This window comes from Oncorhynchus masou, chromosome 25 (assembly GCF_036934945.1).
Source record: "Oncorhynchus masou masou isolate Uvic2021 chromosome 25, UVic_Omas_1.1, whole genome shotgun sequence".
Taxonomy (NCBI): Eukaryota; Metazoa; Chordata; class Actinopteri; order Salmoniformes; family Salmonidae; genus Oncorhynchus; species Oncorhynchus masou.
In genome coordinates this window covers 31542836-31687014 of record NC_088236.1, presented here as the reverse complement: position 1 = coordinate 31687014, position 144179 = coordinate 31542836, and the positions used below count along the sequence as shown (strand labels likewise).

General features: G+C 42.1%; 3 protein-coding genes across 7 annotated transcripts; 2 read left to right on the top strand and 1 right to left on the bottom strand.

Moving 5' to 3' along the window:
* Positions 1 to 65504: 65504 nt before the first annotated feature.
* Positions 65505 to 75310, top strand: egr3 (early growth response 3). The gene is made up of 2 exons (XM_064937352.1): positions 65505 to 65976; positions 69231 to 75310. The coding sequence occupies exons 1-2, from the start codon at positions 65823 to 65825 to the stop codon at positions 70337 to 70339; spliced, it is 1263 nt and encodes a 420-aa protein (XP_064793424.1). The 5' UTR covers positions 65505 to 65822; the 3' UTR covers positions 70340 to 75310.
* Positions 75311 to 75873: 563 nt separating this feature from the next.
* bin3 (bridging integrator 3) lies at positions 75874 to 115439 on the top strand. Its single transcript, XM_064937351.1, has 9 exons — positions 75874 to 75989; positions 81481 to 81529; positions 83795 to 83835; positions 88431 to 88492; positions 91052 to 91188; positions 94967 to 95007; positions 107353 to 107494; positions 111230 to 111364; positions 114497 to 115439. The coding sequence occupies exons 1-9, from the start codon at positions 75982 to 75984 to the stop codon at positions 114641 to 114643; spliced, it is 762 nt and encodes a 253-aa protein (XP_064793423.1). The 5' UTR covers positions 75874 to 75981; the 3' UTR covers positions 114644 to 115439.
* A 306-nt stretch (positions 115440 to 115745) lies between these two features.
* Positions 115746 to 143928, bottom strand: acsl2 (acyl-CoA synthetase long chain family member 2). 5 transcript variants are annotated; one of them, XM_064937348.1, is made up of 22 exons: positions 143814 to 143928; positions 139526 to 139742; positions 124666 to 124760; positions 123871 to 123985; positions 123702 to 123766; positions 123482 to 123583; positions 123186 to 123285; positions 122897 to 123075; positions 122713 to 122745; positions 122566 to 122617; positions 122268 to 122341; positions 121931 to 122008; positions 121697 to 121831; positions 121472 to 121606; positions 121278 to 121373; positions 121097 to 121169; positions 120903 to 120991; positions 117584 to 117700; positions 117335 to 117478; positions 117140 to 117241; positions 116955 to 117026; positions 115746 to 116541 (listed from the first exon to the last, which is right to left on the bottom strand). In XM_064937348.1, exons 2-22 carry the CDS (start codon positions 139563 to 139565, stop codon positions 116401 to 116403), a joined length of 2037 nt encoding a protein of 678 aa, XP_064793420.1. In that variant the 5' UTR covers positions 139566 to 139742; positions 143814 to 143928; the 3' UTR covers positions 115746 to 116400. The 5 variants fall into 5 exon arrangements, with proteins under 5 accessions (XP_064793420.1, XP_064793418.1, XP_064793421.1 ...); XM_064937346.1 differs by lacking the exon at positions 139526 to 139742 and having other exon boundaries at positions 124666 to 124919; XM_064937349.1 differs by lacking the exon at positions 139526 to 139742.
* Between the last annotated feature and the right edge of the window lie 251 nt (positions 143929 to 144179).

Genomic DNA, 144179 nt, shown 5'->3' with positions numbered 1-144179 from the left:
CTAATTAAAGCCGCCCTATGTCCAAGACACAGTCCCAGAAGGCCGTTTTGCTGTGATCACAGCAGGTAGTGGGAGGTTAATCCCAAGAGACTGCAGGCTCAATCTCCCCGCCTTCAGCCTGCACCCCAGGCTAGCACACTCCCATTTCTGTCTAATGGCCCATCGGAACAGCATTGCCTTGGGCTCACACCTACCCTGATTTTCCCTAGCTCCATCGCTCTCGGCCCAGCTTGTTAGGACACTGTGAGGTTCCATGGACAATGTCAGAGTGGACAGTCAACCCCTGTCACCTCCCACAGCCATCTGAATAGGCCAGCCATCACTTACTGGGGCTATGGATCACAGAACATAATCTGCATCAACACAGAACACACTGGAGAGAATCCACTCAATGCTAATGAAAGAAATGTGAGGGATAATAGATGAAATGACCATCAACAATAACCTTTGTTTGGCACAATATTCATCTGAAAAGTGGAGCTACAGACAACTTTTAATGGTTCAACCCTGAGATATCTATTGAGATCAGTTCACACACATTGCCCTCCTATACCGTGGGTAGTGAATGGTTTAAATAGGACAATGGGTTGAGAATTAAAGTGGAATAATTGTTTGAGGGACAATAGTCTCTATGTGTGTGTAATCTGTGTGTGTATGTGCACTTAAACACTTAATTGGTATTAAAACATGAAATTGTATATGTTTTATGTGCTGTATTTTCTTTTTTGCACCCATAGTTTTTATTTTATTTCAGAAGGCAGGAAATATGCATCTGCTTTTCCCTGGAGTCTTTTATGCATATCTGTGTGTAATTAATGTGGATTTTGACAGATGGAAGAAAAAAACTGTCCCTGTAAGAGAGAAGGAAGGGTACATGCCACAATGTGTGAAGTGCAGACATGGAGGGAGTCTCTTTTTCTCCAGAGTGCCAGCTGGACTACCCAGCTCCTTACAGGTAGCCACACACACACACACACACACACACACACACACACACACACACACACACACACACACACACACACACACACACACACACACACACACACACACACACACACACACACACACACACTTGAGTTTTGCTGACCATTATAGCTGGGCTTTTGTCTTGCATGAGAGTTGAGATTAGTACTGTGTATATTATTGTTGTATTCGTTTTCCCCTTTCTATCCCAGATAACATGAGGTGCTGTAGTTAATTTTGTTGTCGTATGAGGTGCTGCTAGAGCTTTAAAGATCACATTTGACCAAGATACTCCTAATCCACTACTTAAATTGCATTAAATTGTGTATATACAGTGCTGTTTGAAGGAGTGCTATTTTTTAAACTCATCTTTGTATAATTTAAGTATTAATGTTGCTACATTATCGCGCTGTCTTTGCCTGGTAGCAAAAACAAATGAGGATTACAACGGTTGAGAAGGCAACAGGTCATGTTTGGTAAGCTGCCCAGGGGGGTCAACGATGGAGTCTGTCTCTGACAGGCTGTGGAGGAGGCTCCATTGTTGTTGGTATGTTTGGGTATTACCTGGAGGCACTATCGCTGAGACTACAGCATTATCCTATTATTAGGCTTAGTTGTTTACGCTTATTGCTGCTTGTCAGGTAGGTAAAAGTATCCCACTGAAGATTTGTATTTCCAAAAATGTTTATTTCCACGACTACAGTCTTGTCTCATGCAAGTACACCGGCTTACTATAATAATAATAATTTTCTGAGGTCTTAAGAATCTCTAGATAGGACACAACAAGCAGATTGTGAAAGCAAGTGTGAACATCATGTTATCTTGTATAAAGTGACAGTGGTGGTCTTCACTGCACCTCCAAAACAGGGTCTGAAATGTGATTGGCTGTTACTGTCAGAGCAACCTATTTCTGCTGTACCTGCTCATGCCCCAGCAGCACATATAGCACCGTGCTCATGTCTCCTGTCTTAATTACTGCATGGAGACCTTGTGAGTTGGGACTAGCCTTGATTGATGCATCTGTTTGCAGGAAAAGTGAACATAATAAATAAAAAAATCCCATCATATGGTCTGACAGATATTGGGCACAGAACCAGGGATGACAAATGTGCTCTAGCAATAATTCAATCTGCTCACATAATTCTCTAACTTTGAGGGACAGACAGAGTGGAATATTTTGTGCAATTAAAACGCCAAGTTATCGTCCAGTGACTGTGATCAAGTGTTTACTTGAGATGGTTTTTCACAAGAATTACCCACTGACAGATTGAAGGGAGTAAAGATACACCAGAAGGGACAGAATGAAAGCATGAATATGTTCACAACTACTTAGTTAATGTAACCTCCAACACTACATTGTTGATAACTGACAGGCTAGCCACAGCAGTATCAGATCCAAAACCTCATTAAATGAATGTTGGAAGCCACTTTTTTTGAAAGTTCTATATCTTGAAAACTTGATTACTGACACGCCAAACATTTTAGAGCTGTATCAACAGTGGACGAATGAAACAAATACTAAATATAGTTTTGAGTGGTAGGTATTTTTTTTCCTTTAAGCTTTTATACAATAGTGTCTATCTTTTTTGTTTTCAGGGGAAAAGTAATGTTTCAATGATGTTGACCCTGACACTCCCAGCTGTAGTAAACCAACTTGCTCTCATTGGAGGCGCTACCTGGTGGCGGACATAAAGGTAAGCAGACAAATAAAGTGGGTATGCTTTTTTCAACACTTACTGGACAGGACATCCAAACCGGATACAACATTTAAATTCAAGGTCTGTCAATAATATTCAGCCTGTATCAAATACAGAATGTCACTGTTGTAGTTAAATATGCCATTCTGTGATACCTGTAAGATTTTGTTTCCTGAATTGGAGACTCGGTTGCAAGGCTTAAATCGTATGAATGGTAGAGTTTTAAGCCCACCATGTTAAAAAGGGGAAGTACTTTTTCATACCATGCATCTTGTGCAATAAATGCCTGTGACAAAAGTGTGGGAGTAAGTCACACTAAATGACGGGGAAAGTTTGTGAGGCCCTGTCAGCAGCAATTTCCCTCTGCTGCTGATCGAGAGTCTGGGACGTGTCAATGCAAGCGTGTGAGACTGTGATTGAGGAGAGCAGCATGCGTGGCGAGTAGAGGAGCAGGCTCTATAGAGCTGTGGGCCTTCAGCTCCCCCTCCAGTGGAGAGATCTTGGCAGAACATCCTCCCTTCATCTGTTCCCCGAGGCAGAGCAGCTCCTCCAATGATCCACACTTCTCCATATTTTACACCCCCGAAATGGGCACTGTTCCGATCCCCCTATTTCTCTTCATGTTTTGCTCATCTTCCTCCATCCATTTGTTTTCACGTTCCTGCGTTCTCACGCCAAATGTGTGTTAAGTTGTTGATTGCCTCAAATATTGTGAGGTTTTGCAGACATTTTTGAATTCCACTGCAACCCAGTGATTAACCTAGTTGATTATCACTAGTGACTTGAAGAGCAGCCATACAAGCAACAGAGAAGGTTTGACACATTTTGCTTCTCTTTGTTATCATAGAGGCTTAATGAAATCTATACAAATGTGATATGACTAGGAATTTTTGCCAGGATTATAATCCATAATGTTCACAAAATGAAATTGAAAACCCAATATTGTGATTCATTACGCTGTTCAATTGCGTCGCATCGTACTGTGTTTTGAAAGTTCTATATCTTGAAAACTTGATTGCTGACACGCCAAACATTTTAGAGCTGTATCAACAGTGGACGAATGAAACAAATACTAAATATAGTTTTCAGTGGTAGGTAATTTTTTTTCCTTTAAGCTTTGGAGACACAAACATGTTCTTGCTTGATTTTCAAAAAATGTCCTAGTATTGGTAATGAATCATTAGTATAATTATGACAAGTTCACTAACTGTTACAGTCAACTTTGTTACAGAGCAGTTACCTAATTTAGATGAGTTCTCATACAGTGCCTTCAGAAAGTATTCACACCCCTTGACTTTAATTAAAAATGAAAAGCTGAAATGTCTTGAGTCAATAATTATTCAACCCTTTTGTTTTGCCTAAATAAGTTCAGGAATGAAAATGTGCTTAATAAGTCACATAATAAGTTCCATGGACTCACTCTGTGTGCAGTAATAGTGTTTAACATGATCTGTAAGATCCCTCAGTCGAACAGTGAATTTCAAGTACAATTTCAACCACAAAGATCAGGGAGGTTTTTCAATGCTGAATACAAAGTGTTGTTTGGGGCAAATCCAGCACAACACATCACTGAGTTCCGCTTTTCATATTTTCAAGCATGGTGGTGGCTGCATCCTGTTATGAGTATGCTTGTCATCGGCAAGGACTAGAGAAGCAACATCCTAGAGGAAAACCTGCTTCAGTCTGCTTTCCAACAGACACTGGGAGACAAATTCACCTTTCAGTGGGACAATTCCCTAAAACACAAGGTCAAATATAAACTGGAGTTGCTTACCAAAACGACATTGAATGTTCCTGAGTGGCCTAGTTACAATTTTGACTTAAATCGGAAATTTGCTGTCTAGCAATGATCAACAACCAATTTGACATATCTTTAAAAATAAATAAAGAATTATATTGTACGACCAGAAGTGCAAAGCTCTAAGAGACTTACCCAGAAAGACTCACAGTTGTAATCACTGCCAAAGGTGATTCTAATATGCATTGCCTCAGGGAGTTGAATACTTATCTTATCTTATAGCAACGATTAAAACATTCCCTAACCAGAAACCGTGGATTGATGGCAGCATTTGTGTGAAACTGAAAGCGCGAACCACTGCTTTTAATCAGGGCAAGGTGTCTGGTAATATGACCGAATACAAACAGTGCAGCTATTCCCTCCGCAAGGCTATCAAACAAGCTAAGCGTCAGTACAGAGACAACGTAGAATCTCAATTCAACGGCTCAGACACAAGAGGCATGTGGCAGGGTCTACAGTCAATCACGGACTACAGGAAGAAATCCAGCCCAGTCACGGACCAGGATGTCTTGCTCCCAGGCAGACTAAATAACTTTTTTGCCCGCTTTGAGGACAATACAGTGCCACTGACACGGCCTGCAACGGAAACATGCGGTCTCTCCTTCACTGCAGCCGAGGTGAGTAAAACATTTAAACGTGTTAACCCTCGCAAGGCTGCAGGCCCAGACGGCATCCCCAGCCGCGCCCTCAGAGCATGCGTGGACCAGCTGGCTGGTGTGTTTACGGACATATTCAATCAATCCCTATACCAGTCTGCTGTTCCCACATGCTTCAAGAGGGCCACCATTGTTCCTGTTCCCAAGAAAGCTAAGGTAACTGAGCTAAACGACTACCGCCCCGTAGCACTCACTTCAGTCATCATGAAGTGCTTTGAGAGACTAGTCAAGGACCATATCACCTCCACACTACCTGACACCCTAGACCCACTCCAATTTGCTTACCGCCCAAATAGGTCCACAGACGATGCAATCTCAACCACACTGCACACTGCCCTAACCCATCTGGACAAGAGGAATACCTATGTGAGAATGCTGTTCATCGACTACAGCTCGGCATTCAACACCATAGTACCCTCCAAGCTCGTCATCAAGCTCGAGACTCTGGGTCTCGACCCCGCCCTGTGCAACTGGGTACTGGACTTCCTGACGGGCCGCCCCCAGGTGGTGAGGGTAGGCAACAACATCTCCTCCCCGCTGATCCTCAACAATGGGGCCCCACAAGGGTGCGTTCTGAGCCCTCTCCTGTACTCCCTGTTCACCCACAACTGCATGGCCACGCACGCCTCCAACTCAATCATCAAGTTTGCGGATGACACAACAGTGGTAGGCTTGATTACCAACAACGACGAGACGGCCTACAGGGAGGAGGTGAGGGCCCTCGGAGTGTGGTGTCAGGAAAATAACCTCACACTCAACGTCAACAAAACTAAGGAGATGATTGTGGACTTCAGGAAACAGCAGAGGGAACACCCCCCTATCCACATCGATGGAACAGTAGTGGAGAGTGTAGCAAGTTTTAAGTTCCTCGGCATACACATCACAGACAAACTGAATTGGTCCACTCACACAGACAACATCGTGAAGAAGGCGCAGCAGCGCCTCTTCAACCTCAGGAGGCTGAAGAAATTCGGCTTGTCACCAAAAGCACTCACAAACTTCTACAGATGCACAATCGAGAGCATCCTGGCGGGCTGTATCACCGCCTGGTACGGCAACTGCTCCGCCCTCAACCGTAAGGCTCTCCAGAGGGTAGTGAGGTCTGCACAATGCATCACCGGGGTCAAACTACCTGCCCTCCAGGACACCTACACCACCCGATGTTACAGGAAGGCCATAAAGATCATCAAGGACATCAACCACCCGAGCCACTGCCTGTTCACCCCAGAAGGCGAGGTCAGTACAGGTGCATCAAAGCTGGGACCGAGAGACTGAAAAACAGCTTCTATCTCAAGGCCATCAGACTGTTAAACAGCCACCACTAACATTGAGCGGCTGCTGCCAACACACTGACACTGACTCAACTCCAGCCACTTTAATAATGGGAATTGATGGGAAATGATGTAAATATATCACTAGCCACTTTAAACAATGCTACCTTATATAATGTTACTTACCCTACATTATTCATCTCATATGCATACGTATATACTGTACTCTATATCATCGACTGCATCCTTATGTAATACATGTATCACTAGTCACTTTAACTATGCCACTTTGTTTACATACTCATCTCATATGTATATACTGTACTCGATACCATCTACTGTATCTTGCCTATGCTGCTCTGTACCATCACTCATTCATATATCCTTTTGTACATATTCTTTATCCCCTTACACTGTGTATAAGACAGTAGTTTAGGAATTGTTAGTTAGATTACTTGTTGGTTATTACTGCATTGTCGGAACTAGAAGCACAAGCATTTCACTACACTCGCATTAACATCTGCTAACCATGTGTATGTGACAAATAAAATTTGATTTGATTTGATTTGATTTATCTATTCAAGATATATCTGTTTTATTTTCATCAATACATTTTTTATACATTTTTCTTCTACTTTGACATTGCTGAGTATTTTCTGTAGATAAAAAAATGACAATTAAATCTATTTTAATTCCACTTTGTAACACAACAAAATATGGAAAAAGTCAAGGCGTGTGAATACTTCCTGAAGGCACTGAAGCTGACAATATCATACTCCACCATTAACTTACAGTACACCTCCCTTTGCTCTTTTTTTAAAGGTCCTTACTGTCTGGCCACTTGACCAGTTGAGAATAAACAAATGTATTTTAGGTGCGCTGACAGACAACTTCTCTGCCAGCAATTCAATTTCCTGTCACTTGTGTGGGCGTTGACATGGATTACCTGCGTGGTGATTGGCCAGTGTGGCAGGATGTTTGGGTGATGGTGGCTGGTGGTTGGTCAGAGGGGTTAAGGAGGATTCTGAGTGATGCCTACCCTCAGTGGGAGGTGTTTAATTGCTGGGAATGACTAGGTGACATCATATAACCTCCATTTAGTTATAACAATTGTGGTTGTAAATGTGTTGAATTATTTCTAAATACCTTTGGGGGTTTACACTAATATAGTGCCTTCAGAAAGTACACCTAGAATTTTCCACATTTTTTTGTGTTACAAAGTGGGATTCAAATGTATTTTTATTGTCATTTTTGGTCAAAGACCTACACAAAATACTCTGTAATGTCAAAATTATAGCATTTATAACATTTATGGAAAATAAAACACTAATATAGTATCTTGATTAGATAAGTATTCACTCCCTGAAATAATACATGTTAGAAACACCATTGGCAGCGATTACAGGTGTGGGTCAGTTTGGGTTCGTCTTTAAGAGCTTTGCACACCTGGATTGTACAATATTTACCCATTATTCTTTTTTAAATTTTTCAAGCTCTGTCAAGTTGGTTGTTGGTCATTGGTAGAAAGCCATTTTCCAGTCTTGCCATAGATTTTAAAGCTGATTTAAGTCAAAATTGTAACTAGGCCACTCGGGAATATTCAATGTCTTCTTGGTAAGCAAATCCAATGTAGATTTGGCCTTGTGTTTTAGGTTATTGTCCTGCTGAAAGGTGAATGCATCTCCCAGTATTTGTTGGAAAGGAGACTGAACCAGGTTTTATACCTGTACATAGCTGTATTACATTTCCTTTTATCCTGAAAAAACTCAAGACATTTTAACTTTCATTTTTTATTAATTTCAACAACGTTCTACAAATAAGGTATTGTGTGTAGGCCAGTGACACAAAACCTCAATTAGCTCCTTTTTAAATTCAGGCTGTAACACAACAAAATGTGGAATAATTTAAGGGGTGTGAATATTTTCTGACAATGTATGTACAGGTAATGTTCAAATGAATAACCCTTGTATTTTTACTTTCTTTAGGATATTTTTTTTCAGAAGAATCTGATCATTCTCTGACCCTTTATTGAATATAATATTTGTTTGTAAACTTTAGCAAGTAAAGTTAAAACCAAGATAGCGGTAGCAATATGTTCTTGAAAATGTAAATGAAGTCATTATTTGTCTGCTGCTTTTTTCAGGTATTTTTTAAAAGGAAGACCATGGGTTACCACTGGTCACGCAATGCTGTTAGCTGTCATCAACATTACAACACATTAAAGTTATTCACTCAGTGAAATTGGCACTTAGTTGTTTTTTTTACCCCTTTTGATTTGTGTCAGTTATTCAATATGCATGGGGGTAGAGGTGAATGTGGAATCGGGGGTAAGGTCATAGGTAAAACTGTTTGAAAATGAATATGCTCATTCCCAGTAGTTAGTTAGTAGCCATACTCCATATACAGTCAATTCCAAAATGATTGGGACCCTTGATCAAAAGGAGCAAAAATAATCTACATGAAAAAATACAAATACAGAGCCATATTAAATGGGACAATTGGATTATGTTATACTAATATGATTGCTCAGAGAAATAGATTTTGTTTAACAAGTAAAACAAATCATCTAAAAAGATATGTGTCAAAAAGATTGGCACCCCAAAAGATTCTTGTAAATAAAATCAAGCAAAATTGAATCTGCATCAACATTCTACTTTTGTAAATTAATCTCAGTTTAAGAAATGATATTGTGGCCTTTTATGGCTTCCTGTTTAACTTGGGTATAAAAATTAGGTAACAAGCATGTAAAGTCCCATTGTCACCATGGGGAAAGGCAAAGAACTCACAAATGGAATGAGACAAATGGTTGTTGACTTTCAGATAATCGGTACAAACAAACTACTGAAAAAACAAATATACCACTTACCACTATTAGGGCAACAACTAATAAAACTCTGGAACAATGGTAAACTTGTCTGTATCTTGTCCCCACACACATTGTAATCTTAATATTTGGTACAGAAACCTTTGTTTGCAATTACAGAGATCTTACGTTTCCTGTAGTTCTTGACCAGGTTTGCACACACTGTAGCAGGGATTTTGGCCCACTCCTCCATACAGGCCTTCTCCTTCAGGTTTTGGGGCTGTCGCTGGGCAATATGGACTTTCAGTTCCCTCCAAAGATTTTCTATTGGGTTCAGGTCTGGAGACTGGCTAGGCCACTCCAGGACCTTGAGATGCTTCTTACGGAGCCACTCCTTAGTTAATAATAATAATAATAATATATCCCATTTAGCAGACGCTTTTGTCCAAAGCGACTTACAAGTCGGCTGGGGCCACTACTTTTACATATGGGTGGCCCCAGCGGGGAATCGAACCCACGACGCTTGGCGTTGCAAGCGCCATGCTCTACCGACTGAGCCCTGGCTGTGTGTTTCGGGTCGTTGTCATGCTGGAAGACCCAGCAACGACCCATCTTCAATGCTCTTACTGAGGGAAGGAGGTTGTTGGTCAAGATCTCGCGATACATGGCCCCATCCATCCTCCCCTCAATATGGTGCAGTCGTCCTGTCCCCTTTGCAGAAAAGCATCCCCAAAGAATGATGTTTCCACCTCCATGCTTCACGGTTGGGATGGTGTCCTTGGAGTTGTACTCATCCTTCTTCTTCCTCCAAATACGGCAAGTGGACTTTGGCAAACTTCAGACGGGCCTGGACATGCGCTGGCTTGAGCAGGGGGACCTTGCATGCGCTGAAGGATTTTAATCCATGACGGTGTAGTGTGTTACTAATGGTTTTCTTTGAGACTGTAGTCCCAGCTCTCTTCAGGTCATTGACCAGGTCCTGCCGTGTAGTTCTGGGCTGATCCCTCACCTTCCTTATGATCATTGATGCCCCACGAGGTGAGATCTTGCATGGAGCCCCAGACTGAGGGTGATTGACCGTCATCTTGAACTTCTTCCATTTTCTAATAATTGCGTCAACAGTTGTTGCCTTCTCACCAAGCTGCTTGCCTATTGTCCTGTAGCCCATCCCAGCCTTGTGCAGGTCTACAGTTTTATCCCTGATGTCCTTACACAGCTCTCTGGTCTTGGCCATTGTGGAGAGGTTGGAGTCTGTTTGATTGAGTGTGTGGACAGGTGTCTTTTATACAGGTAACGAGTTCAAACAGGTGCAGTTAATACAGGTAAGTGGAGAACAGGAGGGCTTCTTAAAGAAAAACTAGCAGGTCTGTGAGAGCCGGAATTCTTACTGGTTGGTAGGTGATCAAATACTTATGTCATGCAATAAAATGCAAATGAATTACTTAAAAGTCATACAATGTGATTTTCTGGATTTCTGTTTTAGATTCCGTCTCTCACAGTTGAAGTGTACCTATGGTAAAAAGTACAGACCTCTCCATGCTTAGTAAGTAGGGAAAACCTGCAAAATTGGCAGTGTATCAAATACTTGTTCTCCCCACTGTACGTGCTTTTTGGCAAACTTCACGCGGGCTGTCATGTGCCTTTTACTTAGGAGTGGCTTCCGTCTGCCACTCTACCATAAAAAGCTACAGAGATGGTTGTCCTTTTGGAAAGATCTCCCATCGCCACAGAGGAATTCTGGAGCTCTGTCAGAGTGACCATTGGGTTCTTGGTCACCTTTCTGACCAAGGCCCTTCTCCAAAGATTGTTCAGTTTGGCCAGGCGGCCAGCTCTAGAAAGAGTCTTGGTGGTCCAAATTTCTTCCATTTACGAATGGTGGGTCCACTGTGTTCTTGAGGAACTTCAATGCTGCAGAAATGTTTTGGTACCCTTCTCCAGATCTGTGCCTAGACACAATCCTGTCTCGGAGCTCTGCGGACAATTCCTTCGACCTCATGGCTTGGTTTTTCCATGCACTGTCAACTATGGGACCTTATATAGACAGGTGTGGGCCTTTCCAAAGCATGTGTGGGGCGGCAGGTTAGCCTAGTGGTTAGAGCGTTGGACTAGTAACTGGAAGTTTGCAAGTTCAAACCCCCGAGCTGACAAGGTACAAATCTGTTATTCTGCCCCTGAACAGGCAGTTAACCCACTGTTCCTAGGCCATCATTGAAAATAAGAATTTATTCTTAACTGACTTGCCTAGTTAAATAAAGGTAAAAAAAATAATAATTTGAATTTACCACAAGTGGACTCCAATCAAGTTGTAAAAACAAGGATGGTCAATGGAAACAGGATGTACCTGAGCTCAATTTTGAGTCTCATAGCAAAGGGTCTGAATATTGTGTTTTTAATTTTTAATACGTTTGCAAAAAATCTGCTTTGGCATTATGGGGTGTTATGTGTAAATTGATGAGGAAGATGTTTATTTAATCCATTTTATAATAAGGATTTAAAGTAACAAAATATGGAAAAAGTCAAGGGGTCTGAATACTTTCCGAAGGCACTGTATGGTCAGATGAGACGAAAATATAGCTCTTTGGCCACGCACACTAGTGGAGGGTTTGGCCTCGAAAGAAGGATGCATTTGCAGAAAATATCCTCATACCCATTGTAAAATATGGTGGTGTATCTTAGATGTTGTGGGGCCCTTTTATTTCCACTGGGCCTGAGGCCCTTGTTAACGTCTACGGCGTAAACTCTACCAAGTACCAGGAGATTTTAGCCAAAAACCTGGTTGCCTCTGCCAGGAAGCTTAAACTTGGCCGCAAGTGGATCTTCCTGCAAGACAATGACCCCAAGAAAACATCAAAATCCAAAAAGAAATTGTTAATTGACAACAAAATCAAGATTTTGCAATGGCCATCTGTCTCCAGACTTGAACCCCATTAAAGTCCTGGGGTTTGAATTGAAGAGGGCAGTCCATAAGCGCAGACTAATGGATATTAAGTATCTGGAAGGAGGTATGGAGGAATGGTCTTCTTAACTGAGGCCTTATTAGAGAAAGCATGCTAACAGAGCAAGGACATGCTGGCTCACTCAAAGGGCTGAGTCTTTACTGTATCTAAAGAACCAGTTTTTCTCTCTCACTAGCACATGTGCTGATAGAAGGTCTCTTCATCCTGTGCCAGCTCCCATGCCAAAATCCACTTGTATTTCAGAGGGCTACTTTAAATGTCGACATACTTTATTCATTTGAAACAACACAGTTGAGTTAACATTTCTGTAGCTCTCTGTTTTCATTGTCTTTCCTTGTCCATTGAGACAATGAAGAAAACACATGTAAAGCTTCTTGATGATGTTTGATATTTATCAACTATTGTTACCCTACAACCGTTATTAGCTGGTGCTGCCTGTTACCATACAACCGTTAATAACTCATGTGATGGAGCTGTGTAATTGCTGCTTAAACCTCTTATCTTTGAAGTGGAATCATGAAATGTACATCTCAGGTTTCTGTGATTCTCTTGGCTCAGGTCTCTGTGCTCTTTCACTCAGCCCTCTGTGTCTGTGGAGGCTCCTTCTCTCAGCTCCAATTGTCTCAGCATTGTGTATCGCTGTGTCTCTCATCTTTAATTGCTCCCTACAGCTCCCTTCCTCTCTGTCCTCTTAGCTGTTGTTTCTCTATGCAAGCTGATCTGAATTGCATCAATTCATATTTCTGATTCGTTTTTCAGGAGTGAAAAACTATTAGACTTCAATATATATAGTCAATTGCTCTTCTGCTCTGACAATGCAGGGTATGCTGAGTAGATCATTTCAAATTAGTATTTTATTTTTCAGTGATGTTTTATGAGTACATAGAGCTGAATTACATTTTGAAAATAGGGTTCTCACCGTATTGTGTATCAACTTGCAGTAAAGATGTGAATTGGTTAGAGCAGATGGTGAATGGGTTTATAGCTGTATATTTGATAAGCTGAAATATCCCCCAGTTTATTGCTCACTCCAATTGACCTCTTAAGCTAAATGAAATTTAGGATACCCTAAACAGTTTGTGGTGTTTTGCATCAATCATGGACAATCCTCAACAGCTTGTTCTCTCTGTGACTAACTTGGCTTCCAGATTGTGTGCCTCTCACTCCCTCTCTCTTCTCTCCCAAAGTCTTAATCAATGCTGATGTTCTTGTATTGTCTTGCAGCGATAATTAACAAGCAAGTCATTAGTATCTAAAAAGAGCCTGCTTATGTAAATACACTGTTGTTGGATGTAACAGTTTTTTTGGTTTTTAACCCTCATCCTCCAGCTACAGTTTGCACTTTACACAGCAGTATACAGAAACTTAGAAAAATTGGTAGTTTATTATTGTTTATGTGGTATGAGTCTAAGCCTTTGGGGGGGGGGGCTAACATATGGAATTGTTTTAAGATTATTATATCTTAGATCATTTAGCAATTTGATAGTTTTTTTAATGATTTGATGAAATAGCCTTACTGCTATTAGCCCATAGAAACACATTGAATAACACGTTCATACATGGCAAACCAGATAATCGAAAAATAAAATGGAAGCATGTTTTGATGTGTCTGTCCTATATCTTCGAGATATAAGAAAGCTCTTTTTGTGGGGGGGACCCAAATTTAACCCCTTTGTTTTTGGCACATTCTACCCCTTATTAACTTTTGTTCATTTTGGCCCCGCTTATGGGGGTCGTAGAGCAAAACAGCTAACGTTCGTGAGAGTCTCATCTTTCGATGGTGGGGTCATATTCATTTTTGTAGCTCAAACTGTTCAGCTTTACCAAACTATTTTGTTTGAAGACCTGTTTAGAGTGGGGAAGTCGGTGTTACTGACTTGAGACAACTCCCGTGGAGCTTCTGGGCATCGTAGAGCAAAACAGTTTGGACTTCACAGACGTTTTTGTGAAAAGTAACTTTTCGGCATCCTCTCTTGTCTGGCAAACACAGATTTCTGAACCGCCTGTCTACCGTATAGTCGAATGGCTGACACAGATTCAATGGATTTCTACACAGCCTAGTCTCTAGCGTGAACACTCAGGGTTTTTAAAAATAAAATGTGATGATATCACCAATTTCCACGCGGGTGATAGACCTCAGAGGGTTTTAATGGATTGCAGATTTTGTGATAGTATGCAACCTGAAGATAATAATGCACTATTTATATGCAGCACCAAGCCAATCTCTGTACACATAGTGACTGTTACCTTCCATGGGAGAATCCAAGGGTCCAGACCCAGATCTCTGGCATGACTTACATAATCAGGGGTAAAGGACATGGCTGACAGACAGACTAACTGACCCATGTGAATCTGTTTAGGCTCCTCTAAGACATACAAATACAAACAGTGAAGTATTGTGATGGTGTTAGACCAGGTGCTGTTGTGTTTGTGTACTCTGTTGTAGCCTGTAGGGATGCTGCACTCCGCCCCTAAAGATGTCCTTTGACTAACCATAGGATTATATTTTCCCCCTAAAGGACAGTGCTTTTCAAGAAGTCAGCGTGTCAAGTACACTCATGTACTCGTCTTAGTTGGACTGTGCTGTGGCTGTCAAGGAGGAATTTCTGCCTCTTAATCGTTTGACCCAAGGAAGAGACTGTAGGAGTTTGTTTTGTTAGGTCTCTATGAAAGTAAACTGAGGTCTTTTCAATTCAATTGTATACATTTGTTGAGACATCCTTTATAACCTCTGCTATAGTTAGCTAAATATTTTTCTGGGAAATATTTTTGTGGTTTATTTCATGTAATTATCCAGATTTCACTTTAATTAAAAAAATATATTTGATAGACAACTCCCTCCCAGACAGACGCCAAAAACATATTTAGCCAAAGGCCAAGCAAACCTTGCTTAGCACCAGCCTGAGAACAAAGAACCATTGCTATTATTCCTAATTCAACTGTTATTGTGCTCTCTGCTGAATTTTCGATTCTTCCGCCTCTCTGCTGCGCTCTCGCTCCTTCTCCCTCTCCGTGCTTTGCACCTCATGTCGGGAACATCTGTCTGGCATCAGTGTGGAGCCTAGCTGTGCAGATTGGAGCAGGTAGAGGAGCACATTGAAGCCCAGCTAATGATGAGAGTGTCTGCCCTCTCTCTTGGAGGAGACGCAAGCTGCTGCTTCACGCTCACTCACTCCACTCATACGCCCAGGGAAACAGATTTCCAAACATATGCAGTATGTTTTTAATCCAGTAGAGCACTTCAGTTCCCAACAAACACAAATAACCTTACGGGACATCCATATCTTATGACAAAGGAATTTAAAAATTATATTTTTTCTGTATGTGATTTCTTCTTTCAAAAAGTTGCTAAATACATAAGTTAGCCGTTTGTGTGTGTAAGGTTTTCAAAACATTTGAGAGAATTGCTCGTCAATGCCAAGTCAAAAATAAAACTTAATGTCTACTTGTCCAGTTTAAACATGTTTATACACATGTTGTAATTCCTATGTTACCTCTGTTATTCCTTGAGAACATTCTTTGGATTTTAGACGTGGTAAAATTGTTAGAATAGCATTGCTCAATTGAGTAAGCATCTGGTTTTATATCTTCGATACAGAGATTGATGTGTCTTTCAGAACACTCACAGTAACATAGGAGGTTGATGGCACCATAATTGGAGAGGACGGGCTCATAGTAATGGCTTGTATGGTATTTATCAAACCCATGATTTCCATGTTTGATACCATTCCATTTACTCCATTCCAGTCATTATTATGAGCCATCTTCCCCTCAGCAGCTTCCTGTGCATTGTAATGCCTCTAAGGCTAATGTGCTAAAATGAAATGCACTCTCATATGAAGCCAATGCTTAGTATTGTATTGGTGGTTAGTATGAATCAAACCCAGACAGAAATTGTTCTTGTGTTGAGCACTTACTTTTTGATTTGGAAGTATTTAACACTTCCCTTGGTGTCAGTCAACAATCGCCCCTATTGTTGATGGGGTTTCCATCCTGCAGTTCTCTCTGGCCAGACAAATGTCAGAGGTGCTGTTAACTGGAGGTCATCATGAGGAAGTCATCACCTCACCAAACTCACACAGCCACTCCCTCCTTCCACACACCCACCCATTCAGAGGCCATTATTAAGTGTAGTGGATGATCGTTTTTGTGAGTGTGCATGCGTGTGAGTGATTTGGTGAATGAGGTGTGCGTGCAGGGCTGTGTGGGTGGGAGGGCGGGCACACGCCCCCACCTACCAGCCTAAAGTGGGTTCATAATCATGCATGGTAAAATCACGCAGGTAAAAATGTCAATCTTGGTATGAGATCTACAATTAAAAAGTGCACAGGTTAAATGCAATAATCATACTATGGCTCCTACAAGCAGCTTGTCCTTGTTGTAAGCATATTAACAAACAGGTTATGCTGCAGTGTGGGCTGCCGTTCGCTGCTGCAGTTCGCACTGTGCTACCTAAAGGGGGCATTACATAAGAATCCTCCGCTCCCTTGTCAGATTCATCCCCCGTCCACACACACAGTACTTGTGTTGGTAACCTTTGCAGCCTCTCCATCACTATAACAACTGGCCTCCCAGCAGCGCCTGCTCTGGTTTGCTGTTGCGAGGTGACTGAGAAGGTTTCGCTGCAGAAGGAATGAGAGCAGCTTTGCCTTTGAGTTCCTGTGAGAGACTTGTTATGATCATGAAGGATGAGAAAGGAGCTGGGAATAGGCATCTGTGAATCTGAAGGTTTTAGGTGTTTTTTGTCTAGTTGAGTCTCTGAGTAGTTTTGTTGTGACGTGATATTTTTGGTCTCTGCATTTTGTAATTGGTCTCTATCACTGTGCATCGTTTTAGAAGATTTGAAATAGTAGTTATTTCATCCCTGATACTGTAGTATATCAGTGTGTTATCTCAATTTCGCCAAGCACATTGTCCTGGATGTATTAAAGTAACACTCTAAGAACAAAAAGGACAGCCCTAAAAGCCCTCTCTAATCCAGTCTGTCATAATGTAGACAGTTGAAAAACAGATTGGACCATCTCCATGCAAACGACTGTTTAAAACCACTAGCTTCATACATAAAGACGCTTCTTTTAATATGTGCCCCCTTTCTTCACACCCACAATCATTGTGTATAAAATCCTGTTTTTCCTGAAAAGATTTCGACTCACAGCCACAGACAATGTTCCCCCACACAAGCTGTTGTGTTTGTCATCCCCCTCCCCCCTTAGCCAGTAAAGCAGGATCTTTGGCAGTCGTCAGTGTGTGAGCGCTGTATCCAGGGAACAGGTGGAGGCTCAATGAAGCCTGCCTACCTGTTCTTGTGTAAGCTGGTCAATCTCCACAGATATGGAGAGCAGGAGAAAGGGAAACGAAGGAGGGATAGAGTGAATGAATGGCGGAGTTAAAGGGAGGCAGAGGCCACAGAGGAAAGCCCATTCTGTGAGGGGGAGCACTGTGACTCCTCTTAGGGTGAGGTGAAGAGGAGGGAGGAAGGCATGCTGATACAAAAACCTCACCAACAACCATCACCTAAAATAGCACTCACTGAAGTGGATGCTTGCTGGTCAATTATATACTTAAAAACCTAAGCCTTCCCAAAATATCCACAAACCTCTTAGAATATGTGTGGCCTAATAATCAAGGGTGATTACAGTGCATTTGAAAAGTATTCAGACGCCTTGACTTTTTCCACATTTTGTTACGTTGCAGCCTTATTCTAAAATTGATAAAATGAATCTACAAACAATCCCCCATAATGCCAGTTGTTTTTATTTTTTTTGCAAATTTATACAAAAATAAAAATACTTTTTTATAGAAGTATTCAGACCCTTTGCTATGAGACTTGAAATCAAGCTCAGGTGCATCCTGTTTCCTTTGATCATCCTTGAGATGATCTGGGGAAGTGTACCAAAACATTTCTGCAGCATTGAAGGTCCCAAAGAACACAGTGGCCTCCATCATTCTTAAATGGAAGAAGTTTGTAACCACCAAGACACTTCCTAGATCTGGCTGCCCGGCCAAACTGAACAATCGGGGTAGAAGGGCCTTGATCAGGGAGGTGACCAAGGACCCGATTGCCACTCTGACAGAGCTCCAGAGTTCCTCTGTCGAGATGGGAGAACCTTCCAGAAGGACAACCATCTTGACAGCACTCCACCAATCAGGCCTTTATCGTAGAGTGGCCAGACGGAAACCACTTCTCAGCAAAAGGCACATGACAGCCCGCTTGGAGTTTGCTAAAAGGCACTAACAAGATTCTCTGATCTGATGAAACCAAGATTTAACTATTTGGCCTGAATGCCAAGCGTCACGTCTGGAGGAAACCTGGCACCATCCCTACGGTGAAGCATGGTGGTGGCAGCATCATGCTGTGGGGATGTTTTTCAGTGGCAGGTACTAGGAGACTAGTCAGGATCGAGGGAAAGCTGTATGGAGCAAAGTACAGAGAGATCATTGATGAAATCCTGCTGCAGAGAACTCAGGACCTCAGACTGGGGTGAAGGTTCCCCTTCCAACAGCACCACCAACCCAAGCACACAGCCAAGACAACGGAGTGGAGTGGCTTCGGGACAAGTCTCTGAATGTCCTTGAGTGGCCCAGCCCGAGCCTGAACTTGAACCCAATCTAACATCTCCGGAGAGACCTGAAAATAGCTGTGCAGCGACGCTCCCCATCCAATCCGAGCTTGAGAGGATCTGCAGAGAAGAATGCGATAAACTCTAGCGTCATACCCAAGAAGACTCGAAGCTATAATCACTGCCAAATGTGCTTCAACAAAGTACTGAGTAAAGGGTCTGAATACTTATGGAAAAGTAATATTTAATTCATTTTAGAATAATGGTGTAATGTAACAAAATGTGGACAAGTAAAGGGGTCTGCATACTTTAGGAATGCACTGTATATGAAAATACTCAAACGAAAAGTGGTCAAGTTTTCATAGCCTACATGCAAAGATGCACAAAGGGGGATTTAGTATATTTTGTTGATGATAGTTAATTTGCAGTTAACACAACATTTCATAATGTTGACATGTTTGTTAGAGAACAGGGCTTGTATTAGAATGTTAGCCAATTAGAATGAAAATGTACATATTTTTTACTTAAATATGTCTCTAAAATTTAAAGATGTAGAACAAGTCAATCTCGTCAGTAAAATGTTTACTGTGAGTTACAGGCAGCATCTTGAATATACAAAAAATTGCTTCAAAATGTTATTTACTTTTTCTAGGTTTGAGGTTATACAGTGGGGCAAAAAAGTATTTAGTCAGCCACCAATTATGCAAGTTCTCCCACTTAAAAAGATGAGAGAGGCCTGTAATTTTAATCATAGGTACACTTCAACTATGACAGACAAAATGATAAAGAAAATCCAGAAAATCACATTGTAGGATTTTTTATTAATTTATTTGCAAATTATGGTGGAAAATAAGTATTTGGTCAATAACAAAATTTTATAAATACTAAACACTTTTTTTGCCACACTGTATAGTCTGAAAGATAAAAAAAAATAGAATCCAAAAGATTATGTTAGTGGCTCTCGCACATTTTTTATTTCGGTAATTTGACCTTTGTTGTTTTCAGAGTGTTAGTGCTAGCACTTACTGCAGCATAGTATACGCCTTTATTAGTAAATGAAAAGCTTGGCCTCAGATAGTGAGCAGTGAGTCAACAGATCAGCAGATCATGGATCTGTTCACAGCAGATTGCCTTGCCTTGGCGGCTGTGAAACCCCAGCCTGTCCGTTCTGTCCTGTCCCTACCAGCCAACTGTCCCCTGACTCCCTCCATGGGATTTAGTCACAACACTGTTTTAGCTGTCTCAGGAAGGAAGTGCAGTTCTGGTAGGTCCGTGAGGACACATAAAGCAGGTGTAGAGGCCTCTATAATGCCATGTAAAGTATATTGATAACAGCTCCCTTGGTGTTATGCATAAAAGGCACATAATGTGTGCAGTTAAATAGAAGACATCCATCAGGTTATGAAATACTGTTTATTGTTTAGTAGTCTGGTATATAATACATGCAGTCATATAGATTTGACATAATGATGTACAAACCTTTTTTTAATCAATACATTATAGTTCTACCAACTGTAAAATCTGAAAAGACCTCTGATCTGTACTATTGACCATTATCATAGCCAAGAGGTTTCTTTGTTACGATGGTGTATTTTTATGCTACAGTTGGTGGAGGAACCTGTTTACATTCCAGGGTAATGTAGTTCACTTCTCTCTGCAGCTCTGTGAGGTTCCAAAGGACTGTATAGATTTCTCTCAGCTGATGAAATTAAAAAGACAGCACAGTGTGTGTGGTGTGCCTTGCAGCAACACGATTTGCCTGCGAGTTCATGATATGGGTTGAGAGGGGAGTTCCTTTGGGGGGGATTAAATAGCTCCCTCTCTTCCTTCCCTCCTCCCCTGCCCGCCATCCTTGCAGAACACAAACTGCTCGCAGGGCTGTGCAGTAAGAGAGTACAACATGTTCACCACTGTGCTGCTCACAGGTAACAATAAGCACGGGTCAAAGGTTAAGAGGGATTGTGGAGCACTGAATCTTGTGTGTTCCTCTAGTAAAGCTATGCAGTGGACTATGCACATACAAGGCATTATGTGCAGGCTATATGGAAACAATGCATACAGCGTTGCTTGGAGAGAATTTCGGTGGAGAGAGAGGCTATTGTTATCCCGATCAGTGCACTTTGAATGGTAGGAAGATAATCCATTTAAGCTCTTAATCGTGCATACTGTTTACGTACATATCGTGTTAGCTGGACCCAGGCCTAACACCTTTGAATCCATCGCAGGTATGTATCATATCTAGTAATTCCACTCGTCTTCATCATTCAGTCTAGCCTAGCTGCCCCACTATAATGACCTAGCCCTGCACAGTAAATGGATTGAGGAAATATGCATACTTTTTAACAATGTTGTGAAAAATGACCCATTTTACCTGAAATGTATTCAAAGCAGACATAGTGGTTGCATCACCTACTGTACAATGTGCATTGTATGTTTTCAGATTATTTTTTTGAATTAATGAAGACATATTTCAGCATGTAATTGCCATTCAAACAATTATGTACTTAATTTCTTCCAATAAATGCATTCCACCTCATTGTTATGCTTCAGATAGCAAAGCACCCAAAAGACTAAAACCTTTAATTCCAGCAAAGGCCGTTTTTGGTCACCGTCAATAAAAGCATAAAAGCATTTATTTCCCACGTTTGTCAAATGAACAGCATACTCCATCTCCCATAGGAACTGTGTGGTTCATTAACCTCTTTGTGAAGTGGGACAGATTTCCAGCAGTTACCATAACCCCTGTTCTGTTCCTAGCTCAATTATAATAGAAGAATTAAACATCCAGTGATTCAAAACAGTAATGCTGCCTCTTAAATCCCTTTGTAGCAGCTCTTAACTGGTAATGACTAAAGAACCGTGAATGAGGTATGCAGCAGAGATAAACAGAAATAACCACGGGAACCCAACACAACCAAATGTTATCTTTTGACTTTTGTGATTGTACAGTGCTAGATTGTTGTATTTTTTGTATTTTCAGAGATATACTGTGTAGCATGTGGCAGCACCATTTGCGTCACTGTTATAACTATAAAATTAGTAAAAAATATAGTAATAAGCATCTAACAGAGAACACAATCTCTATTTGTGTTGATATGTAATACCATAGTGGATGATATCATAGTGTAGAATCCTCCTAACCTTGTACAAATACCGTACATAGAGGTACCTGTAGTAAAAACACTATCTCCGCCATTATCTGCCTTGTCCACCTCTTCCTCCTTCCCCTCCACATTCAGGCCCAAAATGTTTCTTTAATCGTTTTTTCCCCCATGTAATGTGCAGTATATCATGAATTTAATTGTACACTCTTTGTTCTCTAATGAGAATGAGCTTTGTCCTACACCTCCTCCTCCTCCTCCACCCCATCCCACCCCCCTACCCTCTCTCCATTCCTCCTCCTCTTCTTCTATTTTACCCACACAGTTTTATATGATCTAAACATCGCAAGTAGGAAGTACCTGTAACTGGGTCATGTTACAGCTAGGCCTGCAGTTAGATACAGACTTATACCCTAGGTTGTAGGGTGCAGGCAGTAACCATGTAGTGGTTGCCCAGCCCTGTGTGTGCTGTGATGTGGTTGCTCCTGGTACTGAAAGCAGAGAGAGCCGGGGATTTTCCACAGCCACCTCCAGCAGTAGGAAGCCCTGTGTGGGGACATGTCAGCTCCCTGTTTGCTTGTTGTGCTGATGAAGCTGGGGGTGGGGCGAGTGTGCAGCTGAGTGCGTTCCAGGATTCCCTCCAAATGAGTCAGCCAGCCCCCAGTCTAACTGATTGTTATCTTGGGAACTCAGGCTGGGGGCTTCCCTAATCAGCACTGCACTACAGACTCATCGCTAGCTAGCAGAGACTAAAGAGTTCAAGAGGAAGACATGGAGGTGAATTATCATCACTGAATTAACATTAAATTACACCCCTGGGCCCATCTCCTCTCTAGTAATAAGGTATGCGCGAAATGATGGGAGTTTTACTTACTCAAACATATCCTCAGGGCAGAAATGATTATGACTGGTAGTATCAGGCAACCAATGTGTCATGCTGGTGTAAAGGATTTGGAGACAGGCGCAGGAATACGTGTGTTTTTAATACACGCAAAACAAACACGTATACAAAACACTGGGAGGTACCCAAACAAAAGAGAGAGGGTACACCTTGTAGAACGACACGGGACGAGACCCGTAATACACAATGCACAAAACACGCAGCACAGGATGAGACAACGCATAGGTACTCACACGACCAACAGACAATAATCATCAGCCCAATGGGGAAACAAAGGGAACATATATACAAACACAATCAGTGAAGAATTGGAACCAGGTGTGTGTAATGACACAGTTCAGTGCAGCCTAGAAGGCCGATGACGTCGACCTCCGGAACTGGTGAACAGAATGAGCAGCAGTACCAGGAGGGATCCGTGACACAATGAAAATGGAGAGGAGGTGGGAGGAGTCAGGAATACCAAACAGAGCAGGCAGGGGAGTAGACGTTTCACATCACAGGATTCGAAAATATTTTAGGGAAAAAAAGTGAGGGAAGAAGAGGAGGACAAGGTTCTGCAGGAACGAGCAGCAAGAAGTTAAGTTATATATAGCTACCAAGTTCTTAATTTAGCAAATTCATGTCCTGTTTTCCAGCTAGTCTAAATAATTGATTAAATGTGATGCAAGATAAAGTTAGTTACTAAAATGTTTTTTTTTTACCTAATGTTAGCTAGTTTAGCCTTAGTTACCAAGCTAGCTAGCATGCTAGGTCAACTGGTTTAACCTTATGTTACCAAGCTAGCTTGCTAGTAAACCATTTAAGCCTGCAGGCTAACTAGCTAGCCAGCTAAATAATTTATGTTGCTGTTCTACTAGCAGCATGAATGAACAAGGAGAGCTGCTGCTCTTGGAAAAGAACTGTGTCAAACACAGTAACTAGTGCTGCTCGAAGACCAGTTTGAGTCAACTGGGACTTCTGCTGCTCTAAGAGCAGAACTGTACTGTGTTATCTTGATGTTGCTGCTCAGGTAAATTATCAGCACTGCTGCTCAAGTAGATCTAGACTGTATTGCCCTAAGAGCAGCCCTGCATTAAAGACCAAAATTGGTTAAAGAAAATTGTGATAACGACCAAAATAATTTGCAGGTGTGCCATATAGATTGCAAAATAGTTAGGAAGAGATTTGCGATGTACCAATTCCATGGCAGATGGTTTATGAACTATACGCAAAATGACACCTGATTCAAAACCGAGAATTGTTTTATTTGAATTATTATACAAAATTCTTGCAACCAATAGAAAATTATATACACAGTGCATTCGGAAAGCATTCAGACTCCTTGACTTTTTTCACATTTTGTTATGTTACAGCCTTATTCTAAAATAGATTCAATCATTTTTTCCCCTCATCAATTTACACACAATACTCCATAATGACAAAGCACATTTTTAAAATTTAAAAATAAATAACTTAACTGAAATAATAAAATGTTATTTGTCACATGCGCCGAATACAACACCTTACAGTGAAATGCTTACTTACAAGCCCTTAACTAACAACAAAATATCACATTTATATAAGTAGGTACGTAGCTAAAGCTAACCAACTAGGTCCAATGTTAGCTAGCTAGCAGTACGCTTTAACTTGCAATGAAAAAGACTGACAAAATTAGAAAGGTGTAATATCAGAAAATATAGCTAGACTTTTACCCGCATACATATGGATGGACGCTTCATGGCAGGCTGGACCCCTTTTAACAACGTTTTTTTGCTTATACAGCTTGTTTGGCCCGCATTGTGTCAAGTCACTCTGGTTCACACTGACTTTGTACAAAACGTAGTCCGTCACAACTTTCTCCCACTGATCTTTGTCGATATTGCCTGCTAAATTCAGGGCAGCAATGTTGTTGAGAGCAGTATCAACATTTTGCAGTTCTCCATGGCTAACGTTATATTTTTACAAAAAGCCGTGGTAGCAAGGATTATCTACACATACTGAGCAGCTCATTGTATAGGCAGAAGAATGCTACATGGCAGACCAATACAAACTTATCTCGCCATGGCCAGCCCATCCATTATCTCAGCCAAACATGGCTAAACCAACTAGGCTTGTAATTTGCCAATTTTATTCATATATGGCGTACAAGTTTGATAAGCATTTTGCTACACCAGCAATAACATCTGCTAAATATGTGTGACCAATCAAATTTGATTTGATTTGTTATGGCACATGAAAGTTATTCCAGAATGCAAAAAACACATTTTGATGGGAAAAAAAACAGGAAAACAATGTTCAAATCAAATTTTATAGGTCACATACACATTTTTTTCAGATGTTATTGCGAGTGTCTATAAGTAACATCTAAAAGTAAAAGAATGCAATTAATTAATAAATAAATATTAGAACAAGCAATCTTGGCGTGGCATTGACTAAAATACAGTAGAATATAATAAGGTATATAAACTCAGCAAAATAAAGAAATGCCCCTTTTTCAGGACCCTTTCTTTCAAATATAATTCTTAAAAATCCAAATAACTTCACAGATCTTCATTGTAAAGGGTTTAAACACTGTTTCCTATGCTTGTTCAATGAACCATAAACAATTAATGAACATGCACCTATGGAACAGTCGTTATTTAAGGTCACAGTTATGAAAACCTAGAACACTGAAGAGGCCTTTCTACTGACTCTGAAAAACACCAAAAGAAAGATGCCCAGGGTCCCTGCTCATCTGTGTGAACATGTTTTAGGCATGTTGCAAGGAGGCATGAGGACTGCAGATGTGGCCAAATATTTTACTAGCAAGCCAGCTAGCTAACATTAGGCTAAAACTGATGAGCTAGCTAACTGCCTAGCTATTCCAAATGTTGGCTAGCTAACATTCGCAAACAATGTAAAGAAATAAGTTTTAGCTAACTAACTTTAGCTTGCATCAGATTTAGTATTTAATAAATTATTTAGACTACCTGGAAACAGGACATTAATGTGAAATATGAAGAACTTGCTAGTTAGTTTCAACTTAGCTTGTTTTGCTTTTTGCTGCTTGCTCCTGAACTTTGTTCTTCTTCCCTCACGTTTTCCCCTCAAATATTTTTGAATCCTGTCATGTGACTCTCGCCTGCTCTGTTTGGTATTCCCGCCCCCTCTGCATTTTCATTGGTTGCCTGACACATACATTTATTTAGATTAAACAAAAAAATTAGGGATATAAAGTATATTGAAAGCAGGTGCTTCCACACAGGTGTGGTTCCTGAGGCAATTGGTTGCCTGACGCATAAGATGTGATCTCTGGCAATATAAAGTAGCCTCATTGACAAAGTCCACTAATCTAAGTCATATTTGGGCTGCTAATGTATGTAGTTTAGATTTAATAGATTAGTGTAATATTGAGTTTGGTCGGTAGTTTTTTTAAGTCAGTGGTTTGAGTACCATGGTGGTAGTGCTAATGAGAATCTCCAGACTGATGTTATCTGGGGTTTGGTACATTAACCAGTGTGTCAGCTAGTGTCAGTAGTGATGGAGTTGAGTTCACTTAATAACTGAATTGTTTGTGTTCCTAACCCAGCTCATTGACATGGCCAAATGAGTTTCTTTAACAAAACCCATTAGTCCAACTAAGGACATGTTAAGGGGGGTTCATTTCTATAATTGATGATGCATTGCAGCAGATTTGGAGCGACTCCCCCACTGTCTCCCTTTCACCTCTGTCCTGTCGAAGCCATTCCTCTGCAGTGCCAAAGGATTGCCTCTTGATCAATTTTATTAGCTGTGTGATTTCACAAAATAAATGATCTCTTGGAAATGTTTTATTCTCCAATTCCAAATGTATCTTTTTCTTTTTTGCAGAAACCTATACTTGTGATTCTCCATGTTCTTATTGGTTATCAGAAGAAATGAAGGCTCACGACCTTGTTCAAATCTTTGAGTAAATTATGCCAGAGTAACCTTACCCCCCCCCCCCATTTGATACCCAAATGGAGAAATTGGTTCTTACCGTATTAGCAAAGAGACAAATATTGAATGAAGATTATACTTGCTGATTGATGTGGTGATTCTTTAAATGATTTACCATTCTCAAAACAAATATTGAATGAAGACTATACTTCCTGATTGATGTGGTACCATTCTCAAAATAATAATGTATCAGAAATTCTGTTTAATCTCTATTATTGAGGTAATCAAATACATGTCATTTTCTGTGATTCATTCAGATTATGTAATCGGTTTTTCTACATTTCACTTGTAAATAAGCTAGTTTGGAACAATAATTGAATTTGCAAACTGTGATCCTCCGAGTGAGACACTGAATACTAATTCACAATAACCCTGCGATGAATGGGGTTGTAGAGAGAGAGAGAGAGAGAGAGAGAGAGAGAGAGAGAGGGAGAGGGAGAGAGAGAGTGAAGATAAGGAGTCAGTAATGGGCTTGGGTTGAGTGGGATAGGGGGAAGGCGGAGGGGTGGTGGTGGTGGCGGTACAAGTCCAGCCTTAGAAATAGAACTGTGAACACCATCTGTCATGCTCTCTCTCCCCGTCTGTTAGCCTGACTGCAAGTAAAAGGAAGAATGTTGCCCTCATAAGTGCATTAGAAGGACGTGGGTGCTCATTGTCGTAGGTGTGGGTTTGCAGGGCGCGCGAGCGAGCGAGGGGGAGGAAGAGGTGGTGGATTTTGCAGGGAGGGGGGCAGGCAGAGCATGAGTAACTCTTGCTGACAAAGGGAAGCACTCACCCACACAGACAAGGAGAGGGGAGGTTTGGCAAGTGGGTATTCCTGATCACCCCCTCCGTCGTAAACCCACCCAGCCTCCTACCTGATGTGTCCTGTCAGAGGATTCCTCTCCATACCTTTTCTTCACATTATGAGCACAGAGCCAGGTCATACTCAGAGGACATCTACCTGAGGTATAAACTGACTTTACACTGTTTTAACGAGCCATGACTACAGTGGGGTCGAAATGATTGACACCCTTGATGAAGATGAGTAATTAATGGCTGTATAAAATGTAATAATTCAAATACTGAGCTATATTGTATGCTCAATTATTTTACAATAGTATTTTATATGAATACAATTGCCCAAAGAAAGATATTTTGTTTAACAAATAATATATATTTTTTGTCAAAAATGTAGTTGTCAAAATTATTGACACCCCTAAAGATTATTTTAGAAATAAAGTACCCAAAAGTTTAGTATTTGGTCCCATATTCCTAGCACGCTATGACTACATCAAGCTTGGATGGATTTGCAGTTAGTTTTGGTTGTGTTTCAGATTATTTTGTGCCCAACTGAAATGAATGGTGAATAATGTATTGTGTCATTTTGGAGTCACTTTTATTGTAATTAAGAATATAATATGTTTCTAAACACTTCTACATTATTGTGGATGCTACCATGATTGCGGATACTCCTAAATGATTTGTGAATAATGATGAGTGAGAATGTTACAGAGGGTCAAATATCATACCCCCAAGACATGCTTACCTCCTGTGTTATTAGTAATAGAGTTTAAAGAGTTTCAAGTACAGTGTAATGCCTTTCTTTCAACAATGCAGTAATCCATATCAATGTAATACAAAAAAATTGAATAAGGCAGAACAAAAACACACAGTAAATAAAAATAAGAAATAAGATGAACACGAGAAAGTAAGAAGCTAAATACAGGATCAGTTCCAATAGCATATGGGTCTTCCTTTGTTATCCGTAATGGATCTGCCACGTGACGGGCATCGGATTCTGTGTAATGTGATTAAACTTTATTCCTATATTGTCCTTTGGCTCGTTTGACGACTGTGGACGTCATAGCGGGACTTTTTGCTTCTGTCCTCAGCCATATCTTCAGGGCTGTCTGCGATGGCCATGTGTGCGGTAGCCCTGTCCTTTAGCTTAGCTCCAACCTCAGTGTTAATCCAGGGCTTTTGATTGGGGAAGCAGTGAACCTTCACTTTGGGGACAATGTCGCCGATGCATTTCCTTATGAAGCCGGTGACGGGGGTGGTTTGCTCGTTGATGTTATCGGCTGAGTTTCAGAATATATTCCAATCAGCTCTAGCAAAGCAGTCCTGTAGCATAATGAATCTGATTACCCTTTCTCAACAGAGTGATTCATGGGTACTTCCTGTTTTGAGCTTCTGGTTGTAAACAGAATGCAGGAGTACGGAGTCATGATCTGATTTGCCAAATGGCGGATGAGAGAGGAGAGAGGGCCTTGCATGCTTGCTTGTGGACAGAGTAAAAGTGGTATAAGACTCTATTATCCCTAGTGGTGAAGGATTGAAGTTGGCAATCACATGTCATAATGACAATTGCCGACATAAGGAAGGCAGCCTCCGGATATATGTTTTCCTGCTTGTTTATAGCCTCGTGCAATTCGTTAAGTGCCAGGTGGAATGTATACAGCAGTAATGATAACAGCTGTAAACTCCCTCGGAAGGTAGAAGGGTTGGCATTTGACCATCAGCTATTCCAAGACGCGTGAACAATGGGTTGAGACTACCACTGTGCTCGAGTCACACCATTTGTTGTTTTTATAGGCAGCAGCTACTCTTCCTGGGGTCCAAACACATTCAGGCACCTACATTACACATAAAACAAAAGACAAAACAATACATCATATAGCATTATTACACTACTACATACAGTATCTACAATACAAAATGTATAATACCAGCATACAACAATATTGCAATGTCTGTGTGTGTAGAGTGTGTGAGCTTGTGTTTGTGTGTGTATACATGTTTCTCTACCTGTGTGTGTGTTTCTTGCATCAGTTACCTGATGTGGAATTGAGTTCCATGTAGTCATGGTTCTATGTAGTACTGTGTGTCTCCCATAGTCTTTATTTTTTTAAATTTTATTTCACCTTTATTTAACCAGGTAGGCTAGTTGAGAACAAGTTCTCATTTGCAACTGCGACCTGGCCAAGATAAAGCATAGCAGTGTGAACAGACAACACAGAGTTACACATGGAGTAAACAATTAACAAGTCAATAACGCAGTAGAAAAAAAGAGAGTCTATATACATTGTATGCAAAAGGCATGAGGAGGTAGGCGAATAATTACAATTTTGCAGATTAACACTGGAGTGATAAATGATCAGCTGGTCATGTACAGGTAGAGATACTGGTGTGCAAAAGAGCAGAAAAGTTAATAAATAAAAACGGTATGTGGATGAGGTAGGTAAAATTGGGTGGTGTCACGTTCTGACCTTTATTTCCTTTGTTTTGTCATTATTTAGTATGGTCAGGGCGTGAGTTGGGGTGGGCAGTCTATGTTTGTTTTTCTATGATTTGGGTATTTCTATGTTTCGGCCTTATATGGTTCTCAATGAGAGGCAGGTGTCATTAGTTGTCTCTAATTGAGAATCATACTTAGGTAGCCTGGGTTTCACTGTGTGTTTGTGGGTGATTGTTCCTGTCTCTGTGTTTGCACCAGATAGGGCTGTTTTTTTTCTCACATTTCTTGTTTTGTTAGTTTATTCATGTATAGTGTCTTTATAAATTAAACATGAATAACCACCATGCTGCGTTTTGGTCCGCCTCTCCTTCAAGTAAAGAAAACCGTTACAGAATCACCCACCACAACAAGACCAAGCGGCGTGGTGACAGGCAGCGGCAGCAGGAGCTACGAAGTATGGAGTATACGACTTGGGAGGAAATAGACAGGTGGGCGGTTGACCCAGGGAGAGTGCCGGAGCCCGCCTGGGATTCGCTGGAGCATTGCGAAGAGGGTTACAGGAGAATGGAGTTGGAGAAACAAGCACGGCGGCGCGGTAGGAAGCCAGAGAGTCAGCCACTAAAATTTCTTCGGGGGGGCACACAGGAAGTATGGCGAAGCCAGGTAGGAGACCTGCGCCAACTTCCTGTGCTTACCGCGGTCAGGCACCGTGTTATGCTGTGGAGCGCACGGTGTCCCCAGTGCGGGTGCATAGCCCGGTGCAGTACATACCAGCTCCGCGTATCGGCCGGGCTAGAGTGAGCATTGAGCCATGTGCCATGAAGCCGGCTCTACGCATCTGGTCTCCAGTGCGTCTCCTTGGGCCGGCTTACATGGCACCAGCCTTGCGCACGGTGTCCCCGGTTCGCCTGCATAGCCCAGTGCGGGCTATTCCACCTCGCTGCACTGGCAGGGCGACCGGGAGCATTCAACCGGGGAAGGTTGGGCAGGCTCGGTGCTCAAGAGCACCAGTGCGCCTGCACGGTCCGGTCTATCCAGTACCACCTCCACGCACCAGCCCTCCGGTGGCAGCTCCCCGCACCAGGCTTCCTGTGCGTGTCCTCGGCCCAGTACCACCAGTGCCAGCACCACGCAACAGGCCTACAGTGCGCCTCGCCTGTCCAGCGCTGCCGGAGCCTTCCTCTTCTCCAGCGCTGCCGGAGTCTCCTGCCTGTTCAGCGCTGTCGGAGCCTTCCTCCTCTACAGCGCTGCCGGAGTCTCCCACCTGTCCAGCGCCATCAGTGCCGCCAGTCTGCCCAGCGCCGTCAGTGCCGCCAGTCTGCCCAGCGCCGCCAGTGCCGCCAGTCTGCAAGGAGCCGCCAGTCTGCAAGGGGCCGCCAGTCAGCCAGGGGCCGCCAGTGCCGCCAGGGGCCGCCAGTGCCGCCAGTCAGCCAGGGGCCGCCAGTGCCGCCAGTCAGCCAGGGGCCGCCAGTGCCGCCAGTCAGCCAGGTGCCGCCGCCAGGTGCCGCCAGGTGCCGCCAGTGCCGCCAGTCAGCCAGGGGCCGCCAATCCCGCCAGTCAGCCCAGAGACCCTCTGTCCAGAGCCCCTGCCCCTTTGTCCAGAGCTTCCGCCCATCTGTCCAGAGCTTCCGCCCCTCTCTCCAGAGCTTCCGCCCCTCTGTCCCGAGCTGCCCCTCTGTCCCGAGCTGCCCCTCAGTCCAGTGGGGTCATTTAGTAGGGTCACCGTGGTTAGGAGGCCACGGAAGCGGATAAGAAGGCGGACTAAGACGTTGGTGAAGTAGGGTCCGCGTCCTGCGCCAGAGCCGCCACCGTGGACAGACGCCCACCCAGACCCTCCCCTATAGGTTAAGGTTTTGCGGCCGGAGTCCGCACCTTTGGGGGGGGGGGGGGGGGGTACTGTCACGTTCTGACCTTTATTTCCTTTGTTTTGTCATTATTTAGTATGGTCAGGGAGTGAGTTGGGGTGGGCAGTCTATGTTTGTTTTTCTATGATTTGGGTATTTCTATGTTTCGGCCTAGTATGGTTCTCAATCAGAGGCAGGTGTCATTAGATGTCTCTGATTGAGAATCATACTTACAGTGCCTTGCGAAAGTACTCGGCCCCCTTAAACTTTGCGACCTTTTGTCACATTTCAGGCTTCAAACATAAAGATATAAAACTGTATTTTTTTGTGAAGAATCAACAACAAGTGGGACACAATCATGAAGTGGAATGACATTTATTGGATATTTCAAACTTTTTTAACAAATCAAAAACTGAAAAATTGGGCGTGCAAAATTATTCAGCCCCTTTACTTTCAGTGCAGCAAACTCTCTCCAGAAGTTCAGTGAGGATCTCTGAATGATCCAATGTTGACCTAAATGACTAATGATGATAAATACAATCCACCTGTGTGTAATCAAGTCTCTGTATAAATGCACCTGCACTGTGATAGTCTCAGAGTTCTGTTAAAAGCGCAGAGAGCATCATGAAGAACAAGGAACACACCAGGCAGGTCCGAGATACTGTTGTGAAGAAGTTTAAAGCCGGATTTGGATACACTGTGCAAGCGATAATATTGAAATGGAAGGAGTATCAGACCACTGCAAATCTACCAAGACCTGGCCATCCCTCTAAACTTTCAGCTCATACAAGGAGAAGACTGATCAGAGATGCAGCCAAGAGGCCCATGATCACTCTGGATGAACTGCAGAGATCTACAGCTGAGGTGGGAGACTCTGTCCATAGGACAACAATCAGTCGTATATTGCACAAATCTGGCCTTTATGGAAGAGTGGCAAGAAGAAAGCCATTTCTTAAAGATATCCATAAAAAGTGTAGTTTAAAGTTTGCCACAAGCCACCTGGGAGACTCACCAAACATGTGGAAGAAGGTGCTCTGGTCAGATGAAACCAAAATTGAACCTTTTGGCAACAATGCAAACGTTATGTTTGGCATAAAAGCAACACAGCTCATCACCCTGAACACACCATACCCACTGTCAAACATGGTGGTGGCAGCATCATGGTTTGGGCCTGCTTTTCTTCAGCAGGGACAGGGAAGATGGTTAAAATTGATGGGAAGATGATTGTGTCCCACTTGTTGTTGATTCTTCCCAAAAAAATACAGTTTTATATCTCTATGTTTGAAGCCTGAAATGTGGCAAAAGGTCGCAAAGTTCAAGGGGGCCGAATACTTTCGCAAGGCACTGTAGGTAGCCTGGGTTTCACTGTGTGTTTGTGGGTGATTGTTCCTGTCTCTGTGTTTGCACCAGATAGGGCTGTTTTGGTTTTTTCACATTTCTTGTTTTGTTAGTTTATTCATGTATAGTGTCTTTATAAATTAACATGAATAACCACCACGCTGCGTTTTGGTCCGCCTCTCCTTCAAGTAAAGAAAACCGTTACAGGTGGGCTATTTACAGATAGACTATGTACAGCTGCAGCGATCGGTTAGCTGCTCAGATAGCAGATGTTTGAAATTGGTGAGGGAGATAAAAGTCTCCAACTTCAGCGATTTTTGCAATTCGTTCCAGTCACAGGCAGCAGAGAACTGGAATGAAAGGCGGCCAAATGAGGTGTTGGCTTTAGGGATGATCAGTGAGATACACCTGCTGGAGCGCGTGCTACGGGTGGGTGTTGCCATCGTGAACTGAGATAAGACGGAGCTTTACCTTGCATGGACTTGTAGATGACCTGGAGCCAGTGGGTCCAGTCTGTTCTGGACTTTGGGACTGTGAAGAAACCTCTGGTGGCATGTTTTGTGGGCTATGCATGGGTGTCCAAGCTGTGTGTTCGTAGTTTAAACAGATCAGTGTATTCAGCTTGTCAACACTTTTTACAAAAACAAGTTGTGATGAAGTCAATCTCTCCTCCACTTTAAGCCATGAGAGATTGACATGCATATCATTCATGTTTAATGCTCCCTGTGTACATTTAAGGGCCAGCTGTGTTGCCCTGTTCTGAGCCAAATGTCATTTTCTATGTCCCTCTGTGGCACCTGAACACATGACTGAACAGTTGTCCAAGTGCGACAAACTAGGGCCTGTAGGACCTGCCTGGTTTACAGTGTTGTCAAGAAGGCAGAGCATCGATTTATTATGAACAGACCTCTCCCCATCTTAGCTACCGTTGTATCAATATATTTTGACCATGACAACTTGCTCAATTTCCACATTATTCATTACAAGACTTAGTTGAGGTTTAGGGTTTAGCGAATGATTTGTCCCAAGTACAATGCTTTTAGTTTTTGAAATATTTATGACCAACTTATTCCTTGCCACCCATTCTGAAACTAACTGCGGCTCTTTGTTAAGTGTTGCGATCATTTCAGTCGCTGTAGTAGGTGATGTGTATAGTGTTGAGTCATCTGCATACATAGACAAACTGGCTTTACTCCTCCACAATATAGCAGGGGGTGTCAAGCCATAACACACAAGTTTTCCAGCAGCAGACTAGGATCGATAATGTCAAAGCTGCTACAATATTTTAATCATCAATTTCTTTCAGCCAATCATCCATCATTGATGAAGAGGCACACCCCTTCCCCTCTCAATTTCCCTGGCTCTAATGTCCTGTCCGCTCAGTGAATGGAGAATCCATCGAGTTGGATAGCCATATGTGGTATCTAAAAGCCATGTTTCAGAAAAACTGAGAATATTGCAGTTAAGAGAGTCCCGTTGGTAGCAAATCCTTGACCGAAGGTCATCCATCCATCTTATTATTATTGGGCCAATAGAATAGAGGGAAGAGGTGGCTGGTTTTCCTTTTGCCTTAATCTCGCCAGGATTCCCCCTCTCTAGCCTCTGTAACACCGGCGTTTCCTGTTGGGGCCCCCAAAAAATGGGTCAGAATTATAAAAATAGCTCAGGGCTGATGAGTTGAAGTTGATGCCGGAATTGGGGTAAGTAACTGCTGATCTGATGTTCAAAAGTTCTTGTCGGTTATAAGAAATGATAGTGGATACATTTTGTGAAAATAAAGTAAAAATAAACGCCAAAATAATCACAAAATAGCAACGTTGGGTTGGAGCGCGCAAAACGTTGGCCATGCAGTACGGCGACATATTAGGTCATAATAGTGAGAGGTTAGCATTATCTTTGACCCTCTGTAACTTTCCCACTCATCATTATTTCCGATTCATTCAAGATTACCCATAATCATGGTAGCATCCACATTAATGTTGGGACCAAATACTAAACTTTTGACTACTTTATTTATGAGAATCTTTCGGGGTGGCAATCATTTTGAACCCTACCCTTTTCTTTTTTTAACAAGTTAAACAAAATCTCTTTCTCTGAGCAATTGTATTAGTATAAAATAAAATTATTTCCCAATTCTTTTAGCATATAATGTAGCTCAGTATTTTAATTATTTATTTTATACAGTCATTATTGCTCGTCTTTATCAAAGGTGTCAATAATTTCGGACCCAGCTGTACTTACACATGCAAAATCTGCACGGCAGGGCAAATCACTTCAGATCAGTATAATCATATGCACATCCACATAATTTATAGGCCTACTGGGCGAGAAAATTGGGAAAGAAGATGCAAAAGAGGTCATATGACTATCATACATTGGCAAAACAATGTCATGACCCTTGAGCTGTATGCAATCTGCTTCTTTGAAAGTATCAAGCAGTTTTTGTGTCTCTAGAAGGAAGTACTTGGACTCCCCGGATAAAAAGCCAAGAGTTCTGAATAATACTTTGTTCAAGTATGTTTTCTGTCTAATATGCATATATTTGTCAGGGTGTTGATAGTTTTGCACTGATCCAACTTGATATATCTCTATCTTGTACTCTCTTTTTATTTTATTTTACAGGTGCTCTGTATAAACTGTATGAGGTGCAGAATGCTTTTCTCTTTGTTATAAAGCTGTTTTAGTCCCATCACTTATCCTGTCACTTCATACTATACACACACTATACACAGTGCAATACATTGTTCCTTATGAAGGGCGTTATGCCTCTTGGTTATGCCTCTTGGTTATGCCTCTTGGTTATGCCTCTTGGTAAGACTGCATCTGCTTCTTCATCAATGTCAGATGTGTAGCTCTTTAGCCATGTGTTGCCAGCCACTTGTGACATCAACTCTCAGTTTTGATATTTGTGTTATTATTATTTGTGTTTACATTAATTACTGTTTTGTATGTTTGAGCCTTTTTATGGCATATTGTTATTATCGTTTTATCGCCAACCCCAGAGCTTTTAAAGTGTTTTGAACTAAGAAATGATTTATTTGTTAAAATGTTCTTACCTGCAGCTTGAATACTTGTCATTTGATGTCCTTGATGGAAGATAAACTCCATAAACGCCGTATGTGACATTTCAATCCCCTTTACAACACTGTCATTTATGTACTATATGAGAACCTTTTTCTGTACAGTACACCACATACATGCCTCTATGATACTAATGACAATGACACTGAAGAAATTGATCAAATGTGGGTGGTGGGTGAGGGGATTTAAGGTGAGAATAAGGCACTTTGAGACTTTGTTGAAAAGTACTTCATAAATGCCATACATTATTATTTCTATAATAAGATAAATCAAGTATCACTTTTCATCTCTCAGTGGTGCTCCTCTTCTTGACATGAAAATAATTAACATAGCAAGTTGTCAGTCAATCAGTGACCAAGCCTTTTCACATGTTCTGCCACGCCCAGGTCCCCATAGGGAGGCTGGCCCAGCATGTAAGAATGTCACGCATATAGGTGTTAGTCCCCAAAAGGTCTAGGTTGACCTCACCACTCTGCTGTGCCACTCCCAACCATCTATGCTTTGACATCAAAAAAGTTATGGAGAGTCAATTAAACCATTGAATATCTGAGTATTATACATATCAGCATCAGTTGGTGAAATAGCCTATGCATGCCCGTATGCGTAGTGTGTACTTTGACCACAGTCACATACTGTATTTTACCATGAAAAAGATGATGGTATTTGACTTTGTATTATGGCACCTTGCTTGTGTATCATAGTTCAAACTGTTTTATGTTAATTTCATGCTCCTTGTGCAGATAAAGGTCAGTGAGTTGTTCTGTCGAGGGTGAGTAAGAACATAGCATGAAGAACAAGTGGGAAACTGTGAGTTGCGCTCTCAAATGTTGACTACCTGTTGCTATGGCAATGAGTTTGGATCCAGCAGGCTTTGGAACTCAGTCTTTGGCTATTCTAAATAAAGCTTTTCTCGCTGATCAGTGGATGAAGCTACAAGTACTCATGTTTGAAACGAAACAAAAGAAACCGTTTCTTATCAGCCTGTGAGCACCAGCCATGTATAGTGATTCCTTTCTAGAAAAGAAAAACAGTACAACACTGGTCATGATTTCATGTCAAAATATGCTATAACTATTTGATTAGTTTACATGTGTCATTTTTAAATACGGCTTAGGCTAATTAGTTTGGCTTTCAATAACGAGTCAACGGAAGTCTTGAATAGATCATTTCAGTTTAACTCTGTCATGGTCATGTTAGCATAGCCTTCTGTATGTGTCGGAACAAAATCTCAATACACAATTGTTTTCTTATTGTTTTTTCTAAAAAAGTATATTTCATTTCAGTCAATTGATGTATTTTACTGTGTATATTCACACAATTGTCTCAGCTCTAAAAAATGCACATTCAGTTGATATGCATTGATTTACTGTTGATGTGATCATATTGCACAAAAAATAAAGACATTAAAATGTTATCTTGATTCTAGTTGGTGACGCAACTGAGCATATGCTTTGATGAAATGATCGAAGTAGGCACATACTGCACAGCGAAGTACTGTACAGCGGTACTGTTAATTGAAGTAAGCATTAGTAAGCATTACACCTGTTGTTTATGAAGCATGTGACAAGTAACATTTAATTTGATTAGGAAATTAGAACGTGATATATCGTACTGCACATTAAGCAGCTGATGATCTGCATCCACATAAATCTACTGCACTTATTTCTGACCAACCAAGCTAAACTATTAGCATCTAATCTAACTCTCCCTCTTTCCACCGTCTCTGTGCCATAATCATATGTATACACTGCCACTATTAAGATACCAGTGCCACGGAGCTCAGGTCAGAGCCATTGGTCGTCCCATCCAGTATTTCTCGTAGGTTGACGTTGATTGTCATGAGTCTTGTCCTGGAGGCAGAACTGAGCGATTTCCCCTTAGGTAGGCCAACTGCAAAGTTAAAATTGGCTACATTGTAAAAATTCCTGAAAACAAAAATGTGCTTTTTGGTTTTATTTTAGTTTAGGGTTAGGCATTAGGGTTAGCAGTGTGGTAAAGGTTAGCGTTAGGGTTGTGGTTAGGTTTAAAATCAGATTGTATGACTTTGTGGCTGTTCCAGCTAGTGACCACTCTGCCTCCAGAACAAGATTCATGATGAAAAATGCAAACCTGCATATTTCATAGGCTGCTGATCTGCAATCAGAGGGGTGCCCTGGCCCTTTCAGAGCATGGTGGTGGAGCCCTCCCCTGATTGTCCTGGGTCCTCTGGTTAATGAAGCATGCAATCAGTGTGTGGGGAAGCAGGGTGGCTACGTGCTGTCTTCTGGCAGCTACGTTACTGCGTCAAATGCTAAATAGATCTACCCCCATGATGAAAAGAATAGATGGTTAAATAAATATATGGATATAGAAATTCAAATCAGATCAGGTCATGAGTAAAACATGTCGCCTCAGACTTTCCTGGTGTAGATATAGATATTATAGATATAGTATCATTCTTTGATATCTGAGAGAATAAATGCATTTGGCTAAAACATACACTTAAGATTCATAGTAACTTTAAGCCTTTTGTTTCCCAGTATGATTTTTTTCTTTCACCAAGATTATTGAATACATTCATTCATTACATTTTTTCTCTTTTCTGTTGGCTGGAATAATGAAAATCAAAATGAGGAGGGATCCATGCTGTACACCAAAAAAGATGGTTATTTCTGAATATACATGCATGAATTATATGTCCACTGACATTGGGTGAGAACAGTGTGCTGTCTTTTAGTGTTGTACCCTTAATAGCCTGTGGGGGGAGCCTGTGTGTATTGAACAGTAGACAAGACAGAACAGGAGAGAATTGAAGCAAAACTTGAAGAGTATGATGGGGACTTCCATCCTCACCTCAAGTGGGTTTCAGCCACTTTCAGAAACAACATATTTACAACTATACCTCCCACACAAGCATGCAGCATTACAACAGTAAGAAACCTGGTTTATTAAGCAAAGTATTCATTTCGTGCAATTTGCGGTAAATTGTCTGAACACGTGGTTCTTGAGGATATGGGAGGATAACCAGAAAAATATAGAACATACATGCTTATGTCAATAAATGCTCAGTTCATTTCAGTCTGAATGCACTCCGGTTTCTAGGCAACAAGAAGCTAATATACAATTAATAATATGGGAATTTGCTTTCCTGAAATCCAATCACAGACTTAATTTGCCTGGGAATTGTCTTAGTATCCAGATATTAAATATTGCAGATCCCAAATGTAGTTTGCATTGACACATTTAAGCCCAGATCTAGTAAAGATAGGAGCCTGGTGAACAATTGAGTCTTAAATCCAGTTTCCTACAAGCTGGGATCTTCAGCCCTCTGGTGAAAAATTATGGGCTTCTCACAATCACTCCCTTGGCACTGCTGTTATAATGTAACCTTACATTCACCAAACCCCTTGTATCACATAGTCTAATGTGTAGTATTACCACCCCCAAGAAACTGACCATATCTTTTCCTAAACTCACATGGAAATGGACTGAAGAGAGGGGTTTTAAAGACAGAAAATTGCCTGGTATGATTTTTGCTATTACATTTTGATTGACTTCAAGTAGTCCTAATGTCTACTTATTGTAGAGCCATCATACAGTATGGCTAGCCACTATTGATGACCATATACATTACTTGTTGTAATGCATTGCTTGTATTTCAAATCAATCCCCACTTACAGTATTGTGATGTATAATGCATAGGCAGTACAGTGGGGGTTCAGCCATGTGATGTTCTCCTAATCAGTAGTCTCTGCGCACCATGGCCTCAGTGTCCAATAAGATCACTTAATGATGGGGCACGTAGCGAGCTGATGTGGTTGGTCAACATGCTCAAGGCTGTCACTTGTCTTATCGTCCCCCCTCTCAACCCCCCATCTTCCCCTCGCTGGTCACATAGATGTTCACCCAGTCATTCCCTGTAATGCAAAGAAAGGGGGATACCTAGTCAGTTGTACAACTGAATGCCTGAATTAGAGAGGTGCGGGGGGCTGCCTTAATCAACATCTGTGTCTTCAGCACCCGGAGAACAGTGGGTTAACTGCCTTGCTCAGGGGGCAGAATGACAGATTTTTACATTGTCACCTCTGGGATTCAATCCAGCAACCTTTTAGTTACTGGTCCAACAGTCTAACCACTAGGCTACCTAACAGAGCTCAACAGGCAATGCTTCAGACAGTTTCATTGTGAGCTTCAAAGACATGATATTATAGCCCATGGAAAAGAAAGAAAGTGAAAGAAGGCAAATAATTTGTTGAGTTACTTCGAGCAAATACTTTTTATGCATACTAACAATTATTAAGAAGCATATTAAATGGGTGATCATATGGCATGGTGTCTTCTACGTCATATTTTATCTGTCCCTGTCTATTAATTTTTTATCAAAAGTTATTCTTTCTTTTCTTTTCCTTCCCTCCCAACCCCCCAGAAAACTATGGTCTACATCGCTGCTGTTGGAGTTGCCGTCAGACATAACCCTCCCACTCACCAAAGAGGAGAAGTCCTCCCTAGGTAAACACTCCATTCACACTTGTTTTATCCTTCAATACTTCCCCACTTTAGTAGTGTAATTCTGTATAATAACAACACTACTGGACAGACTATCAGTGCAATATGCATAACGCTGCCATTGCAGACCCTGTCTCTGTGTTCTCCATTCACTTTTACTTTATAACTTCACGTCCCTAAATATGTTAGTTCAAGTGACTGTACACCTCTGAGCTCCAAATTCCACCTTAAACATTTTGATCAAAACAACAATAACATTTTCCCTAGCCATTAAATGTTTTATCATGATTCTCTGCTGTTTCCTCCTCTGGGCTGTCTGGTGTCAAGGGTATAATAACTAGCTTCACAAATAAAAGTGAGCGCTCAATCAAAGCATTTTGAGCCAGTTTCCGAAGACTATTTTCTCAAAGTGCTTGAACTTAATAAGGAAAATGCTAATGAGGTTAGTGAGTCATTGTGTTGTAGCTAGTGCTGTTGCGGGGGTCAGGCTGAGTGCTTTGGGATCCCACGCACACCTGCATGCATTGGCTTCTGTCTTCTGCCCAGTCCTCCTCCTGACCAGCTCTCTAACTATTGCCTCTCTCATCTCTGAGAGAGGCCATGCTGAAATGTTGGTAATACTGGTCATTTTTGATAGTAATGAATCTATAGTTTAGCCTACTCAATAATATGAATAGCTACAGTATTTTTGCAAGTGTAGCCTGTCTCCTTAGTACCATTGCTGTCTCTCAGTAGGCTTGTTGGGGGTAAACACTGCAGTTAATACTAATTATTTATTCAAGTATCTTTAAAAAAAGGCCATGAGTTGCTGCTGCCAGAAGAGCTTTGTTATTTGTATAAGTTTTCATTATTTTCTTATCAAAAAATGATTGCGCTTGGATACATCTCACAGGGGGTGTGTCCAGCTGTCTGCTCTGCTCAGGGGCGCGCTGAGTGATTTGAGGAGAGATCAGGGTGGTTTGAGACTTCAAGGATGGCGGCCTGAATGAGCGGAGCATCCAGTCTCTGCTCTGTTTGAAGTCTTGACAGCTTTGTCAGCAAGCAATCACGACACTTCAGAGTGAAGCTTGTTTGATGTACAGTAGAACCACAGGAAGAATTCTAAAAGTAGATGCACTTTTGAGCACTTTATTTATTTATCTTGCATTTGGGGAGGTTGAGTTGAAAATCTTTCATATTATCAAGGTATTCACTGTGTCAATGAATTGTGATGAGTGGTTTGAATAATACTCTACTATTTAGAATATTTCAAGAAAATAACTGCATTTTGTGTGGGATTGACTTCATTATTGTAACAATATAGTCAATACTAATGGCTAACAAAGGGTCATGTTAGGATAAGTGTTCATACAGTGAGAACTGCATAAGTAAAATAATTCCTTATTGTGATAACTAAAGAGTGATGAAGCTGGAGCTCTCTATTGAATTTGTATTTCTTTCAATGGAATATGGAGCTCTGATTGATTTCTGTGAGTTGGCTCAATGTGATCGGGATAAGGTTTTCGTTACTAGCCAGTTGTAGTAGCTACCATTTCCCATGAACATACAACATTCAGTGATCCAATTCAGCGGTGAGACTGGATCCACCCATCATTAATCCCCATATGATTCTGATTCCCTCCAAGACATTTCCTCTCTGCAACTCTGCTCTCCTTCCAAAGGAAATTAAATTAGCGAATTAATGCTCCACTGTGATATGATCAAATATGTCATCTGAATGCACAGGGAAAACATGGCAGAAATATGAGCACATAATACACAGGTTGAGTATAAAAGTCTCATCTTCTAACAGTTGGCTAGAGTTGGCTGAATACTAGACATGGTATCACTATCTGCCTGTCTTTTCTCTAGGAAAGCCTACCTGACCTGTGGTGAGTATTATAGGCCTACAGTATAAACATGGATCATGAGGATGGTACTCCACACAGACAGACATGAGAAGCAGGGGGAATCCCATCTATCCCCTCCACCCCCGAGAAGTATGTTCTCCGATGATCGTCTGTCCTCACTCCATGTGGTATGACACAGAGAGCATTTCTCATAGCCCATGACATTAATTGATGTGATTTGCGGAGGGAAAACATTCAGCCGTGGGTGGGAGACTCCTAATGATCATTTTCCATTTCCAGTGTCTCAATCCTTGACTCAATTTCATTGCAAATCAGTTGTCATTTTGTTTTAATCTATGACTGCCACTTAAAGTAATAGGGGGCCTGAGTGGTAAAAGGTGAAGCAGATCTGGCCGTGAGGAACCACGGGAGTCTGCTGTGCCGCCTGTGTGTAGGTTAGGAAATGTGGGTCAGTCGATGGATTGAGACAGCTGGTTGTTACACAAGTAGCTGAGGGGGAATCGGCTCCTTGCACTAGACACAGGGGGCGTGATGCTGGGGAATCCCCATCTCTTTGGCTGTTCCTGTCTGAATCCCTCATGCCAGGGGTTTCACAAGCCAGGGGCGAGGGCAGGCGTGGGCAGACAGGGCCTGGTGTCACTTTGCAGCCAGTTGGCAAAGCCTCAACATGTTACTGTTCAAGACCAGTCTGTCAGTTTGGGGTGATACTATAACAATGCTGTAGAGGAAACTGGAGTGGACCTTTGAGGGGGGAATCTTTGTCCACAGCTCTTTTCACTTCCACAGAGACTTTCAACAGGAAAAGTGCTTTATCTTCCTGATTTTGTTTTGTACACTGTACAATTGTAATTTTACCAACACTTTTTCACATTTTATTGGTATTTTGACTTCAAATTCCTTTCAAATTTGATTATTACCTTTTTTAATATTTTCTGCTTACACTGTCTTCCCTCCTCCATCAGCGTTGTTTAGTGAAGGAGTTTGGGGCGGAGCATCACATTGTGTGAACGAGGGGTTCTCTGGTCTTCACAGAGCTGATGGATGGTGCATGATGGTTCTCATTCTCACTCCTAGTACTCCTCTTACTGCCAGCGCAGCACACTCCACAGTAATTGAAGCCATTTGCAACGTTGTAGTGTAGTAATGGGCAGATCTGTGTCTCCCACCCACCCACAGCCTCTGTCATTAATCAGAGCCCTGCAGTCAGGAGAGCCAGGGAGCTGAAGTTGAACCAGGCCTGAGCTGCTGGAGTCACGAATCTTCCCGTTTTCAGCTGCCTTGAGCTTGAGCATTGCGGTATCCACAGCAAGGTCCTTAACAAAACATAGCATTTAGAGACCATGCAGATGGCTAAGTGGGTGAATAGTTTTGAAACGAGGCCGGTCAGAGGCGCATGTGGATCGGCAATGTTTTGATGAGTAATGGCATTAACCACACAAGAAATCCCCTTTGAAGCTTCCTCTGTTAAATGCTGCGCTGCCTGTTCTCTGATGCAGTGTGCATGCTAGGTCATAGGGTTCAACACTTACTTTAAGAAGGGCGCACCGACCACACTGCTACCTCTCTCAGTCTCCCTCTGGGCTGTAATTTCTATTTTTGTACTTGTTTCAACTAATTATTATTATTAAGTAACTGGTTCCACAACCTTTTTTTAGTTTACTCAACTTTTCGATCAAAGTGTTACCTGAACTTAACAGGTTTAGTTGGCCAAACTTACTTCCAACTCTAGAAAACTTAAAATGATGTTCATTCAACTAGAAGTAATTTTTTGGACTTCACAAAAAAAGAGCTATGGAACACACAGTGCTTTTGACATAAAATGTATTCAACTCAGAAAATTGACACACGATTCTATTGTACAGTAATTATTATTCAAAGTTTTCTTACCTTGGATTTGAACTCAAAATTTCTTGGTTGTCCGCATACCGGTCTTCCTGCTACGCCAACAAGTGACAGATCAACATTTACTTGGAGGGAGAGATGATCAAAAATAGGGGAGGGTTGTCAAACCCCGACAGTTGAACTTGATGTGAGGAAATCTGTTTCAGGCCTACCAGAGTTACTCTTGCAATCTAACAATATAATTCTTATCTTTATACACTGAACAAAAATATGAACTCAACATGTAAAGTGTTGGCCCCATGTTTCTTGAGCTGAAATAAAAGATCCCAGCGTATTTCTCTCAAATGTTGTGCACAAATTTGTTTACATCCCTGTTCGTGAGCATTTCTCTTTTTCTAAAATAATCCATCCACCTGACAGGTGTGGCATATCAAGAAGCTGATTAAACAGAATGATCATTACACAGGTGTACCTTGTGCTGGGAACAATAAAAGGCCACTCTCAAATGTGCAGTTTTGTCACAGAACACAATGCCACAGATGTCTCAAGTTTTTAGGGAGTGTGGATTTGGCCTGCTGACTGCAGGAATGTCCACCAGAACTGACTGCAGGAATGTTAATTTGTCTACCATCATTGTTTTAGATCATTTGGCAGTACGTCCAACTGCAGACCACATGTATGGTGTCATGTAGGCGGGTGGTTTGCTGATGTCAACGTTGTGAACAGAGTGCCCCAAGGTGGAGGTGGGGTTATGGTATGGGCAGGCCTAAGCTACGGACAACGAACACAATTGCATTTTTTCAATGGCAGTATGAATGCATAGAGATACCTTAATGAGATCCTGAGCTCTATTGTCGTGACATTCATTCGCAGCCATCCCCTCATGTTTCAGCATGAAAATGCATGGCCCCATGTACACAATTCCTGGAAGTTAAAAATGTCCCAGTTTGTCCATGGCCTGCATACTCACCAGACATGTAACCCACTGAGCCAATATCAAGCAACTTCGCACAGCCATTGAAGAGGAGCCTGATTAACTCTATGCGAAGAAGCTGTGTTGCGCTGCATGAGGCAAATGGTGGTCACACCAGATACTGACTGGTTTTCTGATCCACACCCCTACCTTTTTTTTAAAGTATCTGTGACCAATCATTTGGTCATGTGAAATCCATAGATTAGGGCCTAATAAATGTATTTCAATTGACTAATGTCCTTAAATGAACGGAATCATTGAAATTGTTTCATGTTGCGTTCCAATTTTTGTTCATTATACAAAATATTCGGATTGAGAATTAGCAAATTATCTGTATAGCAGACGCAGTAGCCATCTGACATAAAGAAATGCATGTCGGTGTCGTGCATGCCACAGCATATCTCTATCTCTCTCGATCTCTCTGGAGATAGGCTTAAACTACAAGCTACATATACAGTTGAAGTCGAAGTTTACATACACCTTAGCCAAGTACATTTAAACTCAGTTTTTCAGTTTTTCAGTTTAAACTCAGTTTTTCACTTTTTCAGTTCTGCCCACACATTTTTCATAGGATTGCGGTCAGGGCTTTGTGATGGCCACTCCAGTACCTTGACTTTGTTGTCCTTAAGCCATTTTGCCACAACTTTGGAAGTATGCTTGGGTTCATTGTCCATATGGAAGACCGATTTGCGACCAAGCTTTAACTTGAGATGTTGATTCAATATATCCACATCATTGTCCTTCCAAATGATGCTATCTATTTTGTGAAGTGCACCAGTCCCTCCTGCAGCAAAGCACCCCCACAACTTGATGCTGCCACCACCGTGCTTCACGGTTGGGATGGTGTTCTTCGGCTTGCAAGCCTCCCCCTTTATCCTCCAAACATAACGATGGTCATTATGGCCAAACAGTCCTATTTTTGTTTCATCAGACCAGAGGACATTTCTCCAAACAGTATGATCTTTGTCTCCATGTGCAGTTGCAAACCATAGTTTGGCTTTTTTATGGAGGGTTTGGAGCAGTGGCTTCTTCCTTGCTGAGCAACCTTTCAGGTTATGTCAATATAGGACTCGTTTTACTGTGGATATGGATACTTTTGTACCCGTTTCCTCCAGCATCTTCACAATGTCCTTTGCTGTTGTTCTGGGATTGATTTGCACTTTTTGCACCAAAGTATGTTCATCTCTAGGAGACAGAACGCATCTCCTTCCTGAGCAGTATGATGGCTGCATGGTCCCCGGGTGTTTATACCTGCATACTATTGTTTGTACAGATTAACGTGGTACCTTCAAGCGTTTGGAAATTGCTCCCAAGGATGAACCAGACTTGTGGAGGTCTTAAATGTTTTCCTGAGGTCTTGGCTGATTTCTTTTGATTTTCCCATGATGCGAAAAGAGGCACTGGGTTTGAAGGTAGGCCTTGAAATACATCCACAGGTATACCTCCAATTTACTCAAATTATGTCAATTAACCTATCAGAAGCTTCTAAAACCACATCCACAGGTACACCTCCAATTGACTCAAATTATGTCAATTAGTCTATCAGAAGCTTCTAAAACCATGACATAATTTTCTGGAATTGTCCAAGCTGTTTAAAGGCACAGTCAACTAAGTGTATGTAAACTTCTCACCCACTGGAATTGTGATACAGTGAATTATAAGTGAAATAATCTGTCTGTAAACAATTGCTGGGAAAATAACTTGTGTCATGCACAAAGTAGATGTCCTAACCCACTTGCCAAAACTAAACTTTGTTAACAAGGGTATATCTACAAAGGCGTACAGCATCCTGGAGTCGCTCCAAAGCCGGAATGACTCTGGCAGCTCCTGACTGACGGGCGGCTCTGGCAGCTCCTGACTGACTGGCGGCTCTGGCAGCTCCTGACTGACTGGTGGCTCTGGCAGCTCAGGACAGACGGGCGGCTCTGGCAGCTCAGGACAGATGGGCGGCTCTGGCAGCTCAGGACAGACGGGCTGCTCTGGCAGCTCAGGACAGACGGGCGGCTCTGGCAGCTCAGGACAGACGGGCGTCTCTGGCCTGGAGAGAGAACCTGGAGGGAGGAGATGGAGAGACAGCCTGGTGTGTGGGGTTGCCACAGGACCCACTAGGCTGGGGAGACCTACAGGAGGCTTGGTGCGTGGAGGAGGCACCGGATGGACTGGGCTGTGGGGGAGCACTGGAGCTCTGGTGCGCAGCCTTGGCACCACTCCTCCAGGCTGGATGACCACTTTAGCCTGGTCCATCCAGAGTGCAGGCACAGGTTGAACCGAGCTGTGGGGGAGCACTGGAGATCTGGTGCATGCTACTCGCACCTCGCCCTTAGGCTCAATGCCCACATTCACCCGGCACGAGCGGAGCACAGGCATAGGACACACTGCACCCTCCAAGCACCCCGGATACCCTGGGCCAAAACGGCGTACCGGAGACCAGACACGCTGAGCCGGCACAACACGCCCTGGCTGGATGCCCACTCTCGCATGGTACTTGCGGGGGCTGGCCTATAGCGCTCTGGGCTATGAGCACGTACCGGCGACCCACATAACACGGTGCCTGACCAGTACAACGCTGCATTCGGTAAGCACGGGGAGTGGGCTCAGGTCTCCAACCCGACTCTGCCACACTCCCCGTGTGCCCCCTCCAAAACAATTTGGGGGCTGCCTCTCGTGCCTGTCGCGCTGCCGTGCTACCTCATATCGCCGCCGCTCAGCTTTCACTGCCTCCAGTTCTTCCTTGGGGCGGTGATATTCCCCAGCCTGTGCCCAGGGTCCCTTTCCATCCAGAATCTCCTCCCAAGTCCAGAAGTCCAGAACCCTGTGCTCCTGGTTACCACGCTACTTGAACCTTCTTTGGTGGGTGATTCTGTAACTCTTCTCGTTGGTGGAAGGAGAGGAGGACCAAGCGTGGTAAGTGTTCGTCATGTTTTAATTGAACAAACTGAATACTACACAAAATAATAACGAAGAGAAAACTAAACAGTTCTGCCAGGTGAACAGACACTAAACAGAAATGAATCACCCACAACCAAAATGGGGAAAACAGGCTACCTAAGTATGATTCTCAATCAGAGACAATGATCGACAGCTACCTCTGATTGAGAACCATACCAGGCCAAACACAGAAATACAACATAGATAAAAGAACATAGACTACCCACCCCAACTCACGCCCCTGACCAAACTAACACAAAGACATAAAAAGGGAACTAAGGTCAGAACGTGACAGCTTAAGTTTTCTCATGTTGGAGCTAAGTTTGGCCAACTAAAAGTTTGAAGTTCAGGTAACACTGACTGAAAATTTGAGTGAACTAAAAAAGGCTGTACTTAATAATGATTAGTTGAAACAACTAGAATGTGGCTAGCTCTCTGAAACCTTCTACCACCCGACACAGCCCTGCACTTCCTGCATCACACAAACAAGATGGCCAGAAAAAGATTGGAGGGGGAGGGGGAAAACAGAGTAGCATCGCCCACAGGTCCTATCTGTCCTTTCCATGAGCAGGCAGATTGGGGAGGTGGAAAGATGTCGCTGCCCTGAAATGAGCAGAAACAGACACCAAACTATTTAAAGGTCATGTGTAAATTTGGGTGGTTAGCAGGAAGCCAACCCTGCCTGCATGACAACACAAGCTATTGTCATTTGTGTTTTATATCTGTGCCCAATGAATGAATGAGGCACAGCTGTAGACAGTTCTGGCCTTGTAAAAAGGTAGACTTCACAAGCCCTACTTCATATTGATTCTCAAAATGTGATGTTCATACTGACATACAGTGTTTCTCAAGTCTCACTTCAATATACTCTTAAAACAAGAAAACACTGCCTCACCACATGGGAACATCCTCTGTTTGACTTAGCAGAAGCGAGTATGCTTTGTGCACAAAGAAAGGCTATACCATACTACTAGACTTTGCTGTTAAAGTTACTTTATTCACCCATCACTTCCATCATAGTATATAAAACCAACAGTTTATTTCTATTGCATATTCACTTTAAGTGTGTGGTTCCGTGGGGTGTGGGTCTGTGGGACTGGGTACAGGTCAGCTAGGCCAGGGTCGGGATCTGCAGAGGCGGCACATTATCTCCAGTGGTGCTTAGGCCATAGGGGCTGCTGGGCCCATGTCACATCATAACTGCAGGTCACTTAACTCCTATTTCCCTCACTCAATTACAGAGGCCCTGTTCCCATGCTCAGAGTGGACCTGGAAAGACTCAGGGACTAAACTGCCTCCAGTTATTATTCACCGTCTCCACCAGCTGAGCTCAGAAACTGTCATCATCCGACAGGGCCTCAGACACATTGTCAGGCTTCCCTCCCTCAATGCCCGGAGACAGAAGGAACCACATCACAATACAGTAGATTTATTCACACCATTCTATACTTTTACTTGTAGACTTGATAATTGATAATAACAGTTACACTCTATACTGGAGGTGTGTGGTGGCCTGACACAGGAACCAGTCGACAGAGAGAAAGTACAGCTCCAGTGTGAGAGGTCAGCAGGACTGATGTTTGTATCTGAGTCCGGTTGTGTTGATCCATCCAGGTACAGTAAGACACCTCAATCGGTAAAACTCTAAAAGCTTTCTCTCAACCGATTGGGAGAATTTGAATATTTGGCTCTCATTTCAAAAAATTGTTATTTCCCTATTTCTGTTATAGCAGCTGCTTAAGTCGCTATACTGTACAGTGAAATACCAGAGCATGGGAGGAAATGATTCAGCTTAACGATGAGCTGAACTACCTTTCATAGAATGAAGAGGTTGTGGTTGTTCTCAAGCTCTGTCTTTCAAACACACAAAGAAACGTGAGTACACATACAAATACGCACATACAATACACACAACGATGCAAGCATGCATACACACACATGCACATCACTGCACATGCACGCACACACACTCTCACACACATACACACACAGCGGCTTTTTCCAGGATGTGGTGAGCTTTGCAACTTTGAAGCTGACAGGGTTTCCCTCCAATTGAAAATGCAGAGCTAGCTATCTCTATCTATTTACTTAGGCCTTATTTCTTCAAGATTATTTTCCTTCGTATCAAATATGTCAGGCCTACACAGATGATAGAAATAGAAATGATACAATTATAGAGTGTGTACTTTACCAGTGAAAGTAAAGGCTTCAATTACAATGCACTGTCCATTAAAGCTTTCTTATTCAGTTATTATTATAAATTTAGTACCCAGAGCTCTTATTAAAATACAGTTGAAGACGGAAGCTTGCACACACTTAGGTTGGAGTCATTAAAACTTGTTTTTTCAACCACTCCACAAATTTCTTGTTAACAAACTATAGTTTTGGCAAGTCGGTTAGGACATCTACTTTGTGCATGACACAAGTCATTTTTCCAACAATTGTTTACAGACAGATTATTTCACTTATAATTCACTTTATCACAATTCCAGTGGGTGAGAAGTTTACATACACTAAGTTGACTGTGCCTTTAAACAGCTTGGAAATTTCCAGAAAATTCTGTCATGGTTTTAGAAGCTTCTGATAGACTAATTGACATAATTTGAGTCAATTGGAGGTGTACCTGTGGATGTATTTCAAGGCCTACCTTCAAACTCAGTGCCTCTACTTGAAATCGGAAAATCAAAGAAATCAGCCAAGACCTCAGAAAAATATTTGTAGACCTCCACAAGTCTGGTTCATCCTTGGGAGCAATTTCCAAATGTATGAAGGCACCATGTTAATCTGTACAAACAATAGTATGCAAGTATAAACCCCAGGGGACCATGCAGCCATCATAATGCTCAGGAAGGAGACACGTTCTGTCCCCTAGATATGAACGTACTTTGGTGCAAAAAGTGCAAATCAATCCCAGAACAACAGCAAAGGACATTGTGAAGATGCTGGAGGATCTATACCACAGTAAAAAGAGTCCTATATCGACATAACCTGAAAGGCAGCTCAGCCAGGAAGAAGCCACTGCTCCAAAACTGTCATAAAAAATGCCAGACTACAGTTTGCAACTGCACATGGGGACAAAGATCATACTGTTTGGAGAAATGTCCTCTGGTCTGATGAAACAAAAATAGAACTGTTTGGCCATAATGACCATCGTTATGTTTGGAGGAGAAAGGGGGAGGCTTGCAAGCCGACGAACACCATCCCAACCGTGAAGCAGCATCATGTTGTGGGGGTGCTTTGCTGCAGGAGGGACTGGTGCACTTCACAAAATAAATAGCATCATTTGGAAGGAAAATGATGTGGATATATTGAAGCAACATCTCAAGTTAAAGCTTGGTCGCAAATGGGTCTTCCATATGGACAATGAAACCTAGCATACTTCCAAAGTTGTGGCAAAATGGCTTAAGGACAACAGAGTCAAGGTATTGGAGTGGTCATCACACAGCCCTGACCTCAATCCTATGGAAAATGTGTGGGCAGAACTGAAAAAGCGTGTGCGAGCAAGGAGGCCTACAAACCTGACTCAGTTACAACAGCTGTGTCAGGAGGAATGGGCCAAAATTCACCCAACTTATTGTGGGAAGCTTGTGGAAGGCTACCCAAAACATTTGACCCAAGTTAAACCATTTAAAGACAATACTACCAAATACTAATTGAGTGTATGTAAACTTCCCACTTGGAATGGGATGACAGAAATAAAAGCTGAAATAAATCATTCTCTCTACTATTATTCTGACATTTCACATTCTTAAATAAAGTGGTGATCCTAACTGACCGAAGACAGGTAATTTTTACTATTATTAAATGTCGGGAATTGTGAAAAATTGTGTTTAAATGTACTTGGCTAAGGTGTATGTAAACTTCGACTTCAACTGTATATGTAGCTTGTAGTTTAAGCCTATCTCCAGAGAGATCGAGAGAGATAGAGATATGCTGTAGCATGCACGACACCGACATGCATTTCTTTATGTCAGATGGCTACTGCGTCTGCTATACAGATAATTCTTGCTAGGATTAAATGTCAGGAATTGTGAAAAACTGAGTTTAAATGTATTTGGATAAGGTGTATGTAAACTTCTGACTTCAACTGTAGCTGTCAATACAATGCAATCACTTCATCATACCCCAAAGCTTTGTTTGTTTAGAAAAAGTTCAACCAAGACTAAGGTTTAGATTCAGTCAGATCAAGCGTTAACCTGACATAGCCGACACCTACATAGTTGGTGTTTTGGCGGTGTCTGAGATGCAACTGCATTAGAGATGTCAAATCGGTGAGCAGCTGCTCGTGGTCCTTGTCACGAAACTACAGCCATCCCTGAGTTCTGAAAGGATTTCTATCAGCCTAATCGAGGTGTAGATTAGGCTAGCCTACATCTCACATTCCAGTGTTCGAACTTGTAAACAAGGCTGCATGGGATTTCTCTTAACTTAACGGAAATGTTCGCTTTAGGTATAATACTGGGTACGGCTTGTTGATTTGACAGCTTTATCGCAGTTCCGCCCAAGTAAATGTGTATTATTAATATCATGATTTTGGCATCCTATTTATAGGGCTAATGGTAAATACAGTACTTCTAAACTTCCAAACATCCAATCAAACATGGAGGAATGATAGAATACCTTGCTACACTTTGAAATGATGGTGTCTTTTGTTGGGCAAATCAGATGTCAATGTAGCCTACATAAACCCAACCTCACTCTGAATTTACATTCACATACAGCTTGTGTAAGAAAAGTTAGAGAAGTTACTTTCAACTATTCAATGTTATTTAGGTAGTCTACACAAACGAGTATGGAAGCTAATCAATCTCCAAATGTGTTGGCATGATAGCTCTGCTGAAATGAACACAGGGCACATAGAGATAGGTATCTGGATTGTAGACTTGAGCTCACTGAAGTGCATTACCCCTCATATACCAGTAGGAGTCACTGTTCAGGCAGAAATCATTGGAATGTGTTTTCACATTTGATTTAAATATACTCTTTATTTATTTATTTAGGTTAATAGCATGACATTGATAGCATGACGTTGAAACACTGATGCTGTTCAAACAAACCATTTTACTATCAACACTGAAACAAGGTCATATACACTACAGGGCCAAAAGTATGTCGAAACCTGCTCGTCGAACATCTCATTCCAAAATCATGGGCATTAATATGGAGTTGGTCCCCCTTTTGCTGCTATAACAGCCATCACTTTTCTGGGAAGGCTTTCCACTAGATGTTGGAACATTGCTGGGGGGACTTACTTGAATTCAGCAACAAGAGCAGTTGGCGTTCCAATTAATTTGAAAGGTGTTCGATGGGGTTAAGGTCAAGTCTCTGTGCAGGCCAGTCAAGTTCTCCACACCGATCTCGAGAAACAATTTCTGTATAGACCTCACTTTCCACATGGGGGTAATGTCATGCTGAAACAGGAAAGGGCCTTCCCCAAACTGTTGCCACAACGTTGGAATCACAGAATTGTCTAGAATGTCATTGTATGCTGTAGCGTTTAGATTTCCCTTCACTGGAACTAAGGGGCATAGCCCTAACCATGAAAAACGGCACCAGACCATTATTCCTTCTCCACCAAACCTTACAATTGGCGCTATGCATTCGGGCAGGTAGCGTTCTCCTGGCATCCGCCAAACCCAGATTCGTCAGTCAGACAGATAGTGAAGCGTGATTCATCACTCCAGAGACGCGTTTCCACTGCTCCAGACTCCAATGGCGGCGAGCTTTACACCAACTCAGCTGATGCTTGGCATTGCGCATGGTGATCTAAGGCTTGTGTGCAGCTGCTCGGCCATGGAAACCCATTTCATGAAGCTCCCAACGAACAGTTATTGTGCTGACGTTGCTTCCAGAAGCAGTTTGGAACTCAGTAGTGAGTGTTGCAACCGAGGACAGACGATTTTAACTCGTTACGCACTTCAGCACTCACTCTGTGAGCTTGTGTGGCCTACCACTTCACGGCTGAGCCATTGTTGCTCCTAGGAGTTTCCACTTCACAATAACAGCGCTTACAGTTGCCCAGGGCAGCTCTTGCAGGGCAGAAATTTGACAAACTGACATGTTGGAAAAGTTGCATCCTATGACGGTGCCACATTGAAAGTCAATGAGCTCTTCAGTACAGGACATTCTAAAGCCAATGTTTGTTTATGGAGATTGCGTGACTGTGCGCTCGATTTTAAACAACTGTCAGCAACGGGTGTGACTGAAATAGTAGAATCCACTAATTTGAAGGGTTGTCCACATACTTTTGGCCATGTAGTGTAAATCATGTCTAATCAAATCTACAATTCAGCATAATTTCAACCACCCAACTGAATATAGGATGAAAAATATTTCTTACATTTCTATGTTGAATTTTCAAATTTAACTTTTTCATAGTTCAGATGATTATGTTAAAATTAGATTGATGTAACTTGTTAGTCAGGTTAAGTCAATGTATTTAAGTTGACGTTTTCCCCTAATTTCAATGTTTACAACGCTGATTGAAATGAGATGAGAATAGGTACTGGTTGATGACTTTTTTCAAATCAGGCGTGTTTTACGACGACAAATTACGTTGAAACAACGTTGATTTAACCAGTGTGTGCCCAGTGGGTTGCCCTTAAAGTAAAAACTGAGAGCAGTTCGTTGTCTTGGAATCCTGCTTTGTGTAGGGAGGCGGAGCTGGTGGGAATGAGGTGGTTGTCAAAATCCATGAAGTGATATTGTCATACCAGCCGGACTGCCGTCTGGTGTTTGTTTTAAAGGGGAGGGGATAAACATATCAATCATATCTTCTTGCCAAAAAGTCCTTGCGTTCCCACCTCCAGCATTACAGCAACATGTTTTATTTTCAGCTGTGTTGTTCTCAGTGACTCACATCCCAGAGACAAGTGCTGCACTGTTAGAAAGTGGCCATTAAGGATGCACATTCTTGGAAACTACTCAAGTCAAGCTTTCGCTCTCTCACTCAGTGTACTAAATAAAGCTGTATTTGGTTGAAAGTACAGTATGTGATAGGTAGGCCATCTAATCAGTAATTAACATGTAATTACTATACTTTGACAACGTTTACAGTTAATGCCATGAAGATTGTTTTCTATGATTTGATCTTTTGTTGTGGAACATATCTGATATGAAAGGGTTTTTTCTCCTATCGTCTCTTGACACAGGCAAATGGAACCATCCGGCTTTCATCAAACCATCTGGTCTAAGAAAGGGGATACCTAGTCAGTTGTACAACTGAATGGCTTCACCTGAAATGTGTCTTCCGCATTTAACCCAACCCCTCTGAATCAGAGAGGTGCAGGGGGCTGCCTTAGGTCGACATCCACGGCGCCCGGGAAACAGTGGGTTAACTGCCTTGCTCAGGGTAAGAATGACAGATTTTTACCTTGTCAGCTCTGGGATTTGATCCAACACTCTAGGCTACACGCTCTAACCACCACTAGGCTACTTGCCGCCCCAAGGCCTATGGCTACATTTCCTCACCCAAAACCACATGAACTAGAGTTAGACACAACCTGACTTTCCTCACCTTGCATCTTCTTGATCCATAAGGTGCATGTCACATGAAGAGTGGACTGTTTTACTAGAATGATTGATCATGAATTGTCTGCTTATGAATTAAGTACATTCAAATTGCAATTTGAACGTACTTTATCCACTGACAAAATGCCATTTTATAATGTCAAAATGGCATACTGAATAACCATAGGTATAATTGAACAGTTAATATTGTTTTAAATAGAAATGTAATGTTAAAATTATTAGAATGTAATAGGTTGCATCATTGATTTCTAGGTACAGTAAATCTAATATCAAATTCCCCTTTGTGTATGTTGCACTATATAAGCAGATGTTGATGCAGTCAGAGTTTTCTGTCACCCGATTTGGGGTTGAAGGAAGTTGGAAATTGAAGGAAATTGACTATCTGATGGGGGGTTTCATATTAGTTTCCAAACCCTGTTGAAAAGAGAGGGAAGACAACCTGATATCAGGACTGAGTGTGAAAACAGTGGAAAGAAAGATTCTAATTCAGGGGAGGAAATACGTCAGGGCCAAAAAAGGAAGTGGGAGGTGAAACCGAGACCGCAACACAGCCGGAAGCCACAGTGGAACTTGAACCAAAATACTCTTCAGCACTATTTAGCCATGTAGCAGACATTGACAGAGTGACAGGACAGGGGAGGGGCTTCTGTTTTGTTTCTGTTGTTTTGTGGTGAATGGAACATTCTGTTTGTGAATGTGTTTATCATATTTCCATTGACCACGTATCACTCGTGTGAAAGATGCTGAGACAATATGCAGCAATTACCATCAGCTGGAAGACTATATAAAGGCCATGGTGCATTTTTATGTGTTCTTGAATTGAACTTTAAAATTGTGAACCCATTTTGAACTTTGGACAGGCCCACCTGGCATGTCTTTAGAGGACAGTGTGGATAAACTTTTCAACCCTTTGACTACTGAGCTATACTTTTCAGACTTCCACAGGTCTTTGTAGAGGGTGGGCCAGAGTACCCCCCGTAAGGAATATTGGCATCTGACCAGCACCTCTCCTCCAGGGATAGGGTTGTATTAATACCCCAGATGTCTGAAAAGGGGTGGATTTACATGAGGGACTTTGATGTTCTGATGATCAATGTTTTGTTGGTGGTTTCATTGACCCTATTTTGGTGTCTCATCAGTGGGCTAGGCTGAAGTAGGTAATAGAGGTTTTTGTTCCTTTGGTGGTTAAGCCAGCCTTGGTAAACCTCTATGTGCCCTCTCAATGAACTCTGGGAGATCATTGATCAATTGTCCTATATTTGCTTTGTTTATCTCTCAGACTTAGTATTCAGAGCAGTCCAGTCCACAAACAACACAGCCAAAACAATGCAAAATGCACAAAGCACAGCACAATTCATTCTATATGATCTCAGTATACCTTGATCAATTGCAACCTTTTTTGTGTGTTATTCATGTTCATAGATAAATTCACTGAGTGTACCAAACATTAGGGACACCTTCTTAATATTGAGTTGCACTCCCCCTCCCCCTTTTGCCCTCAGAACAGTCTCAATTTGTCGGGGCATGGACTCTACAAGGTGTCGAAAGCAGTGGCGGTCAGTGCCATTTAAGATGGGGGAGGACACATGTTTTTTATGAGCATGGCTTTATTTCTATTATAGCATATTGGATGACTCTCATTCATATTCCATTCACCCAGTTCAATGTAACAGCAAAAGGTTTAGACTACTACATGATACTTACATTTCCCCTATACACATCATAAGGTTGCAACAACCTAGCCTATGAAGGAAAGTTTACAATATAGGTGTACACAGGTCGAGAGACAAATTTGTAATCAAGGTGACCGCCTTGCACACTCTTGCCTGCATCTAGCTGATATAGGGTGTAATCATTAGTCCAACAGTTGCAAACGAGAGTTTCTATTGGACAAATTCATGTACTGTACGTTTATCCCCGTTTGCTTCTGTTTAAGAAACATTTTTCAGCAGAATTGGCGGAATGAATACACTCCTGATCACGCGTAAACAGAGTTCTCTTTAATAGCAGCAACGTTGTATTCCTTGTCTTCCTTTCGCTTGTGGACTTCAATGCATAACACATCAGCTGTACGTTACCAGGCGGAAAACCATTCCAAGCAAAACCATATCATAACCGCTACACACAGCCTGCATCGTTGTCACCATATTAGATAAAGTAACATCATAGTCAGCATAGCTAATTGAACTAACGCGTTAGGAAACCCGCTGCAATCATGCAGTAACGTTAGTGTACAGTCAGTAAGCAGTTACACCGGCGGTCCCCGGTGGCAATAAATTAGTAATACCAAAAGCTTCCCTTGACTTGGAAGAGTTCCAGTGCTGTGTTGGAAAGTCATAGCCAACTAGCTAACATAACATCCTTCTGTTTGAGCATAGTGTTTTAGTAGGCTAAACTAGCTAGCTGCATTTTCTAGCTAAGTAAGTGAAACTGAAAGTGAAAAAAAATGACCATCTTCTTGTCAATTTCTCTCTTGCATTTCCTTCATTTTGGAAGAAAATAATTTGTTCAACTATTGTCTTTCGCTCTCTTTGAGTCAACTACTCACCACATGTTATACACTGCAGTGCTAGCTAGCTGTAGCTTATGCTTTCAGTACTAGATAAATTCTCTGATCCTTTGATTGGGTGGAAAACATGTCAATTCATGCTGCAAGAGCTCTGATAGGCTGGAGGATGTCCTCTGGAAGTTGTCATAATTACTGTGTAAGGCTATGGAAGGGGGTGAGAATCATGAGCCTAGTAGGCTTTACATTGAAGTCAATGTACCCAAAAGAGGATGGAAGCTAGCTGTCCTCTGGCTATGCCATGGTGCTACCCTACAGAGGGCTGTTGAGGCCACTATAGACCTTATTTGCAAAATAGTGAGTTTTAATCAGTTACGTTGGTAACTGATTAAAACATGCTTGGCATTGTTGGTGACGTGATTATATTTAGTATAGTTTAAATGTTTTACTATTTACATTTTTATGAAATTCATTGAGTAGGATGGTTCTCCCCTTCCTCCTCTGGGGAGCCTCGACTGGTTGAAAGCGTTCCACCGGGATGCTTGCCCATGTTGTCTCAAATGCTTCCCCCAGTTGTGTCAAGTTGGCTGGATGTCCTTTGGGTGGTGGACCATTCTTGATACACACGGGAAACTGTTGAGCGTGAAAAACCCAGCAGCATCGCAGTTCTTGACACAAACCTGGTGCGCCTGGCACCTATTACCATACCCGGTTCAAAGGCACTTAAATCTTTTGTCTTGCCCATTCACCCTCTGAATGGCACACATACAGAATCCAAGTCTCAATTGTCTCAAGGCTTAAAAATCCTTCTTTAACCTGTCGCTCCCCTTCATCTACACTGATTGAAGTGGATTTAACAAGTGACATCAATAATGGATCATAGCTTTCATCTGGTGTTCTTAATGTACTCAGTGTATGTGATTAAGCAATACAATATAATTAGCACAGCTCATAGGTTAAATATTCCACATACAGAGTTCTAACTTCTAATCATTATATGTCTAGTCTAGTCCAGTGTAAGGTGCAGTCTGATTACATGGAACAGCCAATTCTTCCACATTGAGCTTACAACTAAAAGCTGGATTCTGACACTCAGCTTCACTGTATGCCAACAAATATGTTTATTCAGCTCCAATTATCAGGAGGGTTAACATATTATGATTAAGAAAAAGTGACAGCTGTAGTTCAGTATCAGGATGTGCAATATATTGCATTTTCAGAAAAAAAAGCTCTCACATCCCTTGATAATATGGGAAAATAATTTAATAACTGCTTAATATATTCAAACTTACATTAATTAAAAGGAATTTGCATAATCAATTCAATTGCCTAACCGTAGCAAGTGATCTAATATGCATAATGATTTGAATGAGTCTCCATTTCTCTCTTCTTTTGGTATACTGTGAGACCTGCAAAAGATTTCTCACTTGGGATTCTACTCCAGCTCATTACTTTATTGCTGGGGAGGAGTGGTAAGAATGTGAGATGCTGTACCATCTGTTTCACGTATGTCAAGAGTTAAGTCACCTCAACTCTACACATTGACATCTCACCTTAGCAGGCTGGCCCAGTCCTCCAGCCCCATTGGACTATGAGAGGAGGCTTCTGTCTGTCTGTCTGTCTGTCCCCAGACAGATGGTTTGTGCTATTAACCTGGACATCTTCCAACTCATGTTAATTTAGAAGAGGGATTTACAGTGACACGTACTGTATCCTACATGCTGTCACTGGCCATCTTTGGGATAAGTCAATAATATTATTATTCTGTAGTAAAAAAAAACACATTTAACATGTGACAATCACACATACTTTCTTGCTATGTGGGAAGAATATTATTTTTGACTCATCACAGAAACCCTGGGGCTGCAGGTGTGTGTATTTCAAGGCATGGCATTTCAGACTGCTTGCTGTAGTTACTGGTCATAACTATAAGTGACGAAAGTTTACAATAGATGTCAAACCTCTATCCTCTGATATCATATATGTAACGCGGTTCTTCTGTCAAAGGAGAGGCGGACCAATATGCAGCGTGGTTGAAGGTCATGGTTTTTTAATAAGAAAAAACTATACATGAACAAACTACAAAACAATAAACGTGAAAACCCGAAACCAGTCCCGTGTGGTACAAACACTGACACAGGAGACAATCACCCACAAAACCCAACACCAAACAGGCTACCTAAATATGGTTCCCAATCAGAGACAATGACTAACACCTGCCTCTGATTGAGAACCATATCAGGCCAAACACAGAAACAGACAAATTAGACACACAACATAGAATGCCCACTCAGATCACACCCTGACCAAACAAAACATAGAAACATACAAAGCAAACTATGGTCAGGGTGTGACAGTATAAGGTTTCTTGTATCAAATCTAGCCATCCATCCTCACCATGGACTGTGAAATTAGATTAGGCCCAAAGTGGACATTGTTATACAACTTTTGAGGAACCTTGCTGTTTTGTTTTTACAGAGCTGTAAGCCTTTTCCATATGATTTATTTTTTATTTATTTTTATTTAACCTTTAATTAACCAGGTAGGCAAGTTGAGAACAAGTTCTCATTTACAATTGCTCCCTGGCCAAGATAAAGCAAAGCAGTTCGACACATACAACAACACAGAGTTACACACAAACATACAGCCAATAATACAGTAGGAAAAAAAGTCTATATACGATGTGAGCAAATGAGGTGAGATAAGGGAGGTAAAGGCAAAAAAAAGCCATGGTGGCGAAGTAAAAACAATATAGCAAGTAAAACACTGGAATGGTAGATTTGCAATGGAAGAATGTGCAAAGTAGAAATAAAAATAATGGGGTGCAAAGGAGTAAAATAAATAAATAAATACAGTAGGGGAAGAGGTAGTTGTTTGGGCTAAATTATAGATGGGCTATGTACAGGTGCAGTAATCTGTGAGCTGCTCTGACAGCTGGTGCTTAAAGCTATTGAGGGCGATGTGTTTCCAGTTTCAGAGATTTTTGTAGTTCGTTCCAGTCATTGGCAGCAGAGAACTGGAAGGAGAGGCGGCCAAAGGAAGAATTGGTTTTGTGGGTGACCAGAGAGATATACCTGCTGGAGCGCGTGCTACAAGTGGGTGCTGCTATAGTGATCAGCGAGCTGAGATAAGGGGGGACTTTACCTAGCAGGGTCTTGTAAATGACCTGGAGCCAGTGGGTTTGGCGACGAGTATGAAGCGAGGGCCAGCCAACGAGAGCGTACAGGTCGCAGTGGTGGGTAGTATATGGGGCTTTGTGATAGTATATGTGGCACTGTGATAGACTACATCCAATTTATTGAGTAAGGTATTGGAGGCTATTTTGTAAATGACATCGCCAAAGTCGAGGATCGGTAGGTTGGTCAATTTTACGAGGGTATGTTTGGCAGCATGAGCTTTGTTGTGAAATAGGAAGCCAATTCTAGATTTAACTTTGGATTGGAGATGTTTGATGTGAGTCTGGAAGGAGAGTTTACAGTCTAACCAGACACCTAGGTATTTGTGGGTTGTCCACATATTCTAAGTCAAAAGTGTCCAGAGTAGTGATGCTGGATGGGCGGGCAGGTGCAGGCAGCGATCAGTTGAATAGCATGCATTTAGTTTTACTTGGATTTACGAGCAGTTGGAGGCTACGGAAGGAGAGTTGTAATGGCATTGAAGCTTGTCTTATGATTCCAATGTATGACAATCATATTATTTAAGCAATATGAGCTATCATACCCAGCAACACAATGTATACATGTCAGTATTAGAACCCATATGATAAGATAAAGATATGGTATTTGGCAACTTTCATTGTTGTTTCATAACTTGTATAAATCATCTTCTTCTTGTAAGGGATAAATAAGTAAGCTATACTGTTCATTGGATACAGCGAGGAACAGACATTTGAATTGGCCCCCATGAAGATGGAAAAAAGTGAACTAATTTGATTATATATCCATAGTGGCACTGTATTCAAATGAGCTAGATAACCATCTTGGACAAGCCGGTGCTTCCACGGAATCCCCATATGCAAACCAGACAGGGAGCTTTGATCCAGGTGATGTAACGAATCACTTCCACCATGCATACTGCTTCCCTTACTGTGACACCTCATGTACCTGGACGTCTAGGAAATACAACAGGCAGCTATTTCCGGCCCAGCTTCCTCTCTCCAATCCATACAAAGGGTTCCCCAGAGGAAAGGCATTGGAGGCGCAAGGAGTCAGGACCTCTTGGTGTTCTAGTTCAAAGGGAATATCCTCACTGGTTTTTATCCATAAAATAACCGTCAAGGGTTAGTAATTAACTAGAGGGAGGTGCAATGACACTGCTTTCCACCTGCGTTATTACTGGACACTCCCACCTTGACTACTAGACGCATACATCTTTGTGGGCCTCTGCTAAAGGCCTATGAACTATCAGCTGGGTGTGTGCCTTTGGTAAATACAGTATTCAATCATATATTCCCATTCACATCTGGATTATAAAACACCTTTTTGCCCGATTCATCTCCTTTCACATGAATTTTCAGACTCAGACTTTTTTCTCCAAGTTGAAGGAAAAGGAAATCCAAACACAGATAATAACCATTATATCCCTGATCTTACTGTATTTCCAGTACAGACACTCTAAATAATGCACACAGAGCTGGTTCCAGGCATAAGCGACATAAGCGGAACAAAATAAGAAATCAGTCAGGGTCTCAACTTACTGTTGCGATTTAGAATAGTAGAATATAGAAGGTGCCATTTCGGAATTTGGTTGTGCATCAGCAGTTTTTCCGCTTATGTCAGTCATTGTCAGTCCCTCAATTAACCCATGGCAGCAAAAATAATTATGTATATTGGTGAGTTATCACAGCTACCTGAACTTAGTAGTAATCATGGTCGAATTAGCGACTGGGCACACAGGGCACGTGCCCAGGCGCCCTGACATTCAGGGGACCCACATTGACTCTGTTAGTCACTCTCACTCAGATGTCATATTACCATGGCATAAGTCGTGGCAAAATTAGTAGAATTGCATGAAATGAGTCATAAAACCACAACATTTTCTCTACAACACATGGCAAAATGTGTAGAATTGCATGAAATGAACTCTAAAACGTCAAATGTATCTCTCTGCCAACTAGAAGGTGGGCACTAAAATGTTTTGCCCTTAGGGTGGGGGGTCCCCCAACAAAATTTTACTTAGGACCCCCAAAAGGCTAGAGTCAGCCCTGAATCCACAGATGGCAATTTGAACTTATCACCCTCATGGCTCACCTATACACTGACTGTTCCACATAGCCCTTAGAGGGATCAGACATAGGACTTCCTTGTGCGTTCTGTTAGTAAAAGCCCCCCAAACACTGAGTATGATTCAGACTTTCTCCCACACATCCTATTATCCATTTATTAAGGGAGTCTGTGAGCTAATACTAGACTGTTTAATATCTCATTCTTAAATATTCAAGGCCAGAAATTGCATACTACATTTAAAAAATTCAAACGAATGTGATTATTTCTACCACTCAGAATTGTTTGAAAGTTTAGAATTATTTTAATATGAGCCCCATATTGCCACATATGGCCAGTTATGTTTGTGTGACCATATTGTTATCATCATTAGTGAATAGTGAGTGGTAGTATAGCAGTAATAGCTTGTAGTAGCTTAGTAATAACCTAACAGTCAGTGTTTTATAGTGGTGAGTTCACAAGCCTGCTAAGCCCACACTGCCATTTTTATTTTTTTTAATTTTACCTTTATTTAACCAGGCAAGTCAGTTAAGAACAAATTCTTATTTTCAATGACGCCTGGGAACAGTGGGTTAACTGCCTGTTCAGGGGCAGAACGACAGATTTATGGACACTTCCTAAGAATCCTGACAGTTCTTTACAGTAGGCCATACACAACACCGTCGTCAAACACTTAACATTTTGTCTCTCAGGTTCCTCAAAATGTTGAATTATGACCCATGACGTTGTGTCATCTGTGGTTCAGATCTCTTTTCCACTTACCAGTGGCTTCACCGGAACATTACTAACCAAATACAGACTTCGAGGGGCGGTGCCGGATCAATGCCTTATTTGGAGTTTCCACTTCAGTCAAAGAAAGCCTGTGGATTCACAGAGCGCTTGCAATATTTACAAGCGATTAACTCTGACAATTACTGTCTTTGTAAACCAATGTTGGTGCATGAAACGGGTTTTAGAGTGTAGAAGGACAATTAAACCCCATGCGTTATGTTGTGCAAGTTAGTTGTTTCATGATGCACTGTGTGGGGATGATTATTTATTTTTTGCACATAAAGTGAGAACGAGTTCAAACAGGACTACTCTACTGTATAGGCTACAGCTCAACGTCAAGAAGCCAGTGTGGTGCAACATTATGACAAGAGACACACAAGTTGGGTTCATTGAGCCCACTGTAATCAAAAGTCTGAATTGGAGGGCGCAACCATAAAACTGCATTTGCCTCGTATGGATTTTGTAGGCTATAAAGCCATTATTTAACTACAATGTGTAATGATGCAATACATGCTTATAATACTGTACATGTACATACATTTAAGATGTGAATATAGTTTTCATGACTTAAATCACGCTAAAACATTTTCAAGAGAAGAGTTGACATGCCTTCTTCAAAATTTTACGCACAGTTGTCTCCGGCGGGTATATTGTGTATGGATTCAACTGGTTCAGTAGGTAGGCTATAGCATAGCTTACCTCTACAATGTTCACTAGCCTATATGTTGAAAGCTGAAAACTGTCACCCATGCAAATGTGCAATAACCCGTTGTCTAGCCACATTTTTATATTTTCATTTGTATATCACAGCGAATAATTGCGATGATTTGGCAAAAGCAGCTTTATGATGATGATTCTAATGTCATTTTGACCAGAAGGATTACGATTTGTGGTTCAGTTGTCAGTGTTCCAATATGACAAAGGATACAAGTGTAATGTGTTCTCAAGGACAACACGAATAGCTCGTATCAAACAACATGCTTCATTACAAAGCTATGCCAATTGGTTGAAAACTTTATAAAATGTGAGTTCGTCTACAGGTAGCACAGTAGACCAAAACAGGCTTCGCTCCACGGAACTCGTCCGTCGCTTGAGACTGTCTTACTGCAACAGACTCTAATGTTTCCACTATGAGGTGCTTCCATTGGTGACGTGTTATGTACGGTCTGGCTTTGTGTATCCATAAATGGTCATCTACGTCACATAAATGTTCCGTCCCCCTATTTAATACCAGCAAGCGCTGGAGTTCCCTATACGAGCAATACAGATCAGCGCTACGCTTGTGCAACCACCACCGTTTCATTGATTCACAGACTTTAAACTCCCAACAAGCAAAAAAACAGGAATCATTGTAGATTAGATTAATAACAATTGCCTGTGACTATTCAGTTCGACTGTATCTCAACGGAGAGATATCAACACTCTCTCTGAAAGGAACTTGGATAGCCTACAACATCTAGGATTTTTTTCCCTCCTCTCTCTAATCCTTATAGATCATCATCTACTGTGTTTTCTATTTGAAAACACTGTTCGAGATCTATTCGGACACCTGCACCTTGCCATTTATGTCAGGCTAAATAACTGCTATGACAGGGAAACTAGCGGACAAGCTCCCTCTTACCATGAGCAGTTTAATAAACACGATTCCTGACAGTCTTTACCCAGAAGAGGACATTCCGACGTCTATGAACATTTTCACCAATACGGATTCTATAAACCACTACTCGCAAATGAATACAGGTAAGAATAGTTTACTTTGTTTGTGATGTGATTGGGTTCTGTTCTATCAAGGCTCTGTTTTAACTACAGCGCGTCTCAGCTGTGGAGAGCGCGCAGGCACCGCAACAGTTGTCTTGGAGCTCGCGCGCCGCGAACATCTTTTAGGCACCTGTTTGCGCTTCGGGCTGTTACGCACTGACTGGATCTCATTTGAATCGAGTCTGATCTTGTTTTTGATAGCATATTTCACAGAGGTTAGATACTACTATTTTGATGACATGTAAAACAAGTGCTGTTAGTGTTAACCATATGAGAGGCAATAATTTATGCCAGAAATATGATGCGTAGTTTAACGATGTCCAACCTATGAGTTAACCGTCACGATTTCACAACCTGCAATTTACATGTAAGGTCAAACAGTAATTAATAGTATCATGAACTTATCTGCTCTGGTGAAAACTTACACAAAACGATTGGCATATCTTTAAAGTGAAAGTAAGTATACAAACGTCCGAATTGGCGTAAGATTCATAGACAGATAAAGATTCATAGATTTAAAAAAATCATACATCTAAGTCTATTCACCAAAACAAAAACATTAATTGACCTGGTATGAAAGGCCTAGATATCTTTTGTTAAATTAAACTGAAGCCATCGTTTTGTTGATTGATCGTCCATAAATAAATGTGCCACTGTAACCAAAACGACAGTTGCATACATTCATTATGTCTAGTCAACATTAAATTAGTAAATTCATTAATAATTGTTTGTATATTTGTCGACAATTTAGATATTGTTTTTGGATTGGGCTAAGGTGGCATGGCCATCCCCTATATAGTGGGCGTTCGACCGGCACAGCATTTCAAGCTTTCCCATGCCTAGCCTCCCGAGTATGCTAGGCTATAAGCCTTATAGCATTCTATACGACCATAATGATTAGGCTACATATACAAATGTATTACTAGGTTCTCACTGGAATGCAAGTCTCCAGAGGACAGCAGCTTTCATTTTCAGAGATGTGTGACATAACGTGATAATGTCTTCTGTTAAAATTGAATGCAAGTGTTTGTCAATTCTAAAGTGAAGCATAGAAGAACATGTTGGCCTACTTTAATATGATAATTGAAACGAACCTTGATAGCAGCACATACATGTTTTCAGATCAAATATGCTTCAGACACAACAACATATTTTATTCAAATTTAGAGCCAGAAGTACCATATAGCACATTTCAATTGGACCTCGGAACTGTATATCAACACACCCTATTGAAAGTGTGTCACTCAAAAATGAATGCATTTGACAATAAATAGGCCGAATTGTTGTTAGAGTTGTGGTTAGCCGCAAGCTAAAGATAAAGGCCTATACAGTATTTAATAACTTAATTAAATATAATGCGTAGTCTAACTATTTCACTACAGAATTATATAGCCATCTGTAGTGTCAGTATTGTTTATAAGTGCATCAATGAATACTTACAATTGTCAAATATAATCGATATTGATTATCAAATATCTATGGATATGTGTTATTTGTCAATATGTTAGACCTATTACTTTGCAAAGTAAATGTAGGCAAAATTGTAGATAACCTTTACAAATATATGACTGAAGACACAGCACCGACCACGTCTAATTCTAATATTGATATATGTTCTATCATTACCGGTCCCGGTGCCCTAGTACAGTAGCAAAACGACATTTGCTCTGATATAAGTAGACCTATCACCTCTCGATACTCAGAGATACAGCATTGTTCTTATAACTAATCGGAAATAAATACGATTTTTGAAAAACGTAATGGAGATGAAAACCCTTTGACATGACTCACACCTTAGGTTAGCCAAGTGTTTGCCAGGTAGCCATCAATGTATGATAATCTAACATGTTCATGTCAGATCATATCCGACTGGATATTTTCATTCAAATCACACACATTGTGATAGCTATTCCCTATGATGAGAAACCTTTTGATATACCTAGATCCAGGTGTTAGGTCCCTTGTGCAAGTGGTGTTCTCTCACAATATTTACCCCAAAGTTATAACATCAGCTCAATTTAGAGCAACATCTGTGACACTGCTTACATTTTATTTTAACTCAAACAAATCAAACTATTGAGGAAGATTACAGCAAGATAGTGTCTGCCTTGTATTCCAATAGCCTACATGATGAAACACACTCCTAAGCATTGGCTATTTTTTTAGGCTTGTTTTCTTCTACTTCATCTCCACAACAATTCAAATATAACCTCATGTGTTGAATAGTTGTGCGAAATGTATGTAATTTTGGTTTTGTTTGCTTCATCATGCTTTGCCCTTAGCCAAATTCTGGTAAACAGACAGTAATTACTGGGACTGAATATATAAGCACCCCTGTGTATCATTTATTGTGACGTGAATGATTGGCTGATTTATCTCTGTTGACTGTATGTATGACTTCTGTTACATTTTCACAAAACTGTGCAAAAACTGCTTCATTTGGATGTTTTCATTGCAAGTGTCTGATTTTATATTATATAATACCTAAGACAGACTACTACAGTACTAGTGAAAAACACACTGACAAAAGAGCAAGAAAGTTAGTGTGGACATAACATTTAGCTAGATGGCCAAATGTGCATTGCTATGACCAGATGTGCATAGCTGACCCAATGATCTGAGTAGGATGTATACTTTACAGTTGAATTTCCTCATTTTGAGTAGATATATAAACCCACGCAGCTACATTGAACATGCATGCATCTGTGAAAATGCTAGCAGTTGTGTCTGGCTTGCACCCTATTGTGTGGAAATCAGATCTTGCCATTCAGTGTGGCTGTCCTCCTGTGAGACATATAATGACTGGATCAAAGGGGGTGTTTAGGTCTTGATTTATGAAAGCTTGTGGGATCTGAGAGAGAGAACACTGTCTCAGATGCACAAGTCAGTGGATAAACTTGCAGGTCTGACAGCACCGCTCACTTTTTCCTATGAACTGTATTGGGCTGCTTTGTTTCATGATATTTTCTTGGCAGACTTTATGCAGAGATATGCAGAGAAGTTGAATTTCGGACTAATCGAGGACTCTGACTGAAATCAAGCAAGTTCATATTTAGAGTAGACTAGCATAGTAGCTTCTAGACTTTATAAAAAGTTTTCTGCACTAGTTGTACTGCACACTTTCATGTATGTTTTTTTCTAACAGGTTCTGCTTTTAGTTGTATTTTATTTTCATGTTATAACAGCTGGGTGAACTATTCATTAAAATGTATTTCATTTGTTTCCCTGTCATCCAGATAATATCATGGATCTGGGGATGGGAAGTGATAAGGGAACCGCAGAGATCCAGTATGGCTCCAGCTTCCAGTCAAACCGCAGTGGGCAGACCGTCACCTATCTGGGGAAGTTTGCCTTCGACACTCCTCCGTCGGGGGGAATCGGGGGCTCCGGCTGGTGTTCAGACAACAATATCATTAGTTTAGTAAGTGCTGGCATCCTGGGTGTCTCCCCGTCGCCTGGCAACATCACCACACAGACGTCGTCCTCTGGGGCCAGCATGGGCGGCCAGTCCTCAGACATGGAGCAAGTGTACGGTCCACCACTGCCCGCCTATTCCACCTGCAGCGAGCTATACCAGGACCAGGTCTCCTTCCACCACAGCCCTGCCACCAGCACTGCCCTCGGCTACCCCGGCAATGACTATCACACCACCTCCAAGCCCTCCATGGACGGGAGCCTTTTCTCCATGATCCCAGATTACAACCTCTTCCATCATCAGGGTGAGGTTGGTGTGATGGAGCACAAGCCCTTCCAGTCCATGGACCCAATTAGAGTCAACCCCCCACCTATCACACCACTTGAGACCATTCGAGCATTCAAAGACAAGCAGCAGATTCATCCAGGTTTCATTGGCGGGCAGCAGCTTGCTCCTCAACACCACCAGCCACCACAGACGCTAACACTCAAACCAATCCGACCACGGAAGTACCCAAACCGACCCAGCAAAACCCCTGTGCATGAGCGGCCACATGCCTGCCCAGCAGAAAACTGTGACAGACGCTTCTCCCGTTCAGATGAACTGACACGCCACCTCCGCATCCACACGGGTCACAAACCCTTCCAGTGCCGCATATGCATGCGCTCCTTCAGCCGAAGTGACCACCTGACCACCCACATCCGCACGCACACGGGCGAGAAGCCCTTCTCCTGTGAATTCTGTGGACGCAAGTTTGCCCGGAGTGACGAGCGCAAGAGACATGCCAAAGTTCACCTCAAGCAGAAAGACAAGAAGCCGGCTGACAAGGGGAGTGGGGCAGCTGGCAGCCACAGCTCACCCCCCAGTTCCTGTGGTGGCAGTGGTGGGCCCAGCGGTGGCAACATCATGACTGTCACTACCTGTGCTTAGGATGGATCATCACCCTGCTCTAACATAAGACTGAGGAAAGGTCCTATCCACAATGAGACAAATAGATGACTCTTTCTCTCACTTTTTCTCTTACATTCTCCTAATTTTTAATTCCAGGTAATATTACCCTCCTCTATTTGGAGATGGGCTTGTTTTGTTATAAGAGTAGGGTAAGGAGAGGACATAGACGGGGTGGCCAACAACTGTGTGTATGCCAGCAAGCAGATGGGCATCATGGCACCGGCTGTCCAAGAGGACATGGCATATCATTGAGAATTCAATTCAAGTTTCTGAAGTCATATCATGTCTTGTGTTTTCTGAGAAATTCACCAAGAATCTTGACTGAGGAGGGATTCAAACATTTTTGTACAATTGGGTTGAGACTGAATTACAACTAGGCGTAGAATAAGGTGAGCTATGTTTGGGATGTATGCATTTATTTCATCTGGTTGTTAAAAGTGCAATTGGTTGTATATTTGTGTACTGTTGTTGATACCTTATTTACTGCACTTTCGATTGCCTGTCTTTTTGTTGAAAAAGTATTTAATTATATTGTTTTTTTATTGTTTCTCAACAGAATGTGCCAAACATATGGGGATAATAATGACTATGTTTGTTTTCTTAATTGTGCCTGTGATTAACCAAACATTACAAAGACATAAACTATGTTTCCGACATTGATGTTAGGCAGATTGGTAGCCGCAAAATACTCAAAAATAGTTTTGATTTTAGTAGCATTTTTGCAACTATTTGCATCACAGTTACAGTTCAATGGTTCAAAAGTATTTTGCTATAAGCTCCATACATGAGCGTTAAAAAGCCCAGGGATCATTGGCTTTGTCCATCCAAACATGATCCTGTGGTCAATGGACCAGTATTTGGTGGTAAACTATTGTGGTCTGATGTACACTCAGTGAAATGGATTGCAACATTAATGGTAAATAATCATGAACCAATGTGTCATTGAACCAATGACACATTTTCAACATGTTCACTACAAATTACACACATCCATGAAAGATAGCCTACTAAGATGTCCAAGATAAACATATATCTTTTTAAGTTAATATATATATTTTAAGTAAGAGTGTTTTATGTAGCTTTCGTCTATCTTCCGAAGACTCCTCTTGGTCATATTTATAAGTGCATTTAAGACACATTCGACCAATATTGAAATAAAATGTTGAGAGCGTAGAGAAAAAGACTGAAACATTGAAATGCCTGCCTCTGTAAGCTATTGCAATCCGACAACACATCTGGATAAAAGCAGAGATGAATTAGAGGGTCTTTTATCTGCGCTTTCACTGACAGAGACCTGCCAGCTACATGCATGTAATTAGAGATATTGTCAAATGAAAGGGACGCAAATGTTTTGCATATTGTTACGATGAGCAACACCTGTAAGAACTACCATAGAATCTACATGATATTTCCATGTTTACACCTCCTACTGTTTTGAGAGATTCTGAATTTAGAAATTAGGGATTATTATTTTTTCTACAGTGAGAGATGTATACAGGTATATTACTTAAACTTGTGTACTCAGATTGTGGAAACTTCAGTATTAAATTGTGCATTTGTGTGCAATTGTATTTAGATGTACACTATATAAAAATGCACACATTTCTAACTGACTGAATGCTTGTGCAGGTGTCTTAAAATGCTCCCTCTAAAGTAATGATACTGCAGGATGTTCTGTGAAAACAAGTCATTGCTAAAGACTTTGGAGCATTGAGACAGTGCCAAATTGGGTGCCTTATCTTCCATTTCAAAACAATCTAATATTATTTGTGCCTACTGTAGGGTTGTAAGTGGGGAGTGGTTTGAGGAAACACTAATGTGTTCTTAATAAGAGAAATAAACAAAAAAAACATTTTTGAACAAAAATCGTGTGTATTTCAATTGCAAACAAACCTGTAATGTATCGGATTCCAAAGTTCAGTCAAATATATGAAAAAAGATAAGTATGCAAAACAAATCATCATTTTTATTTGATCAGTAAAGCAATATACAATTTTACAAATGCCAAGTCTGGCATTGACTGAAGGCTATACACTACTTGATTGGCTCTAGATTCCCGAAAATGAATTTCTTAGGTCATACTGATTAAAAAATGTGCTCAAATGCGTCAAATCTATAAAATCATTAAACAAGTAGTTTCACTGATTATAACACTGTATAGGTATAGCTATTAATGGATAATACAAGTCATTGCAGGGATGTAAATCCAAACTGTTTAGTAATTGATCCACTACATTAGATTGTTGTCTTCACTGTGCTCAATGCTCTTGTCAGCTGTGGTCTTGATGTTTTTCTAGGATGTCTTTCTCCTGAAAGGACAGTTATTTCCCCTCCTGTCCCATCAGGCCCCGTGTGAAATCATTTCTGCACCACAGTCGAATGTGTTCTCTGTGTGTTTGATATGGATTACTTATTGTCATAGATGTGCCTGATAGTAAACACTTTCAGAAATCTTGATTGAAAATGTCAACAATGAGAATTTACAAATGCATTGTTCTCAGAGAACACAAAATTCTCCGATGTGCTTCCAAGGCCATATTCCCTCTTTCCTGTACAAAACTGTTTTCATTGCTCGGCTTCCTGGCGAGTGTCCACTTATTTTCCAATTAATTTGGCCCCAGAGAGTCTTTCTACAGTTCATCTACTGTAAATGGGTAAATTAGCAGACTCCTTGCATTGTCTGAAAGTGTTGGCGAGTTCACACATACAGTATCATCTCACTTATTATGTAAATCAATGACTTTATTGAAGTGCATTTTAGGACACTTGTATTCTTGGTGACAATTATTATTATTTCTTGGACTTTGCTTGAGCTAGTTCGATGAATGGAAGGAATTTAAAAAGGATTGATAACTGTTCATGAATAAAGTGGAAAAATAAAGGATATAGAAGTGGAATGTAGATGATTATAGTATATCTATAATGACACTCAAATAACACTGGTCTCTATTGAATCAAAACTGTATCAATTGAAGTGTGATTTGCCATAAGCTAAGTGAAGTCTAAAAAACTGTATGGATTGGAACCCTTGAATTTCTTCATTCATTTCTTGCCTTTAATGTCGAAAGTGTGTACACAAGCAAGTGAACCCATCTTAACTTTTCTGGGTGATTGAGGGGATATAATTCTCAACAGCTGAGACAGGGTTGGCTCTCAGGTGGAAAGGCCAAACATAATCTATATCAGTGAACACCGAACGTCTCCAAGGATTTGGTGTAGACATAATTTGGTGGTTTTAAATGTTGTTTAAGCATCTTGTGCTTTAGAATGATGTCTTCATTATTTTAAGGGTACATGGTATGTAAAAACCATAGAGAATGAGCAAAATACCTTCTGAATTATTCTGTACTTTTTAATTCAGCCAGCATGGTTCAGCAATAAAAGCCTTTCAGTAAGGGTAGAATAACAAAGACAGTTTTCAGAGATCACATAGCAGCCCTGTGGATTTGATGGTCGTCTCTGAAGGTTCAAATGTTGAGTTTCTGGTATTGGATGAAATTTGGTTTTAAAGAATACTGTGTTTATCTAGATCTCGGTGAGAAGAGTGGAAGTTGTGCTCGGAAGAGAGGAGAATACGCCAACATATTTCTATCTGTCGCCCAAAGACATGTAATTACAACATTGTAAACTGGATGTCATCTGTCACATCTCTGATTAATGCAAATTGCACAGTATAAAAGCATGGTCTATATTACATATAACAATTTAACATTTTTATTTGACATTACTGTTAAATATCAAACCACTGTCAAAAGATCTGAAAGTAAAAACTGTCCTCATGAATCATGATTCAATACTGCTTTGTTTGTCCCCCATGATCTGAACAAAGTACTTTCAGTAGTCGACATTACCATGTCAATTAGAGCTGAACTATTTCTAGACTGATTTCCTTTTTGTTTTTGTCTTGCTCTGGTATGATTTGAGAGGATACGTTAAGTGTGTAAGAGATTAAAATAAGAGAGCTCCCTTCATATCTTCTCCTCATCATCCTGATGGTTCTGGGCTCAGTCTTGGACCCAAGCCAACCTTAACAGTCATGTTTGTGCCAAATTAGGTTGCATGGTTGGGTGATTAGGAACAATATGCAATGAGAACTCCACAGAAGCAACAAACGTAAATGTGACCTCAGACAGCTTACGGCTCAAGATGGCCCTGTGCTGATGTCTGTGTTTACTTACTTTTAATTTACTACAAAGCTGCCTTTGTGCAAGAATATTAAAGACTGAAAGTAAACGTTCCAAACAAAACCTCCATGGCCACTCTTGTACTAGGATAAATGACTGGCAGCTCTTCTCATCTTAATGACCCAAAAATGCTGCAACTGTTGAAGTTGATGATAGATTGCTATCCCAAACGTTTATTTTGAGGATGGTTCCAAAAATTGTCAATGTGGTCCATATTAAGTAGAGTAGGTTAACCTTTGGCAGATGGCACTCAAATGTTTTTGGGAAAATTGTATTTGTTATCTCCTGTTTCCTTTTCATTATATCTTCATGTTTGCATGTGCACGAAAAGGTTCCAAACATGTTTAGAGCGACCCTAAGGTTCTAAAGGTGGTGCTCAATTATTTTAATTTTATTATGCATGGAAATAATTATTACAATAAAAACATTAAACGTTAGTAAAATGGGGCAAACTGCGGAAATACAAATATGGACATTTTGGAAAATCACACTAGGATTTGAGAACTGTTTTTTGTTGGCTTCTTTTCAAAGAAAACAAGAGGTCTTGTTGAAAAATGTGTGGATGTTTTTACTTCATGTTTTTCTATTACCTTATAATAAGGTCTTAATATAAATTCTGAATATTGTAATGACATGTACTATCCTTTTGTGGTGGGGAGATGTACTCCCCTCATTGTTAACTTGGCACTTCAGTTTGTTGTAACGCAATTGTTTTTGTTATTTCTATGTAAAGTACTTGAATAAAGAAAATGAAACTGTGTGCGTACCATTTTCAGTATTATATATATATATATTTTTTTTTTAAAGATAACATTCTTATTTAAAACATTTCAGAATGTACACTGACTAAAATTATCTTTGAGTTGGTGGAGGAATAGGCCTGAAACATTATGTTATATGCCTATCAACAGATGTAGACTACTATGGAATTACCATTTTGTTAGGCACACAGGTTTTAAAGAACGTTGAAAATGGGATCTGCCTACACCCACTGGCATGGCATCATACTTCCATCCATATAGATATATTATCTCCATGCTTCCACATCTGGGCTGAAATCAACAGAGACCAGGACGAAATCCTCAAGGTCCAGGATCTCTTTTATTTCTGATCTTTCCTTGATTTGAGCTAATCTATCAGAAGCATAATTTATTTTCTAAACTATAATATAACATTTAAAACTCAAAAAATGACATTCTGAAGAGTGAATCCCACAGAAATAGTTTTATCTCGATTGATCTCTATTTTATATCCATGTTACCCAGTGTGCCGTGCAGGCCTTTCTGCTTTCCGTAGTTAAAATCCCCTTGACCCCCACGTGAACACAAACTACCGTAGCCACTTCCTGATTACTTAATCTATTATTTTGTGTGAAAGGGGATGAGGTTTGCTGAGAGAATAGCTGCCCATTGAAACTGGATTAGAAATTCAGACAAAATGAGCTGGTATGTATTTCGATAAAACAGCTATTTTAACGAAAGACGAATTCACCTTCAAGCTAACAGTTTGCCTCGACAAGTGACATTGTGGAGGTTAGCGACAGCTCAATTGTTAGCTAAAAAAAATGAAAATAAAAAAGCTAAATTGTTAGCTTGCGAATTTAGGCTGTGTGGTTTAGCTTTCAGTAAAGTAATATAGAACTGATCAAGCTTTTTACAAATATATTATACAAATGAGCTATGTGGCTAATGTCGTAATAGATATAGCGAATAGTATTGGTCCAGTTGCCTTGCAAAATCGTCAACTCTTTTTCAAACGCTAGCATAAGCGCACCTAGCTAGGGACCTAACGTTATCTATTTACATTAGCAATCTAGCTACCTTAGCAAGCTAGCCGTTGGCTTGCTTACTTCAGCTTGTTTGATTAAGTAAGCAGCTAACTAACTATTATATAATTTAGCTAACCTACCATCTAGTTAGCAGATATCGTTTCGTGCAAGTACTAAGAAACGTTAGCTAGCTAAGGAATTTAAATCCAATGTTTACATTGTCAACTTTGGAGTTACATTCTTAGCTAACGTTCGCGAGCTAGGTAAGAAACGTTACCAGCTAGGCAGGAGGAACTTGCTTGACAGCCAACATTTCACCGTAGCCTAAATGTGTGGATACCCTTACAGGCTATACAGAACATTACATTTTCCATACACATTAGCTAACCCCTTCAGACCCCTTTGATATATGTAGGGGACTTTGGGGCGGCAGGGTAGCCTAGTGGTTAGAGCGTTGGACTAGTAACCGGAAGGTTGCAAGTTCAAACCCCCGAGCTGACAAGGTACAAATCTGTTGTTCTAGGCCATTGTAAATAAGAATTTGTTCTTAACTGACTTGCCTGGTTAAATAAAGGTAAAATAAAATAAATAAGAGATCTTCGGTCGTTTCTTGTGCTTCTGTGACTGCCCCTCATTTGCATGGCTATAATGTGACAGTGTTGAAATAATCAAGATTGCGTCACACAGCTGAGGCTGAGGATCAATAGCTGGCAGGCCACGCTTCCATCAGAAGGCACAGCATAAGGTCCTGTCCAGTGAAAGAGCCCTTTATGGACTTTGCTGACTGATGCATTCCTGCATTCCCTCACTCTAGCCTCTATGACGTGAGTGATTTTACTCAGGGTTCATCAGAACAATCACACTCCTAATGTCCTCAACCAGTCTTCTGTACTCCTTGCAATTAATTAATTGTATTCCCTTGCCGATGGCGTACACATTTGTAGTTCCAACTTATTCATTTGTTCTAGCTGTAGCAGCATAATTTCTGTATTTGTATCATGCAGAGCCAATAGCTGTGATGGTAAATAAGACTGTTGTTTCTCTGGGCATGCATACGTCTAGACTAGAGTGACGTCTGTAAGGAAACAGCTTACTCCTTGATTCTTGAAGAAGATAATTTATAAATGCCTCATTAGCTTAGTTCAGCTGTCCTACCACATCAGAATCCAAAATATAAGCTTGCTTTAATCCAATGTTTGTAAATAATGTAAACACTGTATAGAAACACACAGATATAACAGATAACTATAATTCTGATATCATGGTTGGTCAGTCCTTGCATCCGTAGCTCGGCCTGAATTTGAGTTGTTACGTTTCTCCAGTCCTATCCCTCAGCTTTTTACCAAAATAGTGGTGGGGTGCCTGCTTTATTGTTTCACCTGCAGTTTGCCCCTTTAAGCGAAAGGCCTACACCGAGCCAGGACAAACGTATTATCACGATTTTACTCACAAAATTTTTAAAAATCAGTCGTTTTTACCTGATAAAGTAGAATCCTGTTGGAAAATGTTAAGTGCCATTTATATTCCCAAAACATACATTGAGATTTATACTGTTGCTGCTTCCTGTTGTCATGGCCTTTTGATGTAAAACACCGGTTTTATATGTCCAAATACATAATAATGCTACACTAAGTGTATTTCTTCCTACTTTAACATGGAGAGAGTTAAAAAATGCTCCTAAGCAAAATATAACCAGGCACCCTAGACTAGACGGTCCATAGGGTCTGTGCAGCAGGCTGAACATTTGACATCCCTACTGCACAATCAGCCATATTGTCGTGTGGACCACCGCAGTACTCTGGGAAAATTGGGACTATTGTGCTTCATTTTAAAAGAAAAGGTTAGGGCTATAATTGTGTAAGCACATTTAGGCTAAATATAAAAAATGAAGGGCTAAGACTTTGTCTTTAAATTGGCCCTTGCCTACTACTTGATTAATGAAGTGAAAGTATGCCGTATACATTTATTGACCTATAGGCTAAGCACTGTATTGCTGTTTTGAATTCAAGTATTGGAACATGTCCAAAATGATCATTTTTGACCTGAAATTTATTCTATAGAATAATCCCCCAAAACATGCCATCTTATTTCTCAGTTGTTGAACCTGAAATCTAGGCCTAACCTATTGTAGTTTGAGCACAATGTTGTGCTGTTGTTGTGCTTGGCTTGCTGTAATCACTGTGCAGTGTTCACTTAGACTAAGAAGCTGCAAGTCTGTCCATAAGAGAGAAGGTTGTGCTCTCTAGTTAGCCTACCTAATGTAGCTCTGTGCAAGCTGTGTCATTCCTGCCCTTTGAGTAGGTCATGGGATCAGGGCTTATTGCTAACCAAAGTTTCTAAATGTACAGGTCTCTACTAAAATGGCACAGTGTGTGAAGAAACATAACAAACGATTCCCACAGCATACACCATCCTCCTTCCTCTAACCCTCTATATAGCCTCCCGTTCTCTGGATCGCTTTGGGAATTTGAGCAAATAAGGCAGTGTCCACATAGGCTAAGTATACTTATTAACAACAGCAGTCTATGGCCCATTGTGTTACAGTGGGCTAGATTGCATGTTCTACTTGGCCAAGATCTTTTGTATTGAAGGGTTAAAGATATAGCCTAAGCTACAGTCAGGGTGTTTTGCAAGAGCTCTAGCAGGCCTTGTTGTCTTAATGATCTTCCCTTCTTTATTGGAAAGTTGCTGCATGTTTAAACAAACAGTTGACATAGCATAATAGTCCTTACAAAGTCTCCAGATTGTTGCTCAGATAGTTAGGCCTAGTTACTGCCATAGTGGACTGGTGATGCGTTGCATGTAGTAAGATGAGTCACCCTGTGGACCACAGGAATTTCAGTGGGTGACAACACCATGATGGTGTTGGCTCATTAGAAGTATGACATCGGTGAAAGTATGTTTTCCTCCTGAAATCAGCCATTTCAACCTTAGAATTTGGACTTGATCTGATATGACACAGTGGTTTATGAATGGGATACATTCTTTTTTTCTTAACATTGCTTTACTCTGGGAGTCAGAAAGGGAATCAAAAGCATCTTTCTCCTAGAGCTTTACCAGGGTTAGTTTGACAGGAACTTAATATTCCCTCCTGTCTCTTGGCTGTATTGGCATTTCTGATTGAGCCGTCATCTAAGAGAACTGCCACACACACATCAGTGGCGTTTCCTGGTTGCACAACGCTGCCCTACCTCACACCCTCTCCTTTCCATCTCATTAGTTTACACACCTTTCTTTTGATGCAGCTGCTGCCTCACTGAGCCTGTCAACGGCAACCGTCCATCATGTGCCTCTGATGTTGTTAGTGTCACGTCAATGACATCCTACGGCCATGTGCAGTGGCTCTATAAAGACAAAAGTTTTCTTCCTCGTGGATTCTCCATCATTCTGGTGATTTAAGTAACAACTTATGTAGCGCAACATGGTTTAGAAAGTTGGTTTCAGGTGGATAAAAAACTAATATCATTAAGAAAAGATGCCGTTACCTATCAAAACTAGCATCAGATGTCACAGTGTAGGCCTATTTTATGTATCAGCATTTCCCCTATAATTTTTTCAGCAGTGGTGGCAAGGGTAGGGGGATGCATTAGAGGTTAACACGGATGTGTGAAACGCCGTTCCTGTCTCTTCTTATCCTGTCAAAATGTTTCCCTTACTTGTTCAAAAGTTATATAACCCCAGAACTTTCAGGTCCCATCCTGATAAAAATCATTCCCGCCCGTGCTCATTTTTACGGACAGAAATCAGAAATAACTTCCTCCGTTAGCCGCTCGTCTCTGTCCCGCGCTCTGTGTGTGAGTAGCCATAGCAACTGCTCCATTTGGCAACTGCTCAACGCTCACGAGACAGTGCCTGCCCTACACACACAGCTGAGAACAACCACATTACGAGATTTTGGCAATGAAGGCAGACCTTGTACTTACCCAGAGTCGGATGAACGCAATTCCTCTCTTGCAAGCTTCGTCATTCACTGACCTATGTTGGCATCTGAGGTAGTGACTGTGCACTAATGTGTTAAAGTGTGAGCTGATGATAGGGGGATGGGATAAATGACCATTATATATTTTATATATTTTTATTAAGTAAACTATATTAGGGCTACATTATTTTTTTCATTTTCATCAAATTGTATTGGTCACATACACATATTAAGCATATGTTATTGCGGGTGTAGTGAAATGCTTGTAAGAATAAGAACTATTTATGTGCTGTTCGTTTCTGTGGACTGTCGATCTTGTCCCGTACTGTCCCGAACTTGACTCTAGAACTTGACTCCCATTCCTGCCGGAATCCCTTGGGATCTGCGGGAATCCTGTTCCCGTGTCAAGCTCTAGTGTGCATTGCTACTAGTGTTAGCGCAATGACATGCTCGCTGTTCCCATAGACTTCCAGTCATTTGAGCCAACGACTCCATATAAAAGCTTGTTTAAATTACATATTTTTTTGGCAGCAGTGGCATGAATTTAATTAATATAGAGGAAAATTGCATATGGATGTAGCCTAATGCAAAATCTAACCACTACACCATTAATACAATTTGGGAATCTTGAAATCTTCTATCAAACGATGAGTAGGCTAACCTTGGATCTTGTCATCATACTGGCGTTTAAGTTTTTAATAAACCATAGGCTTAGGCTGTAGACTGACTGGGGGCTGTAAGGAGTGCAGAGTGATTCATTGTGAGCTGCAGTCTCAAATCACAGCAATCTGTAAGGCTATGCCCAGTATTTCAAATCAAATCAAATGTGGGCCTGTGTTTGATGTGGGCCTGTGTTTGATTGGTTGGGGGGGTGCAGGAAAGTCACGAGGAGCAGAGGGAACTGCAACTTCTAATTAGTGATATCCGCTAGCAATGGAAGCCAGATGTGGTGACAGGAAGTCAAGGCACAGGGCTCCTGAAACGCACTCCACAAGGCCAGGGGTTAACAGAATTGCATTTGGCTGGCTGTGACTTAGCCATAGGATACACTTGTTCACTTGGTCCCACTTCACAACACATTATTACCTACCAGTCAGAGTACCTGCTGTGGTCTGCCAGCCCTTTAAAAATGCCTCTCATTTCAGTTAAATGTCTGTGTTTGGATGTGTTAGATTGTCTTTGTGATGTGCAGAATGTGGTTGTACATGTATGTGTCTGTCCCACCAATTGATAATTTTGTCTGCTCTAGGATGCCCTTCAAGATTGGACAACCAAAAAAGCAGATTGTTTCCAAAACAGTAAGTGGCCCAACCAATTAAAAATAGTCATTTGCATTTTGCTGTTAGAAATGTATGCTGTGTGTTTTAAATATGAGTGTCCTTCTGACGAAGATTGAAATGCCGTGGTGGCTCTGGAAGAGGATCAACATTTTCTTCTGGAAGACAAATTCAGGTTTAGCTTTTAAACTATGGATTTAGCTTTGAGGGAGAGCACCCCTATCCACACACTGTACTGGGCAGTGAAGGAGTTAGGCTTAATTCGTGTCTATGTGGCCTGTGGAGTGACTCCATAAACCTCACACAATGTTTCAGGTCCCACAGAATTTAATGGAGAGCAGTTACCCAGGTTCTACTTCCAATTATTGATTCTCCAAAGGAGCCTATAATCAGCACATTCAGAAATGTTGTTTAAAATGTGGAGGAAACTCAAAGGAAGTCCCTCATCCTGACCAACTACATTTTTCACTTGTTACCCTTGGATTTTCAGAAATATATTGATATTGTATAAGGCGTATGAGTCTAGGTTCACAAAATGAGCATAGTGTACTAGAGGTAACCATCAGCAAATTGTCAGACAAGTTACTGTTACTCATCAATGAACCTGGGCAAGTGAGTCTGTGGGGTGTCAATTTGTCCAAGCCATATGATGAGGCTGAGGTTGCTGCCAGTGAGTGGGCACCCTCCTTAGGGGAAAACCACTTCCACAGTAATTTGTCTGACTGTGGCCCAGCAGCGGCAGACTGTAAGAACAAGCTCCTGGACAGCTTCCTGTGACATCCCAGGCCAGACCCAGGGAGTGGGCTAGAGTACAGGGAGCCCTGTGGACAGCCCTCCCTCCGGTGACAGACGGGCAGCTGCCTGTTTATCCAGAACCACAAAAAAGGAACCCCTGCTACCTCCATAATCAGCGCTGGCCTGTTCAATCAGTCTAGTCTGATCTGAGGCAGAAGAGGGTGTGGGCTTTCAACCAGACCTCTAGAACTAAAAACATGAAACAAATTAGAGGAACTGGAGTGACTTCTAATTGTCCAAGGACAAGGGGGAGCCAGTCTGCTCAGATTATGGGTTTATTGTTGGGCATTTCCATCGAAAAGGACCCATGAGCACAAGTTCCATATCAAATTGGGTATCAAATGAAAGCCAAGAGTAGGGTTGCAAAGGGTGGGTATATTACTGGAAACTTTTGAAGTTTACCAGTAAACCACCACAATATTGGTGTCTTTCAAGGATTTTAAGGAATCTATCACAAGACATCTAGTGGCCCTTTTGGGTACTTCAGATTATCACAGGTGTCTAATTATCTCTGGCCCTCTGTGTGGCCTTATCACATGTAAAATGTCTGAAATAATTAACAAAAATTGAACGAGAAAGCTGTAAAATATTATCCTAAATATTAACTATGAACTTAATGAATACCATTGGTGTTTAAATTAGGGTTTCAGCAAATATCAAATATCCTTAATATTAGTTTACAAACTTATTTATTTTACTATGTCTATGTATTTGTTGTCGATGTTTTGGCGTCAATCTCATGGCAGTTGTGAAAAAAGTCCAAAGTTGGAAGAGTTGCAGAGTTAATAGAAAATAATGCATTGTCGATTTGGTGCTTTTTAAAAATTAATATGGCAATTTTCTCTTGAATAATATGGTCTATCTACTAGAAACTCATAGACAATATAAACACAGATATTAAAAAAAAGAATACTACTGTATATATTAATAATTTCAAAAAAGTTATTCAAGTATAAATTACCAAAGTTACAGTAGATTGCCTTTCTGTTAATTACCAGAATTACTGAAGATTCCAGTAACTTTAGTAAATTACCACTAGCTTTTCAACCATAGCTAAGAGCCTATATTTTTGGGAAATTAAGGCATAGTATGATCTGTGATTTCCAAACATGCGGAACATGAGGAGATTGACTTTCATATACAGTACCAGTCAACAGTTTGGCACACCTACTCATTCAAGGGTTTCTCTTTATTTTGACTATTTTCTACATTGTAGAATAATAGTGAAGACATCAAACTATGAAATAACACACATGGAATCATGTAGTAACCAACAAATTGTTAAACAAATCTAAATATATTTCATATGTGAGATTCTGAGTCAAAGCGTAATTCTGTTACTGTGTAATTGTCCTGTCTCTCCAATATCAGGGATATTTAGTATTTGGTAACCACGTGTTAGGACGATAATGGGACAACATTGACTGAACAGACATGAACACAAAGATGATAATGTTGTATCTAACAATGAGTTTCAATGTGTTTTTACAGGTTGAAAGAGACTTTGAACGAGAATATGACAAGCTCCAAAAGTAAGTTTGTTAAAGATTTAATTTGTGCTCTGTTTCCCATATGTATTGACTGTGCGTCAATATTGCAGCAAAAACAACAACATTGCAGACGAACACTGAACTGACACAGACCACAAAGCATTATGACTGCTATTTTAAGTGCAAATATTCCATTGATTTGTGGAGGTGAACACACATGCGTGTTATCTCAGGGTTTTTAGGCTTCCACATCAACATTTAAATAATTGTTTTCAACAGGAAAGACAATCTTTCACATCTCTCTTTTCAGACCCATGCAGAACTGAGTTGGGTTACACAATATAGATTGTTTGTGTGAAACCAAGTAGAGAAGTTTTCAAAGCATTCTGTTGTCCAAGACCTTCCGTGAGCTAGCACATAGGAGGCCCTCCCCTGCTGTGTGTCTTAGATTAAAGAGACTCCCTGATGGGCATGCAGACTGAGTGGGAGCGCTTCAAGGTTTCGTTGAGTAGGATACGTGGCACCACAATATACCTTACACATGATGAGTAAGAGGAGCAGGCATATACAGACGTCTTGGCACTCCCTTCAGATCCATATCAGAAACTCTTACTGAACGTAATTCTGCCATCTAGCTCTTTGAACTGTTGTTGAATTCAATATTTCTATTAATCTGACTGGGGTCCAATTTGGCAAATTATTTTATCATCCAATGCCTTCCACATTAAGTCTTGCATCTCTAATCCCAGAGCAGTATTTGTATTTTTTTTTACCTGAGATCAGCTGCTTATTCCATATTCCTATGGCATTATACCATAGCAGCAGGGAGTGTAGAGAGGCTGGCTGTTGGCGGCAGTAGAGGGCAAACTGTTGGGGCACCAAGCAGTGAGTAGCAGCAGCTGCTTCAGCAGGCATCCATTAACACCTTGTAGGAACAGACCTCTGGCACACCTGGCCGAGATCCAGAAGAGCCCTCCTCAGCCTTCACACTCTCCTGCCTCCTGTCAGATAACACAGATTGGACAAGGAAATGGGGAAAGCGTTGTTGTTTTTTCAGTCCCCCTCCCTTAATGAATCCCTGAAAACTAATGTGACAGCAGTCTCCTGGGAGTTGCTAAACAGTCCCTCGTTTCCCTTAATTGATATAATGAACGACACACGATACAGCCTCCGTACTCTCATAATTGCTATTTTAACACCCATCATTTGAATGAATGAGGAGGGATGATTGAAGACATAAATGCTTATATGCCAGAATTTAGTTGACCGAAACATGAAGCAATCCTAGTATTTTTAATTAGCTAAAGGGATGTCATAATAGTGTGTTTTATTTCAAATCAATGTAATTTGTAATCATATTGAATGTCCCAGTTCATACAGTGCCTTCTGAAAGTATTCAGACCACTTGACTTTTTCTGAATTTTGTTACGTTACAGCTAGTGATGCACCGATATCTGATATTTTCCTTGCCCAAAAAAAACTAAACGGTACCGATAATCGATATTAAAAATATTAGCGGCCTTTTAAGCATTCTAGTACAGTTAAATAATTAACACACACACATGGACTCAGCGGTCTAAGGCTCTGTGCAAGATGCATCACTACAGTCCCTGGTTCAAATCAAGGCTATATCACATCCGGCCGTGATTGTGAGTCCCATAGGGCAGGGCACAATTGGCCCAGCGTCGTCCGGGTTTGGCCAGGATAGTCTGTCATTGTAAATAAGAATTTGTTCTTAACTGACTTGCCTAGTTAAATAAAGGTTACACAAACACACCACAAGGACTAAAAAGTTATTTTGTTGGCAGTTACGTATGTCCCCATTACCAGTAAAACATAATCAAAACCTATTTCTTTCACTTGCTGTGTGGTTTCATTGTTCAGTCGTTTCTTTCTCAACCTGGATTACTATGGAATGCTGTTTGGGTCTTTGCTATGGACCCCGGTTTGGGTCTTCAAAATAAAAGTATGGCATAACTCTACTATTTGTATTCATTTGCATCTCTGTCAATGATTTTGAAGGCTAACCTCAAAGTCCACTATTGTGCCTAATCCTTATTGTGGCTAGTTTCGCAACTGATAACCAAGTCCGGTCGAGACTAACTTGCCAGGTGAAGCTAGCTGGCTGCTTATAATGTTAGCTTTGGGCAACACAGTTAAGTAGCTGGCTAGCTATTTATTTGAATGAACTGAAGTTCAATTTCAATAGGCGAACAACATGTGCCAATACTTGCTCACAAGGATTCCTAAATAATTGCTAAGAATAATGAAAATGACTGCAGTTTCTACTGGTCATTGTTTTCAGGCTGGTTGTATTGGTGCTAGCTAGGTACCAAGCTAAAGCTAGCTAGCCCAGAAGTTGTGGTCGAACAAATGATGCTTTATTACCAACGCGGTATTGTAAACACATCGTTCGTGGCCTCTGTTTGCTTGTTTGCAGACTTTTTCTGTAAAGCTTTGACAGTGCTACTGTATCTTTTTTGACACGCAAAGACCCAAACAGCGTTCCATAATATGTATGTCTTGAAGCTAACAGCAGTGACGCTATTACTGTGTAACTCTGCTAGGGCAACATCTGACAAATAGCGCACTTGGTAGTGTGTACCAGTGCTCGACCAGTTGGCGAAAGCCAACATCACTCACGACAGAGAACGGTTGATTGTCAAGGGCAATGAATTCCATTATCTTGGCTTTAATGGATTTCGCCTTTTGAGTTCTCTCGCTGAAATTTTCTTACTCTTTCAAATGACTGCTCGACTTCTTGACTGCTCAATCCACACAGCAGATATTGTGAGCTAGGTAATGAATGCTGTGTTGCACGTGTAGAGCAAACTACGCAGTATAGGTATACACGTCAGCTTCAACATCTGCGTTAAACTAGACATCTAGTTCACCGATATATCATGCATCCCTAGTTACAGCCGTATTCTAAAATGTATGAAATATTTTTTTCCCTCATCAATCTACACACACTATCCCATAATGACAAAGTGAAAACAGGTTTTTAGAAATGCCTTGTTTGAGCTCACGTGCATCCTGTTTTCATTGATCATCCTTGAGATGTTTCTTCAACTTGATTGAAGATAAATTCAATTGTTGGACATGATTTGGAAAGACACACACCCGTCTATTTAAGGTCCCATAGTTGACAGTTCATGTCAGTGCAAAAACCAAGCCATGAAGTCGAAGGAATTGAGCTCAGAGACAGGATTGTGTTGAGGCACAGATTTGGGGAAGGATACCAAAACATTTCTGCAGCATTGAAGGTCCCCAAGAACTCAGTGGCCTCCATAATTCTTAAATGGAAGAAGTTTGAAACCACCAAGACTCCTCCTAGAGCTGGTCGGCCGGCCAAACTGAGCAATCAGGGAGAAGGGCCTTGGTCAGGGAGGTAACCAAGAACTCGATGTTCACTCTGACAGAGCTCCAGAGTTCCTCTCCAGCACTCTACCAATCAGGTCTTTATGGTAGAGTGGCCAGATGGAAGCCACTCCTCAGTAAAAGGGGCATGACAGCCCGCTTGGAGTTTGCCAAAAGCCACCTAAGGGACTCTCAGACCATGAGAAACAAGATTCTCTGGTCTGATGAAACCAAGATTCAACTCTTTGGCCTGAATGTCAAACGTCTGGAGGAAACCTGATACCATCCCTACAGTGAAGTAAGGTGGTGGCAGCATCAGGCTGTGGGGATGTTTTTCAGTGGCAGGGACTGGGAGATTAGTCAGGCTCGAGTGAAAGATGCCGGAGCGTCCAGAGAGATCCTTGATGAAAACCTGCTCAAGACCTCAGACTGATGCGAAGGTTCACCTTCCAACAGAACAATGACCCCTAAGCAACAGCCAAGACAACTCAGCAGTGGCTTCGGGACAAGACTCTGATTGTCCTTCAGTGGCCCAACCAGAGCCCGGACTTGAACCCAATTGACATCTCTGGAGAGACCTCAAAATAGCTGTGCAGCGACGCTCCCCATCCAACCCGACAGAACTTGAGAGGATCTGCAGAGAAAAATTGGAAAAACTCCCCAAAAACAGGTGTGCTGAGCTTGTAGCGTCATACCCAAGTAGACTCCAGGCTATAATCGCTCCCAAAGGCGCTTCAACAAAGTATTGAATAAAGAGTCTGAATCCTTGTGTAAATGGGATATTTCAGTTTATTTTTTATTTTTAATACATTTGCAAAAGATTCTAAAAACCTGTTTTTGCTTTCTCATTATGGGGTATTCTGTGTAGATTGATGAGGGAAAAAAACAATTCAATCAGTTTTAGAATAAGGCTATAACGTAACATAATTTGGAAAAAGTTAAGGGGTCTGAATAATTTCCGAATGTACTGTAGGTTATTTTGTAGGTGTTTATTTGTAGCATTCTTGTTGGACTGAGATCCTAGTAAGACTGTCAGTGAGCTCTGTATAGGCATTAGTGATTTGATCAGGCTGCACACCACTGTGCCACCACTGACACTTTTTCTGTACTGCCCTCTGCCTACCCTAGCTGCTTAATGCAAACACATGATCCTACTGTCAGTTTGCTCTGTAGATGCTTAACTATACTTGGACTGATACTAACCAAATGTTATATGCTATATTATTGTGATATCCAAGAATCTGAACTGAAAAAACTACGTTTCCCTTATTTTACAGGTTGGAAGATCAGACAAAGAAGCTCCACAAAGACATGAAGAAAAGCACAGAGGCTGATATAGGTGTGTTGTTGACACAGTGTTCATATTTTGATCAGTCTCTGGAAAAAACATTCCCACTGATCATGTTTTCTGTCATGTACAAATCTTCTTTAAATCATTAGCTTTCTCTCATTCAATGAATCTCCTTCACACGCTCGGCATACATTTACTGACACCTTAATTGTTGCCTGTCAGGTTTTTCAGGGACAATGTCTCTTGTGCAATTTTGGAAAATGAGGTTACCCTAATTTCAGTAGCCCTTAAAGATGTTTCTCACACTCTTCCTACTCATAGCTTTCAGCTTACATTCTGTTTTACATTTCTACATTTCTACTGCTAAGAAAGATATTTATTTTTTGTTGGAGCTTTTGGAAATGGAAATGGGTATCTTTGGGAGGAGCAGTAGCAGAAATTGCCCCTGGTAGCGATCTACTCTGAGGGTGGAGAGGGGAAGGATGGGGGAGTGAGGGGCTTCTTCATTTCCTCTGCTTTGTGCTCTGGAATATGGGATGATGCCTCATCAAAGTATCAGAGCTGTCAACATCTTGTTATAATTAATGGATTCCATCTGTGGCACAGGTCCTTTCTCCACCAACTGCCACCAAACAACAAAGAGTGGACCTGCCTGCACAGCACAGTGTGCTCCACACAGCATTTCATAACGGCAATCATTTGTCTAGTCTATTTAAAGTAAGACGATGAAATTGTGGGCCCTTCTGGGACAAGTCATTAGAGATGAATCTTTATAGAGTCAGGATATCACTGGCCACAAGCCATTTATACCATTGGCAACACAAATCTTTATTACCTAACTAAAAATAGAACACACTATGGAATTAAAATTGAACTGTCCAGTGAAAATCACACTTTTAAAAGTTCATATTCTCATACCTAAATAATGTTACTGACTCATTCTATACTCATATTTGTGGCCAAAGTATACATTGGAGAAAAAAAACACTTAAAAAACCCACCTCAAACTTGTATCTCAAACAGACAATTAAAAAAAAGCTTGCTATTTAAGCAATAAGGCACGGAGGGTGTTGTAAATGGCCAATTTACCACAGCTAAGGGCTGTTCTTATGCGCGACGCAACGCAGAGTGCCTGGATACAGCACTTAGCCGTGGTATATTGGCCATATACCACAAACCCCCGAGATGCCTTATTGCTATTATGAACTGGTTACCAAAGTAATTAGAGAAGTAAAAATAAATGTTTTGTCATATGTGGTATACGGTCTGATACACCACAGATGTCAGTCAAACCACCCAGTTTATAATTCCTTATAGAACATGATGTCATGTTGGCTCATTGGCTGAGTTTGCCAATCAGCAGTCTACTCGCATTAATATTTCTCATGATCGGTATGCGGCCACACCATTTTGTTGTTGAGGTACACAGAAAAGCTGATTATTTTTTTTTTAACATACTTAATTACATTTTTTTTGTAATGTGTCTTTACCCGATCCTCAGAGCTCAGAGGCCTCAGTTGAGTTTGATGTGGGGTTTTTATTTTACTTCTTATCAACATCTTATCAACTTCTCTGTATGTCCCCAGTGCAGCTAATTTATTTTGACAGTGATGCGGTGATCCGATATGTGCTCTGTGTCTAAGATAAAGTGTCAGGAGTGCAGATTAACTGTAATTGGCGTTGGCACTATAGAAACATTTGCACACATTCCCAGTGCTTTTGTGAATATTCATCACAGCAGCCGAGCCCACCACCCCCTCGACTCTCTCAAACTGATGCTGCTAATTCTCTATCCTACTTTTCCTTTTCGCTTATTTAACTTTTGTGTCTGTCAAATGCCCACAGTGTCAGTCCTGGCACGGGTACTCACCTCTGCTGCTAGCCATGCCCATCAAGCATGTCTGTGCCAAATAGCCAAACCAGGCCAAACATTAATAATACCGATTGTACATGTAACTGCCAAAATAATGGAAACACTTGATTAAGTTATATATTTGCAAAGTATATTGAAAGCAGGTGCTTTCACACAGGTGTGGTTCCATCCCATCATGCTCAGGGAAGGCTCATGTATAACATTTCTGCGCAGGCAATTATTTTGGCTACCATGGCTATAGGATTACAATGCCCCCATCCACAGGGCATGAGTGGTCTCTGAATGGTTTGATGAGCATGAAAATGATGTAAACTAAATAACATGGCCATATCCGTCACTAGATCTCAACCCAACTGAACACTTATGGGAGATTCTGGAGCGACGCATGAGACAGCTTTTATCACCACCATCAACAAAACACCAAATTATGGAATTTCTCATAGAAGAATGGTTTTGAATCCCTTCAATAGTTTCAGACACTTGTAGAATCTATGTCAAGGTGCATTGAAGCTGTTCCGGCTTGTGGTGACCCAATGCCACTTTATTTAGTTGTTTCCTTTATTTTGGCAGTTACCTGTGTGTTTCTCCATTCCTCCGTTCTCTATTCGGTTATGGCTTTTTTTCTTTCTCTCTATATCTCTCTCCTTCCTTCCCTCCCTTCCCATTTCCCTCTTTTTCAGGACCAGTTTTACCATTTGAATACTAATATTCTCTGCCTGTTTTATGTCTTTCAGCGATGTCCAAGGCAGCAGTGAAGATCTCAGGTGACCTGCTCAGTAACCCGCTGTGTGAACAGGACCAGGCCTTCCTGGAGTCCATGACGGCTCTGGACACAGCCATGAAGAGGATGGACTCCTTTAACCAGGAGAAGGTCAGTGTCAGGACCTGTCCGTGCTTCTCTCACACTGCCTCACACCACAGCCGAGTCATTCTCCAAGATTGTATTCTAAGTGGGGTGCATCGAAATTGTCTATTGAAACCAAAATAAACTATATACTCTTTTAGGCAGGGAGACCTATACAGTGGTAGAAGAAACCCTCCTCCAGCCTAGCTTTCACAGCTCTACCTATGGGCATTTTATTCAGTATTCTGACAGATATGCCTCATATGCCCTCTCTTCAAGCACTCAAAGGGCAGAAACCAAAAGGGTTTTATTGGCCTAAGTGTATTTTCATCATTGTCAATATTGCGTAACTTTGTGAACGAGAAAAAAAATCATCTCACTCAAGATCTCTTCTCGTCTTTTGAAAGCGCCTCCAGCAGCACACTGGTCTATTAGCTGCTCATCTTTGTCAAATATCAGAGAGCTGTAGATTGGATGCATTTGTGACTCACTAGTGTTTAAAATAACTCGTACTATGGAATAGCTTCACTTGGGAATGTCACAGGCTGTTTTAATGGGATCTGTTCTCTGCATGATCTTCCCCAGTCCCTCTCTGTGAGCAATTCTACTTCTGCTCTTAGCTCCTTTATGTTATTTGCCATGTGTGCTTCACATATTGGATTAAAATCATCGCTGCAGGTAATTGCTAAGGAAATCATAGGGTTGGCATTGCATGTGTTTCTACAGGGCATTGCACTGTGAGAGGCAGCTCTGTTAAGGTAGAGAAGTCAGTCACACAGGGAATCACACTGATCATCAAGAATGCAGAAGAAAATAAATAGTACGAGACCTGATTATACTATATCTTCAGAAGAGTGCTTTTGCCTTTGACTAGTTTTCCCAGCATCCTTTTATTTGCTGGTGGCTTTACCTTGAGTGACCAATGTTCATCTCTGTACATATTCTGTGAATTCCTTTCAAGCGCTCAACAACAAGGCATTCTTCAAGCAAAGACTAGAGACATACACCACGTAAACTGTGCTCAGATGTAATCATGCACTGTATGTCTATACAGTGGCCATTTGAAATTACTGGACAAAGTTAAGTGGGGTGACTGCTTGAGGTTCACAGCTTGTGACCTATGGTGCGTTGCTTCTTAGTGGTCTGCCAAGAAGAACAGTCCTTCAATTTTGACTGTATTTAATATGGAATGTCTTCTGAAGATTGGAAATGAGTAACATTTTCATACATTTTAACATCAAAATCCTTTCAGCTCAAATTCTGGAATCTTTACAAAAGCAGAAGCATTGCCAATACGTTCTACCCAACAGTTATGAAATGTAGGCAATTAAGAGTATCCATTTTCAGTCTGTTTTTCTCTTTCCTTCTCCACTTCCCTCTTAGTTAAACAGTGTCAAGACCCTAAAGGGTAGTTAACATCTCTTACTGTTTTCCTCTGAGCCCTCTTCCCTTTGACTATGCTAATAACCTTCATCACCTTCACACAACCTGGGAGGCCAGCTTTGCACTACACAGCATTCATCTTGTTGGACTATTTGAGCTTTCCAAATCATCTCGAATTGGTTTTGAGCTACTTTGAGTCATACGGTCAGGAACAGCTAGATGTCAATGCGGTATTGTATTTCTTTTCTTTTTTTTTTTTTTACATCCCTGGTGTTTGCAGGTCAATAACAAAAGGTGCAGGTTTGCTCTACAGTGTGTAGGTGTGGAGGCGTTGGCTGGCTCCATAGGGTGTAATTTCCTTCCTTGGCTTCATGGCCATGGTCTGCTGGACAGGGCTCCAGCCAGGCAGCATGGAGCCAAATACACTTTCTCACTTCTGGAGGCGAAGCAGTTAGAAAATAATACAAAATACATGATTCTCCATCATATCCAGCCTACTTGTTTTTTTTCTTCGTGATTTTTAAGTGGCCTTCAGAGAGAGTTTTGACATGCAACCCTTCTGTTATCACAAAATGGTACTTGAGTTTAGGGGCCTCCTTTTTCAGCCAGTCTCAGTCAGCAAGATGTTTAACATGACCGTGTACTGCTACAGTATGTTTCTCTGTGCCGCTTAGCTTGGCATTCGTTAAACTGGTTGAAACCTTACGGCAAAGCTTTTCTAGGCCCTTGGTTGGTCAGTTGGTTCAATATTTGGAATATCACCTCAGGAGTCCAGAGTAGTTAAAGCCCAGCACAGCTCACCAGAATCATACTCCACCAGCTCTCCCTCCAAGCTGGCTGTTCTTCTTACTGACGGCACCGCCAACGACTCAACTGCTCAAGCAAAACAGACACTGAAGCAAACATTCTTTGCTCGCCTTGGTGTTGAGACAAGATGATTCGCCGCGGGGGCTGCGATAGAGCGAGCGGATAAAACGTGCAGGGATAATGAAGGCAGCAGTGGCCCAGGCCTGTGTGTTTATTTCTGGGGCTGTGGAGGGCGCGGAGCCCCCCCGGCATACTGCTGCTGAAGTCAAGCCCTAGTGAAAATGGCGGCTGAGCAGTAGCGGATGCTCCGTTTGGAGGGGTATTGATTTCCTCCGCGATCTGCATGTATTTTTGGGAGGCCTGTGTGCCGGGATGGCCTCTGCCCCGTGACTCACTCACAGAGACTGCTGCTCGAGCTCCGGCCTCAGGCACTGCTAGGCCTCAGCTGAATAGTCCTGCCCCCCTCTCTGTGGGAAAGGGCAGAGGGTAGAGGGCACCAGCATGCTTAAGCAAATGTGCTGGTGTTGTTCTCCCTGCTTACTGCATGCACTCACCTCAGCAGCAGCGCAGCTCCAGCCTTTTCACTCTCCCAGGGAGGGGGGGTGGTGGTGTGAATATGTAAAACAGAGGAAAATGTGAATTCCCATGTACTTATTTGTTATTGGTTCTCTCAAACTACATTCATTCGCATTATGTATTTGGAAAGATGCCTTGCGATTGTTTGTGTGTGTGTGGGTGTATATTCTCAGAGACTGTCAGGGCATTCACAAAGCTTTGCTGTTGTACAGTATTTGCTTCTTATGTTCTGTGATTGACTATCCTTCCAATAACTAGTGAATGATTGATTAGTTGTACTAGGCTCATTGTTCTCATGGAGCTGTCACTTCATGGAGTTGTCTTGCCACTTTTATTCCTCATTGAAATGATTTGAACGATACTCTTCACTGGAGATGTTTGCCGGGTTAACTTAGCGTTCTGTCAGAGACGTAGATCTACGAGTCATTTTGAATCTGCAATGTAAATGACTTTGTAAACTTTATTTAATGTTTTCCAACTTCTGTCGATGAGACTTTGACACTCGGGCTGGAGGCCTCGAGATGAGATGTTCATTTACTTCCACTTAACAAAGCCCCCCCCCCCCCCTCCCTTCCCCTGTCGGCTCCGAGAAGGAGAATGCAGGAAAATATAAACTGTTATTGTTAAAATGTTTGTTTGCAAAGAACTTTCATCTTGTAAGGCAGCCCACCCTCCGCAGGATTTGAAATCAGTGGGGCTTAGCTTTCATGTCCGTCCCCTGACAGTTGCATCCTTTTGTATTGTTCAGCTCTATGAATATTCAGGTGTTTCTCCTCGGGGCTTGTGTACAATAAAAGAGTCAACGTCACAAAAGTTTCACCTCCCTCCCCTCTATTGTCTTGAGTGCTCTGTTTGAAAATACACAATTGTTGATTTTTTTTTATCATGCTGTTAATGAGTGGGACTATTTTGTATTTTGTTCAACTTAAAGTAATTAACTTTGACAACAAATTTCAAGTAATAAAGACATTCCCTTTCAATTTAAGAGAAGTACTGGACTTTTTAAATTAATGTTTGACCCGTGTTTGTTCGTCCATAGGTGAACCAGATCTCAAAGACGGTGATCGATCCTCTGAAAAAGTAAGTGTCTATCTGGACCTGCACCTCTCCTATTGTCTGCATATTTTTAATACATCACAAGCAGCAGCTGCTGTGTCTTAAAAGCTGCTCTGTCTGTAGAGTGGGAAGGAGCACACACTTAAGGGGAGCTTAGCACTAGCTCCAGAAGGCTCTGTAATAAAGCATAGTTGATAGTAAAACTGGACTGGACTGGGGAGTGAATGGGGCTGCTGTGGTGGTGTGTCTGGAAGAAAGTTTACTTGGTTCCCCTTCCCTACTCTCGCCCCCGTCCGTCCAAGCACCACACTACACACACACACACACACACACACACACACACACACACACACACACAGAGTGCAGAGGCGGTAGAGGGAGTGGCCAGGCCGGGAGCAAGGATCCCACTCGTCTTCCGTAGTGCTTGTTAAGGTCCTACTTCCTCCTGCTGACCCCTCCCCGGAGGCTGTTTTCTGGAGCAGGGTGTGTGTGTTTGAAAAAGAGAGACTTGGTGCGCTTGCCAGTGTCTGTCGGGTGAATTTGTGTGTTTAACTTTTGTTTATAACCACAAATCGGTCTGAAATCCCTGATCTTTTCATATCAAACCCTTAACAAAGTGAACTTTGATGGAACATAAGAATGCTATGAGTTAGTGTATGTGTGTGTGTGCTATTGGCCTCTTCCTCTTGTGTTCTGGTGCCGGAGCTGTGACAGGATGGAATGGTTCTAATTTCCTCTTCCTGGTGGGCGGCAGGCGGACGTGTGGGCAGGCCCTGAATATGGCAGAGGGCCCAGCTTCCTGGGCCAAGGGCAGGAGATTGGCTGGAGAGCAGGACTTGTCTCAGGACAGTACACACATACCGCATTGGACAAACACATTGTGGGGAGTCACTGTACTAACAGGATGGGCTCTGAGGCCAGATGAAGTTAGCCTCTCACTTATATGAGATTGAAATAGGTCAGGAAGTAGTAGATTTAGTCCTGCATGCATAAACAATGTTTTAAGATGGGGAATACAAGCCGCCAGCCCTTCTGCTGTATATGGCGTTGAAGCACAGCGTAATGTAATTAATCATCGAGGTATAGAGGACTGATCTATTAAGCCACCATACATTAAGCTTCCATTAGTCCACCAGTAACTGAATGTTGAACATTGTTTCTGAAGTCTCAGTACTCTTTTGATGTTTTTGTGTCGATCTGTAAGAACATGTGTGGAATCGTAAATGGAGCAGAGAATGGTCCGAGCCTGGAAAGTCTCTTAATGGAAGGTTTTATTTGTCCCTTCAATGGGCTGTGCGTGTACGTGCCGGCCGGTGTGTATTCACATTTAGGCCACACTTAGTTGGGTCATTAACACTAACTGTATTAACACATCCAGGAAATAATGAGCTCAGAAAGGTCAATCTTTCTCTTCACCCCTCTCCCTTTCTTTCTCGTCCTCTCCCTTTCTTTCTCTCTCTCTCCCTTTCTCTCTCTCCCTTTCTCTCTCTCCCTCTCTTTATCTGTCTCCCTCAGTCTCTCCCTTTATCTGTCCCTGTCTCCATACCTCTAACTCTTTCTCTCTCCATGTTTTTCTTTCTCTCTGTCTCTCTCCATCTCCATCAGCGGGATCAGTGAATGACATCAGTCTGTTTATGTGGAGGGAGGGGGAGTGTGTGGGCATGAGTCGTTGCTGTTATCAGGGCCTCCTAGCCGAACCCGTTCTGCTCCATTGCTCTTTTGGGTAAGACTGGAGGCAGCTCTGTCGTAAAAACGTGCTCTGGTCCAAGCAGTGGCAGGGCAAACCAGCACTGCTCCTTTAAGCTAGCAAGGCTGGGAAATGGACTTCCATGACACTCTGGTTAATTTAGCCTGCTTTGGGAGTTAAGGTGCTGTTGGATTTCTGTTGTTGTGAAATAGTAGCAATTAGATGTGTTTAAGGGGGTGACTCAAAATGACGTAGCCTATAAACTAGCCTACGCTTTAATCCCAGAAATGTTTTTTATTTGTATGTTTTTATGTTAAGTCTAGACTCAAGCCAACCCCGCTGCCTTATCTGGGGGGTTTTCTGCTCTTGCTTTTTTATATCTGGTGGATCAGGTATCTAACTTGCGTTAGCCCTCTCACTTTCCATTAAGAGTCAAAGCATAAGGCATGTTGCGGCAGAGCAAACCTTCCCTCTGTCAAAACGGAGGTTCTGCTGGCACATATTCAACATACTCTGTCTTTATGCTTTTTACACTTAGCCTAGCCTACACTACAAACGGCAAAAACATAAACGCAACATGCAACAATTTCAAAGATTTTAATTCAAATCAAATGTTTTTTGTCACATACACATGGTTAGCAGATGTTAATGTGAATGTAGCGAAATGCTTGTGTTTCTAGTTCCGATAAGGCAGTAATAACCAACGAGTAATCTAATTTAACAATTTCACAACAGCTACCTTATACACACAAGCTATGCCATTAAAGATCCCATGGCACTTATCGCAAGTGTAGGGGCGTTAACCCCGGTGTCCTGGCTAAATTCCCAATCTGGCCCTCAAACCATCACGGTCACCTAATAATCCCTAGTTTACAATTGGCTCATTCAACACCCTCCTCTCCCCTGTAACTATTCCCCAGGTCGTTGCTGCAAATGAGAACGTGTTCTCAGTCAACTTACCTGGTAAAATAACAGATAAATAAAATAAGTGTAAAGGGATGAAGAATATGTACATAAAGATATATGAATGGGTGATGGTACAGAACGGCATAGGCAAGATGCAGTAGATGGTATCGAGAACAGTATATACATATGAGATGAGTAATGTAGGTTATGTAAACATTATATTAAGTGGCATAGTTTAAAGTGGCTAGTGATATTTTTTTTTACATGTATGGCAGCAGTCACTCAATGTTAGTGGTGGCTGTTTAACAGTCTGATGGCCTTGAGATAGAAGCTGTTTTTCAGTCTCTCTGTCCCTGCTTTGATGCACCTGTACTGACCTCGCCTTCTGGATGATAGCGGGGTGAACAGGCAGTGACTCGGGTGGTTGTTGTCCTTGATGATCTTTATGGCCTTCCTGTGACATCGGGTGGTGTAGGTGTCCTGGGGGGCAGGTAGTTTGCCCCAGGTGATGCGTTGTGCAGACCTCACTACCCTCTGGAGAGCCTTACGGTTGTGGGCGGAGCAGTTGCCGTGCATCTGTAAAAGTTTGAGTGCTTTTGGTGACAAGTCGAATTTCTTCAGCCTCCTGAGGTTGAAGAGGCGCTGCTGCGCCTTCTTCACCACGCTGTCTGTGTGGGTGGACCAATTCACAGTTTGTCCGTGATGTGTATGCCGAGGAACTTAAAACTTTCTACCCTCTCCACTACTGTCCCGTTGATATGGATAGGGGGGTGCTCCCTCTGCTGTTTCCTGAAGTCCACGATCATCTTTGTTTTGTTGATGTTGAGTGTGAGGTTATTTTCCTGACACCACACTCCGAGGGCCCTCACCTCCTCCCTGTAGGCCGTCTCATCATTGTTGGTAATCAAGCCTACCACTGTAGTGTCGCTTGATGATTGAGTTGGAGGCGTGCATGGTCACGCAGTCGTGGGTGAACAGGGAGTACAGAAGAGGGCTCAGAACGCACCCTTGTGGGGCCCCAGTGTTGAGGATCAGCGTGGTGGAGATGTTGTTACCTACCCTCACCACCTGGGGGCGGCCCGTCAGAAAGTCCAGTACCCAGTTGCACAGGGCGGGGTCGAGACCCAGGGTCTCGAGCTTGATAACGAGTTTGGAGGGTACGATGAACAGCATTCTCACATAGGTATTCCTCTTGTCCAGATGGGTTAGGGCCGTGTGCAGTGTGGTTGCGATTGCGTCGTCTGTGGACCTGTTGGGGCGGTAAGCAAATTGGAGTGGGTCTAGGGTGTCGGGTAGGGTGGAGGTGATATGGTCCTTGACGAGTCTCTCAAAGGACTTCATGATGACGGAAGTGAGTGCTTCGGGGTGGTAGTCGTTTAGCTCAGTTAGCTTTCTTGGGAACAGGAACAACGGTGGCCCTCTTGAAGCATGTGGGAACAGCAGACTGGGATAAGGCTTGATTGGATATGTCCGTAAACACACCAGCCAGCTGGTCTGTGCATGCTCTGAGGACATGGCTGGGGATGCCTTCTGGGCCTGTAGCCTTGCGAGGGTTAACACGTTTAAATGTTTTTCTCACGTCGGCTGCAGTGAAGGAGAGGCCGCAGGTTTTGGTAGCTGGCTGTGTCAGTGGCACTGTATTGTCCTCAAAGCGAGCAAAGAAGTGGTTTAGTCTGTCTGGGAGCAAGACATCCTAGTCCGCGACGGGGCTAGTTTTTATTTTGTAATCCGTGATAGACTGTAGACCCTGCCACATGCCTCTTGTGTTTGAGCCGTTGAATTGCGACTCTACTTTGTCTCTATACTGACGCTTAGCTTGTTTGATTGCCTTGCGGAGGGAATAGCTACACTGTTTGTATTCGGTCATGTTTCCGGTCAACTTGCCCTGGTTAAAAGCAGTGGTTTGCGCGAATTCTGCCATCAATCCACGGTTTCTGGTTTGGGAATGTTTTAATAGTTGCTGTGGGTATGACATCGCCAATGCACTTGCTAATGAACTCGCTCACCGAATCAGCGTATTCGTCAATGTTGTTGTTTGACGCAATGGGGAACATATCCCAATCCACATGATCAACACAATCTTGAAGCGTGGAAACAGATTGGTCACACCAGCATTGAACAGACCTGAGAGCGGGAGCTTCCTGTTTTAATTTCTAGGCTGGAAGCAACAAAATGGAGTCGTGGTCAGCTTTTCCAAAATGGGGGCGGGGGAGGGCCTTATATGCGTCGCGGAAGTTAGAATAACAATGATCTAGGGTTTTACCAGCCCTGGTAGCACAATCGTTATGCTGATAGAATTTAGGGAGTCTTGTTTTCAAATTAGCCTGGTTAAAATCCCCAGCTACAATGAATGCAGCCTCAGGATTTGTAGTTTACAGTTTACATAGAGTTAAATAAAGTTCGTTCAGGGCCATCGATGTGTCTGCTTGGGGGGGAATATATGTGGCTGTGATTATAATCGAAGAGAATTCTCTTGGTAGATAATGCGGTCGACATTTGATTGTGAGGAATTCTAAGTCAGGTGAACAGAAGGACTTGAGTTCCTGTATGTTGTTATGATCACACCACGTTTCGTTAATCATAAGGCATAACCTCCCCGCCACTCTTCTTACCAGATGTTTGTTTCTGTCGGCGCGATGCATGAAGAAACTAGCTGGCTGTACCGACTCCGATAGCCTGTCTCAAGTGAGCCATGATGACTCTCTGGAAGGCTACCCTTGCTCGGATTCCATCAACCTTGTTGTTAAGAAACTGGATATTGGCGAGTAGTATGCTCGGGAGCGGTGCGCGATGTGCCCGTCTCCGGAGCCTGACCAGAAGACTGCTTCGTCTGCCCCTTTTACGGAGTCATTGTATTGGATCGCCGGCTGGGATCCGATCCATTGTCCTGGGTGGTGGGCAAAACACAGGATCCGCTTCGGGAAAGTCATATTTATGGTCGTAATGATGGTGAATTGACGTTGCTTTATGTCCAGTAGTTCCTCCCGACTGTATGTAATAAAACCTAAGATAACCTGGGGTACCGGTGTAATAAATAACACGTAAAAAAAACAAAATACTGCATAGTTTCCTAGGAACGCGAAGCGAGGCGGCCATCTCTGTCAGCGATGGAAGTCACTGAATAACTGAGTAATAGTTCATATAAGGACATCAGTCAATTGAAATACATTTATTAGGCCCTAATCTATGGATTTCACATGACTGGGAAAACAGATATGCATCTGTTGGTCACAGATACCATACAAAAATAGGTATGGGCGTGGATCAGAAAACCAGTCAGTATCTGGCGTGACCACTATTTGCCTCATGCAGAGCGACATATCTCCTTTGCATAGAGTTGATGCGGCCGTTGATTGTGGCCTGTGGAATGTTGTCCCACTCATCTTCAATGGGGGGGACACTCTTGACCCAAACTGCTACAGACCTATATCTATCCTACCATGCCTTTCTAAGGTCTTCGAAAGCCAAGTCAACAAACAGATTACCGACCATTTCGAATCTCACCATACCTTCTCTGCTATGCAATCTGGTTTCAGAGCTGGTCATGGGTGCACCTCAGCCACGCTCAAGGTCCTAAACGATATCTTAACCGCCATCGACAAGAAACATTACTGTGCAGCCGTACTCATTGATCTGGCCAAGGCTTTCGACTCTGTCAATCACCACATCCTCATCGGCAGACTCGACAGCCTTGGTTTCTCAAATGATTGCCTCGCCTGGTTCACCAACTACTTCTCTGATAGAGTTCAGTGTGAAATTGGAGGGTCTGCTGTCCGGACCTCTGGCAGTCTCTATGGGGGTGCCACAGGGTTCAATTCTTGGACCGACTCTCTTCTCTGTATACATCAATGAGGTTGCTCTTGCTGCTGGTGAGTCTCTGATCCACCTCTACGCTTACGACACCATTCTGTATACTTCTGGCCCTTCTTTGGACACTGTGTTAACAACCCTCCAGGCAAGCTTCAATGCCATACAACTCTCCTTCCGTGGCCTCCAATTGCTCTTAAATACAAGTAAAACTAAATGCATGCTCTTCAACCGATCGCTACCTGCACCTGCCCGCCTGTCCAGCATCACTACTCTGGACGGCTCTGACTTAGAATACGTGGACAACTACAAATACTTAGGTGTCTGGTAAGACTGTAAACTCTCCTTCCAGACCCATATCAAACATCTCCAATCCAAAGTTAAATCTAGAATTGGCTTCTTATTTCGCAACAAAGCATCCTTCACTCATGCTGCCAAACATACCCTTGTAAAACTGACCATCCTACCAATCCTCGACGTTGGCGATGTCATTTACAAAATAGCCTCCAATACCCTACTCAACAAATTGGATGCAGTCTATCACAGTGCAATCCGTTTTGTCACCAAAGCCCCATATACTACCCACCATTGCGATCTGTACGCTCTCATTGGCTGGCCCTCGCTTCATACTCGTCGCCAAACCCACTGGCTCCATGTCATCTACAAGACCCTGCTAGGTAAAGTCCCACCTTATCTCAGCTCGCTGGTCACCATAGCATCTCCCACCTGTAGCACACGCTCCAGCAGGTATATCTCTCTAGTCACCCCCAAAACCTCTTTGGCCGCCTCTCCTTCCAGTTCTCTGCTGCCAATGACTGGAACGAACTACAAAAATCTCAAACTGGAAACACTTATCTCCCTCACTAGCTTTAAGCACCAACTGTCAGAGCAGCTCACAGATTACTGCACCTGTACATAGCCCACCTATAATTTAGCCCAAACAACTACCTCTTTCCCTACTGTATTTAATTTATTTATTTGTTTTGCTCCTTTGCACCCCATTATTTTTATTTCTACTTTGCACATTCTTCCATTGCAAATCTACCATTCCAGTGTTTTACTTGCTATATTGTATTTACTTTGCCACCATGGACTTTTTTTGCCTTTACCTCCCTTATCTCACCTCATTTGCTCACATCGTATATAGACTTGTTTATACTGTATTATTGACTGTATGTTTGTTTTACTCCATGTGTAACTCTGTGTCGTTGTATGTGTCGAACTGCTTTGCTTTATCTTGGCCAGGTCGCAATTGTAAATGAGAACTTGTTCTCAACTTGCCTACCTGGTTAAATAAAGGTGAAATAAAATAAATAAAATGGCTGTGTAAAGTTGCTGGATATTGGCAAGAACTGGAATACGCTGTCATACACGTTAATACAGAGCATCCCAAACGTGCTCAATGGGTGCCATGTCTGGTGAGTGCAGGCCATGGAAGAGCTTGGACATTTTCAGCTTCCAGGAATTGTGTACAGATGTGAGCATCTGCCCACTGAAGTCGGTTACATCGCCAAACTTCAGTCAAGTCAAGACCCTGGTGAGGACGACGAGCATGCAGATGAGTTTCCCTGAGGGGGTTTCTGGCAGTTTGTGCAGACATTCTTCAGTTGTGCAAACCTACAGTTTCATCAGCAGTCCGGGTGACTGGTCTCAGACGATCCTGCAGGTGAATAAGCTGGATGTGGAGGTCCTGGGCATGCATGGTTATACGTGGTCTGCGGTTGTGAGGCCGGTTGGACGTACTGCCAAATTCCTTAAAACAACGTTGGAGGCGGCTTATGGTAGATAAATTAACATTCAATTCTCTGGCAACAACTCTGGTGGACATTCCTGGAGTCAGCATACCAATTGCACGCTCCCTCAAAACTTGAGACATCTGTTGCATTGTCTTTTATTGTCCCCAGCTCAAGGTGCGCCTGTGTAATGATCATGCTGTTTAATCAGCTTCTTGATATGCCACACCAGTCAAGTGGATGTATTATCTTGGCAAATGAGAAATTCTCACTAACAGGGATATAAACAATTTTGTACACAGCATTTTAGAGAAATAAGCTTTTTGTACGCATGGAAAATATTTTATTTCAGTTCATGAAACATGGGGCCAACACTTTACATGTTGCATTTATATTTTTGTTCAGTATACTTTGTATTTTCATTACTCAATCACAAAATATGCATAATTTATGAGTAATCTTGGCTTTCAATGTTAGTCCCTCATTTCATAGTGAGATATGGGAGGTCAACATATTCTTAGAGATACCTTTTTGTTATTTTAGTAATGTGAAATTGACGGTGTTAAATGGAGCGGTCAGTGAGCCTGCCAGACTAAGGTTCCTCCGAGGTCTCTGGTCAGCTCCAGCTGGGCTGGTTGGTCCAGACTGGGGTTTGGCTGACTGTCGGGTTGTGTCGGTCCAGCTATGGATCAGCTTGTCATAAACAAGCTCTGTCGACCAGTTGCTATTTTCGTCCACCTGCTATTTTCAGCCAGTCACCACACCCTAAATGACCAGTCACACAGACGGTGGTAGTGCGCCCTTGGTCCAGCAGAACCTGGGCTAGACACGGCTGGAGTAAATATAGGCTGGTCTGGAGCTGACCGGTCAGTATGTGGACATCAGTCCAGAGACATCTAGGGAAATGTCCAACCCAGCCAGCGATCCAGCCCAAACTATCATTACGCAGCGTGTACAGTGACCTTCAAACACAGCCACTGTCACTCCACTACATGAGTTACAGTTGAGTCAGACAGGCTCCCACAGAGCTCCTCTTTAGACAGTCTGAGCACAACACGGACACATTGGCATCCTCTTGGAGCTCTACCTCTAGGTATAAAAGCATTCGGACAGTGAGGAGATCATTAGTGGAAGGACGGGATCAACTTCTTATATCGGCTTACACAGGTGTTCTCTCAATTCACATCATTAAGAGGAAGGACTGACTGTCGCCACTACCAGATACCGCCTACCTACAATGTGATCATGTGTGAGGGTGACTAAGTGACCTAAATGCTGTCATTACTACTCTATTGCGTTGCTGTAGTCATCAGACATCATGGCACCTCATGACACCATGCAGAGGTGGTGTGAGGTGATGTGCTCTGGTGGAGGAGAATGCGGTCAGCCTTTGTGCCTTTTTAGTGACCCAGTGTGGTGTGTAATGTCATGGACCAATGGAATTGTTTCAGAGTGCACTCGTGCCTAGAGGGTGGTTGCATAATCCCCTGGCACTCGAAGTATGTGAACACTACACTGGAGCAAGAGGCAGATAGTAAACTACTAGAGGAAGGCATCCACTCTGCGCTGCCTGCTGTTAACTGAGCCAAAGTGATGTTTTATAAATGGAGGAAGAGCGTGGGCTGTGGGGCTGGGCTCTGTGACGTCGCCAAAACGATACAAGGCCGCTCCCTTCTCAACTTCCTGTGGGAAACAATCCACAGCTTGTCTGAGGCCCAGGTCACGTCACACTGCCCTCCTCCCAACGGCCCACCCTTTCACAGGGCTTACTCTACTCTACTCGGTGTTGAGGAAGACTGGATTTCACAACCTTTTGTCAGGTCCATTGTCAATTCCCTTCACCTGTTGCATAGTAAATAGTGGGAAAGGAAGATTGGCTCATTGTTTGAGGAAAAAGTGAATCACCGGCACACTTTACGCTAGTGAGAGTAGCATACCAAGGAACCACGCTATAGCTACAGTGGGGCAAAAAAGTATTTAGTCAGCCACCAATTGTGCAAGTTCTCCCACTTAAAAAGACGAGAGAGGCCTGTAATTTTCATCATAGGTACACTTCAACTATGACAGACAAAATGAGAAGAAAAAAAAAGAAAATCAGAAAATCACATTGTCCACAACCTCAAACAGTCACACTCCGAACTCCACTATGGCCAAGACCAAAGAGCTGTCAAAGGACACCAGAAACAAAATGGTAGACCTGCACCATGCTGGGAAGACTGAATCTGCAATAGGTAAGCAGCTTGGTTTGAAGAAATCAACTGTGGGAGCAATTATTAGGAAATGGAAGACATACAAGACCACTGATAATCTCCCTCAATCTGGGGCTCCACGCAAGATCTCACCCTGTGGGGTCAAAATGATCACAAGAACGGTGAACAAAAATCCCAGAACCACACGGGGGGGACCTAGTGAATGACCTGCAGAGAGCTGAGACCAAAGTAACAAAGCCTACCATCAGTAACACACTACGCCGCCAGGGACTCAAATCCTGCAGTGCCAGACGTGTCCCCCTGCTTAAGTCAGTACATGTCCAGGCCCGTCTGAAGCATGGGGGTGGAAACATAATGCTTTGGGGCTGTTTTTCTGCAAAGGGACCAGGATGACTGATCCGTGTAAAGGAAAGAATTAATGGGGCCATGTATTGTGAGATTTTGAGTGAAAACCTCCTTCCATCAGCAAGGGCATTGAAGATTAAACGTGGCTGGGTCTTTCAGTATGACAATGATCCCAAACACACCGCCCGGGCAACGAAGGAGTGGCTTCGTAAGAAGCATTTCAAGGTCCTGGAGTGGCCTAGCCAGTCTCCAGATCTCAACCCCATAGAAAATCTTTGGAGGGAGTTGAAAGTCCGTGTTGCCCAGCAACAGCCCCAAAACATCACTGCTCTAGAGGAGATCTGCATGGAGGAATGGGCCAAAATACCAGCAACAGTATGTGAAAACCTTGTGAAGACTTACAGAAAACCGTTGACCTCTGTCATTGCCAACAAAGGGTATATAACAAAGTATTGAGATAAACTTTTGTTATTGACCAAATACTTACTTTCCACCATAATTTGCAAATAAATTCATTAAAAATCCTACAATGTGATTTTCTGGATTTTTTCTTCTCATTTTGTCTGTCATAATTGAAGTGTACCTATGATGAAAATTACAGGCCTCATCTTTTTAAGTGGGAGAACTTGCACAATTGGTGGCTGACTAAATACTTTTTTGCCCCACTGGATCTGCAGCTTGTATGAAATCATCTCAGATGATTAATAGAAAATCAAAGCAATGTCATCAGGTTATGAATTAGACCTGTGCATTAGACCTGTGTAATTAAACATGCATGGTGAATATGACACCTGTCTTACTGTGCCTATATATAATCACACAAAATATATTAAAGCGCTCTCAAATGTGTGACACTTGGTTAGATTTTCTGACTAAACAGGTTGGCAACCATTTTTGCTTTGTAGTTTGGAAAATGTTCATCTTTTGCAAATGAAGTGGCGTAGCTGCATTTCTGCACTGTATTTCCCAATAAAAGCAGAACGCACAGAACCAGTGTGTTGGAGCAAAGTAAGTCCCAGGATGAGGCATGGACTCCTGTTGCTAAGTTACAGATGAGTGTTTCCTATTTTTAGTACCTAAGACAAGGATTCTCTCTGAAAGAATGTATTTTCATTTTGAATAACCTAATTGAAACCGAATGAATTGTTTCATGCCATTTGCACTAGAGTAATTCAATATTAACAACCAAGGACAGTGTCTCTAGTCTACACTAAGAGGTCTCCTACTTGAAGGCGCTTTTCTGTGTTACATGCGTATCGATCCAGGTGACCTCACACAAGCACACCTGTAAACCCCAATTCAAAAAGTTCTCAATGCTTCAGAAAAAGCATAGATTTGTTTTTTTCGATCTTAAAGTGCAGTTTTCTATGCACATTTTTATTATTTCAAGACAACATTTAGGGTTCAGTTGGCATGATTGGTTTAGATGTATTGGTCTGAATTGAGAGCACATTGCTTTAAGTAGGAAGAATCATTCAGATTGTCCATTAATAGGCAGTTGTTCCTCTGACAGGGCTCTTGCTTGTCTATGTTCACAGAGCAATATAGTTTCTCGTTAGGCCTATGTCCACGTATATCTCCGGTACAAAGCAGTGTCACTTTGTCTCCATGATGTGGTCCAGCAGTATCTCTGTCAGTCTCTGCGCCTAGATCTCATTCTCTGTGTCTCTGTGTGTCTCAGGTACAGCAGTGTGTTCCCCAGCCTCAACATGGCCGTGAAACGAAGGGAGCAAGCTCTACAGGACTACAAGAGGTTACAGTCCAAGGTAGAGAAGTATGAAGAGAAGGAGAAGACAGGTCCCATCATGGTCAAACTACACCAGGTACACTATATATGTAACAGAACTGTGCTAAAAGCAGTTGCTGGCACGTGTGTTGTCCACTTGAAATCTGTCTGCTGAGCAACAGAAGTCAGGCTTTAAGCTCTTGCCTTGCATGGTGTCAGTGTTTTGAATACGATCAATAAGTGAACAAGGTACAAATGCTGACTGGATATGAACATGTACATGTGCACTCTTTTCACCCACACAAGCGACCAGGCTGTCAAGTATTGCCTTTTGAAAAGGCACTGCTGCACATAAACGGGCACGTCATTTAGTATTGTAGACACATTCGCTGAGACCTCTAGGGCAGCATTCACAGATATCAATGCAGCGCTGCCTGGGCTCACACACCCTCACATGGGTGGCCACCCACACACATAGAGAAAAGCATTGTCAGTGGCACAAAGAGTCAAGAGCCCCCCTATGTCCCTGGCCTTTGAATCTCACAGCTCTTAGAGAAATGATCCGGACCAAACACTAACATGCCATTTAAAGACTCACAAAGGACAGACACACAGGGGAGTTACTTAAGATAAATATTACTTCACACAGGTGATTCTGTTCTACATATGTTATATCACCTCTCGAGCACACACACATTGCGCACTCTATATCATTGCCTATTCATTGAGATATCATCTCTTTCTTAATGCCCACCAGACTACCCACTAATACATCACACACGTTCCTGATCAGCGGTGGCGTGGTCTGCACACAGCCAACTCTTCCCACATAACCCACTCCTCCTCACTTGTGATCGTGATTAGGCTTTTCTTTTTTCTCTATTCTTCTCTGTGGGAAGACATTTTCATTCTCCTGTTGTTTTTCACTGTTGCTGATATGTTATGGTTGAGCCCCAGTAGTGATTATGAGGTATGCATAGGGCTGTTACGGTGACCGTATTACCGCCACACCGGCGGTCATGAGTTATGACGGCAGTTAAATCCCACGTGACGGTTTAGTCACGTTAATTAGGCTTCTCCAAGCTCTGATGCTGCTGATGATCATTAGTAGCCTACCAAACTTGCTAACTGTCTGGTACTCGACACTCTATTGTCCCTCTAATCACTCTGACATCAATGCAAATGCAATCGAAAATCTAATCAAACACTTCTTGACAGTCCATGCGCTCATGTTGCGCAACATTTCTATATGCAATGTGCTTTTGCTGTTCGTTAGGCCTACTCATCTTGTTGGCTGCTGAAAAAGTAAATGCGGACAGTTCTTCCAATACCTTAAACATGCACCTCGGATAAGGACGTGTGCAGTTGCGTCCCTGATGTCTGTCTTCACTTGTAGCCTGTGAGAAAGACTCAATCATGTGACAGGCATTGGCTAATAAGAATTTAGCTATCTGATAGAACCGTGGAGGTGAGAGGTGCTTTGGAGCACACAGCCAGGAGAAGGGAATTATAATTATTATTTTCACCAAGGGCACAACGGTCACTGGCCGCAAAAGGCATGTATATTTTTTTAGGGTGCATTATGGCCACGCAAAGGGGATGACGCTGGGAAATTCAAGGCATTATCAAGTGCTTGTCAAATTGTGAATGAAAGACTGATGAAGTGTGTACAGCCTGTGCAAGAAACAAAGCAGAGCTCATGCAACTTTTTTCAAATCATCATTAGAGTCTCATCATATAGCCTTAGAATGTACAAAAAGATTCACAACATATAGCCCAATGTTTGTATCGCAACTAAAGATGCATAAATAACTCTGAATGAAGCATAGAGGAGGACCTGTTTCTTTGTTAACCGCCCAACACAGAATAGCCGCATGTGTACACTCCCTCAAATCATTTTGAGAAAATATCCTTTCTATTTTTTTTCAGCCATGTTCATTTGTATTCTTCATACAATAAAATAATGCCACGGAATTCTAAGCAAATCTTGTCTGCTAAATGAACTAGTGTGGCCAACAGCCATATTGCATAACTAGATCAGGGCCTAACATAAGGACAACTCAAGAGTATGCTATTCTGTTCTTCTGAAATAAACTACATTTTCTTCATATCATATTTCTTTAGACCAGTCTAAAACAAATAATGGATTTATTGTGATGGTGTGGGCTATATAACATGGATGGATTTATTAGACTTTTTAAAAAGAAAAAAAAAGAAACGTCCTCACTGTCAACTGCATTTATTTTCAGCAAACTTAACATGTATGAACATAAGACTCAACAACTGAGACATAAACTGAAAAATTTCCACAGACATGTGACAGAAATGGAATAATGTGTCCCTGAACAAAGGGGGGATCAAAATCAAAAGTAACAGTCAGTATCTGGTGTGGCCACCAGCTGCATTAAGTACTGCAGTGCATCTCCTCCTCATGGACTGCACCAGATTAGCCAGTTCTTGCTGTGAGATGTTACCCCACTCTTCCACCAAGGCACCTGCAAGTTCCCGGACATTTCTGGGGGGAATGGCCCTAGCCCTCACCCTCCGATCCAACACGTCCGAGACATGCTCAATGGGTTTGAGATCCGGGCTCTTCGCTGGCCATGGCAGAACACTGACATTTCTGTCTTGCAGGAAATCACGCACAGAACGAGCAGTATGGCTGGTGGCATTGTCATGCTGGAGGGTCATGTCAGGATGAGCCTGCAGGAAGAGTACCACATGAGGGAGGAGGATGTCTTCCCTGTAACACACAGTGTTGATTGCCTGCAATGACAACAAGCTCAGTCCAATGATGCTGTGACACACCGCCCCAGACCATGACGAACCCTCCACCTCCAAATCGGTCCCGCTCCAGAGTACAGGCCTCGGTGTAACCCTCATTCCTTCAACGTTAAACGCTAATACTACCATCACCCCTGGTGAGACAAAACTGTGACTCGTCAGTGAAGAGCACTTTTTGCCAGTCCTGTCTGGTCCAGCGATGGTGGGTTTGTGCCCATAGGCAACGTTGTTGCCGGTGATGTCCGGTGAGGACCTGCCTTACAACAGGCCTACAAGCCTTCAGTCCAGTCTCTGTCCACAATAGGCTGAGAGACTGAACACTGATGGAGGAATTGTGCGTTCCTGGTGTAATTCAGGCAGTTGTTGTTGCCATCCTGTACCTGTCCCGCAGGTGTGATGTTCGGATGTACCGATTCTGTGCAGGTGTTACATGTGGTCTGTCACTGCGACGATAAGCTGTCCGTCCTGTCTCCCTGTAGCGCTGTCTTAGGCGTCTCACAGTACGTACATTGCAATTTATTTCCCTGGCCACATCTGCAGTCCTCATGCCTCCTTGCAGCATGCCTAAGGCACATTCACGCAGATGAGCAGGGACCCTGGGCATCTTTCTTTTGTTGTTTTTCAGAGTCAGTAGAAAGGCCTCTTCAGTGTCCTGTGTTTTCATAACTGTGACCTTAATTGCCTACCGTCTTTAAGCTGTTAGTGTCTTAACGACCGTTCCGCTGGTGCATGTTCATTACTTGTTTATTGTTCATTGAACAAGCATGGGAAACAGTGTTTAAACACTTTACAATGAAGATATTTTGATTTTTACAAATTATCTTTGAAAGACAGAGTTCTGAAAAAGGGACGTTTCTTTTTTTGCTGAGTTTAGATGTTCCAAAGATCTACATCAGTGGCTTGCAGGCCATGCGTGCTAAATATGTTTGCCAATTAATGTGAGACCGGCAGTTATTTGCTTGACAATCACCGGCTGACATGACCACCACAGTCCTAGGTATGTATGCTAAAGCTTCAACTGGTCTTCTGTTTGCCCTAATCTGTCCAGGCCAGGGAGGAGCTGAGACCAGTCAGGGAGGACTTTGAATCCAAGAACAAGCAGCTGTTGGATGAGATGCCCAAGTTCTACCACAGCCGCATCGACTACTTTCAGCCCAGCTTTGAGGCACTCATCCGGGCACAGGTGAGCTATAGATAGTGTATGATTGGGTGCACACTTGTGACCGACCCAGTTTAACTCTGGTGAGCCATCTTTATAATTCATACATGCACAGTTATGAATTATAAGGCATTCAGTTGACACACAAAACCTGTTCACAACTTTCCAATCCCAGTTCAAATAGTTTCCAATGTGTTTTATTTGAGTCGTTTTAATAGATTGTTTATTTGGGTGTAGTGTTGCCCCTAGCTGTCTGTTGACCAGCATCAGAGCAAGAGAGAGTGGTAGTGTAGAAGAGAGTGCGTGTAATCCTCCCTGTCTCCCCCACCCAGTCTTAATGTGATTAACCCCAGTGACTGCCCCACGCCTTCCTAATTAGCCCAGGAAGCCCAGGTCTGTCTGTCTGTCCGTCTTGCTCCAGCCTCTTTCTAACCTAGGAGCCCGGTCAGCCCGCCTCGCTATAACCAGCCCAGCCGCTGAGTCGAGTGCCCGCCACAGTCGCCCACCCTCCGCACCACACCCCCACCCCCGGCCATGTCATTTCCTCTTATGGTTAAAGACTGACACACGCCTAATCAGATTGAGAAGTGGCCACATCACTAGGCCAGGCTGGCACCCCGCCCCCAAAAACACTGGCAGACAGACAGCTGCCTATCAGACTCAGCAGACATGTCAATGATACTGCCAGGCAAGCCCAGAGGGGGTTCAAAGGATATGTCTGCCCTTTGATCAATCCAAAGTGACGTCTTCTGTGACACAGAGTTCTGTACGTTCCTCTGTGTTCCTATGATAGCAGAGCAGGTGGGTAGGTTTGTGTGTGATGACTGTTACTAGTAGACTAAGTGAATGGAGCCCTCCTGGGTATAACAGCAGCGGAGCCTAATCTTCACTGCTCAGGAGATGGTGTCACTGGAAGTAGTCTGTCTGGACTTGGTAGCTGCCATTAGGTCTCTGGTGATCTTGTTAGTTGATCAGGATTATCTCCTTCATAGTAGCGCTGTAATTTAACAATGGATATCACTGTGTTATTATCTCTTCCTAGAATGATGATTATACAAGCATAATCATTCCCTATAAGATTTGGATTTAATCGAGACTGGTTGTGTATGAAAATTAATGGGTACAGATGTTGGGCCTTCCCACTGTTACATTGTCCCTGTTTCAGTGCTCTGTCCTCTATGGACACTGGAGCAAGCCTGTACTACTCAGTCATTTGCAAACAGACTGACTCACTGCTGAAGCAGCTTCAAACAGTAATGAGGGCCCTCTGATGGAAGCAGCGTGCTGATGACTCGAACATGCTCAGATAGCTCATCTCTAATCCTAGCAGTGTGAATTAGTGGGGTTGGGTCAGAGGGACAGACTCCAGAGCTGGGCTGGCGTACACAGCCACTCCTCTAGTACAGCCGCTACTGGGTGGTCAGTCAGTCAGCACAGCACAGCAGCCCAGTGGACCTCGGGTCCGGGCCAGCCCCCCTCAGCTGGCCCTGCAAGCGCAGTCTGGACTCCCACTCCCCCTCTCTTTCCCCCGGACATGCTACATGGCTCCCAGAGCACCCTCACAATGCCTCTCTTTGTTCTGAGGCTCGAACACCACTAGTTCCATAAAACGGCTGTGAATGGGAAGCAATGCTCTGCTCTGCTGTGATCGGATGTGCCTGTCCACCTGTACAGATGCTGAATAATTGAGCCATTGTCTGAGTGTGGATTCCCGGTGGTTGTTCTTGGTTACGGTGTTCTGTACTACTTTTACAAACTGAAAGAAATGATGTTCTTTTGACACGCTACTGTCATAATGATTGAGGTATTTTGCACCTGAGCCCATTGATAGACTAGATTGATAGAGATGGGCTCATATTGGACGGCAAATTTCTATGACTGTTTCTCCAACGTACTGTATGTTATTGAAATATTGCTAGCGAAATAATCAGAGTTGAGGTCTGATGAGACGGCGTAGCTCTGTCTATATCAATATTTAGTCAATCGGGGCTAGGGTGAGGCCACGGGTGTGTATTTGGTCGTTTGTTCAAAAATAAGTCACCGAGGTCATACAAATAATAGTCTGAATTTGGCTTCTTTTCATATGTGGTCCATGTAGACTTACTGGGATAATTGTAGAGACTGGATGACAAGAAAGATGTTCACGCCGGACCGGACACAGTGATCGTGTGTGCATTATCACTGACATGTATTCCATAGCTTTTTCACCAAGCCGTTTTTCAAATGAAAAATATCCACTTTACCCCCACATACACCGGTAACTTAATACTCATGGCCCACTGATGTGGTCTAGGTGGCAGAGTTTGCTATAAACACACAGAGGCCTTTCAAACCCGGGTTCCTCTTCCGGTTAGCCAACTAAAGAGCTTCTGTTAATATAACTTTTGCTGCCACTGGCACACACATCATGTGGATAAGACATTTGGACTGAATTAAATGTATTTTGATCAGATATAATTAGTTGAAAATGGCTACATATTGTCATTTCTCTAGCAGCATGCATCCTGTGACAAAGCTCCTATAGTAGCATGTGGTTAACAGTCTTCTCCCTCGTCTACCCAGAAAAGATCTTAATTTTCCTATCTGAAATGGCCTCTATTTATTTTCTGTTATGGCCTACAGCCCATCAACGCCCATAATCGGCCAGCAGCAGCTATTATTTTATTCCAACCTCTATATAGAACAGAACGTGCACATTTGCAAATAAATCAGAAATGCCCCCTTAAGTGTACTGTAGCATATGCATCGCTGCATGAATAAATATTGAAATGTGTGTGGGTTTCAAGGGGTTGTATTTCCCAGTACTTTCATTCTCAGCCCACTCTTCTGGAGTCTTGTAATGTGATTAAAGTCTATTAATCATCAAAGTATCTCTCCTGGGATTCTGACTCATGAACTGGGGGAAGAAGCAGGGGTGGGATGTGTCAGGAAAGCTTTCAGTGAACACTCTCTATCTCATGTTGCGATTGGAAGAGAAAAGGCAGGGTCACTACCCATTGAAGGTCTGGGGTTTGTTTTAGTTCTCCGGGCTCACTCCTTTACTTTGAATGGCTTTTCATTAGTGGAGGTGAAGGGCTGTAGGACCAGGACCAGCATGTTGTAAGTAAACTGTAAACGTAAGACCCTTTCCCTAACCATTCCATTCTTTCCTTTCAGGTGGTGTACTTCACAGAGATGCACAATATCTTCAGTGAGTTGACGGATCAGATCGACCAGGCAGGGCTGACTGATGAGCAGAGGGAGAGGGAGAACGAGGCCAAGCTGAATGAGCTGCGTGCTCTGTCCATTGTTGCTGATGACTGAGAGAACACCAAGAAGGGGAAGGGCTCCCTCTAAACCTCTGGCCTTGCATCCTTTCACACCTCAGTGAATGGATTTATCTTTTTCAGGATCCTTCTCACTGTGAAAATTGGCCGCTTTGGTCATAGCCTAATCATTAATAGCTTTCTTGCACTAATCTCCTCTCTCTCCTGACCCTTTCCTAACATCAAAAGAAACAGAGCAACTGCCACATTTACCAAGCCATCAGCCAATATGTATATATTTTTTAAATCATGTAATGAAACCGTTCTAAGAACTTGTGGTTCACACAATAAATTTACAAATAGTACCATAGATTTAAGATCCCTGTGGGTCACACCTTTCTCAAAGCTCCATACTCAACTTTGAATCCGTTTTCTAGTCATTTCCAAATCAAGGTATGTACCAAAATATGCATTTTATCAAGTCTATGTATACCAGGAAATTAATTTATTGAAACAAATTGGATAGTACTGTATGCGAACTTGAGGATGAAATGTGACTCAGGGTAGTGGGTCGAATCGCTCCATTTGTGTTCACTATTTCCCCTCAGGGTTTGTGCATTGTGGACCGGGAACTTAGTTGAGGTAAATGACATTGAAAGTTACCTGTAGTATTTAACACTAGCCACTCCAGCTTCCTGACTATCATAAGTCAATGTCATTATTCTTCAGATCTGGGATGGTGCCTGTATAAAGGAGTGTCAACATTTTTCTTTGGCTGTTGCCTAATTGTCCCCTGCTTCTGAAAGGCTAAGGAATAATCTGACAGATTAAACCTATGCGAAGGGTAAAAGGACCAGAGGACTTGCTTTCCAAAACAAATGCTGTTGCTCCCTCTAGTGGCACTTAGTTCATTTGACCATATCTATGTTGTCATGTTGCGTGAAACCTCTTGCCTTTTCTTTGTGGACAGCTATGCACAAAATGCATTTGACTAAATTAGCGTAGCTTTGTTTCAAACTTCTGACAGGCCTGGCTCAACATTGAGTGAGATACTTGACATTTTAGCATTTGTTACCATCTGTTTAGACATTGTTTTAAACTTTTTGCACAATCATGCAATTCATGGGTTTCCTTCATTGTTCAACTAAATAAAACTGAAATACAATAATTTCTTTATTCAGGAAAACGTACAAGAATATTTCTACATTGTTGGGCTCACTGGCCACTATTTCATCAGCATTCTGACTATCAAGGGTAACTTTAATCCCTCAACCTTGGATAAATGGTCTGATTTGGAATGAGCTACTGTAACTAATTCACTGAGAACACTAAACAGTCGTATCTAGAATCAGAGTAAGTAATGTACACTTCAAAAGCAGCCTTTGAGGTTAAGAGTCTATTTATTAATCCGAATCAGGCCATTACCAGGCCCAGGTCATCTACTTGCCCGCTGCTCTCTAAAGTGGAGCTATTTCTATGGCTAGGTTTTCTGCGTGGACAACATTGGTGCATTGGTTTGGTCCCATTCAAATGTTGTTCCTCTGTCTATGATATGTAAACAATGAAAATACATTTAACATACTGATGTACAAGAAGCAACATGGTGTCGAACTGAAATTCCCTGAAACTGTACCAAACGTGTTTGATAGTATTTGAGCTAAGTACTGTAGGAATGTCTGTTGTCTTGGCTATATGCTCAGTTTAGTACTATAGACCGTGAGATCCCGTAAACTGCATATCTTTGTCTAGTGACAGGAAACATACAGTTCATGTAAATGTCAGTGGAATGAGTGTATTACATTGGATTGAGGTCTACTAGATGACTGTTGCGCTGTACATGTTTGTGATCTGTTCCTGGAAGACCCTGCGGATGTCCACTCGTCTGCTCTTCAGGGTGGGGGTGAGAAGGCCGTTGCTCACAGTGAACATCTCTGGATGCAGGTGCAGGTCCTTCAGCTGACAGTGAGGAAAGAGATGGCAAAACTCAGTGTTGTATTCAGTTCTGTTACACCATGGCACCATTTGTTACAAGTACAAAGTCGATGAATGAATGTATTCAGCTTCTACCCCCCGAACCATAAGACTGCTGAACAATTAACCAAACAGCCACTGGATTATTTTACACTGCGGCTACTCGCTGTTTATTGCCTATGCATAGTCACTTCACCCCTACCTACATGTACAAATTACTTGACTAACCAGTACCCCCGCACATTGAGTACCCCCTGTATATAGCCTCGTTATTTTATAGTGTTACTTTAGCTTATTTGGTAAATATTTTATTAACTCTACTTTTGGTTAAGGGCTTGTAATTAACCATATACATGTTGTATTCGGCACGTGACAAATAGCTTGATTTGATTCCTCACCTGCTCAAAAGACTTCAGCCCAGCTTCCTTCCCCACGGCTGTCATGTCTTCTAACACTGCTTTCTTCACATCCTGTAGTGAGACAAGATTTCAATCAGTACCTGTTGAGTTGATACAAGCCAACAACGGCACACATTGTAAAGTTGCAGATGGCCTATTGTGTGAGCTACGGTGACGTCACATACTGGATGCTGGCAGAGCTCCTTGTAGGATCCAATGATTCCCCTCTCCTTAACCCAATCAATAAACACTTCTGGGTCTGGCACAACAATACCAATCAGGTAGGACTGGGAAAAAAAACAAGTGTGAGAATGATGGTATGTCCCCCAAAAAAAGGACTATCCTTTGATAGTGAATATAAGAGTACCGGTATCTCATACCTTTAAGCTGTCACCATGCACAAAGACCTGTAGCACAGGGACACAACGCATGTAGACGTTCTCAATCCTTTCAGGGGCGATGTATTCTCCCTGGGACAGCTTGAAGATATGCTTCTTCCTGTCTATGATGCGAAGTGTCCCGTTCTAACAGGAAAACATACGAACACACATTCACATACTCCAGTCAGTCAAGTCATATACATTTGTATCTAGTGATCATATTTTGTCCTATATTGTAAACCAGCTCACCAGTAACCACTGGCCCACATCTCCACTGTGCAGCCAGCCATCGCTATCCAGGGCCTCTGCTGTTTTCTCCTCATCCTTCAGGTAACCCCGGAACACACTGTGGCCACGGATACAGATCTAACAAAGCATAAAGTTTGGAACAGTGTTAACCAATTTGTTCCCAAATGTCACAATGCAAATCTTATGCCATTAGTAACAAACATTAATCCATATTTAAGTTTACATACACCTTAGCCAAATACATTTAAACTCAGTGTCACAATTCCTGACAGTTAATCCTCGTAACAATTCCCTGTTTTAGGTCAGTTTGGATCGCCACTTTATTTTAAGAATTTGAAATGTCTGAATAGAGAATTATTTGAGCTTTTATTTCTTTCATCACATTCCCAGTGGGTCAGAAATTCACACTCAGTATTTGGTAGCATTGCCTTTCATTTGTTTAACTTGGGTCAAACGTTTCAGGTAGCCTTCCACAATAAGTTGGGTGAATTTGGGCCCGTTCTTCCTAACAGAGCTGGTGTAACAGTCAGGTTTGTAGGCCTCCTTGCTCGCACATGCTTTTTCAGTTCTGCTCACATTTTCCATAGGCTTGAGATCAGGGCTTTGTGATGGCGAATCCAATACCTTCACTTTGTTGTACTTAAGCCATTTTGCCACAACTTTGGAAGTATGCTTTGAGTCACTGTCCATTTGGAAGACCCATTTGCAACCAAGCTTTAACTTCCTGACTGATGTCTTGAGATGATGTTGATATATTGAAGCAACATGTCCCTATAACATGCCATCTATTTTGTGAAGTGCACCAGTCCCTCCTGCAGCAAAGCAACCCCACAACATGCTTCCACCCCCGTACTTCACGGTTGGGATGGTTTTCAGCTTGCAAGCATCCCCCTTTTTCATCCAAACATAACGATGGTCATTATGGCCAAACAGTTCAATTTTTGTTTCATCAGACCAGAGGACATTTCTCCAAAAAGTACGATCTTTGTCCCCATGTGCAGTTGCAAAGCGTAGTCTGGCTTTTTTAATGGCGGTTTTGGAGCAGTGGCTTCTTCCTTGCTTGAGCGGCCTCTCAGGTTATGTCAATATAGGACTTGTTTTACTGTGGATGTAGATGCTTTTGTACCTTTCCTCCAGCATCTTCACAAGGTCCTTTTGCTGTTCTGGGATTGATTTGCACTTTTCGAACCAAAGTACATTCATCTCTAGGAGACAGAACGCTTCCTGAGCGGTGTGACGGCTGCGTGGTCCCATGGTGTTTATACTTGTGTACTATTGTTTGTACAGATGAAGGTGATACTTTCAGGAATTGTGATATTGCGTCCAAGGATGAACCAGACTTGGAGGTCTACAAAAAAAATGAGGTCTTGGCTGATTTCTTTTGATTTTCCAATGTCAAGCAAAGAGGCACTGAGTTTGAAGGTAGGCCTTGAAATACATCCACAGGTACACCTCCAATTGACTGAAATGATGTCAATTAGCCTGTCAGAAGCTTCTAAAGCCATGACATTTTCTGCAATTTTCCAAGCTGTTTAAAAGGCACAGTCAACTTAGTGTATGTAATCTTCTGACCCACTGGAATTGTGACTGAGTTATGAGTGAAATAATCTGTTTAAACAATTGTTGGAAAAATTACTTGTCGTGCACAAAATAGACGTCCTAACCAACTGGCCAAAACTATAGTTTGTTAACAAGAAATTTGTGGAGTGGTTGAAAGACAAGTTAATGACTACAGTCTAAGAGCATGTAAACTTCCCACTTCAACTGTATGTACATACATATAGTATCTGTCAAAAGTTAACACTTGAATGAGTAGGTGTCACTCACAAAAAAATGTACACTAGATTCTTCAAAGTAGCCACACTTTGCCTTGACAGCTTTGCACACTCTTGGCATTCTTTCAACCAGCTTCATGAGGACTACCACAGGAAAGTAAGAACCAAAGTTACCTCTGCTGCAGGGGATACATTTATTAGAGTTACCTGCACCTCAGATTGTAGCATTTATTTGGGCTGCAAAGTTCATCGCAACATCAAATGTTCAGAGGAGACTGAGTCAGGCTTTCATGGTCGAATTGCTGAAAAGAAGCCACTACTAAAGGACACCAATAAGAAGAAGACTCTTGGGCCAAGAAACACAAGCAATGGACATTAGACCTGTGGAAATCTGTTTTTTGGTCTGATGAGTCCAAATTTTAGATTTTTTGTTCCAACCGACGTGTCTTTGAGACGCAGAATAGGTGAACGGATGATCTACTCATGTGGTTCCCATCATGGTGGAGGTGGTGTGATGGTGCTTTGCTGGTGACACTGATTTATTTATAATTGAAGGCACACTTAACCAGCATGGCTGCCACAGCATTCTGCTGTGATATCCCATCTGGTTTGCGCTTAGTGGGACTATCATTTTGTTTTTCAACAGGACAGGCTGTGTAAGGGCTATTTGACCAAGGAGTGTGATGAGTGCTGCATCAGATGACCTGTCCTCCACAATTACCAAACCTCAACCCAATTGAAATGGTTTGGGATGAGATGGACCGCAGAGTGAAGGAAAGCAGCCAACAAGTGCTCAGCATATGTGGAAACTCCTTGACTGTTGGAAAAGCATTCCAGGTGAAGCTGGTTGACAGAATGCCAAGTGTGCAAAGCTGTCAGAGGCAAAGGGTGGCTACTTTGAAGAATCTAAATATACTAAAAAAAAATTGGTTACTACATGATTCCAAATGTGTTATTTCATAGTTTGTCTTCACTATTATTCTACAATGTAGAAAAAAATACAAAATTTAGGAGGCTATAAGGTAACAATGTGGAAAAATTGCATTTCCGAATGCACTGTATATTAAGTTAACCACTATTTTCCCCATTGGTCACAAATGTGACCGCTAATTTCATATGCCATGAGCATCATGGATTCACTATTGAAAATGAAGGCATAAATGTAAACTTAACCCTTTAAACATTATTTACAAAGACACTATATTTTCAAACTGTTGAATACAGAATTCTGGTGTCAAATTCATCTGTAAAAGTACGCCTTGTAGATGTTTGGTCTTTTGACCATTTTGAGAAATCAGCCAAAACTTCTGAATCATACTAGACACCTTTATAATGCATAATGACTTATTTGTTTACAAATACAACTAACTTCTCTAGAGCCTGTAAATTACCCTTCAACAAATCTCACTATTGTGACCAAATGGTTTTGATATAACATACGATACACAACAGCCAGGGGGATACATTTTTCCTGGGTAATTATCCCTGACTCACTATGTTGTAGAATAGCACCGTAATAGCATTATGCTTTTTAACCACCTCACCTCTCCTTCTCCGTTCTTGGCATAATAGTTCATATCAGGGATGTCAACCAACTTCACCATTGCACAGGGCAGGGGAGCGCCAACATGGCCTGAGACAGAGTTTCAGAGTATAACCAACACGCAGACATGGGTATCACGGACTAGTCGTCTCCAGATATACGTGGATAGTTTCCCCATTGTCAGAGTCCCCTTACCTGCAGTCCAGTCTCCTGGCATGGAGAAGGTGCAGCCTGCTGTGCATTCTGTCTGCCCGTAACCCTCAAAGATCTGCACAGAGCAGCAAGAACATTCCACATCAAACCTCACGTACCCACACTCCCATCAGAAATAAACACATACACAAACTTAGTCTGAGCTCCAGGCAGGCATTCTCACCAGACAGCCGAGGGTGGCCCTGAGGAAGGAGAGCACGGTGGGGGAGATGGGGGCCGAGGCAGTCAGGATGAACCTCAGATTACCTCCTAAATTAGCCTGAAACCCATGGAAAACAAATAGAATCCCATTACGTCTAACAAATAGAGTTTAAAAGGGGAGACGTTGGGCCACGTTTAATGTGTTCAGTGACTGACCTGAATCCTGTTAAATACCAGCCTGTCCCACAGACTGTTGTTACGTACAACCCCACTGTTCAGCTCAGCCTGCTTCCTCCTCACTGCATAGTGCAGCACTGCCCGGCGCAATGGGGACGTCACAGAGCCTAAGATCTACACAGACACGCATTCACACAAGAGCATAGAAAATAAAAGGCTATATTTAAAAAAAAGTATGTTTGGTATCATAGGATTTGGACTGACCTTGTCGTAGATGCGGTTGAGTAGGCGAGGCACCACTGGGAAGAAAGTGGGTTTCAGAGTCTTAATATCGTCCATGAGTAGGGAGATATCCCCTTGGTAGAATCCTACCCTGGCCCCATGACAGAACATGGACACCTGAGACAGACGTAGGAGCATTTAAAGAACTGTCTGACATGCCCTGTGTCCAAGACAGACACATACATTTACTTTTGTCATCAAAAGAGGGTGAGCTACCTGAATCATCCTCTCAAACATGTGAGCAAGAGGCAAGTAAGAGATTGACACGTCTTCTTGCCGAATAAAAAATGACCCCTGTAAATAGAAAGAATTGATATGTAAAACAGTTAGTGGATAATAGAGGTGGTATAGCAATTGAATATGCAATCTAGATTTTACAACGGCAATTAGTGCAGTGTATCTTTTAGTAGGACAATAATGGGTCAACTATCTCTATTAAACATCCCATTTATCACAGGAACAGATTGAGAGATGGAACGAGAGATGTAGTGAGATAAATGGGGCAAGCCATGAAACTCTTTCTGAACTTCAGACAGAGGGAGCCAGAACAGACCTCCAGGATCTTAATAACAGAGGAGGAGTTGGAGGCGATGTTGCCGTGGGTGATCATGGCTCCCTTCGGCTTTCCTGGCCAAATAAACAGAACACAGTTTAGTTTGGAGGAGGGCATTACTGCACGGCTCTGTGCAGCACAAGAATTCATCTCATAACATAATGAGAGGTTGTCAGTGGGCCCCCATGGGCACATCTCTAGTAGCGTGGGTAAATGCTTTAGTATATGATTAACATGCAGGGTAGTGGGGGTAGGCTACATGAGGACTCACACAGAGATCTATAAAAACAAATGGTACCTGTGGTTCCACTGGTGAAGCACACGACTGCCAGGTCCTGGGGTTTTGGTGGCTGCAACAAAAAGACAGATGAATGACAACAGGATCAAGAACAGCAGTGAAGCAACAAAAACAGTCAGAGACCTTAACATTCAGAGGAAAACTCACCATAGGATCTTTGAGGTTCTGTCGTCCAAGTACCTGCAATATGCAGGGTCATGTCACACTGATAGTCTGGTAATCAAGATGTCTTCTAATCTAACCCCATGGAAAGGGACTTCTCGCAACTAAAGCCGGCATCTATTCTAGCAATTCATCATCTTTACATTGTCTGCAGCTACCCTCTTCTCACCATGAGCTGTGTGAGTTCTAGGATCTCCACTCCACAGTTCTTGCCCCTCTCCACTATGGCATCACTGCAGTCATTAAAGAGCACCAGACAGGAGAGAGTGGGTGTTGCACCTTTCTCCTTATTCCCCAGAAGGGACTCTGCCTTCTCCTCCTTGTCACAGATCACCAGTGAGATCTCCGCTAGGAGGTGAAACAGCGACAATCAACATGAATAGTTGTAGGCCAGTGGTATGGGAGTGTACTGATTTATATATACACATTTAATTTTGTAGCAGAGTATTCAGCCTTACCCAGGTTGAGGATATGCACCATGGCCTCCTCTCCAAGTGTGTCATACAGGGGCACCACGGCCATAGAGAAAGTGTAGCAGGCCAGCTCTGAAATAATCCACTGCCACCAACAGAGGGAGACAGAGCAACACTATTAGAACGACAGATCCCAGACTCCTTCCTAACTGATGCTTGGTAACTACATTGCTGGAGTCTCTACAAGGACAGTGCTCTAACAGAGGGAAGCCTTGGGGGTTAAACATAATGGCATTTCACTACATAAAAATAATAGGGAAGGAATGTGTAGCCTGCTGTACCTCTGGTCTGTTCTGGGCAAATATTCCAACAAACTGCTGAGGGTTTGGTTGGCAGCCTTTGCCCAAAAGCCCAGAGCCCAGCACCTGTGCCTGTTCAGCCACCTAAAACAGAACAATCAGACAAACAATAATACAATCCTTGAATAGAGCTTGAGCATATTTGTATGCTTGTATACATGCATTCTCATTGCAAATAATAATAATGAACAGATCCACAGACCTCAGTGTAGGAGATCCACTGGTAAGGTTCCCCAGGTTTCCTGAAGCCAAGGCATGGGCCGTTCCCTGTGCATCAACACAATCTCATCAGGTACACTCTGGCATGTCTGGTAAATAGCCCATGTCTGCTCCTAACTAGCCTGTTAGTCCACTGTGTCCGGCTAGCTCACCTGCCACCCTCAGTCCTCTCTGGAACATGTCATAGGCTGTCCTTGTGTCATCATAGTAGAACTCCAACAGGGCATCGTCCTTGAGCAAAGCTGAACGCCTCCAATTGGGCTCTCCCTGCAACACAGACTGTATAAATACTCTCCCTATTCAGCTCTTTAGCCTTCTTTATACCGAGGGCTAACATGTGTCCTTTGTCCGGATCTTATTTATATTCTGATTGTGCCCACATTGTAGCTGTTGCACCTACACATGGCAGTAAAATGTGTCCAACCACTGTCCACATTGTGACCGCATATCCTGCTTACTCCCTGTATGCAAATTGACAATATGCTTTCTAAATACTATTTATTTAATTATTTTAACACATATTGATGCCATAAGTCAATGGCATCACTTGTCAATGACTAGAGGGCGGGATAAAGATTTAAATGATTTCACTGTCCAGATCCGTCTACACTTGCAAGGTATCCAGACAATGATGTAGGACTACCTACGAGGGTGGGCCAGGAAGATTTGATCACAATCCGATCAATGCGTCTTTTAATCAGCTACACCTGTTTAAAAATGTTGGCAATCAGAATGTGGACAAAGGACACATGTTATAACCAGGTATAAACAGGGCTTGGGATGTAATCAATGTTAATTAGTTATTATAACTGAAATCCAAAACACTATGATGAATACAACTACTATCCATTACACAAACGAGCACTTGATTGTGCTGGATAAATATAACTCCTACTAATCTGTCACTCAGTTTCTACTTAAAAGCTTCCAGAACATAATACTCTCACCTGTACAGCGATAGACTGGGCATTGAGATCACAGGGGGGCTGCATGGGCCGACGGCGGGTCATCAGCCAGTATGCAGTGAGGGAGGCCAGAGCCCCTATACCCAGCAGAGAGGAGGGGGACCGAGAGAGGGAGGAGAGGGAGAAAGAGGATGATGAAGGGAGAGAGGGGAGAAGGCTCCAGAAGTCCTCCCTCACAGGTCCCCGAACCCCCCCACTGGAGTGAAGGGACTGTAACCACTCCTGAAAATGCATAGCTGTGAGAGAAAGGAGAGAGAGAAACACGAGTGTGTTTGCCTGAATGAATGGGAGAAATGTAATAAGTGTAACACTGAAAGGGTGTCACGTTGTCTAATGACTGGAGCAGGAATACGTAATAGGGTGTTTAATTTTCCCCACCCAAACAAAAGAGCGATGTGTAAACCTCCAAATAATACACGGGACGAAACCCGTAAAACAAGTGCACGAGGGAACACTTCGCATAGACGCCGATACAACAGCACAGGTACTCACAGGATCAACGGACATTGTAACAGAGGGCACATATATAACATACTAATCAGGGAGAATGGGAACCAGATGTGCGTAATGAGACAAGACAGTCCGGGGTTGTTGGTAATGAATCCAGTTCAGTGACGCCTAGAAGGTCGGTGACGTAGACCTCCGGAGCTGGTGAACGGAATGAGCAGTAGTACCGGGGGATCCGTGAAGTTGAAGTAATTACATCCAGGAATTCTCAACAAACTTGTGAAAAGACATCCACATAGGTGCTATTGTACTTTAGAAACAGAACATAAAGCATCTGCTGTAAGCAGGAAAGAGTAGCTAAACTTCCCTATACAATAGCATTCAACATGTCAGTTTCCAGGACAAGAGGGGCTGAGAGGGGTCAATCTTTATGGTACAAATAAGAATTCAAGTGACTGAAATCCTATACAGTACAAAATGAATACAACAAAATTACAACAAACAAACTTGACCACTAAAACTAAATGCTGCAACATCCCGTTTTGATCATTTTAAAAAGCCCAGCTAAAGCACACTGGCCCTCTGGCTCAGCAGACAGACAGGGGTACTGAGGAGAGAATGAATGGCTGGGGTGTATAGGGGAGAGGGACTCGGAAGTAATCATGATTGGCTAAACAGAAAGAGGCACTGTTGAGGTTACTCTCAGTCATGCTGTGTCCACTGACAGAAATGGAACTAGAGAGGAGAAAAGAGAGAGAGCGAGTGAGTGAGCGAGAGAATAGTTGCATACAGTAACAGAGTTTGGTGGCAAGATGGGGTGAGGGGGTGGGACAGTGTGGTGGCCCGTAGGTCCACCCTCATGTTTCCCTGCCAGTCTGTAATTGCTCACAACCAAACCAGTGTGAGAGAAAAAAAACCTGGGCACAATACGTTAACCCAAACAAAAAAAATGTTCACACCCTCCTGTCTTCTAAAATCTCTTATGTCACTCCAATATATGAGTTTGCCCACCGTTCCACTTCCTCTCCATCCGCACAAGGAATTCACTTCACCAAATACAAACCCCTCCTCCATACCCCTCAACCTCTCACCTACTTCCTCCCCCTTCTTCCAAAAGTAAAGGGGATAAAGAGTGATGTCACCCCCTCTCCTTCAGTCTTTAAACCAAGCCGACCATGTCCCAGTACACGTCCCTGGAGAATAAAATGACCATCATTCTTTTTCTCATTACTTTTTCATAAAGTTCTTAGAAAGTTCTAGGACCTCTCCAAATGCACAATATCTAGCCAGAACATATCAAATGCGCAGAATAAAAGGCTTAGATTGCTCTGTCGGTATTGTCACATAATTCATACTGTGCCTAGCATCCACAATAATAAATAATTTGAATGCTGTTAGCTGATAAAATAAAAAATAGGACAACAATTGGCACAAGTGTTGCACTACAATAGAAGCCAACACCTGCTGAAAAGTTGCAGATGGAGTTTGGAAGGTCCCCATGTCTCTTTTGACGTATACAAAGAGAAAATAAATGAGCTTTCATATGACAGATGAAGAAAAATGGTTTGTTGAGAGGAGTATACTCCCCTATGTTCCTGTCTTTCTCTCTTTATCTAGACTTTAGTATTCTCTCCTTTCCTCCTGCAGTCCCATTTATAATGGCTATTGTCAGAGCCAGACAGAGACTATTGTGCTTCCCTGGCACTTACTCCCAAACAGAAATGAGAACAGAAATGAGAGAAAGGGAATAATGGAGACATGTCAAACATTTACTAAGCATATTACATATCTAAGAGGGATTAAATACACCCATTTGAGGACTCTAACATGTATATCTGCTGTGTTGTAACGTATAGATACAACACTACAATCTGGAATGAATCACCTATACTGCTCAGTAAGGTACGCATTAAAAGCTGCCGTAAGACACCAGCTTAGTTTCAAAAGGAAGTAACAAATACTTAAGACACCCAAGGGCAGGTTGCATGTCTGTGCATATTCACTCTTGCTGGCTGGCAGAGATAGACCAAATTGAGCAACAGTAAGACAAAAACAGAAACCATACCATTTGTAAATAAGAATATTTGATGATGCAACACTTGTCTGTGGAAAGTATTGCATCCACGATCGCTATCCTCATTGTCTTTGCACTAAAATAACATAGGAGCCTATTTAACGACACACCTGGGGCTCCGTTCCACAGGAGAGAGGTGCACGGGGGAATGTGGTTGGTAAGGGACTTCCTCATCAAGCAGAAAGATTAAGCAGTGTTTTCCAGATTTCCAGTGATCAAAAGCCACCACAATACTAATGTGAGATTAGTGAATGAGAGAGTAAGGGGAGAGAGAGAGAGTGAAATGCACTGGTGTTTTCTGGCTGTGATTCCCAAATGAAGCGTGAAAAACACAGTCACAATGAAGGTTTGGGGAAGGGGAAGGCGATGGAGAGGAAGAAAGGAGGCAAGCTATGCGTCACGATTTAGGGCTGCTGGGATGATGAACTGTCAAGGGGCAGACAGAGCAGAGCAGAGAACCCCTTCTAGTCAACACACAGGAGGCCTTTGCAGCACTCCTACCACCATCTTTAGACTTCCATGGTGTATTGATTAAAAGAAGGACCAATCTGAAATAAGGCTAAACATATATAATAGAGCTGGGCAATATGGACATAAAATCCAAAAGGGGGTGCAATGATGTCTGCAGTTTATTGTTGTAGATCATCAGGGCCAGGTTTTTTATTTATTTTTTTACATCAATTGCTTTCAGGGCTCTACGCACCTCAGACAAGAGAAGGGCGAGAAGGAGTGCTCGGAAGTGTTAGGTAATTACACAGGGGACTCATGTTGACCTTTAACCCTATCAAATAATCTACCTGCATCAAGAACATTTTGATTTAAAAGAGTTCAGAATAGAGGTCAACCAGCAGTTGTTAAGGGAGCTATACATTCTTTTGTTGCATTCTAAACCTTTCACTACTTGCCAAAATTTGGAAGGATTATTCATATTATCAGCAGTAGATTTGAGGTAGAGGTCTGCTTTCAGTTTTTGTCATAGCCACACCCTAATTCCGAAAGAGTTTAAAACCCATCCAATCATCAGCTGAATCAGACCATCTTGCTTTAGCCCAAATAGCATTCCGTTTCCTTATGATTTCAGATAGTTCATCTGAGAACCAAGGGTTATCTCTGCCCTTAATTCTGTATTGTTGGAAAGGGGCATGCTTGTTGTATATATCCTGGAATGCTTTATGGAAGTAATGCTTTATGGAAGTGAGAAAAGGCTGAATTCAACTCTATTCCAGGCTATGTTAAAATCCCTGAGTATTAAACTTCTTCCAGTTCATTTTCATGATGATATGTGGAGGTAGTTTAGGATTTTTACCATCCCTTACAAAGGCAACAGCCTGGTGATCACTTATAAAATTTGTAAAAACACCAGAAGCATTAAAACAATGTGGAATCAAAGAGGATTTTAGAGGGCACTTTACATTCAACCTTGTTACATTGTTACACAGATACTTGAGTTGATCAGAGTTGGATGTCAACCAGTGTAGGTTCAGGACACCCTTGCCTAAACATCAGACTATTATCATGGTTACACCACAGCTCTGACACACACACTTAGCCCACCAGACATGCCACCAGGGGTCTTTTCCCAAATCCAGAACAAATTTAAGAAAACATACAGTATTATATAGAGCCCTTATTGCATGGAACTTCCTTCCATCTCATATTGCTCAAATAAACAGCAAACCTGGTTTTAAAAAAAACAGATAAAGCAACAGCTCGTGGCACAACGCCTCTCCCCTATTTGACCTAGATAGTTTGTGTGTATGCATTGATATGTAGGCTACGTGTGCCTTTTTTTAAAATGTATGTTGTTCTGTCCTTGAGCTGTTCTTGTCTAATGATGTTCTGTATTATGTCATTCTGTATTATATTTCATGTTTTGTGTGGACCCACTGCTTTTGCAACAGCTAATGGAGATCTTAATAAAATACCAAATACCATGGATATCAGTCAGAAAGAAGTCGCTGTAAAAAAATATGCAATAGTCTCTACAAGGCAGAATCTTGAATAAAATTATATTTACACTTATTTTACCGGTTGTACATGTTGGTACTTTTGGCAGGTAGGAGGTGGTGATAATGTATCCACAAGAAAGTGTTGTTTACCCGACATTTTGCAGCGCCAGTAAGTTCTGTCTGTTGTATTTTTTTATCTGTTGACGCATTGCACGTGATGCGCAATATGTAAACTGTAACCGAATGTAGTCCTCTGAAGCAGTTTCCTTGCAATCAGCTGGAAGTGTTTGCTGTTTGGTTAGGCTCGGCCATATTGTGCAAGTGTTTGTCGTGCGAATTGCATCAGTATTGAAAATCAAAACTGGAAATACAAATGATATGCAGACCAGTGTACTGAAGGTCGGGTTGATAACACTTCCCTGTGGATAGTTTGTGTCAGATTACCTCCAACATCGGGACGAAATCGGCAGACAACAGGTAAAGTAATTTGAAATTAAATTTGTTCAAAATTCTGACTTGTAATTCAAAAATACAATCCAGAGAGCCAGCAATAGCAGATGGGAGTTTATAACAACAGGAGCCAAAAAGAATCAAGGATGTGCAGAGATTTATTTTTAAAGACAGATGATCAAATTGCTTGGGTTTGGTAAGTCAGAATGGTCGCAGAAAACATTTATTTTATGTATACAGCAACACCACCACCCTTAGATTTGCAATCTGACCCAAAAATATTGTAGCCATCAATGCCAAAGTCTTTGTCAGTGAGAGTGGGGCAAGTGCATGATTTCTCCCAGAACGCAACATGGAATAAACACTCAAAGTTCTCTGCATTTAAGGGGTATCAGGTAGAGCTGTTGTGGTGACCATATTACCACCACACCTGCTGAGTCATGAAGGCAGTCAAATTCCACGTGACCATTTAGTCACGGTAATTAGGCTTCTCCAAGCTCTGATGCTGCTGATGGTCATTAGTAGCCTACCAAACTTGCTAACTGCCTGGTACTCAGCACTCTATTGTCCCTCTAATCACTCTGACATCAATGCAAATGTAATATAAAATGTAATCAAACACTTCATGAGAGCCCATGAGCTCATGTTGCGCTACATATCTATAGGCTATGAATTTGCGCAAGAAAACAGAGTGATGGCCTCTATTAAAAAGATAGAGGCCATCAGCTTTCTATAGGCAAAGCCTACTATATTTACTTATCAACTTTCCTAATATTAAGCACATTGCTTATCTTTACAGCAAGAGTATAGCCTACCAGTCTCCCATTCGCTATTTAAGTGCAGAGATGACATGTCTTTTTCCATGCCTCTGTTTTCGAGACAGGTGCATGATAATGGTCCATTCTAAATCAAAACTAATTTCACACATATATTATTTAGTATATGTAAAGACAAGATTAAATCAAGAATAGTCTAATGGGTGACAACAAGCTTATCACTTGGGAATTATATACAGTTGAAGTTGGAAGTTTACATACACTTAGGTTGGAGTCATTAAAACTCATTTTACAACCACTCCACAAATTTCTTGTTAACAAACTATAGTTTTGGCAAGTCGGTTAGAACATCTACTTTGTGCATGACACAAGACATTTTTCAAACAATTGTTTACAGACAGATTATTTAACTTATAATTCACTGTATCACAATTCCAGTGGGTCATAAGTTTACATACACTTAGTTGACTGTGCCTTCAAACAGCTTGGAAAATTCCAGAAAATGATGTCATGCCTTTAAAAGCTTCTGATAGGCTAATTGACATCATTTGAGTCAATTGGAGGTGTACCCGTGGATGTATTTCAAGGCCTACCTTCAAACTCAGTGCCTCTTTGCTTGACATCATGGGGAAATCAAAAGAAATCAGCCAAGACCTCAGACATTTTTTTGTAGACCTCCACAAGTCTGGCTCATCCTTGGGAGCAATTTCCAAATGTCTGAAGGTACCACTTTCATCTGTACAAACAATAGTATGCAAGTATAAACACCATGGGACCACGCAGCCGTCATAGCGTTCAGAAAGGAGACGCATTCTGTCTCCTAGAGAACGGGACCTTGTGAAGATGTTGGAGGAAACAGGTACAAAAGTATCTATATCCACAGTAAAACGAGTCCTATATCGACATAACCTGAAAGGCCGCTCAGCAAGGAAGAAGCCACTGTTCCAAAACCGGCATGAAAAAAGAAAGAAATAAAAGCTGAAATAAATAATTCTCTCTACTTTTATTCTGACATTTCACATTCTTAAAATAAAGTGGTGATCCTAACTGACCTAAAACAGTGGATTTTTACAAGTATTTGTGAAAAACTGAGTTTAAATGTATTTGGATAAGGTGTATGTAAACTTCCGAATGATGCCCTCTTAAGGCAAGACACAATGCCTTATTTTTTTAAATATTTTTTTTAATAATAGCCGCACAACTCATGTAGCCCAGCCCATAGGCCTATATGTTTTGATAAGGTTTGTATGACAACTACAGTGTCCAAATAACTTCTTAAAATGAAGGACATTTATCTGCTTTACAAGGGGTGTAGAGCCTAACTGGCATATTTTATTTTATTTTTTATTTCACCTTTATTTAACCAGGTAGGCTAGTTGAGAACAAGTTCTCATTTGCAACTGCGACCTGGCCAAGATAAAGCATAGCAGTGTGAACAGACAACACAGAGTTACACATTGAGTAAACAATAAACAAGTCAATAACACAGTAGAAAAAAGGGTCTATATACATTGTGTGCAAAAGGCATGAGGAGGTAGGCAAATAATTACAATTTTGCAGATTAACACTGGAGTGATAAATGATCAGATGGTCATGTACAGGTAGAGATACTGATGTGCAAAAGAGCAGAAAAGTAAATAAATAAAAACAGTATGGAGATGAGGTAGGTATAATTGGGTGGGCTATTTACCGATAAGACTATGTACAGATGCAGCGATCGGTTAGCTGCTCAGATAGCAGATGTTTGAAGTTGGTGAGGGAGATTAAAGTCTCCAACTTCAGCAATTTCTGCAATTCGTTCCAGTCACAGGCAGCAGAAAACTGGAACGAAAGGCGGCCAAATTAGGTGTTGGCTTTAGGGATGATTAGTGAGATACACCTGCTGGAGCGCGTGCTACGGGTGGGTGTTGCTATCGTGACCAGGGAACTGAGATAAGGCGGAGCTTTACCTAGCATGGACTTGTAGATGACCTGGAACCAGTGGGTCTGGCGGCGAATATGGAGCAAGGGCCAGCCGACTAGAGCATACAAGTCGCAGTGGTGGGTGGTTTAAGGTGCTTTAGTGACAAAACGGATGGTACTGTGATAAACTGCATCCAGTTTGCTGAGTAGAGTGTTGGAAGCTATTTTGTAGATGCTGTCGCCGAAGTCGATGATCGGTAGGATAGTCAGTTTTACTAGGGTAAGTTTGGCGGCATGAGTGAAGGAGGCTTTGTTGCGGAATAGAAATAGATTTTTGATTGGAGATGTTTGATATGAGTCTGGAAGGAGAGTTTACAGTCAAGCCAGACACAGAGGTACTTATAGATGTCCACATATTCAAGGTCGGAACCATCCAGGGTGGTGATACCAGTCAGGCATGCAGGTGCTGGCAGCGAACGGTTGAAAAGCATACATTTGGTTTTACTAGCGTTTAAGAGCAGTTGGAGGCCACGGAAGGAGTGTTGTATGGCATTGAAGCTTGTTTGGAGGTTAGATAGCACAGTGTCCAAGGACGGGCCGGAAGTATATAGAATGGTGTTGTCTGCGTAGAGGTGGATCAGGGAATCGCCTGCAGCAAGAGCAACATCATTGATATATACAGAGAAAATAGTCGGCCCGAGAACTGAACCCTGTGGCACCCCCATAGAGACTGCCAGAGGACCGGACAGCATGCCCTCCGATTTGACACACTGCACTCTGTCTGCAAAGTAGTTGGTGAACCAGGCAAGGCAGTCATCAGAGAAACCAAGGCTACTGAGTCTGCCGATAAGAATATGGTGATTGACAGAGTCGAAAGCCTTGGCAAGGTCGATGAAGACGGCTGCACAGTACTGTCTTTTATCGATGGCCGTTATGATATCGTTTAGTACCTTGAGCGTGGCTGAGGTGCACCAGTGACCGACTCGGAAACCCGATTGCACAGCGGAGAAGGTACGGTGTGATTCGAGATGGTCGGTGACCTGTTTGTTGACTTGGCTTTCGAAGACCTTAGATAGGCAGGGCAGGATGGATATAGGTCTGTAACAGTTTGGGTCCAGGGTGTCTCCCCCTTTGAAGAGGGGGATGACTGCGACAGCTTTCCAATCCTTGGGGATCTCAGACGATATGAAAGAGAGGTTGAACAGGCTGGTAATAGGGGTTGCGACAATGGCGGCGGATAGTTTCAGAAATAGAGGGTCCAGATTGTCAAGCCCAGCTGATTTGTACGGGTCAAGGTTTTGCAGCTCTTTCAGAACATCTGCTATCTGGATTTGGGTAAAGGAGAACCTGGAGAGGCTTGGGCGAGTAGCTGTGGGGGGGGCGGATCTGTTGGCCGAGGTTGGAGTAGCCAGGCGGAAGGCATGGCCAGCCGTTGAGAAATGCTTGTTGAAGTTTTCAATAATCATGGATTTATCGGTGGTGACCGTGTTACCTAGCCTCACTGCAGTGGGAAGCTGGGAGGAGGTGTTCTTGTTCTCCATGGACTTCACAGTGTCCCAGACCTTTTTGGAGTTGGTGCTACAGGACGCAAATTTCTGCCTGAAGAAACTGGCCTTAGCTTTCCTGACTGACTGAGTGTATTGGTTCCTGACTTCCCTGAACAGTTGCATATCACGGGGACTATTCGATGCTATTGCAGTCCGCCACAGGATGTTTTTGTGCTGGTCGAGGGCAGTCAGGTCTGGAGTGAACCAAGGGCTATATCTGTTCTTAGTTCTGCATTTTTTGAACGGAGCATGCTTATCTAAAATGGTGAGGAAGTTACTTTTAAAGAATAACCAGGCATCCTCAACTGACGGGATGAGGTCAATGTCCTTCCAGGATACCCGGGCCAGGTCGATTAGAAAGGCCTGCTCACAGAAGTGTTTTAGGGAGCGTTTGACAGTGGTGAGGGGTGGTCGTTTGACTGAGGCTCCGTAGCGGATACAGGCAATGAGGTAGTGATCGCTGAGATCCTGGTTGAAGACGGCGGAGGTGTATTTGGATGGCCAGTTGGTCAGGATGACGTCTATGAGGGTGCCCTTGTTTAGAGATTTAGGGTTGTATCTGGTGGGTTCCTTGATGATTTGTGTGAGATTGATGGCATCTAGCTTAGATTGTAGGACTGCCGGGGTGTTAAGCATATCCCAATTTAGGTCACCTAACAGAACAAACTCTGAAGCTAGATGGGGGGCGATCAATTCACAAATGGTGTCCAGGGCACAGCTGGGAGCTGAGGGAGGTTGGTAGCAGGCGGCAACAGTGAGAGACTTATTTCTGGAGAGAGTCATTTGTAAGATTAGTAGTTCGAACTGTTTGGGTATGGACCTGGAAAGTATGACATTACTTTGCAGGCTCTCTCTGCAGTAGACTGCAACTCCTCCCCCTTTGGCAGTTCTATCTTGACGAAAAATGTTATAGTTGGGTATGGAAATCTCAGAATTTTTGGTGGCCTTCCTGAGCCAGGATTCAGACACGGCAAGGACATCAGAGTTAGCAGAGTGTGCTAAAGCAGTGAGTAAAACAAACTTAGGGAGGAGGCTTCTGATGTTGACATGCATGAAACCAAGGCTTTTTCGATCACAGAAGTCAACAAATGAGGGTGCCTGGGGACATGCAGGGCCTGGATTTACCTCCACATCACCCGCGGAACAGAGGAGGAGTAGTATGAGGGTGCGGCTAAAGGCTATCAAAACTGGTCGCCTAGAGCGGTGGGGACAGAGAATAAAAGGGGCAGATTTCTGGGCATGGTAGAATATATTCAGGGCATAATGCGCAGACAGGGGTATGGTGGGGTGCGGGTACAGCGGAGGTAAGCCCAGGCACTGGGTGATGATGAGAGAGGTTGCATCTCTGGACATGCTGGTTGTAATGAGTGAGGTCAACGCATGTGTGGGAGGTGGGACAAAGGGGGTGCCAGGGGTATGAAGAGTGGAACTAGGGGCTCCATTGTAAACTAAAACAATGATAACTAACCTGAACGACAGTATACAAGGCATATTGACATTTGAGAGAGACATATAGGGAAGCATACAGTAATCACAGGTGTTGAATTGGGAGAGCTAGCTAAAACAGTAGGTGAGACAACAACAGCTAATCAGCTAGCACAACAACAGCAGGTAAAATGGCGTTGACTAGGCAGGGAGGGTCGGATTAACTACACACAGAGACTGAGTGCGGCTGGGGCCGACAGATAAAACATAAATAAGCAGAATGGAGTACCGTGATTAATGGACAGTCCAGCATGCATCAGCTATGTAGCCAGGTGATCAGTGTCCAGGGGGCAGCGGTGGATGGGGCAGGGAAGCAGAAGGTGCAGAGGGTAAAGCCGCTAGCAGTGGCTAACCATGGCTAAATAGCTTGTAGCTAGTTAGCTTCTGGAGGTTCTTGAATGTGTTCTAAAAATTAAAAATAACAGCAGATTCCGTATCACATTGGGTGAGGCAGGTTACCGGGAGGTATAATCGAATTAAAAATCGAAAAGAGATTGAAAGTATATATGGGTCCAGTGAGTGGTTGGGCTGGCTGGGGACGCGGCGATTCAGACAGTTAGCAGGCCGAATTAGCAAACAAGCAGATAGCAAGGGGTTGAGTCTGTTTATGCCTCTTCATGCGGTGACATCAATAGACCGGTCGTGGGTCCTGATATTGTAGCCCAGGAGTATGCTTCGGTGGTAGCACAGGAGCTCTGGCCGGGCTAGCTTCAAGCTCAGTGGATGGAAACGCTAGCCAGGAGTAATCATCCGGGGTTGCGGTTAGCTAGTTAGCTAGTTGTGAAGATCCAGGTGAGAATGTTCCGTTTGCGGTGGGAATCCGGGGATAAAAATAAAAATACAAACAATAGGTCCGTTATGCTCTGGTTAGAGTCGCGCTGTTCGAACTGGCGAGAGCTTTCCGAGCTAAAGGTTAGCTGAAGACCGCTAGCAATGGTTTGCTGACTGATAGCTGGTAGTTAGCTGGCTAGCTTCAGTTGAGGGGTTCCGGGTCCAAAGTAAATATATATACTTTAGAAAAAAAGCAGATCCACGCTACATTGGGTGAGGCGGGTTGCAGGAGAGTATTTAGATGTTGAGGTTTCGCAAAATGTTTTAAAAGATATGCAAAGAAGAATATGTTTAAAAATAAAAATAAAAATAAGAACGATAAAAAACTATATATACAAGGGACACGACACGACAGGACGTCCGACTGCTACGCCATCTTGAATGATGACGTAGGCATACTTAAGAAGCAGGTGAGTTTCAAGTTTGGGGAAGATCATTTTCACAATAAAAATGCACCTTTAGAATAAAAGCATTACATGCATAATCGCATTTGTGGTCACTTTTGATAATTGTGTTTTCCCGCTAGTGGAACAGTCGCACTTATAGCCTACTGCCATGTGCGCATTGCTGCGCCTACATGTGAAGATTTATCCTAATATTTTATCAACATTTTAAGCTAAACGTTCTCATCTGTTGCTTCAGACTCATTACGTTAAAAAAAGAAATTGAGGCTAGTGGTCGTACTAATCGTACTAATAACAATCGCATCCCACAACTGTCCCAGACTATGTTTGCAATATTTATTTCTCACACAGAATAGGTCAATTTTTGTACTATGGGGGATAGTAGATTGACATAGGCTAGTGCTTTTGCTATTCTTTAGGCCTACTAAGTAAATGTTATTTCAATATCTTCAATATGCACCTTGGAATTGGATAAGGACACGCTCAGTTTCATCCTGCATGTGTCTGTCTTCATTTGCAGCCTGTGAGAAAGACCAGATCATGTGGTGCTTCGAAGCAGGGTGCATTTTGTAGGGTGCATTATGGCCACACAAATGGGATGCCGCTGTGAAATTATAGGCATTATCAAGTGCTTGTCAAATTGTGAATGAGAGACTATTGGAGTGTGTACAGTCTGCGCAAAAAAAACAAGCAGAGCTCATGCCTTTCAAGCAACTTTTTTCAAATCATCATTTAGAGTCGCCTCATGCAGCCTTGAAATGTATTAAAAATCTAAACATACAGCCCAACGTTTCTAGAACTACTAAAGTTACAGTAATAACTCTAAATTAAGCATATAGGAGACACCTAATTCTTTGTTCACCGCTCAACACAGAATACCCGGATGTGTGCACTCCCTCATCGTTTGGAGAAAAGATCAATTTTATTTTATTCAGCTTTGTTCAATTGTATTCTTCATTCTACAAAATAATATAAAATAACCAGCTGACAACATTTTGTGACCGCCACAGGCCTAGTATCGGGCCCTAAATGCATCATCCTCAGTGTAAGAGTCAAGGTAGACAACAGAAACAGAAACATGTTTGTTTGTAGCCTATCGATCAACGTGAGAAATTACCTAAAGTTTTCTAAGACTCCGGTCTATAGGACTAGGAGGTTGCACACTAATCACAAATAGGCCTAAGCTACAAGAAATAAGCTACAATAAAATAACAATAAAGGCCAAGTAAAAAAATCTAAACACATACAAGTTCCAGAGTAAAAGTCCACACAAGTTCACAGGCTAAGAATACAATTCAAATCAGAGACCGCAGTGTGTGCATGTAAGTGGGTGCTGGAGTGGTGAGCGAAGATCGGGGGAGAAGGGGGCAAGTGGCAGGGTTACCTGTACCAGACAGGGGGAGCAGGCCTGGGTAGTCGGGAGCAGACTGAAAGGTGGGGTCCAGGCAGTTGGGAGAGGCTTGTGTCGGGAGGCAGGGTGGGAGAGGAGGCTTTCAACCAGACAAGTGGAGGAGCTTTCAGCAATGGAGCTTTTCAGTGATTAAAAGGATATTTTATATAGCCAAGTAACTTGTTGACTATATCAAAACATTACTGCAGTATTTGGAATGATATTAACAAGAAACACTTGCAAACAGACATTCAGAAGCACACAAGACACACAGGTTCAGCTGTGAGGGCTGTGGCTGTCTGACATGATTGACAGGCAAATTTTCGGTTTATCGTCCAAGCTCTAATCTTTAATTAGATTTGACTCCTGTTGACTTCATGTTTTTCCTCTGGTCAGTAAATAAAACAAACATAACATGACAAGTCAGTGACCATTTCAAATCACCTGTGTTTTCATCTGACAAGTGTCCAAGAGTCTTACTCCAAAGTAATCTGTTCTCTGAAACAAACAAGCACTCTGACAGCCCCTGTGTGTTTGTGTACTAAAGCAGCACAGCCCACTCTGCATGAATGGAAACAAGACTTAAGCTGTCCAAAGTGTTACCTTACAGATGTAGGATCTTAATTTGATCACCCTGTTACAGGAGAACTTTCCTGCAATGCAGGAAATGTAAAAATGTTTGTATATCTGAGGTTTTCAAAAGGCTTCTGAAGTTTGTAATTAGACATTTCTGACTGTATTATCCCTTGTGAAAAATGTAGCAACCTCAACAAAAATGTTATAATAATGAATTATAATCAACACAATAATTCACGTGTCCTGCATTAGTGCAGGATTATTTTCCAGCTGTAGGAAACTGACTCAAATTAAGATCCTACAGCTGTGCCTCCCCTGTCTGTACCAGAGAGAGACAGGACAGTGTGTGATGGGCATTCCGAGTCTTATCGGTGAGCCAGATATTTTGGCTCCATTCACCTAAAAGAGCCGTTCATTTGCCTCGCAAACGGCTCTTTGTTTAGTGCTTAATTAAAAATTGTATGAAAAACCATGAAAAATAGAACATATCTAATGTAAAGGCTAAAAGGTTGGCTACTATTATGCCAGACCGTGAAATGAGTTCAAATACATTTTTTAAATTAAATTTAAACCACTTCCAAAAAAAGTGAAGCATTTTTAACACATTGAAAAAATTTGCGTGGACCAGAATGAGGATTTCTCCTCTAGCAACCTGGTCTCAGAGCATTTTGGATTATTCTATACGTAAAACTAAAACACTATATTTAGTATGATATGTTATTTTTCGTATGGTTTGTATTAATTTGTGGATGTCCATCACCCATTTTGAATGATGTGTAACGAATTACAATTCATACTGTATGGGACAAATTTGCAAAACGTACAATATTTTACAAATTTTCAAAAAGTACAATATGGTATGAATTTTCTAAATGTACCATATGGTACGAATTTGCAATACGTATGATATCTTATGAATTCCAGCTAGGTGGCTAACGTTAGCTAGCTCACTAATGTTAGCTAAACTAGGGGTTAAGGTTAGGAGTTAGGTTAAAGGGTGGTTAGCTTCACCTGGAATGCTTTTCCAACAGTCTTCAAGGAGTTCCCACATATACTGAGCACTTGTTGGCTACTTTTCCTTCACTCTGCAGTCCAACTCATCCCAAACCATCTCAACTGGGTTGAGGTCGGGTGATTGTGGAGGCCAGGTCATCTGATGCAGCACTCCATCACTCTCCTTCTTGGTCAAATAGCACTTACACAGCCTGGAGGTGTTTGGCCATTGTCCCTTTAAAAAAAATGATAGTCCCACTAAGAGCGAACCAGATATGATGGCAAATGGCTGCAGAATGCAGTGGTAGCCATGCTGGTTAAGTGTGCCTTGAATTTTAAATAAATCACAGATGGTGTCACCAGCCAAGCATGCTTCCCGGTGGGAACCACACATGCGGAGATTATTCGTTCACCTACTCTGCGTCTCACAAAGACACGGTGGATGGAAGCAAAAATCTCAAACTTGGACTCATAAGACGAAAGGACAGATTTCCACCGGTCTAATGTCCATTGCTCGTGTTTCCTGGCCCAAACAAGTCTCCTCTTCTTATTGATGTCCTTTAGTAATGGTTTCTTTGCAGCAATTCGACCATGAAGGCCTGGTTCATGTAGTCTCTGAACAGTTGATGTTGAGATGTGTCTGTTACTTGAACTCTGTGAAGCATTTATTTGGGCTGCAATCTGAGGTGTAGTTAACTCTAATTAAACGTATCCTCTACAGCAGAGGTTACTATGGCTCTTCCTTTCCTGTGGCGGTCCTCATGAGAGCCAGTTTCATCATAGCCCTTGATGGTTTAAGCAACTGCACTTAAAGAAACTTTCAAAGTTATTACAATTTTCTGCATTGACTGACCTTCATGTCTTAAAGTAACGATAGACTGTCGTTTCTCTTTGATTATTTGAGCTGTTCTTGCCATACTATGGGCTTAGTCTTTTACCAAATAGGGCTATATTCTGTATACCCCCCTACCTTGTCACAACACTGATTGGCTCAAATATATTAAGGAGGAAATAAATTTCACAAATTAACTTTTAACAAGGCATATATGTTAATTGAAATGCATTCCATGTGACTGCCTCATGAAGCTGGTTGAGAGAATGCCAAGAGTGTGCAAAGCTTTCATCAAGGCAAAGGGTGGCTCGTTTGAAGAATCTCAAATATATAATATAATTTGATATGTTTAACACTTTTTTGGTTACTGAATGATTCCATATGTGTTATTTCATAGTTTTGATGTTTTCACTATTATTCTACAATGTAGAAAATAGTCAAAAATAGAGAAAAACCCTGGAATGAGTAGGTGTGTCCAAACTCTTCACTGGTACTGTATATATTATATATAAAGTGCATTCAGAAAGTATTCAGACCATTTTGTTCACATTTTGTTACTTTACAGCCTTATTCTAAATTGGAAAACTGAAATATCACATTTAGATAAGCATTCAGATCCTTTACTCAGTACTTTGTTGAAGCACCTTTGGCAGAGACTACAGCCTCAAGTCTGCTTGGGTATGACGCTACAAGCTTGGCACCCCTGTATTTGGGGAGTTTCTCCCATTCTTCTCTGCAGATCCTCTCAAGCTCTGTCAGCTTGGATGGGGAGCATCGCTGCACAGCTATTTCCAGGACTCTCCAGAGATGTTCGACTGGGTTCAAGTTCGGGCTCTGGCTGGGTCACTCAAGGACATTCAGAGACTTATTGTGAAGCCACTCCTGCGTTGTCTTGGCTGTGTGCTTAGGGTCATTTTCCTGTTGGAAGGTGAACCTTGGCCCCAGTCTGAGGTCCTGAGCGCTCTGGAACATGTTTTCATCAAGGAACTCTCTGTACATTGCTCCGTTCATCTTTCCCTTGACACTAACTAGTCTCCCAGTCCCTGCCGCGGAAAAACATCCCCACAGCATGATGTTACCACCACCATGCTTCACTGTAGGGATGGTGGCAGGTTTCTTCCAGACATGACGCTTGGCATTCAGGCCAAAGAGTTCAATCTTGATTTCATCAGACCAGAGAATCTTGTTTCTCATTATCTCAGAGTCCTTTAGGTGCCTTTTGGCAAACTCCAAGCGGGCTGTCATGTGCCTTTTACTGAGGAGTGGCTTCTGTCTGGCCACTCTACCATAAAGGCCCGATTGGTGGAGTGCTGCAGAGATGGTTGTCCTTCTGGAAGGTTCTCCCATCTCCACAGAGGAACTCTGGAACTCTGTCAGAGTGAACATCGGGTTCTTGGTCACCTCCCTGACCAAGGCCCTTCTCCTCCGATTTCTCAGTTTGGCTGGGCAGCCAGCTCTAGGAAGAGTCTTGGTGGTTCCAAACTTCTTCCATTTAAGAATGATGGTGGCCACTGTGTTCTTGGGGACTTTCAGTGCTGCAAAAGTTTTTTGGTGCCCTTTCCCAGATCTGTGCCTCGACACAATCCTGTCTCGGAGCTCTACGGACAATTCCTTCGACCTCATGGCTTGGTTTTTGCTCTGACATGCACTGTCAACTGTGGGACAAGTGGGTGCCTTTCCAAATCTTGTCCAATCAATTGAATTTACCACAGGTGGACTCCAATCAAGTTGTAGAAACATTTCAAGGATGATCAATGGAAACAGGATGTACCTGAGCTCAATTTCGAGTCTCATAGCAAAGGGTCTGAATAATTATGTAAATAAGTTATTTGTATTTGTATTTATTTTTGCAAATATTTCTAAAAACCTGTTTCGCTTTGTCATTATGGGGTATTGTGTGTAGATTGATGAGGATTTTTTTATTTTTATGCATTTTAGAATAAGGCTGTAATGTCAAAAAATGTGGAAAATGGGAAGGGATTCAAATACATTCAGATTGCACTGTATATATCAGGCCATGTATAGTGCACATTGTAAATATGAAAATAGAATTGAGTCGTGTATGTCAATATTAGACTACAAACATGACCAATGGCATAACATCTCATCTATATGTAAATTCAACCAAGCAATAGGAATACATAAACATCGAATGCACATTTATGCATTGGCAAATGGATCCATAACCAACCCTGTTGCATAGTAATGTGAATAACTGATGATTAATAAGGGAAGCAGTCATGGACAGTCACTACCATCATGGGAATTGTATTAATTGTTTTATTCTGTGTTGCTACTGCATTCATCCCACATAATGCATAGTGCATTTAATGTTTAAAAAAAAAATCGAAACCGAACATCTTTATTATTTTTTAATAATTGAACCCGAAACGACCTCAAAAAGCATTAATCGCTCAGCACTACTCTCCTCACCACCTGTTCTTGCAGTGAGGAATTGCCATCTTCAGATAATGTTTTTTGTAACTTATCTAAAAAATAATAGCTGTCTGGAGCACAAAAAAGCATCAGTAGCAGTTTGCAAATCAGGGAGTTAAATGAACGGCTCTGTCACAGATACAATTTCGTTCCCGACGTTCACCAAAAAGATCCGTTCGAAAACAGCAGTTCGTTCGCGAACGAACCATCACTACCAATGTGCCAACTCAGCCCTGCCCAGGCTGTGCATTCCAACAACATGGGACAACTTTCAACACGTTGCCCGTGGTTTCCATAGACAGACATAGACTTCAAGATTACGGCAAAGCAAACACATAGGGACATTTAGCCAGACATGATTTATAGTGACTGTACAGCATGAACTGCAAAATTAGGAATTCCAAAGAACTCAAGCTATACATGGGTTTGGTTCAGCCTTTGTTTTGGGGAAAGAACGACCACATAATTGTACAGTTTCTTTCACACCATAAACTACAATTAAAAGTACAGAGACGTGCTGAAGTACATGTATATCCTTCCTTGAAACTGGCTTTTTTTGACCATGCATTGTAAAGTTTAGAATATTGTGTTTTTTAGTTACTGTGTGGATATTGGAGTTTTGCCCAATGATGTAGCTAGCAAAACAAAGGGGCACAATGTTACAACTAAAACCATTTTGGTGAGGTCGGAGAGGTGAGTTCGAAAATCGCATTTCTGCCCTATCCATGCCAAATATATAAATCAACATGCATCATCTTCAGAACCGACACCTCTGTCTCTCTATCTCCATTGACATAAAATGCAGCAGGACAATCAAAATTGTCAAAACATTTCAATGCATGTATCGAATGGAAATGATGAACAGGTTAAAACAGTGTATTGCACTTAAGCCACGATGGGTAGGCTACTTTGTACCCAATAATAGTGTCACTACTAGTGCGTTACAATTACATACTGTAGCTTATTTCTAGCGAGTACAGAACTTTCCCCATGCCTTTAAAGAAATCGTTTTACAAGTTTCGAGTTACGGCCTCTTACCTGAGTAAAATGTAGACTACCAATGTTCTTCAAATTGTGTTCCCCTACAACATGAGAAGCGAAATACTCACCCGCCACCACATGCCAAAGTGTTACCCCATGCTACACCCTAACCACCCCTAATCTTTGACTGACGTCAGCTTGAAAAAAAAAGTATCGTGAGAGAAAAAGCTATTGAACGTGTAAAGCGCGTTACACTGTAACTAAATAAATGCTGGAGGTAATTAAATTTTTCTATTAATTAAAGTGCTCTAAAACATCCTATGATTTAACAACCAGATGTTGAATGCATTGAAGCTCAGATTATGTATTTGTCTATTTACAAATAATCAGATATTGTGCCTTTGTGAAGAACTTCCCAGTTGA

What these genes read in the sequence shown, in the direction of transcription:
- bin3 (XM_064937351.1), top strand. An exon ending in GAATATGACAAGCTCCAAAA is followed by an intron (nt 83,836 to 88,430) that starts GTAAGTTTGTTA and finishes CTTATTTTACAG; the next exon opens with GTTGGAAGATCAGACAAAGA. An exon ending in AGGCACTCATCCGGGCACAG is followed by an intron (nt 111,365 to 114,496) that starts GTGAGCTATAGA and finishes CTTTCCTTTCAG; the next exon opens with GTGGTGTACTTCACAGAGAT.
- egr3 (XM_064937352.1), top strand. Translation starts at nt 65,823, where the DNA reads ATGACAGGGAAACTAGCGGACAAGCTCCCTCTTACCATGAGCAGTTTA. An exon ending in CTACTCGCAAATGAATACAG is followed by an intron (nt 65,977 to 69,230) that starts GTAAGAATAGTT and finishes CCTGTCATCCAG; the next exon opens with ATAATATCATGGATCTGGGG.
- acsl2 (XM_064937346.1), bottom strand. Translation starts at nt 124,917, where the DNA reads ATGCATTTTCAGGAGTGGTTACAGTCCCTTCACTCCAGTGGGGGGGTT. An exon ending in GAGAGGACTGAGGGTGGCAG is followed by an intron (nt 123,767 to 123,870) that starts GTGAGCTAGCCG and finishes GTTGATGCACAG; the next exon opens with GGAACGGCCCATGCCTTGGC. An exon ending in TTGCCCAGAACAGACCAGAG is followed by an intron (nt 123,286 to 123,481) that starts GTACAGCAGGCT and finishes TGTTGGTGGCAG; the next exon opens with TGGATTATTTCAGAGCTGGC.